At 33.0% G+C, this 143,584-nt stretch overlaps 13 protein-coding genes across 17 annotated transcripts; 10 read left to right on the top strand and 3 right to left on the bottom strand.

Moving 5' to 3' along the window:
* Positions 1 to 4,643: 4,643 nt before the first annotated feature.
* LOC25488128 (ABC transporter C family member 14) lies at positions 4,644 to 31,001 on the top strand. Of its 2 annotated transcripts, XM_039830443.1 has the most exons (13): positions 4,644 to 7,008; positions 7,612 to 7,932; positions 8,130 to 8,216; positions 8,652 to 9,275; positions 9,500 to 9,664; positions 10,082 to 10,376; positions 10,993 to 11,204; positions 11,607 to 11,912; positions 13,421 to 13,484; positions 13,707 to 13,946; positions 14,187 to 14,271; positions 19,987 to 20,031; positions 30,434 to 31,001. In XM_039830443.1, exons 1-12 carry the CDS (start codon positions 4,876 to 4,878, stop codon positions 19,994 to 19,996), a joined length of 4,542 nt encoding a protein of 1,513 aa, XP_039686377.1. In that variant the 5' UTR covers positions 4,644 to 4,875; the 3' UTR covers positions 19,997 to 20,031; positions 30,434 to 31,001. The 2 variants fall into 2 exon arrangements, with proteins under 2 accessions (XP_039686377.1, XP_013463247.2); XM_013607793.3 differs by lacking the exons at positions 19,987 to 20,031; positions 30,434 to 31,001 and having other exon boundaries at positions 4,645 to 7,008; positions 14,187 to 14,445.
* Positions 21,173 to 31,001, top strand: LOC25488127 (ABC transporter C family member 14). Its single transcript, XM_013607792.3, has 11 exons — positions 21,173 to 23,401; positions 24,062 to 24,382; positions 24,559 to 24,645; positions 25,077 to 25,697; positions 26,242 to 26,406; positions 26,558 to 26,852; positions 27,704 to 27,918; positions 28,296 to 28,601; positions 29,490 to 29,553; positions 29,740 to 29,979; positions 30,304 to 31,001. Exons 1-11 carry the CDS (start codon positions 21,305 to 21,307, stop codon positions 30,396 to 30,398), a joined length of 4,506 nt encoding a protein of 1,501 aa, XP_013463246.2. The 5' UTR covers positions 21,173 to 21,304; the 3' UTR covers positions 30,399 to 31,001.
* A 12,031-nt stretch (positions 31,002 to 43,032) lies between these two features.
* LOC25488126 (ABC transporter C family member 14) lies at positions 43,033 to 52,409 on the top strand. Its single transcript, XM_013607791.3, has 11 exons — positions 43,033 to 45,162; positions 45,449 to 45,769; positions 45,959 to 46,045; positions 46,843 to 47,454; positions 48,022 to 48,186; positions 48,298 to 48,592; positions 49,274 to 49,488; positions 49,903 to 50,208; positions 51,360 to 51,423; positions 51,663 to 51,902; positions 52,173 to 52,409. The coding sequence occupies exons 1-11, from the start codon at positions 43,066 to 43,068 to the stop codon at positions 52,265 to 52,267; spliced, it is 4,497 nt and encodes a 1,498-aa protein (XP_013463245.2). The 5' UTR covers positions 43,033 to 43,065; the 3' UTR covers positions 52,268 to 52,409.
* A 4,742-nt stretch (positions 52,410 to 57,151) lies between these two features.
* Positions 57,152 to 62,918, top strand: LOC25488124 (ubiquitin-like-specific protease ESD4). The gene is made up of 9 exons (XM_013607787.3): positions 57,152 to 58,014; positions 58,622 to 58,698; positions 58,779 to 58,872; positions 59,003 to 59,101; positions 59,870 to 59,962; positions 60,058 to 60,177; positions 61,045 to 61,148; positions 61,865 to 61,937; positions 62,327 to 62,918. Exons 1-9 carry the CDS (start codon positions 57,346 to 57,348, stop codon positions 62,387 to 62,389), a joined length of 1,392 nt encoding a protein of 463 aa, XP_013463241.1. The 5' UTR covers positions 57,152 to 57,345; the 3' UTR covers positions 62,390 to 62,918.
* A 747-nt stretch (positions 62,919 to 63,665) lies between these two features.
* Positions 63,666 to 72,639, bottom strand: LOC25488123 (kinesin-like protein KIN-13A). Of its 3 annotated transcripts, none has more exons than XM_024775695.2 (13): positions 72,331 to 72,639; positions 71,957 to 72,220; positions 70,739 to 70,960; positions 70,136 to 70,324; positions 69,054 to 69,158; positions 68,843 to 68,920; positions 68,515 to 68,596; positions 67,647 to 67,809; positions 66,797 to 67,132; positions 65,336 to 65,554; positions 64,441 to 65,242; positions 64,276 to 64,341; positions 63,666 to 64,109 (listed from the first exon to the last, which is right to left on the bottom strand). In XM_024775695.2, exons 2-13 carry the CDS (start codon positions 72,146 to 72,148, stop codon positions 63,927 to 63,929), a joined length of 2,637 nt encoding a protein of 878 aa, XP_024631463.1. In that variant the 5' UTR covers positions 72,149 to 72,220; positions 72,331 to 72,639; the 3' UTR covers positions 63,666 to 63,926. The 3 variants fall into 3 exon arrangements, with proteins under 3 accessions (XP_024631463.1, XP_013463239.1, XP_013463240.1); XM_013607785.3 differs by having other exon boundaries at positions 71,957 to 72,217; XM_013607786.3 differs by lacking the exon at positions 71,957 to 72,220.
* Positions 72,640 to 80,021: 7,382 nt separating this feature from the next.
* Positions 80,022 to 82,176, bottom strand: LOC25488121 (translationally-controlled tumor protein homolog). The gene is made up of 5 exons (XM_013607782.2): positions 82,021 to 82,176; positions 81,072 to 81,145; positions 80,851 to 80,976; positions 80,581 to 80,738; positions 80,022 to 80,371 (listed from the first exon to the last, which is right to left on the bottom strand). The coding sequence occupies exons 1-5, from the start codon at positions 82,046 to 82,048 to the stop codon at positions 80,254 to 80,256; spliced, it is 504 nt and encodes a 167-aa protein (XP_013463236.1). The 5' UTR covers positions 82,049 to 82,176; the 3' UTR covers positions 80,022 to 80,253.
* A 2,327-nt stretch (positions 82,177 to 84,503) lies between these two features.
* LOC25488119 (probable pectinesterase 67) lies at positions 84,504 to 85,913 on the top strand. Its single transcript, XM_039830964.1, is given in 4 exon segments — positions 84,504 to 84,983; positions 85,115 to 85,333; positions 85,423 to 85,652; positions 85,760 to 85,913. Coding segments are annotated over 4 exon segments (1,083 nt in total).
* A 472-nt stretch (positions 85,914 to 86,385) lies between these two features.
* LOC25488118 (condensin-2 complex subunit D3) lies at positions 86,386 to 92,933 on the top strand. The gene is made up of 9 exons (XM_013607778.3): positions 86,386 to 87,973; positions 88,501 to 89,241; positions 90,031 to 90,525; positions 90,623 to 90,714; positions 90,946 to 91,033; positions 91,227 to 91,341; positions 91,433 to 91,559; positions 91,643 to 91,817; positions 91,943 to 92,933. Exons 1-9 carry the CDS (start codon positions 86,519 to 86,521, stop codon positions 92,645 to 92,647), a joined length of 3,993 nt encoding a protein of 1,330 aa, XP_013463232.1. The 5' UTR covers positions 86,386 to 86,518; the 3' UTR covers positions 92,648 to 92,933.
* A 1,543-nt stretch (positions 92,934 to 94,476) lies between these two features.
* Positions 94,477 to 95,595, top strand: LOC25488117 (chaperone protein dnaJ 49). The gene is made up of 3 exons (XM_039830442.1): positions 94,477 to 94,540; positions 94,582 to 94,675; positions 94,759 to 95,595. The coding sequence occupies exon 3, from the start codon at positions 94,806 to 94,808 to the stop codon at positions 95,499 to 95,501; it is 696 nt and encodes a 231-aa protein (XP_039686376.1). The 5' UTR covers positions 94,477 to 94,540; positions 94,582 to 94,675; positions 94,759 to 94,805; the 3' UTR covers positions 95,502 to 95,595.
* A 2,686-nt stretch (positions 95,596 to 98,281) lies between these two features.
* On the top strand, positions 98,282 to 102,592 carry LOC25488116 (chaperone protein dnaJ 49). Of its 2 annotated transcripts, none has more exons than XR_005644090.1 (2): positions 98,282 to 101,696; positions 102,087 to 102,592. XR_005644090.1 is itself a non-coding variant. In XM_013607776.3 (2 exons), the coding sequence occupies exon 1, from the start codon at positions 98,437 to 98,439 to the stop codon at positions 99,526 to 99,528; it is 1,092 nt and encodes a 363-aa protein (XP_013463230.1). In that variant the 5' UTR covers positions 98,283 to 98,436; the 3' UTR covers positions 99,529 to 99,530; positions 102,087 to 102,576. The 2 variants fall into 2 exon arrangements, 1 of the variants encoding a protein (XP_013463230.1); XM_013607776.3 differs by having other exon boundaries at positions 98,283 to 99,530; positions 102,087 to 102,576.
* Positions 102,593 to 104,018: 1,426 nt separating this feature from the next.
* LOC25488114 (uncharacterized) lies at positions 104,019 to 106,538 on the bottom strand. The gene is made up of 3 exons (XM_013607774.3): positions 106,307 to 106,538; positions 105,028 to 105,384; positions 104,019 to 104,945 (listed from the first exon to the last, which is right to left on the bottom strand). The coding sequence occupies exons 2-3, from the start codon at positions 105,061 to 105,063 to the stop codon at positions 104,265 to 104,267; spliced, it is 717 nt and encodes a 238-aa protein (XP_013463228.1). The 5' UTR covers positions 105,064 to 105,384; positions 106,307 to 106,538; the 3' UTR covers positions 104,019 to 104,264.
* A 7,801-nt stretch (positions 106,539 to 114,339) lies between these two features.
* Positions 114,340 to 121,830, top strand: LOC25488113 (putative E3 ubiquitin-protein ligase LIN-1). The gene is made up of 15 exons (XM_013607773.3): positions 114,340 to 115,083; positions 115,328 to 115,400; positions 115,520 to 116,547; positions 116,680 to 116,821; positions 117,410 to 117,649; positions 118,169 to 118,463; positions 118,964 to 119,085; positions 119,290 to 119,409; positions 119,773 to 119,904; positions 120,012 to 120,134; positions 120,502 to 120,612; positions 120,699 to 120,845; positions 120,916 to 121,041; positions 121,120 to 121,236; positions 121,326 to 121,830. Exons 1-15 carry the CDS (start codon positions 114,428 to 114,430, stop codon positions 121,341 to 121,343), a joined length of 3,450 nt encoding a protein of 1,149 aa, XP_013463227.1. The 5' UTR covers positions 114,340 to 114,427; the 3' UTR covers positions 121,344 to 121,830.
* A 7,973-nt stretch (positions 121,831 to 129,803) lies between these two features.
* On the top strand, positions 129,804 to 137,395 carry LOC25488112 (protein pleiotropic regulatory locus 1). Its single transcript, XM_013607772.3, has 17 exons — positions 129,804 to 130,020; positions 130,103 to 130,127; positions 130,791 to 130,905; positions 131,653 to 131,734; positions 132,320 to 132,382; positions 132,553 to 132,637; positions 133,383 to 133,475; positions 134,016 to 134,079; positions 134,163 to 134,248; positions 134,352 to 134,453; positions 134,606 to 134,689; positions 134,987 to 135,047; positions 135,171 to 135,237; positions 135,377 to 135,454; positions 136,522 to 136,586; positions 136,754 to 136,831; positions 136,956 to 137,395. Exons 1-17 carry the CDS (start codon positions 129,899 to 129,901, stop codon positions 137,126 to 137,128), a joined length of 1,443 nt encoding a protein of 480 aa, XP_013463226.1. The 5' UTR covers positions 129,804 to 129,898; the 3' UTR covers positions 137,129 to 137,395.
* Positions 137,396 to 143,584: the final 6,189 nt, after the last annotated feature.

Here is a 143,584-nt window from a genome sequence, read left to right as displayed (position 1 = left end):
TCAATATGTTTTTTTCCTTCCATTTAACTTTTTTTTTGAACCGTTCCATTTAATTTTTTAAGGATGTTCCATTTAATTTTATTATCTTTTTATCGCTTATATATTTAATTTCAATATTGTTTAATCATCACAACTCCACAAATATTTTTATTCACGCTGTCATTAAATGATACCAAATATTTTATTTCCAATTTTTATGTTTTTAACTATTTTTCAATTTTTTGTCCAAAATTCAGTTGTTTCTACATTGCCATTGTAGGAGAATAAGGTATCGTTTGACCCGGCTTTTTTCAAACTTTTCTACATTTTTAAGGAGAAGTTAGGTCAAACACAAACACAATATCAATTAAGTACTTACTACAAAAAGTAATTTTTTTTAATGCATAAAATTGAATGGAATGAGCTTTGGCCAAAAGTTGTTGAATGTTACTTTAAAAAACTACTTCTCGACAATTTATTTCAAAAGCACATCTTTTCAACTCACACTGGGAACCTTTTCTTTTATTTTTTAATATTATATTTCAATATGATTTTTTCTTCCATTTAATTTTTTTTGGAATCGTTCCATTTAATTATTTTTAAGGAGGTCCCATTTAATTTTATTACCTTTTTTTCAAAGGAATTTTATTATCTTTTTATCACTTATAAATTTAAATTCAATATCGTTTAATCATCACAACCTCACAAATATTTTTATTCACGCTGTCATTTAATGATACCAAATATTTTTATTTTCTTTCTTCAACCTCGCAAATATATACGAACACACATATTAGTGCTTAGAGTAATACTTTATATATGTCTGTTTTTTTGTTACGCTACTGCGTATAATTTTTTTTGACGTTGCATAATGCGTATGATTATTTTTATTCTTGTCTTCAAAAAAGGTCTAGATGCCTAGAAAAATTATACTTATATATATATTTTGCACCCTTATATTGTAACAAACTATGTATATCTTTTTCTTATTCGAAAAAACTAAACATATATGTTTCCATGGCACCAACAATGTAACAAATATAATATCATATAATATAAATTCTTATCTTTTTGAAAGACACCAAAATGTACACTAATAACTAATAAGTAACATTGATAAATCATGATGATTGAATTTTAGCTCATGATAAGGTTTTGACACAATTGTTATTTTAACTTCTGGTACTGTGGTTGAAAAAAAATTGATGTATGTGAGTTATTTTAGTTTTTGTGAGTAATCATAAAGCCATAACAATTTTCATATTTGGTTTATTCTTTCCTATATGATTGAGCCGTACAAAAGTTGATTGGTGAAATTTGTTTTGGTCATATCATTGACGTCCAAAAAGTTGATGATTCAGAAATTTGTGCATTTAAGATCAGGTTGATTTGATGATACAAAAATTGATCACATAGGAATATGTTAGCTTCTTTCGATATCAGAATGAACAAAGGGAATAAAATTAAATGATGTATTATTGTATCTTTATATAGGACTTTCGATGTCAAGGGATTATGACTACATTAAGGATCTAAAAAATGATTTGGACATTTGGAAAATAGGATTTGGAGTGCTGGATTCTTGGATTGTAAATGGTAGTAATGAGAATCAACATATGAAGCTCATTATTTGTGATGCAAAGATTAGATGAGTTGGTTAAGATTTGTTGTAATTTCCTTTATGATTTATCAATGTTACTTATTAGTGTACATTTTGATTTATTTACATTTTTTGGTTTCTTTCTCGAATTTAGGGTGATCGAGTTCATGTAATAACTCGGTATAGAGAATTGGAGCATTGAAAGACTTTGATCGAGGAAAACAAGACTTATACTTTGTATAATTGTCATGTGTTTGATAATGACATTGTATTTAATCTCTTTAGGGTTGTTTTTGGTTCTGATACAAAGGTGCAGAAGTATGACAAGTTAACTAACGTTCTTACTTATGAATTTCGTTTTAAGTCATTTAAGGAAATTCAAGATGGAAAATTCAAATATGACATTTTATATGATATAGTTATGTGCTTTAATTTATTTCTTTGTTTTCTCCGATTATAATATTATTATAGATGTAATATTTTTTTTAAGAAATCATCGGGCTTCTTCATGAGATTGTCAAGACAACACCAATTGGGACTAGAAAGAAACCGTGTACGAACATTGTGTTGAAAGATAAAAGGTATTATTTTCTAATTTGTCAACATCAGATGATAGAATTTTGTATAAGTTTGATAATGACCTGAAAGATGTCTTTCCTTATGCAGTGAGAATATAGTTGATGTAACACTATAGGAAAAATACTCCGTAGCTTGATCATTTACCATCTATTTACCTTGAGTTCTTCCATTTTGTAGTCATTGGCAACCCAAATATATGTAACAATTGGTCAGGTTCGAGGCTGCTCATCAACCTACATTATCCGGTTGTTGAGAAGTTTAAGACTTAGTAAGTTTGCATTATGATTTCAAAATATAGTATTAGAGTAACTTATTATTTCACAATCTGATTTGATTGTTTTTTGACCATGTTTCTTGAATTGTTGTCGTGACCTTAACACTTCTCAAGCTCAGAGTCAAAGTATCAGTCATAACTTAAGTTAGAGTTCGGCTTCTTCTCAACGTACTTTGTACAACGATTTTTTCAATCTGCCTCAGGTTAGGCCAATTACTGAATTTATAAACTTAGTCATGGTCTGCTTTTTTTATGCACGAACATGCTTTGAGTTTTTTGATGCACAAGTTAAAAATACATATTGCATTATTCTTTATTTCATGTGCATAATTTGGATTAGGATACATACTTCATCACTATTTGGAAAACAACTAAATTCAATCCTAACCAGTTTGGATGGTATTATAAGAGTTGCACCAAATGTTCGAAGACATCAATGTCAAATGGTGCTAGCTATAGATACACATGCGGGAGTGATGCTTAATTTCCATTTGTTTCAACAATGTTAATTGGTCAACGGAGTTCATATAATGCACATACATGTATTTATCTAGACTTTATAGGAAGATAAATTAGAAGTCATGATACATTTTCTTTAGCTTAAATCAGTTAAGCTACCTTTATTTTATAAATTATATGTAACTATATTCGCATACAGAGAAAGTATAAGTGTCGCCTCATTACCGCCGAAAGAGCAAGCTATGAAAAATACTTGGGTGGGCTATGGATCAATTTTTGCAGAGAACGTGTGATGATAGAAGGTGGTAAGCTCATATTTGGTCTCGAAAAGTCACCGAAGAACTTGCACGTTCGAGTTGTTCTAAAGTAGATATTTGCTGCTGAACTATTTGAACTTCTACTATTTTGACGTATCGCTTTGGACTGTAATCATAAACTATTTTGACTTTGTGATGTCATTTGTTCTTTTCATTTTGTCTGATGTAAATATTGGCAAAAATCTCTTTTTAGTTAGTCTTTGACACTTGGAGTCTCTTTTATAAACCTAACTATTATGTAACGTTAATCTGCATATTATTGGTTCCTTCATTGGTTCAAATTAGTATCATGTTAATTATAATGTTGTTTTCATAATCTTTTGAACAAAATAGAACATGCCCTTTTTCTACAGCAGATCTTTATAATGCTTTGGAACCAACCCATACATATTTTATGATGAATCATAATGTTCCGTCGTTTTAACATATCTTCTTTCGATTTTTTTTTTTATCAAAAACGTTATTGAACCCGTGCGAAACACGGGTTTGTAACTAGTTAGCCATTCAAAAAATAAAGATAGTAGGTCATTACTAATATTAGCCAAAATTAACCTATAGATTTGAGTTGAGAATTTAATATATTGATGTTATTTTAAATAAAGGGTAAAATTAGAATAAAAAATTATAACTTATTTCATTTTGTCAAATTTCCAAACAATAGAATGAAAAATTAGTACCATTCCATCATAAAGTATCTAAAGGATGGGATGAAATCTTTATTCCGTTCTGTCCATTCCATTTCATTTCGTTTTGCTTCGCTCCGTTAGTTTTAGGTTATTCAAACAGAACCTAAAAATTGTGAATTTGTGATTTGGTAAGTGCGTGGAGGAAAATGCACATGAGTCTCTCATCTTAACTATCATTTCTCTCTTCACCTATCTCCCTTTACAAAGTCACCACTTTTAGATCCCACTCTTTTAATAACATGTAAGAAAACTAATTCAAATTTAAATTTATTTAAAAAATAATATGATATTAAATAATTAAATGTTTGGGATCACTTGATTAGATGATGCGAACATTTACAATTTGATCTTTGGAAAATACTAAATTGAAAAAATATTCATATAAATTCAGTTTCACTCTGATATACGACGTCGGCTATCTAAAAATAAACCAACAAGCCAATCATTATCATTCTTATGTACTCTTGATAAGCTAATATAGATCTTTACAGGACAAAAAGTTAATACACATTATTATTCAACAAAAAGTTAATTTGATATCATTTATCAAAGATATTTTTGAGAGGCACATTAAGATAAAAGTTTAAGATTTGATATTAATTCATTGTACATACGACACAAGTACAGTTACATGCTATCTCCTATATTTTATTTGAATATTTTTTTAGTATACTAAATGCGTGGTTCGCATGGTGCTTATTTTATTACCATAATGTTCCACTTTACAAACAAAATCCAACAGAAACAACACTCTGGCCTCCACCATTAACACATTCACATTCCTTCTATACCCTTTCCGTGTTCTCATTGAACTTCATTCATTTCATTTCACACCTCTTTTCCCTCTACACTACGCTTCTTCTTTCTTTTGTTCAATCATTTACAGTATCAAATTCTATTTGATATTCTCTTCATGCATCATAATTATGTATCAAACTTGTTACATATTTTCTAGTATATGTAACATTACATAAACATGATATGAAACCTTATCAGTTTTCATCACATAATAATCTTTTAACAATGTCTACTTCTTCATGGCTAACTTCTCCTTCATGCACCCTTTTACCTGTAGATTCATCTTCCTCTACACCAGAACTCATAATTCAATGGTTAAGGTTCATTTTGCTATCTCCATGTCCTCAGAGACTTCTTGTTTCTGCTCTTGATTCCTTGTTTTTGCTCTTTCTCTTAGCTTTTGCAGCTCAAAAACTCTATTCAAGATTCTATTCAAGAGCAAACACTAGCTCCTCAATCACAAAACCACTTCTGCAGGACAAAGATTCTGACTATAGAATCACCTTTTGGTTCAAACTAGCCTTTTTGGTAACTACCCTTTTGGCTATAAGTTACACTGTTCTAGGAATCTTGGCTTTTACTCAAACCAATAAACTTTCTTCATGGAAACAAATAGAAGCACTTTTTCGGTTGTTTCAAGCAATAACCAACATAGTGATAGTGATACTAATGGTACATGAGAAAAAGTTCAAATCTTCCAAACACCCTTTATCACTAAGAATCTATTGGATAGCAAACTTTGTAATTGCAACTTTGTTTGCTGCTTCAGCTATTGTTCGATTGATAACTGTCGGTGAAGAAAAGTTGGAGCTTAGTTTGAAAATAGATGATATATTCTCATTGGTTAATCTTCCATTATCTGTGTTCTTTTTTGTGATATCCGTAAAAGGGTCATCAGGTATTCACGTGATAAGAATATCCGATGTAGTAGCAACATATCGGTCAATTTCGACCGATAGAACTTTGAGTCCTTATGCTTGTTCGTCATTTTTGTCTAAAACAGGGTGGTTTTGGATGAACCCTTTACTCAATAAAGGTTACAAAACACCCCTTAAACTAGAAGATGTACCTTCACTTCCTCTTGATTTTAGAGCAGAAAAAATGTCTGAACTTTTTCAAAGCAATTGGCCAAAACCAGAGGAAAACAGTAAGCATCCAGTTGGAGTTACCCTTTTTAGGTGTTTTTGGAAACAAATAGCTTTCACGGGCTTCATTGCAGTCATTAGGCTTTGTGTTATGTATGTTGGTCCCTTGTTGATTCAAAGTTTTGTTGATTTCACATCAAGGAAAGATAGTACGACTAGTGAAGGTATTGTTTTGATATGTGTCCTTTTTGCAGCAAAATCAGTTGAAGTACTTAGTGTTCATCAATTTAACTTCCACTCTCAAAAACTCGGTATGCTTATTCGTTCGAGCATAATCACTTCAGTTTACAAAAAGGGTTTAAGGTTGTCAAGTTCTTCAAGACAAGCTCATGGAACTGGCCAAATTGTTAATCACATGGCTGTTGATGCTCAACAGCTCTCAGATTTGATGATGCAGTTTCATCCTATATGGTTGATGCCATTGCAAGTTGGTGCTGCATTGGCTCTTATGTACAGCTATGTTGGTCTATCAGTACTTGCAGCAGTGTTTGGAACTAGCATAGTGTTTCTCTTCACACTCTATCGAACGAAGAGTAGTAATAGTTTCCAGTTTAAGATAATGACGAGCCGCGATTCGAGGATGAAGGCGACAAACGAGTTACTTAACAACATGCGTGTGATTAAGTTTCAAGCGTGGGAAGAGTACTTTGGTAACAAAATTCAACAGTTTCGCGAAGCTGAGCATGGATGGATTGCGAAATTCTTGTACTATTTTGCAGTTAACATAGGAGTTTTGGGTACTGCCCCATTAGCTGTAACTGTTCTTACCTTTGGAACTTCAACTTTAATTGGAATTCCTTTGAATGCCGGCACTGTATTTACAATAACTTCGATTATCAAGATTCTTCAAGAGCCTGTGAGGACTTTCCCGCAAGCTCTTATAATGATTTCTCAAGCAACAATATCTTTAGGGAGGTTGGATGAGTTCATGGTGAGTAAGGAAATGGATGAGAATGCAGTGCAAAGAGAGGAGAATTGTGATGGTGATGTAGCCGTGGAGATAAAAGATGGGAAATTTTCATGGGATGATAAGGATGAGAATGAGGCGTTGACAGTGGAAGAGTTGGTAATTAAGAAAGGGGACCGTGCTGCTATTGTAGGAACTGTTGGTTCAGGCAAGTCTTCATTATTGGCTTCTGTGTTGGGAGAAATGTTCAAGATCTCAGGAAAGGTATGCTATGCTTTGCTTTGGACTCATGCAGTTTATTTATTTTTTTGCACTTCAAGTTATTTTCTTCTGCTAAAGATTAGTATTTGTTGCAAAAAAGATTTGTAACAATAAGGTTAGAAATTGTTGTTAAAAACTGTAATAGTGGCCAAAACATTATCTGCAACAGCATTTTGGATCACATAGCCGCATTTGTCCACAATTTTCTACTGTGAGTTACAACCTAAAACCTTGGTATTAATTCATTCATGATCATATTCAAAAAAAGTATAAGTCACATATCCTACAATAGTATTATACTCATGGATATCATATGATATTTAAATTCATTGCATTCTCAAGGTTGTTCTGTTCATCATCATGTAAGACACATGGGAAAGAATTAACCGTGCTTATCAACCGTAGGGCCTGTTTGTAATGGCTTATTTGAGCTTATCTATTGACATAAACATTTGAGACTGTTTCAGTCGGTGCAATTTTTTCGTTACAAGAATTCATGACTATACTTTCAAATGTGTTCGAAAACATTTTATTGTTTTGTGAATGTGCTGTGAAAATTTACTTTTATCTTTTACAATTATGATCATTACTTGTAAAATCTTACAGGTCAGAGTTTGTGGGACGACGGCATATGTAGCACAAACATCATGGATTCAGAATGCAACCATCAAAGAAAACATATTGTTTGGCTTACCAATGAACTTGGAAAAGTACAGGGAAACTTTAAGAGTGTGCTGCCTTGAAAAGGATCTTGAAATGATGGAAGATGGTGATGAAACTGAGATTGGAGAGCGAGGTATTAACCTCAGTGGTGGCCAGAAACAACGGGTACAACTTGCTAGAGCTGTATATCATGACACTGACATCTATCTCCTTGATGATGTATTCAGTGCTGTTGATGCTGAAACAGGATCATTTATTTTTAAGGTAAGCAAAAATTTACAACTTATAAGTTACAAGCAGTGTTAAATAGTTCTATATTTAGTTTTTAGTGATGTAATGTTTTTAAGATTAGAAACAATATTGAGTAAATAATAATTAGAAACAATATATTATATCAATCAAAATGATATTTGATTCCATCATAAATGATGAATACCTGATTTTTTTCAATCTTGTTACAGGAATGTATCATGGGAGCTCTCAAAGATAAGACTGTTTTACTTGTAACCCACCAAGTTGATTTCTTGCATAATGTTGACTCTATAATGGTATGATATATGTATTTTATTATGATATCACCAAAAATTTGGAAAAATAAATTGCATTATTTACACACACACGCACACATATTTTATTCATATCTCTATTGGATTTTGATCCTCTAATTAAGCAATCTTAGTCTTAGGTCTCAATTGTTGATGAGAAAATCTTTATTAGTATTCTGATCCTCTAATTAAGCAATCTTAGGTCTCAATTGTTGATGAGAAAATCACTTTTAGTATTCCGAGCACATGCATAACAAATCATAGATGTGTTGGAATATCAACGATTGGATTTCTCGTCGACTAAAGTGAAATACTAACTTCAGAGTAGCCAAATCCACATGCTTATATACCTGTTATTATAACATTTATTTTCTTGGATTTGGAAAAAATTTCATACAAATCTAATATATTTGGCTTATTTTGATACCAACTTTAAAGGTGATGCGTGAAGGGAGAGTAGTACAAAGTGGAAAGTATGATGAACTTCTCAAAGCAGGTCTAGATTTTGGTGCACTTGTGGCAGCTCATGAATCCTCAATGGAAATTGCAGAAACAAGTGATAAAACTAGCGATGAATCTGCTCAGTCTCCAAAATTAGCTCGCATCGCTTCGAAAGAAAAAGAAAGCGCGCTAGAAAAGCAGTCTTCTCTAGATAAACCTAAGTCTGATAAAACTGCAGCAAAGCTCATTGAAGACGAGGAAAGAGAAACTGGACGTGTAAACCTTAAAGTATACAAACATTATTTCACAGAAGCATTTGGATGGTGGGGAATAGCACTCATGGTAGCAATGTCAGTGGCTTGGATGCTGTCATTTTTGGCTGGTGATTATTGGCTAGCAATTGCTACTGCAGATGATTCTGGCATTCCTTCTTTCACTTTCATTACTGTCTATGCTGTTATAGCTGTTGTTGCATGCATAGTTGTTATGGTGAGAGCTCTCTTGTTTACTTATTGGGGTTTAAAGACATCTCAAAGCTTCTTCATTGGATTGCTTCAAAGTATCCTTCACGCACCAATGTCATTCTTTGATACTACTCCTTCAGGCAGAATTTTGAGTCGTGTGAGTTTCACGTAACATCCCTTTTGATGTTTGGTTTAATTGTGTTTAATATGCACCTGAAAATTGTGGTTAATTGTGCTCTGTTGATGATTAATTAGTTGCAACACCTTTACATTCATTAACCATCTACCAGACGGAATTAACCATGTTTTTGAACAGCATTGACCATCTAAATTGTTCGGACTTTCTAAATTCTAACTGTACTTTTATTATGAATTGCTTAGGTATCTACCGATATACTTTGGGTTGATATATCAATTCCAATGTTGGTAAACTTTGTAATGGTAGCATACTTATCATTATTCAGTATCCTCATTGTCACATGTCAGAATTCTTGGGAGACTGTCTTCCTCTTAATTCCACTGTTTTGGCTCAACAACTGGTATAGGGTATGATATACTTACTCCAATTTAAATTTGCAGCAACAGTATATAATAATAATAATAGTAGTAGTAGTAGTAGTACAATAAATTGTCCATAATATGAGTATGAAAAATAAGAATGCACAACCAACCATATATAAATGGAGTCTATTCTAGGCGTGAGGGTTACACTTGCATTATAAGTTGATTTTGTAAAGTTGAGTTAGGTTTGAAGACCATGAAATTTTGAAAGTAACCGAGTATTTGTCTTGTTTGGATAAACAAATTAATTAAGCGCTTATAGCATAAGTGCTTATTGTATAAGATGTTTCTATCACAACAGAATAAAGAAAATCAAACTGAAAACAGGTTATAGACATGTCATAAGCTCTCTCATTTAGACTATATCTGGTGCATTTTGACACTCATTGTTCTGGTTTGCAGAAATTTTATCTTGCAACTTCTAGGGAATTGACTCGACTTGATTCAATCACAAAAGCTCCGGTGATTCATCACTTTTCAGAGACCATTTCTGGTGTTATGACAATCCGTTGCTTAAGAAAGCAGAATGCATTTTCTCAAGAAAATATTGACAGGGTGAATGCAAGTCTAAGAATGGATTTTCATAACAATGGTGCAAATGAATGGCTTGGTTTTCGTTTGGACTATATGGGAGTTGTTTTCCTTTGCATTGCCACCCTTTTTATGATCTTTTTGCCAAGTGCTATTGTTAAGCCAGGTACAATCCCTTTCATATCTTTTCATCTAACCACATTATGATGGTCAATACTTAGGTTTTAAAACTCGGTCACAGTAACGTTGTGGTTATGGTCCTTTTGATGATAATCACAGTGGTCACAGAGACATTATAAATCTTAATGCCGTGACTAAGATCGCAATCACAGACTTTTTTAAAACCCTATTTCACACATTTTAAACAAAAACTAAGCTTCTGTTTGGATAAACACATCTATTAAGCGCTTCCAACATAAATGCTTACGATACAAGTGCTATGTATAAGCGATTTCTATAATATATTATAATAAACTATTTTCTTATAAGCTATAAATTATTTTCATATGCAATCTTTGAGAAGCTATAGAAATAAGCTGAAAACAGCTTATACATATGTCATAAGTTGTTTCCATAAGCTCTCCAAAATAGTCTCACAAGCACTCATGCTAGTAGTTAAGCTCAAATATTTCAATTCAAACATGCCATAAATAATGAATTTTGTAATGCATAACCATTCATTTATTAATTTGATATCATTATACTTATAATATTTAGATAAATATGAAAGATGTCTTCCTAACAAAGAATTGTTCCACTTGGATATAATTTTGGTTTTGCAGAATATGTTGGTTTGTCTCTATCATATGGACTGTCTTTGAGTGGTCTCTTGTCATTTACCATAACAATGACTTGCAGTGTTGAAAACAAAATGGTTTCTGTTGAGAGGATAAAACAGTTTACTAACCTTCCATCAGAAGCTCCATGGAAAATTGCTGATAAGTCTCCTCAGAATTGGCCTAGTCACGGAACTATAGAGTTACATAATTTAGAGGTATATACTATTTGCAAGATTAGTCAATTTAATATGTGGTGAGAACTGAGAACCTGCATAAATAAACCGAAATTAGTGTATACCATTTGGGAAAAGAAGCATGTGTTGGTTACTTAGGTTTTAAATATTTTGCATACTCTTTAGGACAATATGTTTAGTTCAGAATTGAGCAATATTGTGAAGCATGAAATGTTGAAAAGTAAAATATGATGTAGAGATAGAAACAGGAAACACCATTATTTTTGGAAACACCAAATGTAAACGGTAGTAGTTTTCTACGCAATGGTACTGATCAAGAATTTCTCATAGTAACATGCATTATTTTCTTTTTTTTGAAACAGTAGTAACATGCATTCTTTAAGTACATATTTAATATATTTCGTTATTAAATGGTGTGAGCAGGTTAGGTATAGGCCAAACACTCCTCTAGTTCTTAAGGGAGTCTCTCTAACAATTGAAGGTGGAGAAAAAGTTGGCGTTGTTGGCCGTACAGGAAGTGGAAAATCAACACTCATTCAAGTGTTATTTAGGTTGATTGAGCCTTCAGCTGGAAAAATAATCATTGATGGTATTAACATTTCCAATGTTGGTCTTCATGATTTGAGGTCACGTTTTGGAATTATTCCACAAGAGCCTGTCCTCTTTCAAGGAACAGTAAGAACCAACATTGATCCTCTTGGATTGTATTCAGAAGAAGAAATTTGGAAGGTATATAATACACTGCATATTTGCTTGTTGTTTTATTTTTATGTTATGAAATTCTTACATGAGCATATAGTCTATAAGGAGTGTTTGGATAAATAACTTATTCAATAAGTGGTTCATAGACACAAGCTGCTTCTATGATTGGAGATGAAATAAGGGCAGAATCTGCATAAACCCATTTGGGTAGGTCTGGTGGTGTTGGCTTGGGACCATGGAGTCTCAAGGTCTTATTTTCGATTCTCCCTGGTGCCAATTTCGGCGAGCTAGTTTGGCTTCTTCGAAAAAATGGATATATCATAAACTATTTTCATAAGATCTTTAAAATACTTATATAAGTATTTATGTCACAAGATAAGCTCTTTCAAGCATCCATATAATAACAACGCCCTTGCTGAAATTATTTTAATATGGTTTGAGTTTTTAATTGATTGTCAACAGGTACTATCTCTAAAGCCCCGATACTCCAAAAATGGTGAAGTATCGTATCCGACACGTATCCGATACCGATACGCCCCGATACGTCCCGATACGCGTATCGGAAAAGTATCGGGCAATTAATATTTATTTTTTTGAAAAACAATGACCGATACGTGTCGGATACGCGTATCGGAGAAGTATCGGGCAATTAATATTTATTTTTTGAAGGAAAAAAATGACCGATACGTGTCGGATACGACTAACTTGCACTCCGACACAGCTTACTTATACTCCAACACCTATCAAGTCTGGCTGCGCTATCAAAATCATATTGTCTCTTCTAACCTAAAAAAATAGGGTTTCTCGTCACCACATAGCAATAGCCAATAGTTATTCTCTCTTCTAACCATTACCGGTGATTGAATTCTACTTTGTTTCTCTTCTCTCTAATGTTATGTTTCTTTGCTGTTTGTTTTCGATATAAATTAGTGTTAACTGTTAAGTAGTCAACATTAGACAAAAATGTTCTTTTTTTTTTATAGTACTTATGATGTTCTCTTTGGATGATACTAATGATATTTAGCTATATTCTATCTAATTTGTGCGGAAAAAATATGTAATTGTCACTTGTTTTGATCATTTTCATTAATGTGAATGTTTGTTTATTATCATTTTTAGTTATGTTTATACATTGTGCACTTATACTATTAATTCTAAATTTAATTTTTTAATAACGTATCGAGGCCGTATCGTATTGGGAATTTTGAAAATTTTCCCGTATCGCCGTATCGGTATCATATCGTATCGGTATCGGGGCTTCATAGGGTACTATACAGTTAGGGAATTCTGTAGTATTGTAGTCAATATATTGGAGACCCTTTGACTGAAATCAGAAGGTCTGAATTTAAAGATCATAAATAAAAAAATATTGTAAATTACCGATTAAGATTGTATAACTGGGATTTACCTGTAGTCACTAATTGACCGGATCATTCTATGTGCACTGCAAAAGGGAGAAGAAAAGTGCAGAATAACATCCTACATACATGGATGAAATTCAGTTAATATGTTAATGTTCATCTTTGTTTCTGCAGAGTCTTGAGCGGTGCCAATTGAAAGAAGTGGTGGCTGCAAAGCCTGAGAAACTCGACGCTTTAGGTGATCAAATAAACTCTTCTCATAAATATCATATTCTCATTGTTTTTTATAGGCAAATGTTAGTGGTTAATTTGTCAGTAGCAGCAGGGATCGAATGCTAAACCTTCAGAGACTTCTTTTTAAATAGTTTAATCGAATGTTATAAGAACGTATTTTAAATAGTTTAATCGAATGTTATAAGAATGTATGAGCTGAAATGTGTTTATTATACTATTTTGTTAGTGGTTGATGGTGGAGACAATTGGAGTGTGGGGCAAAGGCAACTTCTATGCTTGGGAAGGATCATGTTAAAACGCAGCAAAATATTATTCATGGATGAAGCAACAGCATCAGTTGATTCGCAAACTGATGCTGTAATACAAAAGATCATCAGAGAGGATTTTGCAGATCGTACAATTATTAGCATTGCTCACAGAATACCAACAGTTATGGATTGTGACAGGGTTTTGGTCATAGATGCAGGTATCTTTATGTTATATATCTATATGTTTTCATAACAAACTGGAACATAAACACATTTACATTCAAACCGGACACAACAAAGACACTAATGATATATGTCGTGCAACATTAATATTAAATACCGAACACACCTTTAATCCCAAGTGTTTCTGTCTTTAAATAATGCAATTATTGTATGAAATAAATATAGAGTTAGATTGGTTGAATAATGAATTGTGGGGTATTTGATATTTTTGGCAGGTTTTGCAAAGGAATATGACAAGCCATCACGTTTGCTTGAAAGGCCTTCACTTTTTGCAGCATTGGTTAAGGAGTATTCTAATAGATCAGCTTAATGATGGTTATAGTGTTTGTCATTTTTTATGTTAGGTCCAATTTTTTTCTTTCTAGATCATGAAAGTTCTACCATTTCTGTAGTTCTATAATTCGAGCAGGATAATATCCAAGAGAAATTATCGAGTTACAGAAATCAAGTTTGGCTTAATTATTTTTTATATTATTTGTGTATTGTTCTTGCTCTACTACTAGAAGCGGTGCATAACCTGAGTCTGTTACATCACCTTCCCCATTAAAAGGAACCTTATCCTCAAGGATAAAAAAGGATAATGGTCTTTTAAACCCTCCAACTCTTCCCACGTTGCTTCGGATTCTGGGCATTGAATCAAGCCATGGTTCACCCTCTTACCATTAGTGATCACAGTTATGGTGCGTAGGATGGCAGTAGGCATCAAAACCGGACCCATAGCGGTTGTGGTCAATGAAAATGGTAGATACGGTTCTTTGGCAGTCCCAGAGAAAGCCTTTAACTGTGAAACATGGAACGTATCTTGGTTTTTGTCCGGCAACTGCAGTTTGTAAACAACAACGCCCACATTGGCTACTACCTTAAAGGGGCCAAAATATCGCATTGACAGTTTGTGGTTCTTTTGCAGGCTCACAGAGTGTTGTCGGTAAGGCTGTAATTTTACCAATACCTCACCTCCCACCTTAAACTACACATCCCTTTTCTTTTTGTCTGCGTAGTGTTTCATTTGTTGTTGGGACCTGTTAAGATTATCTCTCAAATGAGTCAATAAAAGATCCCTATCATATAGTTGTTTTTGTACTTCTGGAGGGTCCTTACTATCTGTCACATATCTGTTGAGATTAGGAGCATAGTGACCATCACAGCCATAAAGGGAGTCATGCACAAACTACCATGAAACGATGTATTATACCAGAATTTAGCCCACTCCAATGCTTTATACCAGCCCTTTGGGTTCTGAAAAGTGAAACACCTTAAATACATTTCGAGAATCTTATTTACGGCCTCTGATTGACCATTGGATTGAGGATGGTATGCCGAACTCATAGCTAGAGTAGTGCCTTGCATCTTAAACAAGTGCTGCCAAAAATTACTAGTAAAAACCTTATCTCTATCTGAGATAATCGACTTAGGGACTCCGTGTAGTTTGACAGTATTAGTCCTACCTAAAGGTTGCAGCCACCGACTGACTTGTGTAATGAGTCTTCATAGCCAAAAGATGACCGTGAATCCAACGGAATTCGGAATTTAGAAGACCAGTAATATTTTTGGCAGGTTTTGCAAAGGAATATGACTAGGCATCATGTTTGCTTGAAAGGCCTTCACTTTTTGCAGCAGTGGTTAAGGAGTATTCTAATAGATCAGCTTAATGATAGTTATAGTTGTTTTCCATTTATGATGTTAGGTCAATTTTTTTGGCTCTAGATCATGAAAGTTCTACCATTTCTGTAGTGCTATAATTCGAGCAGGATATTTACAGAAATTAACGAGGTATCATACCAGAATTTAGCCCACACCAATTCTTTATACCAGCCCTTAGGATTATGAAAAGTGAAACACCTTAAATATATTTCGAGAATCTTATTTACGACCTCCGATTGACCATCAGATTGAGGATGGTATGCCAAACTCATAGCTAGAGTAGTGCCTTGCATCTTAAGCAAGTGCTGCAAAAAATTACTAGTAAAAATCTTATCTCTATCTGAGATAATCGACTTAGCGACTCCGTGTAGTTTGACAATATTAGTCCTAAAGGTTGCAGCCACCGACTGACTTCTGTAATCAGTCTTCATAGCCAAAAAAAATTGTATTTTGCCAATCTATCAATAACCACCATGATGACCGTGAATCCAAGGAATTTGAAAGACCGGTAATAAAATCGATCGCCACATCATCTTGCACTTGATGTGGTATAGGTAATGGTGCAACAATCTGGCTGGTAACACATCTACAGTCTTAGCTTTTTGATAAACTAAGCAATTTTTTGCAAACAACTTCACATCTTCCTTCAATTTAGGCCAAAAAAATTATGATGCAATTCTAGCTATGGTTCGAGTGCTACCTGCATGACCTCCAATCGGTGAAGGCCGAGGAGTGATATTCCTGTAGAATTTTCTCAATCAATGTGTTGTTTGCGGCTAGCACGATCCTCCCTTTCCATAACAAAACACCATCTCTATCTGTATAATGAGAGTGCCCCTGAGACTCTTCTTGACATTCCCGCACCAAAGCTTGTAACTGAACATTATGTGCAACCTCTTTTCGCAGTTCTTGTAGTAGGGATGGTACTGGCTCGGACCAAGCCATGAAGAAAACTCGAGACAATGAGTCGGCTATCATATTCTCCTTTCCTGGTTTGTATTCAATTGTGAAATTATACCCCCATAAATTTGTGAAACCACGCCTGCTGTTTGGGGGTTTGCAAGGATTGGTCCAGGAGAGTTTTCAAGCTCTTTTGGTCCGTTCAGAGAATGAATTTATGTCCCAATAAGTAGTGTTGGAACTTTTCCAAAGTCTCAGTAATGGCCAACAGTTCCCTCATATAAGTGGAGCTAGTTTCTTGGAGAAAAATGCAACTGGGTGGCCGTTCTGATTTATCACTGCTCTTACATCGGTTCCTTACCCATCAGTTTCAACAACAAAAGGTTATGTAAATTCGGCAGAGCAAGTACAGGTGTTGCTGTCATGGCTTATTTAAGCTTAATAAAAAGCTTGGTCTGCATCTTCGTTCCAAGTAAAAGCGTCTTTCTTGAGTAGTTCTGTTAATGGCCCTGCAATAGTTGCATAATATTTGATAAATCGACGATAGTATCCAGTTAACCCCAAGAGCATACAAAACTATTTGACGTTTTTAGGTTGTGGCCATTACATTACTGCACAGACCTTACTTCCATCCATCACCACACCTGAACCAGAGACTTGATGGCCTAAATAATCCACCTCCAAGAGCCTAATGGTTGAACCAGAAAAGAGTCTTTCGGAGTGCTTGACGTCCCATGGAAAGAACGAACTCACTGAGGGATGGATGGGTTCAATAATTGCCTCTAACAATTTCAAAGTACAAAGCAATGAATTATTAGTACCGGTGTTTCTTCTTTCCATGGCTGGGGGGGGGGGGGGGGGGGGCCTCATATGTGGCACTTTTTTTCATCAAGGAAAACTTGTGACAAACAGGGTGATAAAAGTTCTTCCCAATGGTCACTGTGGATGAATTACATGTAGCAATTTTTTTTTTTTCCAAGCTTGATCTTCATTACAGGTACCACCAAATCCTTGTTAAGGAGGAGGATAGACACAAGACAACTTTCCGTTCCCATCATGGACACAATGAATGGTTGGTTATATATATCATTTGGACTCATCAATGCGGCAACAAATTTTTAATGAAATATTTATTTTTTTAATTATAACTCTAATTTATATTTTTATCACTCTCAATTTAATATATTTGATTGATAATGAAGAATACACAAATACTTAATACTCCCTCCGTCCCAAATTGTATGTCGCTTTAGAAAAAAAATTTGTCCCAAATTATATGTCGTTTTACAATACCAATGAAATATTTATGTTACTTTTCCTATTATATCCTTAACTATTAATTACTCTCTCTTCTTTCAATTATTTCATTTATCTTTTCCATACCATTTATTAGGGATAATTTTGTAAAACAACTCATAATTTTTCTTTCCCACGCAATATTAATTACATTTCTTAATACGTGTAAAATGGCCAAAACGTCTTACAATTTGGGACGGAGGAAGTAAGACACTTAAAACCACTTTTATTTGAAAAGGAATTAATGTCTAGAAGTCCTAGCTAAACTGACAATTGTCGAAATTGTAAGGCCGAACTTGTACACATTTTCTTAATATGTACACCCTCCGATCACAAATATAAGCAAAAAATCATATTTTAGATTCATTCAATAAATGATGTATGTAGGCACATACATCATTTATTGAATGAATCTAAAACATGAATGTTTGCTTATATTTGTGATCGGAGGGTGTATTATACTACATCCGTTTCTTTTTAATTGTCACATTTTGACATTTTACACAAACCAAGACAATCAACAATTGATACTACTTTTGATGCAATAAGCTATACTTTTACTATAATGACCTTATTCATTTAATATCTCATTTCATATATTTATCTCTCCTCAATAAATAATTAAGTACAATTGATAAAACGATATTTAATGTTGCATTGAACTTTGAAAGTGACACTAACAAAATTTTTCTCGAAAATGACACGTAAGAATAATGACAATTGATGAGGACATTGATGGGAGAGAGAGAGAGCGCGCGAGCAAATCAATAGTTGACCAAACAATGTTCCCATTCAATGGACGCAATAACAATTGGCTAGGAGCATTAATTAAGTATCATTGGAAATGTCGATGTCTGGATATGTGTGCAGTTCTTTTGCTAAAATGTCTAGATCGGTCCACAAACCGGATATTTTGTCGTTTTTTTTTCTTTTTCTTTTGCAACTTTAATTCAGTCAAATAAAGTAGTGGGCAGCTATTGACAGAAAATCCTCTAAAAAAAAGTATTGTTAGAGCATTGAATTATATTTTTTTGCACTTTGCACGAAAATTTGATGAGCTTTCAATCAATTCTAGTAACAACTTGTTCGGTAAGAGATGTCAGATATTTAAATTTAAATGTTAGTCATTCTCATTCTCATATACTCTAATTACTTGAAGTGGAAGCTACAAGTCTCCTAAACACCGAGTTTAAGGTGATTTTTTAGTTGGATTCAAAGAACTTAGTGCACGGCAAATAATTTAATATAGAGGACCAATATGATTATAGATATATTATTTTATTTATTTTTTTGGAATTAAAGAGGAGTCTAATTGTCTCCGTGAGCATGGCTCAGTTGGTAGGGACATGCATTGTTATATGCAGGGGTCGAGGTTCGAACCCCGAACACCCCACTTATTCACTTTAAAAAAAGTGAATTCTAGCCACTAAGCTAACCAAAGAAAAAAAAAAAGAGGAGCCTAATTAACCCATAAAAGATATTACAACAAAATTAGACGTGGAGTAGCAACTTCACCAACATCAGCAAAAAGTAAATGACGAAGATGAAGTATCCCAAATTTTCCAAGCATAAAAAATATCACACCCAAGATTTGCAAAGACATGAACACAATAATTTTCCTACAATCATCAACACAACTTCTATGCTAGCCGGAAGGATCATGCTAAAACGCAGCAAAATATTATTCAGTTATGATTCGCAAACTGATGCTGTAATACAAAAGATCATCAGGGAGGATTTTGTAGATCGTACGGTTGTTAACATTGTTCACAGAATACAAACAGTTATGGACTGTGACAGGGTTTTGGTCATAGATGCAGGCATGTTTATGTTATATATCTATTTATATGTGTTTTCATAACAAATTGAATCATAACCAATGATATATGTCGAGCAACGTTTAATATTAAATACCGAACACACCTTACATTTAAGGAACTGCAGCAAAATCTTGTCCTTTCTATTATCACCATTAGTTTACTGGAAAAATATATTTGTGCAAACCTTTTAATACTGCAATTGCTGTATTATTATTAAAAAATACATATATATGTTTAGATTGGTGATGTAAATTGTGGGGTATTTGACGTTTTTGCTAGGTTTTGCAAAGGAATTTGACAAGCCATCACGTTTGCTTGAAAAGCATTCACTTTTTGCAGCATTGGTTTATTCTAATAGATCAGCTTAATGATAGTTATAGTTGTTTGTCATTTTTTATGTTAGGTCCAATTTGTTTTTCTAGATCATGAAAGTTCTATCATAATTTAGGATAGAGAATTTTTTGAGGAAATTTAAATACGAATTTCATTGTTTGGATAATAATTTAAATAATTTTTAAAATGATGAAAATTTATGAATTATTTTGTTCAAGTTAAATTTAAAGAATTTCAAATGACACCTAAAAGTTAAGAATTTCAAATTTCTTCATTGTTATAATTTTTCATTTTTTGGTCCTCAAATTTTCCAAAATTTTCAAATTGACCCCAATCATTTTTCAAAGAATTGCAAATTAACCCATCAAAATATTCAAAATTTATAATTTGACCCCTCAAATTTTTTGAAATTAAAATTTTGCCCAAAAAATTAAAATTTATAAAAGTTGTCCAAAAATGATGACAGTGAAATTTTTTATTACTCCATCCAAACAAAAGTATTGAGAAATGAAAGCATTTTAATTGAACCATTTTAATTGTCTAGAATTCTAAATTCTTTAAAATTTCTCAATTACCTCATCCAAACACACTCTTACTTTTTTCAATTCTTTAATTTATTTTTCCTGCACAGTTAACCAATAATATTTCTGTAAAATTAGTTATAATTTCTCTTTCCCATTTATTACTCTTACTTCTTTAATTTATTCTTTTATGAGTTTGGTTAACAAGTGCTCTAAGAGGATTGTTTAAGAAATCCACGAAAAGAAATTTTGTCTTGAAAATACTCCCTCCGTCCCTTAATATAAGTGAGTCTTTTGTAAAAAAAATATTGTCCTAAAATACTGACTCCTGCATTTCACTTAAGAAAATGATTCACCAATACATTTTTCTTAATAAATGTGAAATGAGCAAAATGTTCACTTAAATAGAAACATACTGAGTACAAATCAAAATTATAACTACACAATTTTGTATACAAAAGTTATTATTGTTAGATATTTAGCACTTGTTAACATTATTTTTTTCCTTCATTTGGATGAAAAATGAGTTCTTGAAGAGAATGGGAAACAAAAATTAGTTGCAGACAAAAAGAAGGAATAAAAAATGATAAAATTGTTGACTGATGATCTGCATAAAAAATGATAAAATTGATAAAATTGTTGAGTGAGGATCTAGTGGGAGACATCGTGAAACTCGCGCAACGCGTGGTAATTTATAGTTGTGGGGGTCTGTCTTATACAATTACATGCTCTGTCTCTCATACTTTCTGCAACAAACTCATTACATATTTTCTAACAAATAATATGAAACCTTAACAATTATCATTCCATAATCTTATAGCCATGTCTTCTTCTACTTCTGCATGGCTAACTTCTCCTTCATGCACCCTTTTACCTTTACATTCATCTTCTTCTACACCACAATTCATTCTTCAATGGTTAAGGTTCATTTTCCTATCTCCTTGTCCTCAGAGACTTCTACTTTCTGCTCTTGATTCCTTGTTTTTGCTCTCCCTCTTAGCTTTTGCAGCTCAAAAACTCTATTCAAGATTCTATTCAAGAGCAAACACTAGCTCCTCAATCACAAAACCACTTCTGCAAGAGAAAGATTCTGACTATAAAATCACCTTTTTGTTCAAACTAGCCTTTTTGGTAACTACCCTTTTGGCTATAAGTTACACTGTTCTAGGAATCTTGGCTTTTACTCAAACCAATAACCTTTCTTCATGGAAACAAATAGAAGCACTTTTTCGGTTGTTTCAAGCAATAACCAACATAGTCATAGTGATTCTAATGATACATGAGAAAAAGTTCAAATCTTCCAAACACCCTTTATCACTAAGAATCTATTGGATAGCAAACTTTGTGATTGCTACTTTGTTTGCTGTTTCGGCTATTGTTCGATTGATAACTGTCCGTGAAGAAAAGTTGGAGCTTAGTTTGAGAATAGATGACATATTCTCATTGGTTAATCTTCCATTATCTGTGTTCTTTTTTGTCATATCAATAAAAGGGTCATCAGGTATTCATGTGATAAGAATATCCGATGTAGTAGCCACATATCCATCGATTTCAATCGATAGAACTTTGAGTCCTTATGCCCATTCTTCATTTTTGTCCAAAACAGGGTGGTTTTGGCTGAATCCTTTACTCAATAAAGGCTACCAAACACCCCTTAAACTAGAAGATGTTCCTTCACTTCCTCTTGATTTTAGAGCAGAAAAAATGTCTGAACTTTTTCAAAACAATTGGCCGAAACCAGAGGAAAACAGTAAGCATCCAGTTGGAGTTACCCTTTTTAGGTGTTTTTGGAAACACATAGTTTTCACTGGCTTTCTTGCATTCATGAGGCTTTGTGTTATGTATGTCGGTCCATTGCTGATTCAGAGTTTTGTTGATTTCACATCACAGAAAGATAGTCCGACTAGTGAAGGTATTGTTTTGATATGTGTCCTTTTTGCAGCAAAATCTGTTGAAGTACTTAGTGTTCATCAATTCAACTTCCATTCTCAGAAACTAGGTATGCTTGTTCGCTCGAGCATAATCACTTCGGTTTACAAAAAGGGTTTAAGGTTGTCAAGTTCTTCAAGACAGGCTCATGGAACTGGACAGATTGTGAATCACATGGCTGTTGATGCTCAACAACTCTCAGACTTGATGAAGCAGTTTCATCCTATTTGGATGATGCCATTACAAGTTGCCGCTGCATTGGCTCTTATGTATAGCTATGTTGGTGTATCTGTCGTTGCAGCAATTCTTGGTACTGCCATTGTCTTCTGCTTCACTGCATATCGATCGAAGAATAGTAATGTTTTTCAGTTTCGGATAATGATGAGCCGCGATTCGAGAATGAAGTCAACGAATGAGTTGCTTAACAACATGCGTGTGATTAAATTTCAAGCGTGGGAAGAGTACTTCGGGAACAAGATTCAACAGTTTCGTGAAGCCGAACATGGATGGATTGGGAAATTCTTGTACTATTTTGCTGTGAACATGGGAGTTTTGACTACTTCTCCTTTAGCTATAACTGTTCTTACATTTGGAGTTGCAACTTTTATGGGGATTCCTCTGAATGCTGGCACTGTTTTCACAGTAACTGCAGTGATCAAGATACTTCAAGAGCCTATGAGTACTTTTCCACAGGCTCTTATCAATATTTCGCAAGCAACGATATCATTAGGGAGGTTGGATAAGTTCATGATGAGTAAGGAAATGGATGAGAATGCAGTGCAAAGAGAGGAGAACTGTAATGGTGATGTAGCTGTGGAGATAAAAGATGGGAAATTTTCTTGGGATGATATGGATGAGAATGAGGCTTTGCGAGTTAAGGAATTGGTGATTAAGAAAGGGGACCATGCTGCTGTTGTAGGAACTGTTGGATCAGGCAAGTCTTCATTACTGGCTTCTGTGTTGGGGGAAATGTTCAAGATCTCAGGAAAGGTATGCTTTTTTGCCTTGGACTCGTGAATTTTTTTTTACAATCAACACACTTCAGGTTATTTTCTTCATCTTGCACAAAAGAATAGTATTTTGTATCATTTTGGAGAATCCAAGTTTGAATTATGACTGTAACATTAATTACCTCCCGACTGAACTCCGGATTATCAGGGACTTGTTCCCATGAGAACTGGAGAGTTAAAAAAGTTTTGTATTTGGTTCATCCAGGCTAGAAATTGTTGCGCTAAAAACTGTAATTGCAGCTACAACAGCAAAACTCTATCGCATTAGGCCTTCTTGTCTTCATTTTCTATTTTCTACTACTGAGACAGTGATCACAGTCTAAAACCTAGGTATTAATTCATTCATGTTAAAAAAAGTATATGTTTCATGTCCTAGGATAGGATTTGGCACATGCATATCATATAACTATTAGAGAACATGAACGTTGATCTTTAAGATTCATGACATTCACAAGGTTGTTTTGTTCATCATCTTCTAAGACACATGGGAAAAAATTGAACCATTCATATCAGGTGTAAGGCCTATTAAGACTGGTTTATTTGAGCTTATCTATTAGCATAAACATTTGTGAGACTGTTTTTGTTGCAAGAATTTATGACTATGCTTTTCAAATGTATTGAAAAAGATTTTGTGTTACAGGTTAGAGTTTGTGGGACGACGGCATATGTAGCACAAACATCATGGATTCAGAATGCAACCATCAAAGAAAACATATTGTTTGGTTTGCCAATGAACATGGAAAAGTACAAGGAAGCTCTAAGAGTGTGCTGCCTTGAAAAGGATCTTGTAATGATGGAAGATGGTGACGAAACCGAGATTGGAGAGCGCGGTATTAACCTCAGTGGCGGCCAGAAACAGCGCATACAACTTGCTAGAGCTGTATATCAGGACAGTGACATCTATCTCCTTGATGATGTATTCAGTGCTGTTGATGCTCAAACAGGATCATTTATTTTTAAGGTAAGCACAAAGTTACAACTTACAAGAAGTGCTAAATAGCTTAATTTTCTAGTTTTTAGTGATATAACGATGTTTCTCATTTTAGAAACATTATATTATATTAATCAAAATGATAACGTCAGTTTTTTTCTAATGCAGTCACGAATGAAGTTCCTGATTCTCTATTTTTGTTGCAGGAATGTATCATGGGAACTCTCAAAGATAAGGCAGTTTTACTTGTAACACACCAAGTTGATTTCTTGCATAATGTTGACTCTATAATGGTATGTATATGCTCACAAGTCCCTAAAATGTTTGATTTTTTATGTAAATGACAGTTCAATTCAGTTTCTCCCAAGTTATCTTACCAATAGTGAGTGACAATACTCATGATGTAGGTGTTAATCAATGGTGTTATACATGTATTTTATAATCCTTTCACCAAATAAGGGGGAAAAAACAAATAGATTAATTTTTATACACTTTCAGCGTAAAATATTTACACTGTTAATCAATCACACTCATCAGGGGGGAAAATATATAGATTAATTTTTATACACTTTCAGCGTAATTTTTTTGCACTGTTAATCTATCACAGTCATCATTTTTGAGATTGCTGAGAACTGATAACTTGTTTGCAATAAATAACCTTAAACATTAAAGTTTTTTCAAGTTCAACTGAGAAACTTGGCTTGTTTTGATACCAATTTCAAAGGTGATGCGAGAAGGGAGAGTAGTGCAAAGTGGAAAGTATGATGAACTTCTCAAAGCAGGCCTAGATTTTGGTGCACTTGTAGCTGCTCATGAATCCTCAATGGAAATAGCAGAAACAAGTGAGAAAACTAGTGATGATTCCGCTCAATCTCCAAAACTCGCCCGCGTCATTTCAAAAGAAAAAGAAAGCGGAGAAAAACAGTCTTCTCAAATTCAATCCAAGTCTGATAAAACTGCAGCAAAGCTCATTGAAGATGAGGAAAGAGAAATTGGACAAGTGAATCTTGAAGTATACAAACAATATTTCACAGAAGCATTTGGATGGTGGGGAGTAGCATTAATGGTAGCAGTATCAGTAGTTTGGATGCTGTCATTTTTGGTTAGTGATTATTGGCTAGCAATTGCTACTGCAGATGATTCTGCCGTTTCTTCTTTCACTTTCATTACTGTCTATGCTGTTATAGCTGTTGTGTCATGTATAGTGGTTATGGCAAGAGCTTTCTTTTTTACATATTGGGGTTTAAAGACATCTCAAAGCTTCTTCGTTGGAATGCTTCAAAGTATCCTTCATGCACCAATGTCATTCTTTGATACTACTCCTTCTGGAAGAATTTTGAGTCGTGTGAGTTCATTCAATTTCTGCTCTAGTAAACTAGCCTATTCTTTGAATGAGAAATGATATTTTGATGCATAAATTTGACAACAGAAATCGACAACTATTTGGTTAATTACGTTCAATAGATGATTAATGAATATAACAAAGTGTTGCAACCTATTAATCATCCACATAGCGTAATTAACTACATATCTGCATGGGGTTAACCAAGATTTTTCAGGTGTTTAAAATATATACGATATTTATTATAACCATCCAAATTATGTTCAAGTTCAAATTATTGTTGTTTTATAATATACATGATATGTGTGAGCCACAATTTGTGTTCAAATATAACTTAAATTTTTTGGTTAACTGTGTTTTTTGGATGAATAATGAGTTGCAACAACTTGTAATATTCATTAACCATCTAATTAATGCAATAAACCACGCATTTGAATGATAACCATTGTCGAATTTTGTTGTCCCATTTTATGTCAAAATAACACATCTCTTCTTTAAATAGTAGTTGTTGGACTTGCTAACTCTACTCATGTTATGAATTGTTTAGGTATCTACCGATATACTTTCCCTGGATATACAAATTCCAATCTTTGTAAACTTAGTGACGACAACATTAGTAGGATTATTCAGTATCCTCGTAGTCACGTGCCAGAATTCTTGGGAGACCGTCTTCCTATTAATTCCACTGTTTTGGCTCAGCAACTGGTATAGGGTATGATATACTTACTCCTATTTACGTTTTCAGCAACCAAAAAGAGCTTGTGGAAATAAGCTAAAAACAACTTATAGACATGTCAAAGTTGTTTCACAAGATCTCCTAAACAGTATTACAAGTGCTTATTTTGGTGCATTTTGGTTTGCAGAAATATTATCTTGCAACTTCTAGGGAATTGACTCGACTTGATTCAATCACAAAAGCTCCAGTGATTCATCACTTTTCAGAGACCATTTCTGGTGTTATGACAATCCGTAGCTCAAGAAAGCAGAATGCATTTTCTCAAGAAAATGTTGACAGGGTGAATGCAAGTCTAAGAATGGATTTTCATAACAATGGTGCAAATGAATGGCTTGGTTTTCGCTTGGACTATATGGGAGTGACTTTCCTTTGCATTGCCACGCTTTTTATGATCTTTTTGCCAAGTGCTATTGCTAGGCCAGGTATAATTCCCTTCATCATCTTTTCATTTAACAAGTATCATGAACAATCACTATTTTAAAAAGGTTTTAAAACCCTGTCACAGCAAAGGTCACTGCCGTGGTCCTTTTGTCGCAAAACACAGTCAAATGCGGCTGATGTGACCTTGATCGCGACTGCAATCACAGAAATATAAAAAATCTTAACGTTGTGGCTAAGAGATCACAGTCTGAGACTTTTTTTAAAACCCTATTTCGATCATTTTAGTCAAGAACTAAGGTTCTGTTTGGATATACAGGTTTATCAAGCGCTTAGAGTATAAATGCTTATGTATAAACTATTTCTATAGTGAACATCAAATAAAGTCAAAGTTGTTTTCATATAAGTTATGAGTTGTTTTCACAGGCTATCTTTGACAGCTTATAGAAATAAGCTGAAAACAATGTATGGATATGTCATAAGTTGTTTCCATAAACTCTTCCAAACAGTCCCTCAAGTGCTTACGTTGGTAGCTAAACTCAAATAACTTGATCTCATTATACTATTTTTCTAGAAGCAGTATTTTAGCAAGTACTAACTAAAAAATGGTTAAATTCACCCTGATTGCTGAAATACTCTTAAAAAATAAGTGGGCGTAAATTAACAGCTCATATAGATATTTGTTAAAATACACCCACTCTTTTTTTAGGAGTATCTTAGCAAGTGATAACTAAAAATTTGTTGAATAGACTCTAAGGTGCATGTTGCTAAAATACCCTTTACAAAAACTAGCAGGTGTGTTCTAGCAAATCCCATACTTTTAATATTTAGGTAAATATAAAAGATGTCCTACTGACAAGAATTGTTCCACTTGGATATAATTTTGGTTTTGCAGAATATGTTGGTATGTCTTTGTCTTATGGCCTGGCTCTGAGTGGTCTCTTGTCGATTACCATATCTATGACTTGCAATGTTGAGAACAAAATGGTTTCAGTTGAGAGGATAAAACAGTTTACTAACCTCTCATCAGAAGCTCCATGGAAAATTGCTGACAAGTCTCCTCCTCAGAATTGGCCTAGTCATGGCACTATAGAGTTACATAATTTACAGGTATATACTATTTGCAAGATTAGTCAATTTAATATGTGGTGAGAACAGAGACCTGCATAAATCAACCAAAATTAGTGTATACCATTTGGGAAAAGAAGCATTTGTTGGTTACTCTTTAGGACAATATGTTTAGTTCAGAATTGAGAATATTGTGAAGCATGAATTGTTGAAAAGTAAAATATGATGTAGAGATAGAAACAGGAAATACCATTATTTTTGGAAACACCAAAAGTAAACGGTAGTAGTTTTCTACGCAATGGTACTGATCAAGAATTTCTCATAGTAACATGCATTATTTTCTTTTTTTTTGAAACAGTAGTAACATGCATTCTTTAAGTACATATTTAATATATTTCGTTATTAAATGGTGTGAGCAGGTTAGGTATAGACCAACAACTCCTCTAGTTCTTAAGGGAGTCTCTCTAACAATTGAAGGTGGAGAAAAAGTCGGTGTCGTTGGCCGTACAGGAAGTGGAAAATCAACACTCATTCAAGTGTTATTTAGGTTGATTGAGCCTTCAGCTGGAAAAATAATCATTGATGGTATTAACATTTCCAATGTTGGCCTTCATGATTTGAGGTCGCGTTTTGGAATTATTCCACAAGAGCCTGTCCTCTTTCAAGGAACAGTAAGAACCAACATTGATCCTCTTGGCTTGTATTCAGAAGAAGAAATCTGGAAGGTATATAATACACTGCATATTTGCTTGTTTGTTTTATTTTAATTAAAAAATCTTTTATTTTTTTTATTTTTAGAACTTCTTAGACATAAGCTGCTTTTATAATTGAAGATGAAATAAGGCAGAATCTGCATAAGTCTTATTTCAGTTATCATCGAGAGCTAATGAAAATCAACTAAAAATAGTCTATGGACATATCATAAACTATGCAGTGTATTAAAATAAAAGTTCGGCCAATAGTCTCCGACTGCTGTAAAGAGGCTACAGTTCATTTCTACTATTAGTGAAAGATTAGAGTTTACAGTATACAACTTGTATTTAAATACTACGGTTCAAAGTAGAAAATTACTCCTAAACCATAATGCAAGGAGGTTTCGGCCCCCACACACCCGTGTCTCAACCCAACAAACCTTTAGACTTAGCCCAGTGGGAGGTCTATCTCGCTTCGCACGATCAACCTTTCTACTTATCGGTAACTAAGAATAAGAGTCATACTCAACACTCAAATACTTACACAAGTGTTTATGTCATAAGATAAGTTCTTTTAAACATCTCTATAATAACCAATAAAGAGGACAACAAAGCCCTAGCTGAAATTATTTTAACATGGTTTAATATTTCTATTGATTGTCAATACATTGAAGATCGCTTGATTGAAATTGGAAGGTCCGGATTTAAAACCCAACAAATAAATCAATATTATTGTAAATTACTGATCAAAATCAGATGGCTGAGATTTTCCTACATCAACTATTTTCTTGCATCATTGTTTGTGCATTGTAAAAGGGAGAAATAGAGAGAAAAAGAAGATATTACATGTGTGAATGAAATTCAGTTAATAGTTTTACCTTCTCATATCTAATAACTTTATGTTTATGTTTGTTTCTGCAGAGTCTTGAGCGGTGCCAATTGAAAGATGCTGTGGCTGCAAAGCCTGAGAAACTTGACGCTTTAGGTGATCAAATAAAATCAACTCATAAATCTCATGTTTTAGAAGTTTTTTTATAGATAAATGTTGGTGATTAATTTGTCGGCAGAAGCTTAATACCTATTCAGCGTCCCGACACACATCACTGGACTACTCCTTCATAGACTATATTCGAATTTGAACTGAAATGTGCTTACTATATTATTTTGTTAGTGGTTGATGGTGGAGACAATTGGAGTGTGGGGCAAAGGCAACTTCTATGCTTGGGAAGGATCATGCTAAAACGCAGCAAAATATTATTCATGGATGAAGCAACAGCATCAGTTGATTCGCAAACTGATGTTGTATTACAGAAGATCATCAGAGAAGACTTTGCGGATCGTACAATCATTAGCATTGCTCATAGAATACCAACAGTTATGGATTGTGACAAGGTTTTGGTCATAGATGAAGGTATGTTTATGCTATATATCCATATGTGTTGAGAAACTTCAAACACATACACATACCAGGAGACAACAATTTAAAAAATCAGAAGTTATTGAACATAATCGCATATGACAGTGTTTTATTGTTGCCATATACAAGACATCCTTCAATTTGAAGTGTCATATTAATAAAAAACCATTTAGCATTGTAGTTTCTACTATTACCAAAATTTTGACAAAAAAACTTGCTGTTTATATCTTAAAATCGTTCAACTATTGTACGAAATAAATATATATAGAGTTAGATTGGTTGAATAATGAATTGTGGGGTATTTGATGTTTTTGGCAGGTTATGCAAAGGAATATGACAAGCCATCACGTTTGCTTGAAAGGCCTTCACTTTTTGCAGCATTGGTTAAGGAGTATTCTAATAGATCAGCTTAATGATAGTTATAGTTCTCTGTCATTTTTTATGTTAGGTCCTATTATTATTTTTTAAAATGTTAACCAGTGTCCCGAGCGCTCTTTAAGTATTTTATATGGTTCAGCAGCACTATCCAAGTCTATCTGAGAGTACTAAGGTAGAGAGAAAGAAGAAGAAGCAGATGAACAAAATGAAGCCTACTAGCTTTAACTCAGCCGGAATGAGCACTCGTGTCCAAAAGGGTACCTCCAAAGATGCCTTGGCAGATACATAATAGTTGGTTCAATTGCAATAGAATAAGTGGGAATATAAATACTTTTGTTCAAATTTTCGTAGAGGGTAGTCTTGTAGCAGTTGATTGGCAAGAATGGTCATTATTTGTCTAGTTTTTCCCTGCAATGGTGGTCTTTGACACCTCTTTCCTTAAGACCTTTCCTTCTTGGGATAGATTTGATTTTTCTTTTCATAGGTTTTTCACTTTGTGATTGTGCTGTATCGGTTCAGGTCTCTCTTGTCTTTTACTCCCTCCGTTCCTTTTTAAGTGTCACTTTTGGAGAAAATTTTTGTTCCTATTTAACTGTCACTTTCAAAGTTCAATACAACATTAAATGTTGTTTTACCAATATTGTCCTTAGTTATTTATTGCGAAGAGAGAAATATATGAAATGAAATATTAAATGAATAAGGTCATTATAGTAAAAGTATACCTTATTGCATCAAAAGTAGTATCAATTGTTGATTGTCTTGGTTTGTGTAAAATGTCAAAATGTGACAATTAAAAAGGAATTGAGGTAGTATATTTTAGTGTTTTGATCAAAAAAAAGTTTTTATAAAAAGTTGTGTATTCAATGCATTGAAAATTGTAATAGTTAACCTTTTAAAAGAATAATTACTAAATTTGGGATTCTTAAAGAATGTCATGGGACACTCGTTAACAAAACTTTTTTTATTCGGATCATGAAAGTTCTCTACCATTTCATTTTTTTTTTTAGACAGCAAAATAAAACTTCATTCATTCAAATTCTAGAATAATATGCGAGGAAAAACTATTATTTATTTATTTGTGCATTGATCTTGCTCTGCTGCTAGAGGCAGATTATAGTTAGTTTTTTTTACTATTTTTTTCTATCTTATGGGTTTCTTGTGGCCCTATTTTTTCTCTTGAAAATACCTTTCGTTCAATTTATGAAATTCAAAAGTGCTTAAATTTGATGTCTTTGTGGATTCAACAAATTTTAATTATATAAAAAATATAAAAGATGGAGTTTATAATTATATAAAAAAATCATTATATCAAAAAATCATTATGCAGTTGATAATGATATACATTTCGACTAATCTATTCCAAGATCCATACTACAATCATTAAGGATAGGGCTTTCATCCTTTTCAATCTTGACTCCATCTCCGAGCTTCTTATGAGAAGCAAGCCAACAACCTTCTCTTCAAGGTTAATGTTTTCAACAAGCTACAAATCATCATCTCATATTACCTCATAACACGCCGACAGACTTAGTCCATTATTGGCAATCATTCTACCGACATATCTTTCATCCCATTTTTTTGCATATTCTCGACAATGTTGTCTCCATAGCACAGAAGTGGAAGGAATTGGATAACCATCCTTCAAATATATCATCATAAAATGGTTGTTATTCACATGTGCTTGACACAACATTCAATCTCTATGTGAAGGTTCACCACGTAGAGGGAAAAAGGTTTTCAATTGCCCTTTCTCGATGGACAATAGAACCACCACATGCTTGTATCTATGTGCAATGAGGAAACTCATATCCGTCATGATCATCCATTTTTTCGGTGGAGCAAGACCAATACCATCACTGGTAAGGGCGTGTAAGATCTGCTTGAAGCGATTTTCCGACTCAATCAATCGGCGATAACGGACACTATCTTCACCGTTAAGCTCTTTTAGAAGTTGATAATGGATTATATGATAATCATCAACAGACGGGTTGCGTAGGCCTGCAACTGTATGGAATCTACAATGACCATCACTACGTCCGCCGCTTTTTCAATAAATTCATGCATGAACGACTGGATTAATTCTTTTGGAGAAATTGACTTTGCCCAGACATGGCTTAGGAGGATTAGGAGACATATTACTTTTACGTGCACTTTTCCTAGTTGACCCTATTGACTTGGTCTGTGAAGTCTGGGTATCTGGGTTCCGAGAGTCAACATGCTCCTAGAGTGAAGGTGACTGCTTTGTTGAGCGTACAATATGTGTATCCTTCTTTGGGGGCCCCTTTTGTAATGATTTTTTTTTGGAGGTGGACGCATAGAGGTTGTCTCTGGAAAAAATAAACTGTTGAAACTGTTCTTTCATAAACAACTAGATCTTTGAACGGTACTAGATTGTATACAAAATTGTTAGTTGGAGTGCAGAAGAAAACGAAAAAAACGTATTATGTTCTGGTTTTGAGAATTGTTTCAGATTATATAAGACAAAACATATATATTTATCTCGACTTATACAATCCGAAATGCCCCAAACACCATACCTCCATGTAGCCTAAGTACGTCTGCATGGGGCGTAAAAACTTACTGTTCAGATTATATAAGTCTAAACATATATATTATGTTCGACTTATATAATCTGAAATATCCCATAACCATAACAGAATGCAGAAAACATAAATTCAACCAAACACGGTTTTAAAAAAAGGACCTAAAGAAAATCTCATTCTGGTAGAAGGGATCCACGTATTAGAGCATCATTTACACATAGCTGGGATATAGTCGATACCCAGAATAGATCCCTTACTAGTTTGAATGGCTATATGTACAGGTTGCTGATACAAATGCAAAATCCAGGAACCAGAGACTTTCCAGTGATCAACCTGGATTCCTACAATGCCTATGTCCAGTGGCCTGTGGACATGCCATTTTATCCAGAGAGGGTCAGAGCAAATGCTCAAGGTGATCATGCTAAAGCTGGAACAAGTGATGATGATGGAACATGATTGGACCAAGGAAATGACTTCATTGAAGTGGATCCAAAAGAGTAAGAGTATAAAAGACTCTTGAGAAAGATCGAGTAAAACGGAAAGCACGCCATACCAAGTGATATGTTTTTATGATGTTTTTCAGTTTATAATTCTCCTTCATGTTTAGTCTTTGATATTTACTTATGTTTGTGTTATGTTAAATAATTTGATCTTTTAATGTGGTGAGACTACATCGTATATGAGATGTTTAACTTTGTGTTATGTTTGAATTTTATGTTTAATTGTGGTGTAATAACTTTAAGACAACCGGTTTCGTTTATGTTTATATTTATGGTTGTTTAAATGAATAAATGAATGTGAAAGCTTCAAATTTGTCCAAAGACATTAAATGAATCAGAAGCAAATGCATGATATGATAACATCTTTGAAAAGATTGTGCAAAGTCAAGGTACATATTTACCGCTTTTCTTGAATGATATTTTGCATGTGAAATTTGCACATTATACAGAATCATTTCATGCATTGCTCCACAATAACATTCTTTTAGCATGAGTCACTTAGAACCAAACCAAAATGTGAGGAATCTTTCAGTTGTTTTTACTAAATGCATAGGAGGCCGGCAATGTTTTGTTTTAACTCTGTCGTTTATTGGCCGGCAAAGTTTTCAAGTATAGTTGTATCAAACTATCATAATCACCTAAGGTTTTGAAAAATAAAAAATGAGATGTGTTTTGTAAATGTATGAAGGCTCCTTTATAATAAGGCCACTTTGATTCAAATGTCCATACAAATGGAAATTCTTTTGTAACCAAGCCTCATTACAACCCTTAAAAACCTTATTGATCCATGCTTAAATACTTTCGAAGTAATAAGCTTGGATGAATGCATAACTTGATATCAAGATGTTAGCAAGATTGTCATATGTGAGTTCAAGTCCACACATGATCTTTATATTTCATTATCTACTTACAAAGAAGTGTGTTAGGTGTGATTCATTATTAGTTTTGTTATTGGCTTGGAATGTATGAAATAAATTTTGTGTTTTGAATAAACTGCACATTCATGGTCTGATTCCAAATTAGTGGTAAACATAAGACTTGCCCATACAATTCAAAATTTGAAGCATGCATTTCAAACGACACTTTCAAAAATGACTGATTCACGAGAAATCCTTGTGAATCATTTCTCGCGGTCAATCTAAAAATGACCGATTCGCTAGAAATCCTAGTAATTCTGACTATCTAAAGGACATGGTTTAAATTATGTATAGGTGTTATCGCCCGAGAGATCGCGGGTAGTTTTATATTCGTGTATAACTTTCCGAGCTTATGACATAGAAACAATAGGCTATTTGGCTGTCATGCATCAAAAATCGGTTGTTTTATGGATCTTGTGCCGTTAACCTTAGTCGGAGACGTACGATGAGGGAAAGCTGAAATTATATCTGTTGATATTGGCTTCAAATTTGTGGTCTGGAAGAACAGAGAAATCGTGACACGATTTTGGCATCGTGACACGATCTCGAGGTGCCGTGAGCTAGTTTGCAGGACGCCAAATCGTGGCACGATCTTGGGAAATCGTGACACGATTCAGAAACTTGCTCGTTAAGTACCACTGATAAGGACTGGTCATACCTTGGGTTGTACGCAAATCGTGACACGATCTGGAAATCGTGGCACGATTTCTTCAGAGGAAGACTAGTATATATTGTGTTCTTGTGCAGATTTTAGAGAGAGCTTGGAAGAGCTTAGAGAGAGAAACTTGGATTACAAAGGAGGGAACCAAAGGGTTGAGCGTCTTTGTAGAAAGTGTCTCTTGGGTTGGGAAAAACAATGTAATCACCTTGGGTAGTGAGGAGTTCATTAGTTGGAAGGATCTAAAGCTTCCTCTAGTGTCTTCTCTTTTAGGGTTCATATTGTGAGAGTGGGGAAACACATATGGGTAGAATCTAGGGCTTGTTCTTGTGTAAGCTTGAAGGCTATTGTTTCTTGTAACCCTTTGTAACACTTTCATCATATTGGATTGGAGAGCTGCTCTCTCCCCCAGATTAGGCCATATTGGCTGAACTGGGTCAACAATCTTCTTGGTGTTTTGTTCTTCCTTTCTTGCTTATCTTGTTTTGCTTTGTTATCTCTTTGTGTGGTTTTGCTCTACATTAGTCTAGGGCTGTTTTTGTTGTTGTTTGCTTGGAAACCATTTTGCCCATTGATTACCACTATCTCTTGCTCCACACACCTTTGTTTTCATTGGTGTGAGTTTTAACCGGATTCACAACAATATCTGAAGTATAAAAAGTATACAATCGATTAAAAGGAAACATACGAGGAATAGTTACTGAAATTCAATCCCAACACAACTATATCTTGTGAATACAAACGTAAATCATTTAAGCGCGGTCTCTGTTTAATAAAACTGGCATACTTACCACGTGCTAAGGAAACTTGAAATCCTCTTTCATCAGGTTTGTCAAACTCATAGCTAGAGTAGTTATTTGCATTATAAACAAGTGCTGCCAAAAATAACTAAAAAAACCTTATTAGTACCAATGTTTCTTCTTTCCATGGCCGGGGCTGATGTAAGTTTAGGGTCACCTCCTTGGTTGGCAACCTTGGAGCCTCATATGGCATACTATAAGGCGCTTACCAAGGGCGGAGTTAAGTGCACTTCAGGGTGTGCAGCTGCGCACACCCTAAGATCTTAAATTTTATACCAATTATATTGTTTTATTATATTTTGCATACCCTGGAATTTTTGGGTTGCACTTGCATTGCACCGCATGTCCTTTGGTCCTTACCTAACAGTAAAGTTTTGCACCTCACCAACTGCCGATTATCTTTTTCACATTCTGATACATGTTAATTTTACTTTATCATTTACATTATGTATAAATCTTAAGGCTAAAATGTAGAACTTGGGAAGGGAATCAAACACAATTTCTACAAGTAGCAAATAATAATACCTTACCACTAAGCCAAATTCACCCAAATTGAAAGTTATGTGTTTGATCTTTGAAAACACAATATATAACTACTCAATAATTCATATATTTTTTTAAGTATAGGACCAATTGATACTGCAAAGTCAAATTTAATATATGACACATTCGATAATTCTTTACCAACATGATCATATTACAAATTTCTTGGTTGAATTGAAAGCTATTACTATAAAATTTGACATTAAATATTGTTTGATATGTCAACGACTTGCATCAATATTAACGTCTTAATTTTTTTTTATCAAACATGTTAATATTTATGTATCTAGGTAACGTATCAAATGATATCTAAATAATGTCAAATTTTGTAAACATAAACAATGTGATAATAACTTTCAATGCAACGATGAATTTTATTATGTGGTAAAGAATTATGTGAAGTGTTCTGGATTAAGTTTGACACCGTTGTGTCAATTGATCATAACCTTTTTTCGAATACTTTTTCTTTTTCTTTCAGTCTCTCATTTTTTTTTTAATATTTTGTATGTTTTAAAATGGTATTGTTTTTACCTTTTCAACGTGATTTTTAATGATTTCTTTTCTCCTCTTTAATTTTTACCTATAAAATGATTAGTTGCATTGATTTTAATAATAACATGAGTTTTATTTAAGTGTTGGTTCGTGTTAAAATAACTAATTGTGTTGATATTTTTTTTTATTCAACTTAGTTGCGCTGATTTTAATGATGGAATAAGAAAAAAAATCACTACTTTAAAACTTGGTCTCTCTCAGACACACAAAAAAAAAAAAAATATATATATATATATATATATATATATGTGTAAAAAAGTTTGCACCCTCTTATCCAGGGTCATGGAACTGCCACTAGCGCTTACACTGAAATTATATGGATAAATTGTTTTCCAAGCTTGATCTTCATAACGGGTACCAACAAATCCTTGTTAAGGAGGAGGATAGACACAAGACAACTCACCAATGCCCCGACAAAATTCCAACGCTTGATGAATTGGATTTTCCGCCAGTTTGTGCTCGTATTTTGTTTTAGGCTTAATAGCAGTTTTGGCCCTCTAAGTATTATGGACGTCACGTGTGTAATTTTTTTTTTTTAATTATTAAAAAATTATTATTATTGTTATTTATTATTATTTTTATAGTAATAAAAAATATTTAAAAAAATAAAAAATAAATAAATTACAGTGGCGGCCACGTCTATTTTAGGTCAAAATTGGCCTAGGAGCCAAAACTGCAAAAGAGGCAGTACTTAAGGGGCTAAATTGTATTTTATTTTGTTAGGGGGCCAAAATCGCAACTTCATGATACTTAGGAGGAAAAACTGCTATTAAGCCTTTATTTTACGATAGATTAGTTTACAACCTATGTTAGTCCACTAATTTCCTGTAACGAATATCGCGGTCCGGTGATGAATGTCTCCTCTTTATAAACTCTTCTCAAGAATCTTATCTATCCAAGTGTTCACCTCTAACACACCCCCTCACGCTTCAGCCCGGCCCAATGGGCCTGAAGCGTGGACGATGTAGGAAGCCCAAAGATAGTCCCGATAAGCTATGATATCATATACCGAATATCGAACTTAACGCATCCTTACAAATCCGACTTGTACGGTGAGGAGTGTCTCCTCTTTATAAACTCTTCTCAAGAATCATATTTATCCGACATGGGACTAAATCCCATCGAATGTTGACCGCTAACATTTCCAACATTTAGAGTCAGACTGAAAGACGTTAGTTAATCATGTTTTGTTCGCTCTTGGCGGTAGATTATTTAGACGATCAAGTTTTGAGTTCAGGCATGGCGATGGATGGAATTAAGGTCCAAGCAATGATGTAAGTAAGGTCCGTACAAAGCTTCCATCTTTCAACTAGAGAGGATACCACTCAAAAAAGAAAAACTATTTTGAGTGTGACTACTACTTCCGTTCCTTTTTAATTGTCACATTTTGATATTTTATACAAAAAGACAATCAATAATTGATACTACTTTTTATGCAATAAGCTATACTTTTACTATAATGACCTTATTCATTTAATATCTCATTTCATATATTTCTCTCTCCGCGATAAATAATTAAGGACAATATTGATAAAACAACATTTAATGTTATATTGAACTTTGAAAATGACAGTTAAATAGGAACAAAAATTTTCTCCAAAAGTGACACTTAAAAAGAAACGGAGGGAGTAATAATTAAACATGACATGATAAAATTAAATTTAGGCTTAAATGCTCTTTTGGTCCCTTAAGTATTTAATTGATATTGTTTTGGTCCCTTAAATAAGAAAAGTTTGTTTGAGTACTTTAAGTTTTTTTTTAGTCTCGTTTTGGTCCATTCTGTTAGATTTTCGTTAGGTTTAATAAAAAACGTTATGTGTGGACACGTGTCACCTTGTCATTGGCTCTGAGATTTTTTTTTTTACAAAAAAAAATATATTATTTTTTTAGAAAAAAAAATATTTTTTAATATATATATTTTATTTTTTTGTAAAAAATTTTCATAACCAATGACAAGGTGACACGTGTTAACTCTGGGACACGTGTCACTTTGGAATTATTTTTTTTGTAAACAAAAAAAGTCAGAGTCAATGACAAGGTGACACGTGTCTAGGAGTTAATTTTTTTTTTTAAACCTTAACGGAAACCTAACAGAAGGGACCAAAACGAGACTAAAAAAAAACTTAAAGTACTCAAACAATTTTTTTTTTTAGTTAAGGGACCAAAGCGATATCAATTAAATACTTAAAGACCAAAAGAGCATTTAAACCTAAACCTAATCTATAAGCTAATTAAATAAACTATAAACTCTTAATAAAATGACAGTTTCAAAACATTTCTTTTTTAATACTTTAAGCTTTGAAGTCACTTCCTTTGTCCCTAATTATAAGTATTTATTGAGAAAGAAATTTGTCCTTTTATATAAAGATTTATACAAATTATTAGATGTAATTATTTTTTTTTCTAAACATACCCCTAATTAATATTATTAATTGATTGGTGCTAGTCACACCCCAAAAAAAACAAGTTACACCTAAATTTATTTAAAATTTTACAATAATACCAAAATTGTCCTCTTCATGTAAATTTTTAAAAACCCATCTTTTATGATCATTCTGAACCTTTACCCCCTTTCATCCACAAATCACCATAGATGTGCAACCAATATCTGAATCAACATATTTGTTATTGATCTGTACTATATTCATAAAGGTTAGTGAATTTCATTTTCGATGAGTTTCTATTTATTTATTGTTTGTTTTGGTATGAGATATGCTTGTCAATTTGATTTTAAGTGAGAGGTTAGTGTAAATTAAGTTTACGTGTATGTATATAAAAGGGGTTAGTGTAGTTTACGTATGTAGGTTAATGTAAATTCAAGTTTACGTATGTTCAATTTAGGTTAGTGTAAATTCAGTTTACTTACATTCAATCTAGGTTAATGTAAATTAAGTTTACTTATGTTCAATTTAGGTTAATGTAAATTTAGTTTACGTATGTATGTAAGAGGTTACTGTAAATTCAGTTTACTTACGTTCAATCTAGGTTAATGTAAATTATTAAGTTTACTTACGTTCAATCTAGGTTAATGTAAATTAAGTTTACATGTAAATTAAGTTTACTTATCTTCAATTTAGGTTAATGTAAATTAAGTTTACTTATGTTCAATGTAGGTTAATGTAAATTTAGTTTACGTATGTATATAAGAGGTTAGTGTAAATTCAGTTTACTTACGTTCAATCTAGGTTAATGTAAATTAAGTTTACTTACGTTCAATCTAGGTTAATGTAAATTCAGTTTACTTACGTTCAATGTAGGTTAATGTAAATTAAGTTTACTTAGGTTCAATTTAGGTTAATGTAAATTAAGTTTACTTATGTTCAATTTACGATAATGTAAATTTAGTTGATTTGAAATTTTTATTTTAATTAAAGGGTATATTAGTCATTCTGGGGTGTAACTTGTTTTTTTTTGGGTGTGACTAGCACCAATCTTATTGATTTGCCTTAAAATATGAAAAGTCAACTTTAAAATACATTCAAACAAATGACAATTTAGTAATATTCACGTAAAATAAGGACATTAAGCACTACAAATTTTTTTAACCCCTCAAAAAAGAAATTAAAATGTGAAAAAGATAAAGAGGGCTCGTATATAAGGACGGATTAAGTATATGTTAATGGAAAAGGCTAATAAGTTATCTCGTAAAACTAGTTAAGGAAGCAAGTATAGGAAAAAAAATGGAACTTATGTACTCAAATATTTAAAAATGTAAAAAAAAAAAAAAAAAAAAAAAAAAAAAAACCCTATGAATGAAATGTCTTAATCACACCTTTTCCTAAAATAAAATAAAGAAAATGTTAACGAGTGTCTTTGGACGCTTTTTAAGGACCTTTAATAATAATGTTGTACAAAATTATGTGTTTTCATAGTATTAAAATTTGTACTTCCTCCGTTTTAAAATGAGTGTCGTTTTAGGAGTTTACACACATATTAAGAAATGCAATGATTAAAAGAAAGAGGATATTATTTTATCAAATTATCCTTATTAACTATTGGTTAGTTTTAAAAGTTATACTTTGAAAGTAGTGTATTAATTGGAGGGTACAATTGAAAAAAAAAAGTTATTATTGTATTGGAAACTGAAAATGACATTCATTTTGAAATAATTTTTTTGGCTAAAATGATACTCATTTTAAAACGAATGGAGTAATATTTAACTTTAAAAAAAAAAAAAAGTAATGATACATGTACACCCCTATGTGACAATACACCTCTTACACCCACATAAAATCCTCACATGTGGTAAGGAAAAGGGAGAGGAGATGAAAGAGAAAGTATGACTCTGAGATGAATTTACCAAAATATCTTTAATATATAGGGTGTACAATAGGGTGTATGATTAAAGGGTGTTTGTGTAATATTTTCCTAAAAAAAAATCAATTTAAAATCTTTAAAAAGTGTTGTGAAAGAACTCGTGACAAAAAGATAAATAGTTGGGGACAAAACAATGATGTGGGCCACTAATAATTACAAGAATGAGGCAATCAACATTTGATGGCGATCAAATCAATGCAGTTAGTTCTTTAAAAAAAAAAATATAGTGGAACTTAAAAAAAAAAATTGAAAGGCAGTGGAACTTATAATTAATTGGTTTGTTTAACATACAAATATTGCAGATGTTAAAGTAATAAAAGTAGAAATTTTTTATTGAAATAAAACAATTATTTATTAGTCTCCATGAGCTTAGCTCATTTAGTAAGGGATAACATAATATGTGTGGGGTCGGAGTTTGAACCCCAGACACCCCATTTATTCATCTTTCGGTGAATTTCTCTAGCCACTAAACTACTTGACAAAAAAAAACAATTATTTATTAAAATGATACATATTTATTTTTTTTATTTTTTTTGACAAAATGATACATATTTATTATTAAACGCACAAGTTCTAATGTAAACTTACTTTTTTAAATTTCTTAATATGTACAGATTTGCCCATCATAAAAAAAAAACTCATAATTAATAATATGTCCTTAGAGCATGTTATTGTTAGTATATCGAAGATAGAAATTATGTATTAAAAATAGTACTATCAATTTATTTATCAAAATTTTAAAACTTAATTTTCTTAATAAATTATTTAAAAAAAAATTGAGAGAAAACTATTTTTAAAATTTTAACAAGTATCTTTATAAGATACAATTTTAACTTACGATATACTATCTATAGAGCACAAGTATAACCTAATTTTAAATTGCAACAATGGTTAACTCTTTTCAAGATTGACTTAGCCGGCACAAGTCAGGATGCTCTCACTCTCATGCAGACGCAGCAATAACAACAACGGTCAACATTTTTTTTTTTACTACGGTCAACACTTTTACTTCCATAGTGTCTAATTATAAATTCCATCTAAATAAAGTTGTTCTTAAATATATCCTTTAGTAAAATGTTATTTTGTACCCTTAAAAAATTAAAGATAAAATTATTATTTTTTTAAAATTGAGTATTCAACGTTACAAAAGTTCAAATATTTATACTTTCAATACAAAATTTATCGCTTATTCCTTTTATAGCTGATTAACTTGTGTCTGCCTTTAGAGCATAAATTAACATGACCCTTATCTTTTACTCCATCTGTTCCATAATAACTGTCAAAAAATGTCCCAAAATAACTGAGTCATTTTATTTTTCAATACAATATTAATTATTTTTTCCCTTCATGACTGTAATTAATATTACTTTTATCACTCCTAATTCAATACTACCTCAGTTCTTTTTTAATTGTCACATTTTGACATTTACACAAACCAAGACAATCAACAATTGATACTAATTTTGATGCAATAAGCTATACTTTCTCTCTCCGCAATAAATAATTAAGGACAATATTGGTAAAATAACATTTAATGTTGCATTGAACTTTGAAAGTGACAACTAAACAGGAATAAAAAATTTCTTCAAAAGTGACACTTAAAAAGAAACGGATGGAGTATATTCTATTTAGTATTTATGATAGTGGATAATGCACCAATACTTACATTTAAAACCATTTTTTTCTCTCCTTTATTTATACATTTTTTCTTTGAATGATCAGAGGGAGTAAAAATTATGAAAAGCATTTTTAAAGACATCATGAGACTCGTGCCAAGCGTGGACAAATTTGCGTGGAGTATAGTTGTCATTTAAAATTATTATATTTTGTTTAAGAGTGTCTCTGTTCCATTCTCTCCTAACATAGCAGAACATGTCTTCTTCTTCTTCTGCATGGCTAACTTCTCCTTCATGCACCCTTTTACCTATACATTCATCTTCCTCTACACCACAATTCATACTTCAATGGTTAAGGTTCATTTTCCTATCTCCTTGTCCTCAGAGACTTCTTCTTTCTGCTCTTGATTCCTTGTTTTTGCTCTCCCTCTTAGCTTTTTCAGCTCAAAAACTCTATTCAAGATTCTATTCAAGTTCCAACTCTACCTCCTTAATCACAAAACCACTTCTGCAAAAGAACGATTCTGACTATAGAATCACCTTTTGGTTCAAACTAGCCTTTTTGTTAACTACCCTTTTGGCTATAAGTTACACTGTTCTAGGAATCTTGGCTTTTACTCAAACCAATAACCTTTCTTCATGGAAACAAATAGAAGCACTTTTTCGGTTGTTTCAAGCAATAACCAACATAGTCATAGTGATTCTAATGGTACATGAGATAAAGTTGAAAGCTTCCACACACCCTTTACCACTTAGAATTTATTGGGCAGCAAACTTTGTGATTGCTTCTTTGTTCACTGCTTCAGCTATTGTTCGAATGATAACCGTTGGTGAAACAAAGTTGGAGCTTAATTTGAGAATAGATGACATATTCTCTTTGGTTAATCTTCCATTATCTGTGTTCTTTTTTGTCATATCAATAAAAGGGTCATCAGGTATTCATGTGATAAGAATATCCGATGTAGTAGCAACATATCCATCAGTTTCCACCGATAGAACTTTGAGTCCTTATGCCTGTTCTTCAGTTTTGTCCAAAACAGTTTGGTATTGGATGAACCCTTTGCTTAATAAAGGTTACCAAACACCCCTTAAACTAGAAGATGTACCTTTACTTCCTCTCGATTTTAGAGCAGAAAAAATGTCAGAACTTTTTCAAAACAATTGGCCAAAACCAGAGGAAAATAGTAAGCATCCAGTTGGAGTTACCCTTTTTAGGTGTTTTTGGAAACACATAGCTTTTACGGGCTTCCTTGCAATCATTAAGCTTTGTGTTATGTATGTTGGTCCCTTGTTGATTGAGAGTTTTGTTGATTTCACATCAAGGAAAGATGGTACGAGTAGTGAAGGTATTGTTTTGATATCGATCCTTTTTGCGGCAAAATCACTTGAAGTACTTAGTAGTCATCAGTTCAACTTCCACTCTCAGAAACTTGGTATGCTTGTTCGTTCGAGCATAATCACTTCAGTTTACAAAAAGGGCTTAAGGTTGTCAAGTTCTTCAAGACAAGCTCATGGAACTGGACAGATTGTGAATCACATGGCTGTTGATGCTCAACAACTCTCAGATTTGATGATGCAGTTTCATCCTATATGGTTGATGCCATTGCAAGTTTCCGCTGCATTGTTTCTTTTGTATAGCTATGTTGGCGTGTCTGTCGTGGCATCAATTCTTGGTATTGCCATTGTCTCTTTCTTTACTCTATATCGAACAAAGAGTAGTAATAGTTTTCAGTTTCAGATAATGAGGAGCCGTGATTCGAGGCTGAAGGCGACAAATGAGTTGCTTAACAACATGCGTGTGATTAAGTTTCAAGCGTGGGAAGAGTACTTCGGTAACAAGATTCAACAGTTTCGTGAAGCCGAACATGGATGGATTGGGAAATTCTTGTACTATTTTGCAGTTAACATGGGAATTCTGGGTACTGCTTCAATAACTGTAGCTGTTCTTACCTTTGGAACTGCAACTTTTATAGGAACTCCTTTGAAGGCCGGCACAGTTTTTACAATAACTTCGATTATCAAGATTCTTCAAGAGCCTCTGAGGACTTTCCCTCAGGCTCTTATCAATATTTCTCAAGCAACTATATCTTTAGGGAGGTTGGATGAGTTCATGATGAGTAAGGAAATGGATGATAGTGCTGTGCAAAGAGATGAGAGTTGTGGTGGTGATGTAGCTGTGGAGATAAAAGATGGGAAATTTTCTTGGGATGATAACGATGAGAATGAGGCGTTGACAGTTGAAGAGTTGGTAATTAAGAAAGGGGACCATGCTGCTATTGTAGGAACAGTTGGATCGGGCAAGTCTTCATTATTGGCTTCTGTGTTGGGAGAAATGTTCAAGATCTCAGGAAAGGTATGTTAATGAGGAATTTATCTCATCCTTTATTGTGAATAATTTACTTATAGTATGGAATGCAATAGAGAAATGCATCAAAGCTAATTCTTGTGACAGTAGGGACTATTTAGATTTGTTTATTTATCTATGAGCATAAGCATTAGTGAGTCTGCTTTTGTTACAAGAATTCATGACTATGCTTTTCAAATGTATTCAAAAACATTTAATCGATTAGTCCATGTTGTTCTGTGAAAAGTTGCCTTTATCATTAGTAGATGTCATCATTACTTGTAAAATATTACAGGCTAGAGTTTGTGGGACGACGGCATATGTAGCACAGACATCATGGATTCAGAATGCAACCATCAAAGAAAACATATTGTTTGGTTTACCAATGAACATGGAAAAGTACAAAGAAGCTTTAAGAGTGTGCTGCCTTGAAAAGGATCTTGAAATGATGGAATATGGTGACGAAACTGAGATTGGAGAGCGCGGTATTAACCTCAGCGGAGGCCAGAAACAACGCATACAACTTGCTAGAGCTGTATATCAAGACAGTGACATCTATCTCCTTGATGATGTATTCAGTGCCGTTGATGCTCAAACAGGATCATTTATTTTTAAGGCAAGCACAAAGTTAAAACTTACAAGAAGGGCTAAATAGCTTCATTTTCTAGTTTTTAATGATATAATACTGTCAGTTTTAAATTTCTAATGCAGTCACAAACATTAAAGTATAATGATATAATACTGTTTGTATACTTTAATGCTTCTGTGAAATAATGAATTTCCTGATTCTCTATTTTTGTTGCAGGAATGTATCATGGGAACTCTTAAAGATAAAACTGTTTTACTTGTAACACATCAAGTTGATTTCTTGCATAATGTCGACTCTATAATGGTATGTATATGCTCACAAGTCCCTAAAATGTTTGAGATTTTCTATAAATGATGATTCAATTCAATTTCTCCCAAATTATCTTACCAATAGTGAGTAGCAGTACTCATAATGTGGTAGGTCTTATTCAAAGGTGGTATATATGTGTTCTATCATCCTTTCACCAAATAAGGGAGAAAACAAATAAATTAATTTTTATGCACTTTCAGCATAACACATTTTTTTAATCACATTCATCATTTGTATGATTAAAGTCAATTTTATTTTTTTTAGAAATTACTTCATAATTTGAGTGATATAATTAAATAAGAAGAGTGGTCCTTTTACAGAAGAGAATACAACTAATCAACTCCTCAATATAATGAGTGATATAATTAAAAAATAAACAACCATTAAATTAGAATAATAACAATAACGGAAAATAATAAAATTTTCATCATTCCCCCCCTCCCCCTAAACTTGGTGCATAGATATCAATCATTGTAATGCATATTGAGGCCTAACTCATCATTACAAAACAGGCTTGTATGATGAAGAGTGCCTCCTCTTTATAAACTCTTCTCATGAATCCTATCTATCCAATGTGGGACTAAATCCCACCTGAGTGTTGGCTGCTAACAATCATGTCCAACTTGTTTATGATATGTTGAAAACTTGTTCTTGCTAAGCTCTAGTTTTCTCTTAGATTTGGCAAAAATTTCCAGGTCCAAGAACTGATAACTTGTTTGCAATAAATAGCCTTAAACATTCAAGTTCTTTCAACTGAGAAACTTTGGCTTGTTTTGATACCAATTTCAAAGGTGATGCGAGAAGGGAGAGTAGTGCAAAGTGGAAAGTATGATGAACTTCTCAAAGCAGGCCTAGATTTTGGTGCACTCGTGGCAGCTCATGAATCCTCGATGGAAATTGCACAAACAAGTGATGATTCTGCTCAATCTCCAAAACTGGCCCACATTTCTTCGAGAGAAAAAGAAAGCGCGGTAGAAAAGAAGTCTTCTCAAGATAAATCTAAGTCTAATAAAACTGCAGCAAAGCTCATTGAAGATGAGGAAAGAGAAACTGGACGTGTAAACCTTAAAGTATACAAACATTATTTCACAGAAGCATTTGGATGGTGGGGAATAGCACTCATGGTAGCAATGTCAGTGGCTTGTATGCTGTCAACTTTGGTTGGCGATTATTGGCTAGCAACTGCAACTGCAGATGATTCTGGAATTCCTTCTTCCACTTTCATTACTGTCTATGCTGTTATAGCTGTTGTTGTATGCATAGTTGTTATGTTGAGAGCTCTCTTGTTTACTTATTGGGGTTTAAAGACATCTCAAAGCTTCTTCGTTGGAATGCTTCAAAGTATCCTTCATGCACCAATGTCATTCTTTGATACTACTCCTTCTGGCAGAATTTTGAGTCGTGTGAGTTTCATTCAATTTCTGCTCTAGTAAACTAGCCTATTCTTTGAATGAGAAATGATATTTTGATGCATAAATTTGACAACATATATCGACAACAATTTGGTTAATTACGTTCAGTAGATGATTAATGAATGTAACAAAGTGTTGCAACTCATTAAATACCCACAATGCGTAACTAACCACATATTTAAACGGCATCAATCAAGATTTTCATGTGTTTAAATATATACGATATTCATTATAACTATCCGAATTAAGATCAAAATCACATTATTTTTTAGGTTTCTAAATATACATGATTTGTATTAGCCATAATTTGTGCTCAATAGATAACCTGAAAATCGTGGTTAATTGTGTTTTGTGGATGGTTAATGAGGTTCAACAACTTCTGATATTCATTAAACATCTAGTTAATCGCCATTGTCAAATTTTGTTGTCCATTTTATGTCAAAATAACACGTCTTTTCTTTAAACTTTGTAACGACTTTAGGATTATTCAGAATCCTTGTTATGAATTGAATCAAGTGTTTGGACTTGCTAACTCTACTCTTGTTATGAATTGCTTAGGTATCTACTGATATACTTTGGGTGGATATACAAATTCCCATGTTTGTAAACTTTCTAACGACGACATACTTAGGATTATTCAGTATCCTCATAGTCACGTGCCAGAATTCTTGGGAGACTGTCTTCCTCTTAATTCCACTGTTTTGGCTCAACAACTGGTATAGGGTATGATATACTTACTCCAATTTAAATTTCTATTGTTTTCACAAGCTCTCCTAAACAGTATCACAAGTGTTTATTAGTGTCCATTTTGACACTTGTTGTTGTGGTTCGCAGAAATATTATCTTGCAACTACTAGGGAATTGACTCGACTTGATTCAATCACAAAAGCTCCTGTGATTCATCACTTTTCAGAGACCATTTCTGGTGTTATGACAATTCGTAGCTTAAGAAAGCAGAATGCATTTTCTCAGGGAAATGTTGACAGGGTGAATGCAAGTATAAGAATGGATTTTCATAACATTGGTGCAAATGAATGGCTTGGTTTTCGCTTGGACTATACGGGAGTGATTTTCCTTTGCATTGCCACCCTTTTTATGATCTTTTTGCCAAGTGCTATTGTTAGGCCAGGTATATTCCCTTTCATCATCTTTTCATTTAACAAGTATCATAAACAATCACTAATTTAAACATGGTTTTAAAACTCGGTCACAGCAACGGTTGCTGCTGCGGTCCTTTTGTTGTGAAACACGATCAAATGCGGCTGTCTTGACCTTGATCACGACTGCAGCGACAAGGATATCAAAAATCTTAATGTTGTGGCTCAGAGATCACAATCTCAGGCTTTTTTTTAAATCCTATTTCATACATTTTTAACAATAACTAGGTTCTGTTTGGATATACAGGTTTATTAAGCGCTTACGGTATAAGTGCTTATGTATAAACTATTTCTATAACTAAACATTAAATAAAGTCAAAACTGTTTTCATATAAGTTATATGTTGTTTTCACTAGCTATCTATGAGAACTTACGCGAATAAACTGAAAACAATGTATGGGTTTGTCATAAGTTGTTTCCATGAGCTCTTCCAAACACTCTCACAAGTACTTATGTCCGTAGATAAACTCAAATAAGTCGGTCTAAACAGGTCCTACTTAACGAACTTTGTAGTATAAAATCATTTATTTATTTACTTGATCTCTTTTTTTTGACAAACTTGATCACATTATACTTATAATAATTTAGGTAAATATAAAAGATGTCTAACTGACAAAGAATTGTTCCACTTGGATATAATTTGGGTTTTGCAGAATATGTTGGTATGTCTCTGTCCTATGGCCTCGCTCTGAGTGGTCTCTTGTCAGCTTCCATATTTATGTCTTGCAATGTTGAGAACAAAATGGTTTCGGTTGAGAGGATAAAACAGTTTACTAACCTCCCATCTGAAGCTCCATGGAAAATTGCTGACAAGTCTCTTCCACATAATTGGCCTAGTCATGGCACTATAGAGTTAAATAATTTACAGGTATATACTATTTGCAAGATAGTCAATTTAATATGTGGTGAGAAATGAGAACCTGCATAAGTAAACCAAAATTAGTGTATACCATTTGGGAAAAGAAGCATGCGTTAGTTACTTAGGTTTTAAATATTTTGCATATTCTTTTGGACAATATGTTTATTGTTTAGTTCAGAATTGAGCAATATTGTGAAGCATAAAATGTTGAAAAGTAAAATATGATGTAGAGAAAGAAACAGGAAACACCATTATTTTTGGAAACACCAAAATAAACGGTAGTAGTTTTCTACGCAATGGTACTGATCAAGAATTTATCTTAGTAACATGCATTATTTTCTTTTCTTTTTTTGAAACAGTGGTAACATGCATTCTTTAACTTGTACATATTTAATATATTTGGTTATTAAATGGTGTGAGCAGGTTAGGTATAGACCAACAACTCCTCTAGTTCTTAAGGGAGTCTCTCTAACAATTGAAGGTGGAGAAAAAGTCGGTGTTGTTGGCCGTACAGGAAGTGGAAAATCAACACTCATTCAAGTGTTATTTAGATTGATTGAGCCTTCAGCTGGAAAAATAATCATTGATGGTATTAACATTTCCAATGTTGGCCTTCATGATTTGAGGTCGCGTTTTGGAATTATTCCACAAGAGCCTGTCCTCTTTCAAGGAACAGTAAGAACCAACATTGATCCTCTTGGCTTGTATTCAGAAGAAGAAATCTGGAAGGTATATAATACACTGCATATTTGCTTGTTTGTTTTATTTTAATTAAAAAATCTTTTATTTGTTTTATTTTTAGAACTTCTTAGACATATGCTGCTTTTATAATTGAAGATGAAATAAGGGCAGAATCTGCATAAGTTATCATCTAGAAGTGAACTAATGAAAATAAACTGAAAGTAGTTTATGGACATTACTCCGGTTTAAAAATATAAATATACGAAAATGAAAACTGGAAAATACATGATGTTTGATAACAAAGTCCGGCCAATAGTCTCTGACTGCTGCAGAGCGGCTGCACGATGTTTGATAACAAAGTCCGGCCAATAGCCTCTGACAGCTGCAGAGCGGCTGCAGTTCATTTCTACTATTTGTGAAAGATTATAGTTTACACTATACAATTTGTATTTAAATAATACGGTTCAAATTATAACATTACTCATGAAGCATACTACAATACAAGGTGGCTTCGCCCCCCACACACTCGTGTCGCAACCCAACAGACCTTTCGACTTGGCCCAATGGGAGGTCTATCTTGCTTCACTTGATCAACCTTTCTACTTATCAGTAACTAAGACTAAGAGTCATACTCAACGCTCTCTGAAATACTTACACAAGCATTTATGTCATACGATAAGTTCAAATAAGCTCTTTTAGACATCCCTATAATTCAATATGATTTAATATACTAGAACCCAAAGTCCCTACAATGAGGGGATCTTGCAACCAATACATTGAAGACAGTTTGATTGAAATTGGAAGTTCTAGATTAAAAACCAAACAAATAATTAAAGGGTCATGCTAACTTGTTCCCTAAAGGCACATATTAAGCAACCCAAAAAGAGCAATTTTGCATTGGAAAACATAATATATTAACTTTTAAGAAGTTGAATGCATGACTTTTGATACGTATATTTCTATAATGAGTTCCTTAATATGTGCCCTTGGGGCACAAGTTAGCATTTGCCATAATTAAATATTATTGTAAATTACTGATCATAATCGGATGGCTGAGATTTTCCTACATCTGTTATTTTCTTGCATTGAAAAAGGGAGAAATCGAGAGTAAAAGAAGATATTACATGCGTGAATGAAACTCAGTTAATAGTTTAACCTTCTCATATCTAATAACTTTATGTTTATATTTGTTGCTGCAGAGTCTTGAGCGGTGTCAATTGAAAGAAGCTGTGGCTGCAAAGCCTGAGAAACTTGACGCTTTAGGTGATCAAATAAAATCTACTTATAAATTTCATGTTTTAGAAGTTTTGTTATAAACAAATGTTAGTGATTAATTTGTCAGCAGTAGAGATCGATCGAATGTTGAACCTCTTACATAATATTTATCCAGCGTCCCAACACACATCATTGGACTACTCCTTCATAGATTCATTTTTTAATAGTTTAATCGAATGTGATAAGAAAATATGAACTGAAATGTGTTCATTATACTATTTTGTTAGTGGTTGATGGTGGAGACAATTGGAGTGTGGGGCAAAGGCAACTTCTGTGCTTGGGAAGGATCATGCTAAAACGCAGCAAAATACTATTCATGGATGAAGCAACAGCATCAGTTGATTCGCAAACTGATGCTGTATTACAAAAGATCATCAGAGAAAACTTTGCAGATCGTACAATCATTAGCATTGCTCACAGGATACCTACAGTTATGGACTGTGATAGGGTTTTGGTCATAGATGAAGGTATGTTTATGTTATATATCCATATGTGTTCATGAGAAACTTAATGGCAATAATAAACCATGAACCACAAACACATACCAGGAGACGACAGTTGAAAAAAACAGAAGTTATTGAACGTAATCGCATATGACAGTGTTTTATCGCATGTAGTTTCTACTATTACCAAAATTTTGACAAAAAAAAAAACTTAAGTGTTTATATCTTTCAAGTTTCAATCGCTCAACTATTGTACGAAATAATGAATTATGGGGTATTTGATGTTTTTGGCAGGATTTGCAAAGGAATATGACAAGCCATCACGTTTGCTTGAAAGGCATTCACTTTTTGCAGCATTGGTTAAGGAGTATTCTAATAGATCAGCTTAATGATAGTTATAGTTATTTGCCATTTTATGATGGTAGGTCAATTTTTTTCTTAGATTGTGAGAATTCTATAATTTAAGTAGGATAATATGCAAGAGAGAATAACCGAGCTACAGAAATCAAGTTCGGCTTAGTTATTTTTTTATTGGGTTAATAATGTTTTTCACCCCTGTAATATATGTCATTTTCGGTTTTCGCCCCTATAAAATTTTTGGTTTGATTTGCACCCTCGTAAAAAATAAAATTTCCGGAAAACACCCTAATAGGCCATTTTCAGAATTTTTTTTCAATAAATTTTGGTTTTTGAATGGCCTATTAAGGGTGTTTTCCAGAAAATAAAAATTTTACGAGGGTGGAAATCAAACCGAAAATTTTATAGGGTCGAAAATCGAAAATGACATATATTACAAGGGTGAAAAAAACTATTAACCCTTTTTTATTTTATTTGTGTATTGTTCTTGCTCTTCTGCTAGAACCGGTATATAATTTTTTTTCCTCCAAACAAAGAGGTCAAAAGTATGGTGACTAGTCAAAAAAATAGTCATCTTAAGAAGAGTAAGACAATCATATTTGTTTGTCGCCAAATAAACTCTTCTCCCTTCATGCATCAAGTGGCTCACATGAAGATCATATGCCCTCGGGAGTTGGGGGGAAGGATCCTAAGCTGAAGGCGCATTTCTAAGCCACGGGTCTGAAGTGGAAGAAATAGTCACAAGAAAGGGGGTTTAAATTGTGACCCTTTTAAAATTTAATCCTGCAACTTAAATAAGTATATATACTCAAGAAGGTTCTTGGTAAATGTTAGTCTAATAAGATTAGAGTATTAGATATATAACAATTGATTTATACACGACCAAAATGTTCTGGATTAAATAAACCTTAAATGATTAAATAGTTTTGTCAAGGACCAGAATGTTCTGGAGAATGATTATATGAGAAAAATGATATTAAGCTAAAATGTGAAAACTATTTTATCAAGGACCAGAATGTTCTGGAGAATGATTAATATAAAAGCAGAATGATAAAATAATATTAAGTTAAAATATAAAGTTATTTTAACACGGACCAGAATATTCTGGAGAATGATTAATATAGAATAAAATAATACAACAATATTAATGATTATTTTGGGACCAGATAACTCTGGATTAATTTGGTTGTGATTGATTAGGACCAGAATATTCTGGATATTAATAAATATTAATATGAGCGTGATAGTGTGTGTATATTGTGTAGCTTTAAATAAAAGAGAAAGGGAAGAAGAATAACACACGAGAATTATCCTGGTTCACCAAACCCGGCTACTTTCAGTCTCCACACCTCGTGTGAGATTATCCACTATAGTTGTCTTGCTAACAGAAACTTCTGACTAGCACTATAAGATCTTAATCACACCATATCAGTCTGTTACACCTATATTATCAACCTCAGCAGGCTTCTACAATTCTTTGCACACTAGCAAAAGAAATGTTGGAATTTTCTATCTTAAACTATTAAGCCCAATAGACTTGAGAAATACAATACACTTTGTATGAGAGATGGGTTTGGGACGGAATTTACACTCAACTCGTGTTTGAGGGTATGATGATATGAACACACTCAGAATATGTGATCCACAAATCTGTTATGAGCTGGAGTGTGTTATAGATAAAGATATTATGATATTTGCATTTAAAAGCGGACTATGGTTAAAATCAATCTCTTAGCCTCAAAGGCTTCTCAACTCATGTTTGAGATTTCGATGAACAAACTCTTATATTTATCAAAGATATAGTGAGAGAGTTGGAGTTTGTTTTGTTTGTGAAGAGTTTTGTATGTAGTGATGATTTTCATTCAAGAGAATGTTTGCTTTCAAAACTCTTACCTTTAACCTTCAAAGACCCTTGTATTTATAGGTGAGGAGTGTCTTGGTGATCAAGGGAGAAAATAGAGTTGTTGGACACGTTTTTGATAGCTGTCCAAAGTCTCAATTGATTTCTCTTTTCTACTTATAAATAGCCAGAACGTTTTCAGAATGTTCTGTCTGAATTGCCTAACTTTGAAAGCATTGTTGCTTGCTTGCGAGGGGGAGAACCAACTGTAATGAGTTGTTTACTTGTTGCCCAATGTTGATTATGTCATTGTCCTTTGCTTTAGTGATGTCATGCTTTAATAAACCATATGCTCTTATCCATGAGTAAGATATTTATTCTTTACGGACCTTTTGCATCTAAATGGGTGTAAATTCATTCTTAAGGCCCAATATACATCTTTCAAATAATAATCTGTCATGCTTTCTTGTTGTGCAGACTTGTTCACTTTTGATGTGCTTTTCCAATTTCTTCGTATATGCCAGAACGTTCTCAGTTCATTCTCATGAAACAAATTCTCACAAAACGAATCAATAGATAACAAAATAATAATTGTAATATTTTTGTTATCTTTTAAAACATCAAATGAGGATGTTTTCTTCACTTTGTATGACCAAAATGATATTTGTAGGAACATGATAAACCTTTCTCAAAGGAATTTCAAAGTCAAAATTCCTTTGATTGATTTCTATTCTCCAAATCATATCTTGAATAGTGATTGAAGATTCTTGGACCATCATGATAGAATCTCCAAGCATATGATCATGAATTTTCTTCTTTGATATTTCTCCAATCAATATCATTAATGAATGACTTAATAAATAATTTATTCATGAATTTGTTTCTCTTCAAAGTTGATTCTAATCATTTTGATGAAATGATGAGAATAATTTAGAGTGTAATATGCATCCTCATCTTGAGAACATTCTTTCATCAGAGTTGATGATGTTCTCTTCTATATGAGATGACAATACATTCTCGGTTAATTAACCTTGAACTATTTTGTTGATGATGCGAATTATCTTATAATTTGGCGATTGCACACAATGTTTCTTGTCCATTGAGTATCTTTGAGATGTTTTAGTTTAGGCATGCATGTAATCATGAAGGTTCATTCAATCATTATATTGAATGAAACTTTTGTGTTTTTTCCTTAAACTCTTTTAGAAGCTATTTGAAGATCATTCCTTTCAAATAGTAACCCTTTATTCCTCGAATCTTTAAGGCTTTGCTAAAAATCATGTGGTGACGAGGATGAGTCAATTGATTATAAAATTCATCTTCTTTTTTAATCTTCAATCAACACTCATTTGATTCAAACAATATTATTTTTATATCTTCTTTCAGCTTGTGATACTACTGTTTTGATTTTCTACCAATGAGTACATATATGCACTTGTAAGAGACTTCTTTCTTATCAACTTCTGTGAAAAACTTAAGTGCAAACATCAGTAGATCACCATTCATAAAACTTAGTGTTTATTCCATAAAGTTTGTTATAATTAAAACATTCATCAAAAAGATTTTTGTTTCAACAGAATCATGCATAACACTTTATTTGATATTAAATTTTCATATCACAAGACACTACAATTACATGCTACTTCAATACATTCTTTGACAGTATCTATTCCATTCTCTTCCTCCATCAAAATCATGTATCAAACTTGTTAGTTACATATTTCACACAACATATAACATGAAACCATATTAATTATCATCACGTTATAATCTTTTAACCATGTCTTCTACTTCATCATGGCTAACTTCTCCTTCATGCACCCTTTTACCTATACATTCATCAAACCTCATTCTTCAATGGTTAAGGTTCATTTTCCGATCTCCATGTCCTCAGAGGCTTCTTCTTTCTTCTCTTGATTCCTTGTTTTTGCTCTCCCTCTTAGCTTTTGCAGCTCACAAACTCTATTCAAAGTTAAATTCTATTTCCAACTCTACCTCCTCAATCACAAAACCTTTTTTCCGCAAATGATATTCTCGAGCTTTTTTATAAAGTCATTGGACTTCCTGAGTTGGAAACCTTTTTTTTTTCCTTCTTCTAGAATTGCACGGTTTTACTCAAACGACCATGCTTCATTGTGTTTCCTCTTCTTCAATATAACATCTTAATTCTTAAATATAGTTGAGATCATTTGGTTCCTCTCTTTGGCCATCTTTTCAAGTCTTCACTGAATTTGGTGTTGTAGGGGCAGAAATGAGAAGTGTTATACTTTTTTTTACAAAGGTATACTTGTTATATGATCATCAAACATGTCATTTTTGTTTTTAAAAAAATCGCAAATATATACAAAAATACAAAATTAGTCCTAAAAAATCTTACATATACATCTACAATTTTTTTTTGGTGCACATCTACAAATTTTTATGTATGCATCGAAAAATACCTAAATAAAATAAATAAATGAAAAATCTAAAATTTCAAATTAATTCTTACATGATGTAACATTTCTATTCAACAAAACAAAACAATACTATACTGCAACGTTCTTATTAACTAAAGTATATTTATAGGGGCGTCTATTTTTTTTATTTTTTATTTTTGTAAAACTAATATAAGGAAGGCATAAGATAATAAACGGGGGCGTCTAATATACACACTATATATAAAAATAATAAGAGATATTTTCTATAAGAAAAAAAGATAATAAGAGATTTTGTGTTAACTTTTTCATTATTCAAATTACCCTACAAAATTTTCTACAATATATTATATTATGGGTGTCATAAAAAAATAAAAATATATATTATATTTACTATAGGTGTCATTAAAAAAGATAAACATTGTTCATAATTAATATAAGTGTTAACTCATATCACACTACAAAAGAAAGAGTAATAATCCACAATTTATGCAGGGGCCGGCGTTCGAACCCCGAACACTCCACTTATTCATCTTAGAAGATGAATTTTTCTAGCCACTAGATTACTTGATCCAAAAAAAATTCAAATCATAAAAAAATTAAAAAAAAAATGTAAATCCTATTTCCCCCTCACACACTGCAAGATTATCGTATTTCATGAACAAAACAATCACATCACACACACGCACAGCAATTTCTGTGAATTTAAATACCAAACTCCAAACATAAACACTACTCTTAATTCTTAAATATTCCTTTCCTACCCAACCAATCAAAATCAAATTCACGTTTCGTTCTCAAATCAAAAACCCTAAATCCCCAAATTGGACATGCTCGTTCTTCGTTTCAATCAATGGGTATGACCACAAGCAACCGTAAACGCTCTGAAGAATGCATGTCCGTCCTCACCAATCACACCACCATCTCTATTTCTCAACCATCTTCAAAACGACCCAAATTTTCATACCAATCGACCCGACCCGTTTCCACCTCAAACGCCATCGTTTCCAGACTCTCCCGTTACCCAGACACCAAACCCCAATTCCTCCGTGAAGTTCACGCGCCGTGTAGACCTAGAAAATTCAACCTTTCCAGAAAATTATCGAATTTCGGCGATTTCATTGACATGGGTAATTTTCTGCAGAGGAATTACGAGAAGGTGAAGCGTTCGGCGTTGGGAAAATGCAGATTGGTGACACAGAAGGAGAAGGTGGTGATTGATTTGGATTCAGATGGGGAGGATTCGGATGATTCTGGGGTTGTGGAGGTTGTTGAGATTCGTGATACGGAGATGAAGGATGTTGAAATTGGGGTTCAACGGAGGTTAACGGATTCAGCTTTGACTAATGCGGTGGTGAATGTGGAGGACCATGATCTTTCCAGTGTTCATGTGTATAAGAAGTTGCTTCAAGGTGTTCAGAGAAGGACTGATACAATTCAAAGTTTGAATTTTCAAATTGAGTTGAATGAGAAGAGGAGAGATATTTTTCAATTGTTAAGGCCTAAGAAGGAACTTATTGAGGTGAATTTAACTTTTTTTAGCTTATACATTTTTGTTTGTTAGTATCACTGAGAAGTAGTAGTAGTAGTAGTGTACTATGAAGCACTGACATAGATACTATGCACTGACACGTCAACACCGGTAATAATTTGAGAAAATGACTTAATTGAACGTAATGATATGTGTCGGTGTTGTGATGGTGTCAGACACTCTGACATGTGTTGGACACCAGAAGTGTAGGTGCTCCATAGGTAATGTGCTCTTTTCTTAGTTTGTGTCTTTAAGTTTTAGCATAGTGCAAGTTATTTGAGGAAGATTTTAAATTGTGGTTGGTGTTGCTGTTATATGGCAATCTTGATATTGTGGAATAGGTGTTACTGATGAACTATAATTATGGTTTAGATGCGGTGGACTTTGATTGAAAGCTATGCTAACGAATTGAAAGTGTTTGATGAAAAGGAAAATATTTTATGTAGAAACGTAAATTATAGGTAACATTTAATAGTGTATTAGGAAAACGATACATGTTGGATAGACCCAAATTTTAATTACTGGTGCTTAGTAGTGTGGACGGGATGGTTTATTCTGAATGTTATGTCTGTTGCCTTAATACTACTCTGATTTTCAGGAAGTTCCATTTGAGCCTTTTGTCCCTCTCACAGATGATGAAGAAATTGAGGTTTCTTGCGCATTTTCCTCCAACCGGTATGATTTGATGATTTGGCTATATGTTATTGAGATGTGTTTAATCTTTATCGTAGCTCATTGAGGGTTTGGTTCTGCAGGAGAAAGGTATTGGTTGCTCATGAGAGTTCTAATATTGAGGTATCAGGAGAAAAGATGCGATGCCTTCTTCCGGGTGCATGGTTAAATGATGAGGTGATCTTTTATATTCATATTTATTGTTTTTTGTCTGAGTTACTGAAATGAAGAACCTTCACTTAATTATATCATGATCCAACATTGTTGCATCATGAAATATTGTGATTGATATACCAAAATTGTGCAGGTGATAAATTTGTACCTCGAGTTGCTGAAAGAGAGGGAGCGAAGAGAACCCAAGAAGTTTCTGAAATGTCATTTTTTCAGCACCTTTTTCTACAAAAAGGTAGGATTATATCTTCACATGTTTATGTAGTGTTGGCTTAGAAAAATAATTCTACCTTCAGATGACTACCATTGTTGAGTAAAGAGAGCCATTTTACTCTTCCCGAAGCATTTGTTTGTGTAGACCAAGAAATTATTGTCATCTGGTTTTTGCTTCAAACATGAAAAATGTTATCTCGATATAGTAATTCTTTGATGTTTTAATAACATGTCTACCATGCTCTTTGTTTACAGTTGGACAAAATTTATTAATATGGTTTCAGACACAATTGTGATGATTATTTTAATTAATTTCAAGTAACCTGCATTTGATTTCCTACAATTTCTCTTCTTTCATTCCTCCTATCTCTCTCTAATAAACTCTTAATGGAAAAATATTTACTCTTTTATTATCTAATACCCGAAAATATACTGTGTTTGGCATTTGTTTTTAATATTTCAATCCGCATATTCTGTGCCAAATATGCCACAGGGAACAGCAAAGTGTTTCTCATAATTTCATTTTGAACTTTCATAAAAATCCAAACTATAATTTCATGACATTATGTATAACTAAAATAACAGATTTATTAAATTCTTTTCTATATTAAGGAGTATTGCACAAACACATGCGTACACATTTTTCTATATTTATAATCCGTAATTTAGCCATTTTGTACAGATATTGATTCTTTTTATTTAGCCATTTTACGGATTCTATATTTATAATCCGTAATTTAGCCATTTTGTACAGATATTGATTCTTTTTATTTTGAATGTTAATTGGCAGTTAATAAGTGGCAGGGATAGATATGATTACAAATCTGTCCGAAGATGGACGACTCAAAGGAAATTGGGATACAGCCTATTTGATTGTGATAAAGTAATTATATTTGAACTAAATCATTTTTTCTGTTCCTTTTAGCCAATTGAAGTTGTGTTAACATTGATCGTTTACCTGATTCGTGCCTTTACCAGATATTTGTACCCATCCACAAAGAAATTCACTGGTGCTTGGCAGTTATCAATAAAAGAGATGCAAAATTCCAGTATCTTGACTCATTGAAAGGAATGGATCGTCGTGTGCTAGAAGTGCTGGTAAAATTTCTGGTCTATATAGTTTAGTTGTAGATTTCATTTTCGAATCTGCATGTTTATTTTTTGTTGGAATTTGGGTGCTGCCTTCAAATTTTCCTGTTCAATCATTGGAAGTCTTGTGATTTGTTTTATTACATATAGACAACAAGTCACCTGAGATTAAGCTAAGGGAAAATGATCTCATCGGTTGCTCATGGCTGAAGTTCTGTTGAATTTGAAAACAAACCGAACTTGGCCACATTGTCAAGGTGGTTGTTGAATCAAAACAAAACTATTCAGTTTGATGGGTTTAAGTCTTATTTGTTTTGAATCAAACGTTAGCCATTGACAACTTATGCAGATCAAATGTGTTATATCTTGGTCATCAATCAACAGCTGAACCAAGTGGATTATCAAATATCAGCCATGGCGGATATTGATGGCAGTTTTAGGCTCCGCAATGGTATATATTGGCTGACATGGTGGATATTTCCGCCATAATCCTTTACGACGGCACCACATAGTGGCCGGGCCCGGTATGGTGGAATTTTGGCTCTCCACCATGGACCGCCATCGACAGCGCTAGATTAGGAAGGAAGTGAAGAAATGAATTTGCTAAACAACCAAACATGATAGGATATACATGTGCATATTTAAGTAAACAACCAAGGGAAGTAAAAAAATAGAAAATTTATAAATTAAAGTTATTTGTCCTACCATTGTCTTGAAGCCTTTAAATTGTATATTGAAGTTGTTGCTCTGTTATTCTCTGAAGGTGTAACTCATTTATTGCTGAGTTGATTTAATAAGAAACATAAGAATGATGTACATGTTTTAACATTTGGCGGTTGTAAAATTTATCTAATGTTTGTCATTCATGTTTCCCAGGCTAGGTACTATGTAGACGAAGTAAAAGACAAAACTGGAAAAGATATTGATGTAAGCACCTGGGAGAAAGAATATGTCGAAGACCTTCCTGAGCAGGAAAATGGGTTCGTATTCTGATCTTCTGCGAATCGTAATATAATTTGATCATTTAGTTTACTGAGCTTTTGCTTCAGTGTTTTAAAATTAGATATCTGCAATGAAAAATTGGTTATAGCTTTGCAACATTATAAACTGAAACCTGTCAGTGCGCCTTCATTCGTAGAGAAAAGAACATACTCCTCCTACCTCTGTCCCAAAATAAGTGTCGCATTTGACTTGTTCACACAAATTAAGAAAATATGATAAATGAAAGAGAGAGAATAGTGATATTACCAAACTATCCTTATTAACTATTGGTGTATTCCTTGGGTACATAGTTCATTTGAACTTGTCCATCAGTAATAATTATTGATGTTAAGACACGGTTCATGGTCACCAAAACTCGATAGATGGCAATAGTCTAAAAGATTGTTGATTGTAGTAATTTACTTATTTAGTAAACTGAAAGTTGGTCATAAAATGGTTGCATTGTAAAAAAGATTTTTGCGTTTAGTTTGTTTGAGATAACTTTTTTTGTCTGCACTTTCTTGGAATAGCTCTAATTTGAGTTTGGTAGGATTGAAAATGAAAAGAGTGAAAATATCTTGACATCAGTAGTTTTTTATAATCTTTTCAATTTATATTCCTTGTATTTGTCTTGTGTCCTTGACTCCCCATCTTTTCAGGATTTATTACAACTCTGAATTTTCAAATTCTAAACGAAAGTTTTGCTACTGAACAGGTTCGATTGTGGCGTGTTTATGATCAAATATGCCGACTTCTATAGCAGAGGCCTGGGTCTGTGTTTTAACCAGGTAGGATATGAAGCATTTCATTTTGTGGCAGGAAAATCATGCGTTTGTTGTATATTTTTGTTTTAAGTAATTTTTCTCAAGTGCACAGTTCAACAGCCATTTTAGTTGAACAAAAATGAAAACCAATTGTTTGAAATACTTTAATATGAGAAACACTGCAACCATTTAATGCATTCAATATTTTTTGGGCAAAATGTTTAAAGAACCTCTAATTGCTAGAAATATTTTATTGTTTAAAATCTATGGTCTTTTTAAACCGTGCATGGTATGATCAAAATTAAACCAATACCATTGTTTTCTTGCTGGTTTAAAAGATCCAACGATGCTTTGATGCCTGTGAACGCAATCTTTTACATCTTGTCAGAACTAAACTTCTCTTTCCTTTATAGGAACACATGCCTTACTTCCGGCGCAGGACAGCTAAGGAGGTATTGCGATTGAGAGCTGACTAAGCAAAGGGGTGACCAGTCATCAGTATCCCAGTCCAATACTCCATCATCAGCATAGAAATTTTGGTAGCAGTAGTTGATGGAGGATCTTCACTTATGGAATTGGAGCTTTTGCTTGCTCTGAAGTTGAACTGACTACACATATGCCCCGGTGTCTAGGTACAACGCATCGATAGTGTAGAACGCAGTAGGTTGTATATACAGTATACAAAAGTGAACTATTAGATGGGGATGAGGTTTCAACTATGTAATGGCATAATTGCTTCCTCTCTATTCTCTTTCTATTCAGTTTTGTATTGTTGGTAGTGTTGAGCTTAGTAGGTTTGCTCGGATAGTGTTTGTTCCTTTGTTCAAGGAAATTGAGGGGAAAGAAAAGAATGGTGATTTCATAGGTAATGATTGTGGCAGGCTCTACAATTTGAGCAATGGTTAAACCTAATTTTGAATAAATTTTATTTTGTAAACTTGTTTGAAGAGAAGTGATTTATGTTTGAACTTTGAAGTAACATTTAATGTGAATTATTTTGTGATAGAAACTGGTATCAAAAATACAAATTAATATAATTATACAATAGATTCCACTTTCTACTTTTTCAGAGTCTTGGTTCTCTCCAAATAACCACTTTCTACTTTTTCAGAATAATCTACAACATCCTGTCTGTGGTTACCCTTTTATTCAAATACTATACATAACTAATTTAACTACTTGTTACAACTTACCCAATAACTGCCATAACTGCTATTATAAAATATAATATTTATTTAATAATAATGAATAGTCTAACATTTTGCACACACTATTTTGAGGCAAAACTGACTCCGATGCTAATTGAAAACGTATAATCTTGCCTACTTTAGTTAGATTCAAATCAAATGTGCACTGTTTCTTGGCTCTCCATCCATTACTGTAAAAACTGTGCAAGGCCATCTATACCTACACAATGATGCATGTGACAATATGACAACTCCAGTTTGGGAATAGAATATTAACCAGTTAAGCTTCACTCTTATCAAGTCCCTTTTTTATGTTGTAGCACTGAATCAAACAGAAGATACTTTTGCAAGATTGTATAAATTTCAGATAAAAATTGACACCATCACTTTCTACCAAACGCAATACTGCATTACATTATGTTATGCAATCTACACGATAAATATGCATCTACAGGGTAAATTAAATTTTGCTAAACTCCAGGTCTTGCAATATGAATAATTGCGCCCAATATGAAGAAATAAATTCCATCAAGAGGATGGATAGGAGAGAAAACTCAAAACAGAGTTTTCGTTTTTGCAACCACATTAGATTCTATTTCATTTTTTCACTTTGCCCTCTCAAACTTCAAATTTTGGGCAGATAACCTACATACAAATTACAACATTTATGGCAAATATTTGCAAAGGGCCTGAGATGGCTAAAATGTCACATAAAAAGTATATACATGTAGGTAACTTTAATTAGAATGAAAAGATCAGTTGATATCAAACATGATACAGATCACAATTCACAAGACAATTACAATAAGAGAAACCGAATCTTTTATCAACGGGGAACTCTTTTTCTACTCAGAATTTCCTGTTCTTTTAGTCGATGTTGGAATCTTGCAAGGCGAGCTTGAAGACCCACAAGACTAGCTGCTTTGCGAGAAAGCACAAAGCTCAATTGGGCTACATAGTTGTCAATACGGCTACCTGGTTGGTCGACTTCGGCCAAGAGTTTCATTTCCTGAAAACCAAAAGCAATACATGATGAATGAGCACACATAATAAGTTATCTGAAATTTGAAAACTCCACTAGTTTCTTTTTCGATAAGCAAATTTAATTAATTAAAAAGTTGAAAAGCACATTATGAATCTTGTAAAACATGTAGAAAAGCAACTAAAAAACTTACTTCACGAACAATCTCCATTGTGTCCTCAATTTCTTTCCTATGAGCGGCAATTAGTGCTTCTTCCTCCTGTATAAGTAGAATCAAGAAATTAAACAGATAGCATAAACTAGTATATACTTAACTAAAAATTGGTAAATTAGGTCATTATTCTACATATTTTACAACCTCAAGTACTGCATTGATATTCACGTCAGGTGCTGACTCTGCGTCATAAAGCCTGGATCCAGAGGTAACAGTGTTGTGATTCACTGTGGTTTGCTGTTGCCTGGAGCTTGTGGTCGAGAGATCAGAAGCATTGGTATCCCTTTTCATCAAATTTGCAGGCCTTTCAGACTTTTCATCTTTAAAACCTTTTCTGCGTGGGGGAGAAACCTTTTGCACTTTCTCATCTGTATCATTTCGTGCGTAAGAGTTCATCTTTGGACTCGAAGAATCATTATAAGAGTTCTTCATTTCAAACTTCTCTCTCTCCACTGAAGCATAAGTCAAGCCTTTTTCTTCAACGGTATCCCTTTTCATCCAGTTTGCAGGCCTTTCAGACTTTTCATCCTTAGAACCTTTTCTGCGTGGGGGAGATACCTTTTGCACTTTCTCATCTGTACCATTTTGTGGGTAAGAGTTAATCTTTTGACTGGAATTATCATTATAAGAGTTCTTCATTTCAAACCTCTCCCTCTCCATTGAAGGATAAGTGATGCCTTTTTCTTCTCGTCCATTTGATAGGTAATTTGAAGAAATACTAGGTAACTGTTTGTCAGCAATAGCAGCAGAGCTATACATAGTTTTCTCCTTTTCAAGTGGCTTCCTGCCCATATCCATTGGTTTCTCTTGGCGCTGATCGATAAAATCCTCTGCACCAACACTAGCTGGAAGGGTTGATGTAGATGAAACATCTTTATTAGTTTGTGGTACACAATTGGGTATTGCGTCTTTTCTAGGATTTCCACTTTTGGAAAGACTTTTAACCCTGTTCACATTAGGATGAAACAATTAATACATGCGAACATGAATGCCTGTGAAAGAACAGATGCACCCTGGAATATAATACACAAACACATACCGATCAGCATAACGTAGGGTGTTAAGCGTGTGTTCGCAAGACCCAGCACCTGGAGATATGCAAGAGATCATGACAGTTTTTGAATTTCCTACAAAGGAGTCCCGCAGCACTTCTGTAAGTTTGCTTCCCCGGAATGGAATATGGATCTGGTCATTGTCTAAAGCTCGAATGCATTCCTTCAAAGCCAAAAGGCTCTTATTAATTTCGGCTCCTTCAATCCTATGGTAGAAGAGATACATAACAACTGTAGTGAATTTGATTTGTTAACATACAAAAAGTGTTGGATCTGAACAAGTAAAATTTACTTGATGGAGGAATGGTAGGAAGCCACCAAATATTGTTTTCAGCGGTTAACTCAAAACAACGTAGTGAAATTTAGACAACAGATAACAAAGATTTTCTTGACTAACAACGTAGTGAAATTTAAACAACAGATAACAAAGATTTTAACGGCTATATTTATTTATATAGTAATCTCACATTATTAGAACAATTTGTGAAAATAGATAATATTCAGATTAATGCATTTATTATCATTGAGTTTAAAAAACATCAAATCAATATTTAAAAATTCCAAGACAGACAACAAGATAATTACATATATAAAATTGATAGCCACCAAGAAAAGCTTTTAAGTTTGCTTTTCATCCAGAAATACTAACTAGCAAGCAGAGTCGGTACAAGTCAATTAGATGATTTCATGATAAGCCCACTACACAAAAGAGAGTAGAGAAAGTGATTGGTGGGTGGGGAGCCATGCGTGTATTTGGTGGATATGGAAAAAGAGGGAAATAACAGAAAGTACCCACATGTCAGAGAGTGAGTGGATGAGAAGATTCTAGAATTAGGAAATGAGAGGGTCAGAGCAGAATATAATAGGAGGGCGAGTGACAGAAAGGATATCAAGAAAATAGTGAAGTTGGTTCTTGTTCCTCAAGAAAGGGTTTTCTATGATTATTATCCATTTAGTTTCCATTTCCGCAAAGAGTATATAACTCAATCCACAGTCCATTTCTTTTGTTTGCTCATACGTACTCTCTGTAATAGTGATTTATCCTCTCTGTTTTAGCTTATTTAGCGTCAATATCATTCCTAATTTTGTTCCCTCCACTCTAGGTCCTAACGTTTCATTAACTTCGTCAACTAATATGGTTTATATTTATTATCGCTGCTCTCATTTCAAAGATAGTCCAGGCAATGTTGAGTAAAAAAGGCTAAACAAAGAGAAGAGAGCTCTTGTCAGTTAAATAGAGTTTTCTCATTTTCAATAATGAACCAACTTAATACTATGTCCCTAGAAGGCTAGAAAAGTTAGCTTATGCAACAAAATCTAAAATTCGTAGTAAAATTTGTTATAAGTGTTCATAAATCTTCATGCATGGAACATTCTAGAAAGAACTGTCATGCAGTTGGCTTTAAGGAGCTCAAAATATCATGCAAATGATTTGAATTTAGAAGTACCGTGTTTGACGATCATTATCAGTAGTGTCAGCGCCTCTTTCACTTCCAGCAAGATCAATAAAAGAAATCTTCCCTACGACCTTCCCACTTCTTGCATCATTTGCATCAGTGTTTGAATTTCGCTTGCCCTCTTTCACCTCATTGTGCTTCTTTACAACCAACTGTAAGATAGCATGCGACCTGGAGGACTCCTCATTAGCACCCGTGGATCCTGTACTTCTTGAAGCATTTCCCTTTTCAATGAATTCTTTGACAACCTGAACGTCCAAAACTTCAAATTCTTGCAGTCCTACAATGCAAACTTGCTGCCGTCCATCTTCCCTCATACAAAGTTTCCTATTCATAATGTAATAAACCACCATTCACCAATAAGACATTGAGTAAGCAAGATGCGAAGATGACATTTGTAAAAGCGTATAAATTGAGACAGATATTTTCATTCATGTGCATTCAAAAACAAAGAAAATATAATGCTTGATGTACGATAAAATTAAGCAGCGGGCGCTTAAATAAATATAACAAATATGTATTTAAGCGGCTGAATCCTCAAGGAAGACATGAAAAAGTACAGTCAAAAGCAGAAAAAATAATGCTTGATGTAGGAAAAAATTAAATAGCGAGAGTATAAATAAATAGACAAATATTTATTTAAGCGGCTGAATCCTCGAGGAAGACAAAAAATGTTGTCTCATAATTAAGGCCCGGATCCACACGCAAAGCACTCAGACAATAGGCACATAATGGCTTAAGGACAAACTGTACTGCAACGTCATCATCTAATACATTTAAATAGTATACCCAATGCATTCATATAAAATATCATAATGTGTGTTAAGAAAGAAATACCCACCTTCTGTCACTAAGAAGATCAAAAAGCTTTCCACCATATATCTCAAAGTAGCTAAGCCACAATTTATATCTCTGACTCCGGTAAACTGGCTGATGCAACTGTCGAACAAGGTCTTCTGCAGCTCTGAGTGGTAAAGGTTGCATTGTGTATGTCTTGCCACTTCCTGAAAATAAAGATTATTAGTGTCTAAGTAATGAATTAAGTGATGAAATGGCTTTCTGAGGATCAAACACAGCAATGGAATATGAATGGATAAACTTATATGGTGCCAACAAGTACACATACTTTTTAAAAAAAACAAAACGCAAATTTTAGTATAATTAGTATTTTGTTGGGGGTGGGGATTTAACCCTCTCCCTCCTTATCACTCCATTCCTTAACTCTCGCACCCCAACTACTAAACAAACCTTCAGCTTCATGAAAAATGAAAGATTTTAAGGTTACACTTCAGATCTTCAATTTCGTGCATATATACCATCAAGTGAAAAATACCGTGTCTATCTAGACCAAGGAAACCAATATCCTCCCACTCACTCAACAAGATTATTTTACATAGTATGAATATTCTGAAATGGTAAATAAGTTGGCCTATATCACACATACCATACCAGCCAGAAACAACTCAACAACATGAAACAACCAGAAGAGACAAAATTAAAAGACACGAGAATCAATATCTTTTAAATAGATAAAAACCGATACTATCAAGAACCAGTAACAAATGCTATTATGTATAAATAAACTAGCAAAGTTCAAACACCAAAAAACTGCATGCATATATGTTATTAGAGAACTAAACAGTTTAGTATGTAAAACTGGATAATAATGATAATTTGGTACAGGTAAGATAGCAAATAAAATTTCTCACCTGTCTGACCATAAGCAAAACAAGTAGCTTTGGTACGTTCAAAAATTGTAGGAATAATTGGTTCAACTGTAGCTCGGTATACCTGTTATTATAAAACAATCATGCCTTAGATCAATCAAAACAAATCAAAATCACGATAGCTTTCATAAATCTCAAATCAAAACCATGATAACTTTCATAAAACTCAAGTATGACGACAACAATTAAAACAAATTACGACCATATTAGTAAACAATAGTGAAGTTTGATCTTATATGTAAACAATAGTGAAGTTCAATCTTATATGTAAACAATAGCGAAGTTCGATCTTGGATAAGAGATGCCTTACTTCATCATTGGTAACATGCTCATCAAGAACGGCATCAAAGCAAAACTCATGCTTGTCCACATAAGCTGTCAAATCAACCTGTCAAGCTCAAACAAAAATTCAGATCATTGCGCAGTAAATAAAAGTGAGAACATTAAGATAACTAATAACGAGGCAATTGATTTGACTTTTGAACTGAAAAATAGAGCTTGGGTCCAATATCGAAACAAACCTTTAGTTTAGGTTCATGGACTGTCAAATATGCAGTGTCAGACACAGTTACGACATCATCCTCCTTCTTAGTAAGCTCTTTCTTGTTTAAAGGCCTTTTACGTACCTACAACATGCATTAGAGAGAGAGAGAGGGAGAGGGAGAAAAAGATAATGCCAAATATCCCCTGAATGCTAATGAATCAAAATGACATTTTAACCATCAAGAATCTCAAGTATAGCGCAGGTATTTTTATATTCAAGAATAATTTTGAAAGTGGCGATTCATGAAAATATCTAAGAGAAAAATGCTTAAAATTATAAAGAGTATTGTGTAATCATTTCATGTAAAAATTGTAAAGTACAAATCCAAAGATAGAAAAAGGCACTTTTCAATGAAAAGCACCATCAACATTTCTTAAGGGGAAAATGGATACAAAGATTATACCACTCTTAAGTGAAGGATCTATATTACTATATAAGGTTGCATTCACAAATGAAAAGGTTCAAACGTCAAAAGTCAAATGCTATGAACTAAAATGTACTAAATCTTCATAAAAAGATGTTTATTCTTCGCTTTTCTACACCAACTGATGATGATATTGGTGAAACTCTTCTGCTAGGAAGGGAAACAACGGTGATAACAGCAGTAGTTGTGGTTCTTTTGTTTTTTTGTTCTATAGCCAAATAAAGGAAGAAAAGAAAGAAATCTAACTTTCAATATTTACTTCATACTATTATCAATGTATATGGAAGTCCCAATATAGCACAAGAAAAATAGTATTTCTATGTAATTGATTTATCGCATAAAATGTGAAGCTATGTATGTAGACAACTGTCTATAAAAATTTTACATGCCACAACTTTAATCTTAGCGACATTATTCTCCCTTGTACTATTATCTTTTTCATTCATAAGTAAATAGATTGTAGCCAAATAAAGGAAGAAAAGAAAGAAATCTAACTTTCAATATTTACTTCGTACTATTATCGATGTATATGGAAGTCCAAACGTAGCACAAGAAAAATAATATTTCAATGTGATTTATTTATCGCACAAAATGTAAGCAATGCATGTATACAACTGTATAAAATTTTGACATACCACAACTTTAATCTTGGCGACATTATTCTCCCTTGTACTATTCTCTTTTTCATTCATAGGTAAAGAAATTGATGCATCAACTTCAGCTTCTTTTTCCAGCTTGCTATTAATTGGATAGAAATCATCTTCAAATACTCTAGTATCTCCTGGTATGATGGGTGATTGTTCGAAAGATTCTGAAATCATATGCTGATAAGAGGGGTAAAATTAGAGCAACGTATGAGAACACATATACTGACTTTTACTGCAGGAAATTTAAGCTGGATGCCGGATTATAAGGGAACATAGAGAATAAACATGCCATTTGGAAAGGGAAAAAAAGAAGTAACTTGATTGAAACACAAATGCTAAAGTTCACACATTCAGAACCAATATTGCGCGTAATTGCTGGTTATATAACCTAGTTGTTCATCATTGCGAACAAAAATGGTAGTATAAGATGGTATAAGTATAAACGGTTTTTAAAACTTTTCAGGATAAACTGCCCACACTACTTGTTAATCTTATCTGATACAACCTGTGTTTTCTCTATAATACGTATGAAATTATCCAAACCAAGCCTGCATTATGATATAATAATGAGTCATATTCAATTATTTATACCTCAGACAGAAGCTCTGTGTCATCCATGGCATGAAGATCCAAAAGCCCGGCTCCAAAATCCCCTCTAAATTCAGGAGAATAGAACCCATCCGATGCAGACCCTCCACCCAAAGTTTGAGTATTGGGTGTATAAAGCTCCGAACCAGATTCCGCATTAAAATTGAGGTTTCTCATTAACTTGAAAAGCCTCTGCTTCTCTTCAGCAGACTGTGCTCCATAACCCTACCACATGTACCATATAAAATATTCATCTAAAGTCACCTCATATACTATCAAAAAGAAAATATACACAGCAGTTAACAAATTTCACCCACACTACACTCAAATGTAAACCTCTACAATGACGACAACAACAACCAAGCCTTATCCCACTAAAACACCATAATGTTAATCATATGTCATATTTCTATCCAACTCATATCTTTCTGAATAGTTCATCTTATAGTTTATTCTAGGTCTTCCCTACCCCTAGTGATTTGGCTACCCTCCATCTGGTCTATTCTCCTTACTACATAATCTACAATCTTGTCTCTACAAACTCAAACCACCTAAGGTGAGTTTCCCCCATCATTTCGACAATAGGTGCTACCTCAACTCTCTCTCTCCAATGTTGTCATTTCCAATTCTAATCCTATTATATTTTGTCTAGTCTTACCACACATCGAAAGCAACATCCTCATCTGCTTACTTTATTTGAGGTGTGTTATTTGAACAACCATTTATGCGACAACTTTTGGGACAACCATAAATTTACAAAGAAAAGTAGGTATTAACACATAAACCAATGCAATAGAGAGAGAAAGTAAAACCATGATGTGAGTATGTGAGAGAAAATTGTCACAAAAGTTGTCATAAAATAGTTGTACAAATATTATTTCTCATTTTATTTTCATGTTAATTCTTTATTGCGCCAAAGCTCTGTCTCATACAACATCACCGGTCATACCGTTGTACAAATGAAAAAAAATTATTTAGCTTGCGCCATACTTTTGTATCACATAAAACACTAAGACCCTCTCTTTTAATAAAAACATATCCGTATACATAATTATCCCTCAAATTAGAGTATAGCTCAAACTCCAATTTCACGAAACATAATCATATAATAAGCAAGTGCAACAAATGTTAAATCACTCAAATGCCAAATAGTAAAGCAAAATAAAAGCAGAAAATGCAACATCAAAGAGGTCGCTATCTTTGTAAGAAAAGCGACGATACCTGCATGAGAAGGTTGGGGAAGAGGCGATGATCGACACCGGATGAAGCAAGTGGAGAACCTAAATGCTGCAAACCGGCGGACTGAAGCCACCGCGCCATGACAGCGTCTCCGGCATCAGTGGATGCACTTTGCAGGGAGCCGCCGGCAGGTTGATCGTAAACAGCGGCGGCGGCATTACCCTGTGGCGGCATCTGGCCAGCCACCACGTGGCGCTGGGAACGTCGTTGAGGCGCCAATTTTCAAGATCTATTACACACGCGCTTCTTAACACATAATCATCACAATTAAAATCGCAAAAAACATTAATAAATAATAAACAAAAAATGTTTGCGAAAATTGGATTAAGAAGATGTTAAAAAGGTGAGAAACTCACGAGAAGAACATGAAAGTGAGACGAAACCGAATCGGGAACTCGAGATTTTCGATTCAGATCTGAAAACGATAGCGTTTTGATGAAGTTGAATTTTGATCTTCGTTCGAATCAGTAACCAGAAAATGGCGTTTGTTGGAGAGAGAGAGAGAGAGAGGTTTGGAGGGAGAAAATGAAATGGAGAATTAGTTTGTAGATTAATTAAGGATTAATTGAGATATAATCGTTGTGTTGTGTTGTGATGATTAATCATATGATATCTTAATCCTCACATTTTCAAAACTATATAAAACGGCTATGTCCATTGTTGTTGAAGTCGAATGAATGAATGAAAATGAAATGAACCAACGAGTGTTAAAAGACTAATATGCCCTTTTTCTAGTTTCGCCCGTGAATTAAACAAACGCCACCGCAACTCGGTACTCTACCAAATTCTTCACCGGTATAAATAACTGCTTTTTAAGCGATCTAAAAAGTAGGTATCCAAAGTAAATTCTCATTTAAACAATAGTTTAGTGTAAGTTTGGTTCCACCTTACCAAAAGTGATTATGAGTGTATTAATTATGTAAGATTGATTACCGTTATCAAAAGTATATCTTTAGATTCAATTGTGTAAAAATGAGTTAAATATTAAATCTGATTAATAAAATCAATTCTATAATTAAAAGTTTCAATTTTAAACTTTGGTAGAATCATTTTTGTTAAATTTTAATCGAGAGAAACTAAATATAACGAAAACAAATTTTAACATTTTTTTTAAGGAACAATTTTAAAATTTCTAAAAGTCACACTAAACATGCAATTAATGTAAATCAAATATAAGAGTTTACAATAGCAATGAAAATAATATTGTGTGTCCCCTTTGGTGAAAAATAATTATAATATTGTCTCTAATCTCTAATATATCTTGCATCCATACATTATCCTCTTTACAATAGCAAATTTTGCCAAACAATGCGCTAAGTTATTATCATTAGAGTGAGTTTGTTTCAAGTTATATTTTTTTTTTAAGGAAGTTATATTTGTTGATTCTCGGGAATAAAATGATAGAAATATATATGTCTATGTTTGTTACAAGTTTACTAAATTTTATTCCCGAGTATAAAATGTTTATGGGAATAGAAAAAATTTCTCAAAGAAAAGGGTGTGAATAAAATTTTCATGAAGATGAGAATAAATTTTATGTTTCCTAAAAATATTATAAAGTTAACCAAACATATTTTTCCTAAATATTTTGGAATAAAATTTCCATACTTTTTTTGACAAAATAAAATTCTCATCCTTATATTCCAAAGAATGTTATTCCTAAAAATAAATTTGGTAAATTTAAAACAAACATGTATGATAACGGTCTAAAGAAGAGAAATTTAATTATAAGGCCTAACAATCTTTGAAAATAGAGTGAACATAGCTAGGAAAAATTTCCTCTTCTTGTGAGACCTAGAATGACATTTGCTTCTGCAACGAATTTCAACTGCGATTTGCAATTTGAAATTTGAAATAATGGTGATTATACTCGTAGACCGTAGTTAGTACCCTTGAGAATTTAGGTAAAGGCTGCTTAATCCTAATGTCAAAACCAAGATCTTTTTACTCAACTTAGTAACAAGCAAGCATTTATGGACATTTGGTAGCTGTAGACCGTAGTTGCTGACACGGACGCAGCAATCAGACATTTTATTTAGTGTACAATGCCACAAGGGACCCGTTTAACTAACTTTTCAATACATGATGATATTTATAAGAAAAAACATTGGCAGTACTGTAACATAAATGATGATTTTATGACACGAGTACAATGTATAAATGTTTTTTTAAAAGGACGATGAGTAAAAAAAATTGTAAGATGAATTTTATAGATGTACGAGAGTAGCATAAAAATGAGTAAATAGGCAATTATCCTCAAAATTGTAAGTTTCGTCAATTCTTTTTATAAAATTAACAAAATTTCAATTATCCATTAAAATTGTACAACGTTAATCAATTTACCCTCTACTTCAAATTATTCTTTTAGTTAACATGATATTTTGCAAATACTCCCCTAAAATTTTGCACTTATGTCAAAATGAAATATGAAACTAGAAACAACATATGTAACATCTTATTAGGCCATTTTCAATGCAATGAGAACACGTTTGGAACCACACTCACCCACCAACCTCACAATTATCATCTTCTTCATAATCACCTTTATAGTAGATTTTACAACTTTTATGATATGTTTCACAAGGAACAAACTTTATATCACCACAAGCCTCACATCCACCATCACCTCCTTCAATGTCATCAATCCTTTCACAACGATCAAGCAATTTCTCAAGCTTCTTGTCATCATGAAGTTTTTGAATTTCCTCAACTCCACCAATGTATTTCTTTTCAATAAACACTTTTTGTAATCCTCATTTACCATAGTACCCTTCACCAAGTAACTCTTTAAGCTATTCTTTGAATCTTAAATGCATTTCTCAAGCTTCCTTGTTTGCCTTTAATATCTTTTGAGTCAAGTTTAGGAAGAAAAAAAATATAAATTTTTAAGTTCGGGGGGTATTTTGCACATAAGTGCAAAACTTCATGGAGGTATTTGCAAAACGTCATGTTGACTAACAGAAGAATTTGACGGAGGGGGTAAATTGATTAACGTTGTGCAATTTCAGAGAATAATTAAAGTTTTGTTAATTTCATAGGGTAATTGACGAAACTTACAATTTCATAGAATAATTGCCTATTTAGTTTAGTAAAAATAGTACATGACATTCAAAATAAATACGTAGAAGTATAAGAGGTACATGGGCCAACAAAGTACAAAAACTAACTCTTGAAAAACAGTGAAGGGGAGAAAATCGTTCATAGATGCAAGTGATCTTTTTTTTCTAGCTAAAATCTAATAAAATGATCATTAAAAAACAAAAAAATCTTCTCATTTCTTGATTCTCAAATCTTCCAGACAGTTGTTTGTCGTATTAACAATAGACCTTTTCAGTGTTTGCTATTTGATGAGGAAGAGGAGAAATCATCTAGGAGAGAGGTAGCATTCCGGGGCAACACAACTCATGTACCCACCCATTTAAAAATATGGTACCACACCAACTCAAAGAAAACGCACCTACAAAACAAATGATCCTCATCCACCAACACTCTCGGGCACCATACACAATCTGCTGCCCTATCCTTACCAAAAATCCCCCTCTTTGATAAATTTCCACTGGTTGGGAGTCTTCTAAGGAGGAGTTACCAAGCAAATGTTTGAACCTTTGACGTGCAAGACTATTCCAATTTGTTCTCAAGCCCTTTCGTGTAATTAGGGATAAATTTATCTCTGATAAAAACTTTGAAAATTGTTGTTTTGACATTTATTGTTTCTTAGAAATACATGGAAATGAACAAAAATTCCTAGCGGTAGTTAACTACCGCTAATTTATAACAGAAAAATCGACGGTAATTAACTACTGTTTAATTTTTTTGATCATTTTCATATATTTTTAAGAAACTATTGTTGTGAGAATTTTGTCAAGTGCCGCATATAAATCGGATTGTCATTATCACTACTGATTTCAACCCCTCCAATTAGTTCCCTAAGATCTTGAAATAGTTGTTTTTCTCATTCAACAAATTTCTCTGCCGCTTCAACTCCCATTTCCAAGACCCCTCCGCTATATATTCAATATCTTGAATACAACAAGATTTTTGAAGCCACATAGAAAACAATGTAGGGAATGCTTCTCTGAGTGAAGTGTTCAATGTCTAATTATCATGTCAAAAAAGGGTGTTTTTTCAATTACCAGTTTTTTTATTCACAAAATCAAACAACCAATCGTGATCCTTACCCCTAACCTTATCAAGCACGGATAAGTCTTTCCACCAAAGTGAAATAGAGTGGACTGATCTCCTTAATAATTTAAAGGTCATGTTAACCGGTATTCTTGTGGCACTAATTAAGGAAGTAAAAATAGAAATTTTTATAAAAAAATAACAACTTTTTTATTTTCATAAAGTTAGATATTTTACTTTTCACCACTTCCCAATACAAAGTTTTTATATTAATTTTTCTTAATTAGTATCTCGGAGACACTAGTTAACATTTTTCATAAATTAATTGTTTTGAAGGAAAAAAAAAACATCACCATATTTTGATTTCAACACAACCTCCAACTAGCCATTTTCTCAACCTAGGACAATGTATAAATGTTATATAGCTCGTTTTTAAGAGGTTAAATGTTATGTAAGTCCTCTGAAAAAAAAGTTATATAGTTTTTTTCACTTCTGAGTGTGTGGTACTTTTTTTATGAAATGAGTGAGTGATCTTTTTATCATACGGAATTATTTGGTTAAGAACTTTTTTGTTTTAAGAGGTTGTGAGTTTTTTTGGGTCAAGTACTCTGATGATTATAATTTCATCTTTAAGGTGGTTAAGTGAGAAATATGAGATTTCAACTCTGACTCATATATTATAATACATTATCTTTATCAATTGAATTAGACTCACGAGGATCATTCACTTGAGAGCTTAATTTAGAGTAAATCACTTATTTAGTCCCTAAAATGATAAGGGTTGTAAATTTTAGTCCATGAAATTCAAAAATGAACAAGAACATCTCAAAGTTGTATGATGTTAATGAAATTATTTTTTCTATTTATTCGTTTTACTACGATAAATGAGATGACGCATTAAGTAATTTAATTTCTTCTCTCTTAAGTTTTTATTTCTCTTTTAATCTTACTCTCTCTTGGTTATATTTTTTATGTTAATATTAGATGAAAAAAATAGTTAAATATATCAACTAGTGTAATTTTCTTATTTGTGAGACATTTTACTTATTGTGCTTCAAGATTCTTTTAGGTTTAATGTACAAGACGCTTATGTAACAATAATGTAACCAAATAAAAAATGTACAAGAGAAAAACAAATTTTTTTTGTCAGCCTAAAACTCTTGCTTTACTTTCTCTACCAGCTTTGGCATTAGGCAGGTCATACGAAAAAATGTTTATTAAATGAATGAAAGGTTAATTTACCCTTATAATACCCATATTCTTAAAGGAATACCAAATAGGCTCACAAGTAATCGTCTTTTTAATCCAAAAAAGGATATCTTGTTTGAATCACATTGTGGTCCTCTATGAATGACATGGAATGACGCACAAGAATTTCAAAGAGGACCAATGTTTATTTCTTCTTCTTTTAAAGGGACAAAAAAGGGTAATCCTCTACATTTTAATCATACCTAGCTGGTTGTCAACATGTCATACCTTGTAGTTCACTTCTTTTTCAACAAAAGTCATTGCTTTTGCTTAAAGCATGATGAGAGGCATAATCCACGATTAACTAGGAACACAAGTTTGAATTAAAGACATCATCACTAATTTAATTTTTTTGAACTAAGTTAGACGTCCCATCCTTTCGTAATGTACATCCAATACTACATTTTCGACAATCCAAGTTGGTAACATGGCAATCCTACTAATCTCACGTGGTTTTTGTGAATTTGTCTCCTAACCTCATCTTCTTACCATGTTAAGTAATGAGTACCAAACCCAAGACAGAACATACAAATTTAATATGGAGTATTCCCTTTCTTTCTAATTTATAATTACATAAAAACCCCTTTTTTTTTTTTAAGGTTTGGTAAAAATATATGATTCAGTATATGAATTTATTTTAGAAGAAATTCAGTATATGATTATTCACTTACATTTTTCATAATTATATTATTGTAATTATAAGACAGGATGTAGAAAATGAAGTATTGCAATACATTATCAAACTTAATGTCAATTTAGTCCATGTATGTTTTCTTGAGAAATTAACTCAATCAAATTTACAACACAAAATTTTAGGGCATCAAAATTGTGTCTCATGCTTCTTCTTTCTCAATAGCAAGTCTCGAACTGAGTTCCACAAGGTTGAAGAGTTTCTCTTACAACCAAGTGGCCTCTTAAGAAACTGGTACATTTTATTGTTGCAACATTAGATTTGAAGGAGGGATAAATTTCATTGACGTGAAATAAATTGAGTCTATTTCAAAAAAAATAGAAACTATATAATTCTCACAAATTGAAGGAGAAAGCAACATATTCACTTGTGCCATTCGCTAGCTACCAATTTTAAGCAACGTAATTTTTATTTTTTTTTGGTTACAAAGGTAATTGAAAGAAGAAACAAAAAGGAGGAGGAAAACGACTATAATCCACTGACCAAGTTCCCGCGGAGTCTGCAAAGAGGAGGATCGATAATCTTGGTGAAAAAGAGGAGTGAATCATGAGCTCCAAGATTAGCTAAGAAGTCAGCACAATTATTTACTTCACGGAGGGTGCTAGTAATGGAAGCTAGTTGATCCAAGTTGAGTAAATCTTTGATATCTTGATTCAGAGTATTCAGAGTATCATGCATATGGAATTTCAGGATTAGATCCTTGAAGATATACACACAGTGAGTCAGTGTAACAAGTAACAACTGTAAAGTTCATTTCATAGGCTAATAAGAACCATCAGTAGATGGCATAGAGCTCTGTTAGGGGGATGCCAAATGCTCCTACAATATAACATGAAATCCAAGACCCAAAAGGGTGACGAAATAAGCTGCCGAAACCAGCTCTGATGGGATTACGCTTTCATCAACATTTATAATTACACTATGTTTAAAGGAGTTCCACTAAACCCATCTTTCCTCCAGACTCAGTGGTGGAGCACTAGAGAAGCAAGAATTGAGATTGCAGCCAGGTTGTGAACTTCCAAGGCAAGACGATAAGTGGGGATCGTAACTTTAAAAATAAATAAATAAATAAATAAACAATTTGAGCTTCGGTTTCTCCAAGACCACCGCACCCTAACAGCAAAGATGTTAGCCCTATAAGAGGTGAGCCCTTTATGAGCCATGAGAGAGCAATTTGAATTAGAGAAAAACTCAATAGAGTTGAATCCCAAGGCATGTTAGAGATGAGATGAGACTACAATGAAGGAAGAATTAGGGACATAGTTTTTATAAGCAAGGTTCTGATGATTCAAAAATGACAAATAGGGACATCGTTTTTATAAGTCAGCCACACAAAAAAAAAAATGATTTATAAGTGAAACCATCATTAGTTTTATGAAACTCATTGGAGTTGTTAGACCAAATGAAAATATCTTGCGTTGGAACTGAAGTGAAGTTTGAGGTTGGTGAATAGTTGATTGTATGTCTAAATTAAGCTTAGAGTATGGAATAATCTTGAGAAACCCCGAACAGTTCAACATTTATAATTAGTTTCATTTGAGTCTGAATCGTCACATTATAAGTCACACGTTACCGAAATTGAATTGCTACAAGTAACACTGATTGAAAGGACTTTCGATGAGGTGAAGTTAAGGCTATTTCACCACTTCCGTACGAGTATACTGACTAACCAAGAAAACGACCACCAAAAACCCTTTATTTTATTAAATCAAGTGCCCACCCTTGCAATCTAGTCATGCAAGAACTTCATAAAACCCTTTTTTCACCAGAGAACTTGGCATATTTCAATTTTAAGCCACACTGAAGATAGTAACACGTTGAAGGTCTTTTAAGCTTCACCTAGGTAAGAAAACGTACGCATGTCGTGCATAGAAGAGTGGATTCTTTTTAAAAGCATTTTTAAACAAAGGGCAGTGTAAAATTGTTGGGGGTACTAAGTATTAATGATAAACGCAAAAAACTATTTCAGTACACAAACCAAGCAAATCTTCAAACCTGACAACTGACATTCCTTATGAAACACAAGAAAAATCATATTATCATGTTTATGAATTCTATATCCGGAATCATTAAATTTAATAGGAATGATAAATAAGTGCAAATTATCACATCATTATCAAAAATACCAAATCATAGTCTCAACTCTCGAGTAACTTAGAACACAATGTAGAACAAAAACATGATAAATTAGGGCAGAAAAACTAGAGTAGTACAACACTTAACACTTGATTTCCTTCAAAGCATAAGCGAAGTAGAGAAACGTTGGATCAGCAGCACCATCCTTGTAGTAGGCGAAAACCAAGCTACCATCATCATGCATGCTCTCACCAACAAAGCTGCACAACAGGAATTCAACTCAATTTCAAAATATATTCGCAAAAAACATTATTGTCTATTGATTTAATAATAATAATAATAATAATAATAATAATCAATACAAAATAATACAATCAGCCTCAAATGACAAATATTATGAAACAAATGTAACTATATAAACAGAAAACTATGAATTTTTCTTGAATGAGCATAATAGAGGTTCACTTACAATTGAAGGTCCTTGAGCTTGCCGAGCAGGTATTTGGTTGCTCCCTCAATGTGCTTTTTAAATAGCTCTTGTTTCTCTGCATCTAGTTTGGGTGTCAGCAACTTAATATACCTCTTAACAAAGCCAAGAAACTGCTTCTTGTCAAAAGATGGTTGTTCCTATAACAGTCAACACATAACAAAATAATTAACCTCTGAAAGTGGCGAGCTCAAAAAAATAAATTAAAACTGTATCATCTAAGGATATAAAGAGGTGTTTGACTGTCCTGACCTGAAGTCTGAATACGTCAACAATGTCGACAACCTTGACAGCTGAGTCATCAACACCCTCATCTTCTCCACCTTCAGCTGAAGCGTTAGCACCAATGTCTACTTCAACAACTCCCTTAACAACCCACTGCACACCAAAAGCAAATAGTTTTTAGCTTGTCATCCCCAAGTGTAACATAACTAATTCAATATTTTGATAAATGCACTTGAAAATAAACTAACCTTTCCCTCAACCTCCCACAACATTCCATTCTCAATTTCCTTGTATGGGTAAGAGTCTGACAAAAGCTCATCACCTACAAAATATGATATGTATCGTCAATGTTATGTTACTCCAAGCATTCAACCATAACATATTTCAAACAAAAACATGCTACTATAAATAATAATAAAAAAAAAAAATAGCATATTTCAAACAAAAAACAAATGATACAACAAAAGATTTCAGATTCTAATGTCAAGCGATGACAGCCCCTGTAGCCAACCAATTCGTTTGGATTGAGATCGTACAAATCAAGATCTGACTATTGAGTATAAAATTTAAATATGAGATCAGAACATGAGCCATCCGATCTTAATCCTATTGGTTAGAATTGCTGAACTATGGCAACTGCATCATGCATCATATTCACAAACAGGAGATCTATATAAAATCAATCATTAACTTAACAATTATAAGGTAATCATAAAATTCCCTCGATCTCATCCAAAATTTTAACTTTTTAACATAAACTTAAACTTAAAAAGAACAATATAACAGAAGGAATAATCAATAAAACAGAGCACAGACAATACGAAACTTAATAAGTGATACCTAATATGCTGCACAAATAAAAATAATGGATTCTCGATTTTAAAAATCGGTACTTTTGAGCGTGAAAACAGAAAATATAGATGATTTTTATAAAACAATGAAAAATATTAAAATTTTCAAAAAAAAAAAAAAAAAAACTATATCTTCGTGTTCTTAACCAGCACAAATAATCAGAATATGCATCAAATGAATCAAAAACAATACAAAAAACAAAATAATCACCAGATCCAATGAATTAAAATAACAACAAGAATAATTCAATAAGTAAAAGTCATAATTGGATACAGAATTCAAATAGATCTAATAATAAAAAACGGAAAATTGAAGCGATGGATTGATGAGAGTGATTAGAATTACCGGTAAGGAGATCCTGGTAAACCAACATGATTGAAGAGTTAACTGTCTCTGGAACGCTCCTGAATGCAAAGTGAGTTCGTGCGGTGAAACAACAAGGGTACGGAGCGACCTGAGAGTGAAGAGGGTTGATGCTCTGTGCGTGTACTTTATTTATATCCTAGGGTTTCTACCATCTAAATTACCTTTATGCCTCTCCTATTTTCCGAAATTCCCAATTTCTCCAACCGACCTTAGAACAATTTTTTATTTCGTTTATAATTTTTTTACTATATTATTAGTATTTGAATTTAATAAATATGAAAACGCCTAAAAAATGACAATTTTCAGCCATACTAAATAGGTTCAAATTATATAATCCGAAATAATTACATTATATAATTTAAATCAGTTCAATATCGTAAAAAAAAAAAAAAGGAATAGATGATCGAAGAAATGCAAACTTATCTTATGTTTCATGGTTGAAAAGCCTTGAATTGTGGTGAATTAAACAGAAAAAACTTTAAGAATCACATAATGTATGATGGTTCAGATTTTGGGTGGTTTAGGAGAAATATAGGACAAAATATGTAACTGTTGAATAAGGGAAAGTTTATGGTTTTGCTTATATGTTGGTATGGTTCAGATTATATAATTTGAACTGTCTTTTTTTAGCGCGAGAAGTTAGGAAGGTGGGAAAAGAAATTCTTTTTTTTTTCTACACTAAAATATATGTATGAGTTGGGCTTTATGTTTGGAAATCTTAAAAGTCGAGACTCGAACCATATTCATAATTTTCGGCCTAACATTTTACAATATAAATATATTATGGCTTAAATATGTGTATAGCTCCTGCAAATAGGGCTCGTTTGAATTTTTGTCCATGTACTTATTATTCCCTCCACAATTTCCCTGCAAATACTAATCATTTGAGTTTTAGTCCTAATCTCATTTGATTACTTATGTGGCACATGATTAGTGACGTAGCGATGATGTGGCATAATTTGATTGGGAAAGGACAAGGATGACTCAGCAAATTACATATGGAATGACCATTTTTCCATTAATGAAATCAGACAAAGGCAAAATGACCATTATACCCCTTCTTTCTTCTTTATTCTCTTCCACCACCATTAACACCATCGTGTCTTCCATCACCGCCACACCAACATTTTCCATCACAACCAACACCATCAATCTGAACGAACCTAACAACAATGAGGTGGTTCATTGTAAATAAGACAGACTCTCCCAAACCCAAATGTGCAGCCATAGCTTCTACCATTTTTATTACTTTCTCAAAATCTTTGTCTTTTCTAATTCTCACTATTGGCCCCACCCATCCCACCAACATCGAAACCTCTAAGGTTCAAAATCGATATTTATATGTTTCTCTTGGGTGACAAAATCGAAACCCCTAAGACTATCCCATACTCAAAATCTTCATCTTCTTCTCACTGTTTCAACTCTGATTAAAAAGAGATGCAAAATCGAGATTTGAGAATTCGATTTTGAACAAGATTGATTTAAAGTTGGATGGTTTGTTATCTGAAGCTTCTTCTGAATAAGAAAAAACATTATTTCATTATTTATAAGTATTATAACTATTTTTTACATTTTATTGTAAAAAATATTAAATATACATTATTATTAGTAATAAAAAACAATATTAGTAATAAAAATTCAAAAAAAAAGCATAAATTTTATTTCTCCGACACTGTTGCTAAATAATATCTAGTTATTATACTTTTTAAATGATTGAAAATTTATTTTTTTAAAAAAAGAAAAATTCATATAAGAATGTATTGTCGAATTTATTCAAAGAAAATAAGAGTAATTTGCATTTAGTGAATAATAATGTTTCAAAAATTCACAAAGCCTAACATTTTTATATTTTGGTTTTTGAGGTAACGTTACTAACAACAACCCTTCAAAAAAAAAAAACAATTAGCTACAAAAAAGTTGCTATATGCCTTAAAATTCTAACAACTTATCATCCTTTAGTTCATTAACGCTCAATCAAAATGTCCAACTTAATTAACCACAAATCATCCTTTAGTTCATTAACGCTCCAATATAGAGAGTGCCGTAAAACCAACCCATATCATCCTTTAGTTCATTAACGCTCAATTTTACCTTCCTAATATCTTAACTCCAAAAATAAATTAATCTCCTTGCATTTATAAACCTTGTCATTTCTCTTGTGTCTCATAACATAAAATTAAGAGTAGTGATACATAGACCATCTTAGGTGGTATGTACCACCTGTACACCCACACACAATTTTGACAAGTGTTACCCCACACACAAAAAAGCTCACATGTATTGCCTCTCAGACACTCTCACATGGAGTGGTACAATGTGTGTATGGAAAAAAGTGTGTACATGAAACATTATCCTAAAATTAAACTACAAGAAACCTCAAAATCTAATTAACCACAAATTCTTAATTCCAACACATGGCCTCTTCATCATCTTGTTTTTCTCTTTCTTTTTCAACATTCACAATGAAAGTTCTCATTTTTATCTTGGTTTTTGTACCATATTGTGCTCTTGCCTTTGATGTAAAAACAGTCATAGACTCTCCTATGTTAGCGCAAAAGGTAGGAACTAATCGCACTATTAAAGTTGATATTAATGGAAATGGAGACTTTACATCAGTACAAGCTGCCATAGATTCAATTCCTAAAGGAAATTCTAATTGGGTCATCGTTCATATTAGAAAAGGAGTACACGAGTATAAATTCGATTATTATTTGATTATCAAGTTAATTATATTAAGTCAAAAGAAGTTAATTATATGATTTATTTTAATCACGTGAAGAGAAAAAGTGCACATACCAAAGAATAAGCGTTATACATTCATGAGAGGAAATGGAAGAGGAAAAACTGCAATTGTTTGGTCCGAAAGCTCCTCTAACAACATAGCTTCTGCCACCTTCAAAGTTGAAGCCTTGGATTTCATTGCCTTTGGAATTAGCTTCAAGGTATTTTCATACTTCTATCAATATTGTATACCAGAAAATGCTGAACTACCAACAAAATCGTCATTATTATTATGCTAATTATGAAAAGAATTAACATTTTCCAGAAAAAATTCAATGTTTTTGTATTACAGAATGATGCACCTACTGGGATAGCCTATACTTCACAAAATCAATATGTGGCAGCAGAAAAAGCAGCATTTTATCATTGTGCATTTTATAGTTCACACAACACGCTCTTTGATTACAAAGGAAGACATTACTACGAGTCTTGTTGTTACATTCAAGGTTCCATTGATTTCATATTTGGTCGTGGCAGAACCATCTTCCAAGTGAGTTCATTTTCTTATCTATTTTCTACATCCTTACTTAATTTTCATAAATATTTATTTTTTGACTCAAAATAAATATTTATTAATGATTATGATTTATTTTTATGCAGAATTGTGAGATATTTGTGGTTGATGACAAAAGGATAAAAATCCGTGGGTCAATTACAGCTGCAAATAGAGAAAATGAAAGTGAGATGAGTGGATTTATATTTGTCAAAGGCAAAGTTTATGGCATTGGTGGTGTGTACTTAGGAAGGGCTAAAGGTCCTTATTCTAGGGTCATTTTTGCTAAGACATACCTCTTCAAAACCGTTGTTCCAGAAAGGATGGACCAATTGGAGTTATGACGGTAGCACAGAATAAGAGCATTATCATTTACACCATTAGATTAATGTATACATTTGTGAAAATTAATAATTAATTTTGGTTATTTGTTATGAATTATAGACATCTTTACCATGCGGAGTATAAATGTCATGGACCTGGAGCCACAACACAGGGAAGAGCTTCTTGGTCAAGGCAGCTTAGTGATGAAGAAGCTGCTCCATTTATATCTATTGATTACATTGATGGCAAGAATTGGTTACCAGCTTGGATATAATCATATCATGCATGTTTGTGCATAAACTCGATCTATGGAATATGATCAAGAGTAGAGTGTGCAATTTCAATAGTATTCGAGCCAAAGGAAATAAGGTTAAACACGAATAGCATAAATTTGTTCTATATTTATTTTCATGGTTACTTTTTGATTAAAACACATGTACTCTTGATTTTTATATCAATAAATAAGGCGTTTCTTTATTTAGAAATCGATCCTATTTTTTCCGCTCTCTCAAATTTGTCCTTGTTATCCATATTCTAAAATATCAATTTTTTTTCCTCCAAATTTTATAAAAATAGCTTAACAAAGTTTAACAATCAAGAACAAAATACCCGAAACTTTCTAGAAAATATCATTCCCACATCAACATTTTATCATTATTAATGTCAAGGATTAAAATAACTAAAAAGATTGAAGATAATTTAACTGATTTTAATTGAAGTTTAGGATCATTATGACAACTACACATTAAGCTCCTAAAATGATGGTTTGCTCTTGTTTTCACTTTCCCAAAGCGGGAACAAAAATTCAAAAAACCACACAGAAAAAGCTTCAATAACTTCAAATCTCGTTCTGCACAGACCGGAGTAGCGCCACCGGAGATGGACGACGAAACAATCTCCCGCATCGTAACAGAAATCTCCGACCTCCGCGAAACCCACCACACCGAAAATCCACAACCACTCTCCGAACAATCCCTCTCTTCTCTCCAAACCCTCCTCAACCATTCCCAACCTTTAGACCCACTCTACGACGCCGTTTCACCTTCCCACCTAATTCCCCCAATCGCCACCGCAATGGATTCATCTCCACCACCTCACTCTCTCCTCGCTTCTCACGTCTTCCTCTCCTTCCTCCTCTCCCCAAACGCCCCCGTTTTCACTCTCTTCACTCCTCTCTCCTTTCTCTCATTCCTTCGCTCCCTCCGTCGTGCTTTCAAAAACACTAACCCTAACCCTAATAACAACGCTCAGCAGATTCGGAAGCGGAGACGGAACTCCAAAAACAAGAAAAATGTTCAAAATGACGATGATGAACCTAATTCGCCGAATTCAGTACAGAAAGTTGATGTTAGGGTTTTGATTTCGCTGTTTGAGAAATTAGTTAGTGTTATGGGTTTAATTCATCTTGATCGGTTTCCCGAGAGTTTGAAATCGTTGATTCAAACGATTTCTGAGGTTCCGTTGACTGCGATTGAATCGTGTAATGAGGTTCAGTATGGTAGATTGGTTGGTTTGTGTTCGAAGATTTTGAAAGAGGTCTTGAAACCGGAGCATGGGGAGGTTTCGGAGACGGCTGCTGAGGTTTTAAAGGCCATTTCGCCTTTTGTTGTAATGCCGAAGTCTCAGGTTAGGAGTTTTGCTGTTGGTTTTGTGATTAGTTTGAGTAGGGATTCGGATGGTGTGAGGAAAGCGTTGGTTAATTTTCCGAGATATTTGGCGAATAAGGCGCCGGATAAAGCTGATCCGAGGGCGTTGGCGGTGGATTTTATAATGGAGGTTGTTAGGGTTATGGCAGTGGGGGATCAGATTGAGTTTGTGAAGTATGTTGTGAAGATGAGTCAAGGGAAAACCAATTTAAGGCTTTTGGCGGTTGATCTTATTTTGAATCTTGTGACGTTGTTGAAGGATCCTTTAGGGGTGAATTCGACGGATGAGGAAGAAGGGAATGTGGCGTGGGGGATTTGGTGTTTGGAGGCATTGGTGAAGCGTTGTTCGGATGTTAGTGCTACGATTCGCGGGCGAGCGATGTCGACTCTGGCGCAGGTTGTTGGGTTTTTATCAGGTAGTGAAAAGGCTAGTGTGGTTTTGAAAGAGTTTATGGGTTTTGGTGATGGAAATGTTGCGGGTGTGGGAGGAAAGGGAATCAATGAGATGCTTAGGAGAAGGTGTGTGGATGAGAAGGCTGTTGTGAGAAAAGCAGCTCTTTTGTTTGTTACTAATTTGACTGCTCTACTTGGAGGTGCTATTGATGAAGTGGTGCTGAAGACAATGGGAATGGCCTGTTCCGATTCACTTCTAAGCATTCGTAAAGCAGCTGCTGCAGCTCTTTCTGAGGTACTTTTGTTACCTTTTTTTCATAAGGTTTTTGTTGTGCTGTGTTTTGTGGAGAGGGTAGAATTGTAAACTTATGCAGAATGCAAAATTTTGCATATTTGGATTGTGAAAACCTATGTTATTTTCGTCATGAATTATAAAGCTATTTAGATTTTATAGAAGACTGCAAAAATATTGTGTTATTGTTCTTTTTCTTTGTTTTTTATTTTAAATTTAAATGTTTGTGCACATGATAGTTAATAAAGAATATACAAATAACTTTTTTTAGGCATTCTTTAGCTATTTAGTGGAAGGGAGTAATAGATATATATAGTGTTTGGTTAAGAGGGGAAGGTGAGAGGAGCAGAAATAACATAATTGCTTTCTATTTGGATTTTGGTTTACTAGTGGGGTTGAGGAATTTTAAACCAATTATCTTTCCATCTTGAATCTCACTAGTTCCCTGAAAGTCCTGTTCTTTTTCCTTTCTTGGTATTTTTTTACTATTGACAGTATATGATTTTTGGATTTTACTTAACGATATGTAGGCTTTCAGAACATTCTCAGCCGAAACGGTAACAACCGAGTGGCTACATTCAGTTCCTCGTCAAATAGCTGATAATGAAACTAGCATCCAAGAAGAATGTGAGAACTTGTTTCAAGAACTTGTTTTGGACCGAATATCTAGAACTGCAGCTGCCACCTCTTCATATATCGAACCTGCCTCTAGTATTAAAAAGAAAGGGAAAGGTTTAGACAACAAAATGGATATGCCTGTCCCCCAAGGAATTCTGTATCTCCTTAGAGAGATTTGCAATGGGGAGGTGAGTCCTTGGGTGAAAAAAATTTGCACAAACCTGGGCAAAAAGAAACGGTTGAATCACAAAATTGTTACGGCACTTCAGAATATAATTAAGGTGTCCGAGTCCATCTGGCTGAACCATAGCAAGCCAATAGAAAAGTGGACTGCCCCACAAGGCGCTTGGTTTCTTTTATCAGAGGTGTCAGTATTTCTTCCAAAAGCAGTGGACTGGGAATTTCTTCATCATCATTGGCAGCTTCTTGACAAGCATAAAGTGAAAGGCGAGTTTAGAAGTCCAGTGGTACAAATAAATGCATTTGAGGGCGACGAAAGCATAGAATGCAATAATGTTGCCTGGGCTAGTGACCGAGTATTCCTCTTGCAAACAATCTCTAATGTTTCTGTCGAGCTGCCAACTGATCCTGCTGCTGATTTGGCTCATAACTTGCTCAAACGGGTTGAAAAATTCAACATGCATGCTACAGAGGTAATTATTACTTACATGATATTATTGATTAAGTTCATAACTAAACAAATCCTAACACTGGACTTCTTAATCTTGCCTTATTCTTGAATGGCTCCCTTGATGGCATGTATTTGTAATATTATTATTATCTCATTGTTAAGCGTATGATTTTACTCGTTCTGCATGATTAAGTTCATAAACTACGTTCTCCGGATGTTTCTGTTGCATTTGACCATTTCTCAAAGATTAAGAAAACATGATAAATGAAAGAAAGAACATTATCATAAATGCAAAGTAGATAATAATAACTTGGAAGTGATTCATATTACATTAATCAGAGGGTACAATTGAAAGATAAGCAGTTAAAGTTAAAATTGAATACTAAAAATAGCAATCGTTTTGGACTTTTTTTTTTTTTTTTTTTTTTTGCAATTGCGACAATTATTATGGGAGACAGGTCCTCTTGAAATTATCACTTCTATCCTTCTATAAGTCCTTGGAATTTTTTCTCTATCTGATGCTTAAGCTTTCATCTTATTCTCACACACCCTTCATGTGGCAACAAAGAAGAAAAAGATTACTGTCGGACAGCATTGTGTATAAATGTTATATCCATGATAATCTTAGTTTCACAAGCAATCAGTAGCCCCACAGTCTATGATAATTTCTTAAGCATAGTTAGTGGACACAAATGTATTCGAGATAAAAAGACAAAAAATATCATATGATGCACTGCAAAACTTTAATGAAATGCTATTTTTGTTAACAGTGTACTACAAAGCTATAATGAATTGCTACTTTTGCTGACAGGTTGATGCTCATGTAAAAGCACTTAAAACATTGTGCAAGCGAAAAGCTTCAGATGCAGCAACAGAAGAAGCAATAGTCTTGAAATGGGTACACCAAGTTCTATCCAGAGCTTCTCAAATAATAGAAACTTTTATTTCAGATAATTCAGAGCAAAATGCAGAAACTGACTTCTTCACTCCACCTAGAAGTGGGCCAAGTAAAGGTCGGAAGTCAGGAAGAAAGCGCAAGTCATTGTCAAAAGCAATTACTGCTATTTATACAATTGGGTCTTTAATTATTGTTTGCCCGTCTGCTGATATGAGTGCTATAATTCCATTATTGCACACTATCATCACCTCTGGGAATTCTGACCCAAAATTAAATAAGCTACTCGGCCCTGCAACCTCTCTACAACAAGAATCTCCTTCTTTTTATATTCAAGGGTGGCTGACCATGGGCAAACTTTGTCTTGCTGATGGAAAGCTTGCAAAGAACTACATTCCTCTGTTTGTACAGGTTGGTCTTGAGACTTTGATTTTTTATGCCTCAAGGGCTGGTATATGTTATCTTATTTCCTAATCAAAACATATTTTGTTTTGGGATACAATTGCAGGAGCTTGAAAAGGCCGACTCTGCAGCTCTTCGCAATAATATTGTGGTCACGATGGCAGACTTTTGTGTTCGGTACACTGCTCTTATTGATTGGTAAGCTTTGTAAGAGATACTGCATTGAAGTTATTTTTAATTAAACAAGTATAATAATGTAAATGAAATAATCTAACAAATTGATTAACAAGTAATGGATGATATAAACTGAGGAGAATTATTACTTTATGCTGAGGAAGAAGTCCAATGTTCACATTATGCGGAATTTATACAGTCAATAATGTCAAGTAAATATTCTCTTTGCTAACTTAATTTCTTTGAAGCTACCAGTTACATAACCAAGATCACAAGGTGTCTCTTAGATCCTTGTGAACTTGTGAGAAGGCAAACATTCATATTGCTATCGAGACTGTTGCAGGTATTGTTTTGTCTTTTTCCTTCTATGACTACACTGATTCTATTTCATACCTTTTAATACCTTTAACTGATGTCCATACTCGTCCCGCTATGCTTCTAATCTATTTCATACCTTGTATTGATCCAAAACCCGCGCTGGGGTTGAGAGAATAAAAATATCATTTGCTAAATAGTTTACTTTTCTTTTATCCTAGAGGGATTACGTGAAGTGGAGAGGTGTTTTATTTCTTCGTTTCCTTTTGTCACTTGTTGATGAATCAGAAAAGATTAGGCAGTTAGCAGATTTTCTCTTTGGAAATATTTTGAAAGGTTTGAAGCTTTACCTCGGTAGTTCTACTTGCTGTTATATGATTTGAATAATGTTTGTTTTCAGACTTTGAATAGTTTTTTTTTTCACCAGTTAAGGCTCCTCTTTTAGCATATAATAGTTTTGTTGAGGCTGTTTTTGTTTTGAATGACTGCCGTGCCCATAATGGACATCGTGAGTCCAACGAATCACGAACGGAAAGCCAACTTTTTTCCATCAGGTAAAGGTGTCCCGAATTAGCAATTGGTTAGAAATTATGCAGTTGAGATATTGTGCTTACATCTGTTGCATCATTTTTGTTAGGGGTGCTGATGAAAAATCAAGGTCTAGAAGAATGCACATTTATGTTTCTCTACTAAAGCAAATGGCTCCCGAGCATCTTCTAGCAACCTTTGCCAAGTTATGTGCAGAAATTTTAGCTGCAGCTTCCGATGGTATGCTCAATATCGAAGATGCAACTGGACAGTCTGTTCTACAGGTATTGATCTTTACCAGCAATGGTCATCGTGTTTTCTGGACTATTGTGAATACACACACACATGTGCTGGTAATGCAAGCACGCCCCAAGTGATTTTCGAATAATAACATTAACTGTGGGATCAGGATACTTTTCAAATTCTTTGCTGTAAAGAGATACGCATTCAATCTACTCGTGTATCATCTGAGTCAGCAGACATAGAAGAAGAAGGAGGAGAAAATGGATCTTCAACTAGAAAAGCTATAACTCAGGCAGTCAAGAAGGGCCTCATTCAAAACACTATACCCATCTTCATAGAGTTGAAACGTCTATTGGAAACCAAGAACAGTCCCCTCATAGGCTCTCTCATGGAATGCCTTCGGATCCTTCTCAAGGACTACAAGAATGAGATTGATGACATATTGGTTGCTGATAAACAGCTGCAGAAAGAGCTTATCTATGACATGCAGAAATATGAAGCTGCAAAAGCTAAAGCAACAGTTGCTGAGGCTGTAGCCTCCAAGCCAAAATCAGCTGCAAATCAATCACCTGACGTTTCTAAGAATCTGGCAAAGGAACAAGAACAAACACATGAACAAAATGAGGACAGTGACAAGCCCCCAAGTGATTCAAAAATTGCTTCAGCAAGGGCAGATGCTGCAGCTGCAGCAACAGCCCGTTCTTTGCTAAAGGAAATTAACAAGGGGACATCAACACCACAACTTAGTTCTTTGAACGTTCCCAAAGTCAAGTCTTTCACCGGTGGATGCGTATCTAGAGGTGATAAGCGCTTGGATGTCTTAAAATCTGTGCAGAAAAAACATTCTTTTGATTCTGATGAAGAGAACTAAAAATGTATTAGGTTTTAGTTTTCCTTCTTCTAGGTGCCTCTAGAGTCCAAATGACAGCTCTTTTCTGGCGACTAGTATAAGAGCTCGTTCTTTTGCTCATTGTTGCTTAACGCTGATCGGCTGATGTAAATAGCTTAGCAACTTGACGAGAGTTTATTTTCTTATTAAACTAGTAATATATCCATGCGTTCACAAGGGTCGTGCGGCATTGTTGTTCAAAAACAAGCATGCATCTTTGAATTGCTATGTGTAGATCAATATTAATTTCACTCATCCTTTTTTGAAGTTTTGTATTTCAACTGTATTTTTGTTATACCATGAGATTGACAGCAATGAGGGAAGTTCCCGAACCATATTAAAGATACAAATGTTATTGCATAATGTTAATAAGATATACCCGTATGAACCCCTGCAATTAAGTGTTCGACATGATAGTATACTAATCTTTTTTTGAGGGGATGATAGTATACCACCTCTTATTGAAATGATATTTGAACATCCATTTTGTGACAACTTTTGTGACAAATTTCTCTCTCATACTCATATTACTTTTTACTTTATCTCTCTATTGCTTTGGTTTTTGTGCAAATATTTAACTTTTTCTTTGTAAATTATGGTTGTCTTGTAAGTTGTCAACAAAATGGTTGTTCAAATAACACTTCTCATTTAAGGTAAAGCTACAACGACATAAATTTTTACATTGTTCATTTTCAATCTTTGCAAATATATTGCTTTATATAATTGGTTTTTGCTTTTTTGTTTGTCTTTGTGCGTAATATTTTAGGGACCAAAATGAAATGCTACCCATACCCTATTCATTGTCATCCCTAAACAACAACAATTTCACTCGGAATAAATCGGCAGCTTCTCCGGTTTACCGTATCAGATAAATTCTTCATTCACTCGTACCAATTACAAAAACAGAGATGTTATGTAGTGCTAACCTATTTATGAAACTTTACGAACACGTGTCAAATAGTTCTTTGGATTTTAACATGTGCAACTTTAGTTTTTTGTATTTCAAAAAAAGTAGGAGATTATTTTATTCAATATAAATAAAAAATTAATAGAGTAAACTACCAATTCATCTCGTACTTTGTAAAACACTCTCAAATAGTTATGTGAGATTATGAGTATTTTAAAAAAGTTTTCGACTATAATAAATTTTCAAGGTGGTGCTAAAGTTAACATGTTTTTGTATATTTTAACAACTTACTGTCAATTTGGTCTATATCTTTAACCCCTAATTATCAATTCAGTCCCTAACATGTTTTCAGAATGACTAATACGAGAATATAGAGTTAGAGACCTTTTTAAAATATTCATAAGCTAAGAGATCTATTTAAGTGTTTTACAAAGCTGTACGAGACTAATTTCATCGTTTATCCAAAACTATTATATCTTGCATGCCTCAATGTATATGTACATGCTCCTCCTGAGTCACGTCATTTATGGTTTCAAATCAGCTCAATAAAAAGAAGTGTTTTGGTCCACAAATATCAGCTTAACCGGCAAAATGTGGAAATTGTTATATAAGACGTTATGACAGGGGTTCGAACCCCGTCACCTCCACTTGTGTGGGAGTTTATTTATAATGACTTTGTCATTTCATCTGTCTATAAAAAAAAAAAGGTTTTGAATACACAAACAACCAATATGGCACGATACAATATTTCATCAAGCTTGAAACCATGTTGAAGACGTGCGGTGCATGGCTGAGTGCAGATTTTAAATTTAATAATTGATCATAACCGTTCAATCTATTCAACTTCGATTGTTGATGCCCTAGAAAAAAGGAGTATGCCGTTTTAAGAAGGCCACGCCATTCTTAAGATTCAGCATTAGTAAAAATCATCTATTATTCAACTTTCTTAATTTTCTTATTCAAATTAGGTTTTGCAAATTTACGTAAACAAGAAACAAAAGAAAATTAGGTTTTGCAAATTTGAGCTTCATTCACTCATATAGGAATTAGAGATCAATTCTTCACAAGAAACAATAATGATCCACTCCATTCCACCGTATTAGGTAACTCTTCTCCCTTCCATTCCACACTCATATTCATCTTACAAATAAATAATTAATCTATTTGTTCATCTTTTCCTAATTAGGTTGCTCAATTTTGAGATTCACATCAAAATCTAGTCGTATTCGCACCATGGAAGGTAACAAAGACGAAGCATTGCGATGCATCCAAATCGCAGAAGAAGCAATCTCATCAGGTAACAAATCTCGCGCTCTCAAATTCATCAAGATCGCTCAGCGCCTCAACCGCGATCTACCTCTTGATTCCTTGTTAGCCAAATGCGAACGACTCAAATCACAGTCTTCTGCTTCTTCCACAAGAGGCTCTAACCCACCACCCTTGCCTAAGGTGCCTGCGAAGGAAAGGCCGGTAAGAATCATGAAAGAGAATGGTTTGAAAGGTGAAAAGAATTACATGGAAAAGAATGTTAATTTGATTAGAGAAATTTTATGGGAAGATGATTACTATATGATTTTAGGGTTAGAGAAGAGTTGTTCTATTGAAGAGATTAGAAAAGCTTATAAGAAATTATCTTTGAAAGTTCATCCTGATAAGAATAAAGCACCGGGTTCGGAAGACGCATTTAAGAAAGTTTCTAATGCTTTTCAGTGTTTGAGTGATGATGGTTCAAGAAAAGAGTATGATCGTGGTGTTTGGGTTAATGAAGATGATGATTTGAACTTTTATAATAAGAATCATAGTTATAAGAGAAATGAATGTGATCATGATGATTTGAATTATGATCAGAAGCATAGTTTTGGGAGGAGGGATGATACTTGCGAAGATGAATTTGATCCAGATGATGATATATTTAACTTTGAATTATGACATTAACTGTGGCATCACTGTACTTTGAAAATTCTTTGATGTGCAATTTGCAAGAACATACTCATTGGCATAATAGAAGCAATTTTTATTATTATTCTGTTTTTGCTATTTTGTTGATTTTAATTAACTTGTTATCAAAATAGTTTTTTGAATAACAAACATTAGTACGTTTAAATGCTAGTACATTGATTGATTTTTATTTTCGTATGATAATTTGATTCGTTTTTTTTTTTTAGGGAAAGGTGCTTATAGCATTTCATCATTAATAATCAAAGTTTCAATACAATTGGGTATATGAAAATAGATAACGGGACTAGCGAGAAATGTGGCTTCCCTTGCAAGAGTGTGAGCCACCACATTAGCTTGTCGCCTAACAAACTCCACTCTAGAGTTGGTAAACTTGGACAAAAGCAAAGACCGGGAGGCTGTGATGATGTTTCCAAATTCGGTTATGTCTTCCCGACCCGAATAAAGACCATCTTTTGTGGTTTTAGAGTCGACTTCAATATCAATGATAACAAGGTGCATATCGCTCGTCCATTGAAGCGCATGGTAAAGGCCCAAAGCTTCCCCAATGTCAACCGGATAGACACCAATAAAGCTAATTGTTCTAGCCAACACAAAAACTCCCCCTTCGTCACGGATGCAAATACCAATTCCCGTTTTGTTACGGTGACTAGAAAACGCCGCATCAACGTTACACTTCATACGACCATGCTCGGGAGGCTGCCATCGCTGCTATGATAATTTGATTCGTTGTTTGTCGGTATTCAAATATATGGCATTTAACTCCTTACTTTATTTAATCTTTTAGTTCAACCAAGTGAACTATTTATCCCCTTTTGTTATCAAAATAACTAGTATTAAGATCTCGATAATGTATAACTTTATCAAGAACCTGCTCTCAAATAATTATAGAATGACATTTTAAAAAAAGTTTGACATAGTTAATTTATACTTGGGCGTTTATTATTTTGTGAATTTGGAACTTATTCTTAGTGCGAGGTTGGAGATCTTACATGATCACGTTTGTTTCAAGTTTTAATGATTTATGTGTCAATGTTTTTTATTCTTTAGAATATGATATACTCATAAATTTATCATTCTTTATTTTCATGTGAGAGAGTGAAACTCTCACATTCTCATGCAAATAAGAGATAATTGCCGATAACTTCTCACTTTTGAACTATTCTAACACTTTATTTTTTAATTTCAAAATTTTAAATTAAATAAAATAAATTTCAAAAATTTTTGACCGACGCAAAAAACATGATTTTCTTGTAGTGTTGAAATGTACATATTTACTTCGAAAATGTGATGTATCCATCAAACCTTACATGCAAAGCTTATACGCACTTTTTAGAGAATACTCACCATCCTTTTCAGCTTTTCAGATCAATTTGTCATCTGACAACCGATCAAACATAAAATGGAATAGCTTGTCGAACCAATTTGATCACGACTTCGCGACTTGCTTTAGAAAGACATTTGCTACTCCAAGAGTTGATTTTCAATCAAACACGAACTTTTATAAAAGAAAAAATTGTTATCTTATCTCGACCAATCATGGACAATAAACCTAAGTATTTGCATGTATCAAAGCACAACCTAAACACACATAATGTTGGTGATAGAATATTGACATTCCTCTTGAAATAAATTTCTAACTTAGGGAGACTAATAACTTGGCTCGACGCTACTTCATATGATGTTAGAATGTTTTTCATGACTTGTGTTTGACTCGCTTCTGCTTGGAAGCAAAAGAAGCAATCATCTGTAAACAAAAGACGTGACTCCGAATGGGAACCGCTACAAACCGTCGTACCTCGAATTTCTCTACGCTCCTCAGAGCACCAAATGAGTGAGCATAGACCATCTACACAGATAATGAAGAGATAAAGGGAGAGATGGTCCCCTTGTCTCAGGGTAGCACTTGGGTGACATAGAGTTGGATGACATTGGCAATCACAATGTCACAATGCTTGTGTTTCTCTCTCTTTCACAAGCATTGTGACATTGTGATTGACCAATGTCACCAATGTCACCGAACTCTATGTCACCAATGTCTGAAGCCACATCTTGGGATCACGAGACCTACCGCTTCATTGTTAACAAGAATCAAGTAATCAACGTATTCCACAAACATAGTCATTCACTGAATCCACCTCGCTCCAAAACCCATTTTACTCATCGGCTCTCGCATATACTCCCAAACTATCATGTCATAAGCTTTAATGATGTCAAGCTTTAGGGCCACACAATTGTCGTTACCTTTAGTCTTTGTCTACATGTAATGAATAACCTCAATAGCCACTATGACATTATAAAAAATGGAGTTCAAAGGAATTAAAAGTTTTGAGAATATCTTATACTAGTACTAATTATTACCCCTTAGCTCTTTAAATGCGTATGCTTTAATTCAGTTTTCCACCACCAAAGTTATTCTCCAAGAAATGTAAATTCCAAGAAGCCATTTGATCAGGTAGAAAAATGAATTAAAACATACGCATTTAAAGAGTAGGGACAATAATTAATACTAGTATATGTTTCTGTTTAAGCTATTCTAAAAACTTTTAATTCCTTACTATCTTCAAATTATTTTTTTTATTTATTATCGTAACTCAATTTTTTTTCTCTTCAATAAATAAGCAAAATGAATTTTTTTTGACGTTAAAATGATTTTGGTATATAACAACATTAATATTACTTTAAAATTTGAAGAAAAAACAAAAACAACAAATAAAAAGCAACAAAACTTTGCTTATAAAAAACACTTAAAATTAGTTAGAAAAAACATCATAATTACTTGTCGAGAAGGAACAACAATGCCGACACTGTTCTGAAACACAAACAATCTTCGCTCTAAGTTGGTAGCTTCTTCCATTTTACCGATTAGGTTCCCGATTCAATTTCCGATTAGGTCAAAATCGACGCCATGGAAGGTAACAAAGACGAAGCTTTACGATGCATTCAAATCGCAGAAGAAGCAATCTCATCAGGTAACAAATCTCGCGCTCTCAAATTCATCAAAATCGCTCAACGCCTCAACCACGATTTACCACTCGATTCCCTCTTCGCCAAATGCGAACACCTTGATTCTCAGTCCACCGCTTCTTCATCCGGCGTCGGTGCATCGCCGGCGAAGGATAGACCAGGAAGAATCAACAAAAACGATGGATTGAATGGTGAGAAGAATTACACGGAGGAGAATGTTAAGTTGATTAGGGAAATTAAAGGGAAAAGTGATTATTATTCGATTTTAGGGTTAGAGAAGAGTTGTTCTGTTGAAGAGATTAGGAAAGCTTATAGGAAATTGTCTTTGAAAGTTCATCCTGATAAGAATAAAGCACCGGGTTCCGAAGATGCGTTTAAGAAAGTTTCTAAGGCTTTTAAGTGTTTGAGTGATGATGGGACTAGAAGGGATTATGATCAAGGAGGGTTAGTTGATGAATTTGATTCTGGTTATGGTCAGAATCATAGTTTTAGGAGAAGGAGGAGACGGGCTGCGACGAGTCATGATATTTTCGAAGATGAATTTGATCCCGATGAGATATTTAGAGCGTTCTTTGGTCAATCGGATGTGTTTGGGGGGAGGAGGAATCATGTTTATAGGACACATGGCGGTGGTGGAATGGGTCATCATCATCATCATCAGAGACCTGAGGTTCAGGGTGGAGGAGGACATCATCTTATGTTGTTGATTCAGCTTCTGCCGTTGTTGATTATTGTTTTGCTTGCTTACTTGCCCTTTTCGGAGCCTGAATATTCGTTGCACAAGAATCAGTCCTACCAGATTCGGAAGGTTACTGAGGATTATGGGGTTGAGTTTTTCGTGAAATCTCAGGCGTTTGACGTTAATTATCCGATTGGAAGTTTGGCTCGCGAGACCATTGAGGATACTGTTATTAAGGATTATAGGAATATGCTTCGTCGTTATTGTCAACTGGAGATTCAGAGGCGTACTTGGAATAGGCATTTGCCTATTCCTCACTGTGATAAGCTAAAAAACTTTGGCGTTGTAGCTTGAAGGTAACCCTTTATTTCGGTGAAGGATGTGTAATATGTTTCATGCACTCAGTTTTATGTTGTTTACTATCGATGGAACGTCTTTTAATGGATTGAAATACTTTTACGTTTATTTTCACTGCCTTTTGTTGGATGCTGATCATGTTGAACTGAAAACAGTTTTAAATTAATAAAACCCTTTATCCCGTGTTATATTACTGCTCGATAAATTAATGGGGAGTGTGCAGTAAGTTTTCTATGGATGAGATAAGAGAAATCACACCGGTGCTTTCTGTACCAAGGTTTCAGATATATTTATACACTTACTGGATGTGGTTACTTTTCTCGTTGACATGACAGTTGTATTTGTATCCCACTAAATACAACTCTAATTAGGTTATGCCAGTGAAAGTGGTTGTCAAATTTAGCTCTCTATAGCGAAGTTTCATTTGACAATCTAGATTTTGTAAAGGTGAATTGCTCAAGTGAGTTTTACTCTTCATATTGACATATCTCCTACAACAACGGCATTCTCATTTCTTCATGCAGATCTGATTTGTTTATTTAAATATTAGTAAATGTTTAATGTCATGTTCCGGTAATTTGCTTCTGTTAAGATATTAGGAACTCTTGGGGTATATCTTTGCTTTCTGTTAGGATATTAGGGGGTATGTTAATTTGCTTTCTGTAAGGATGTTAGGACAACTCATTTATACTCTTTTTTAATATTATTTTTTAAGTTATGTTATTTTTGAATTCTGTTTTATAATTTTGTAGTTATGTGGTTGCAACTTATGCTATTTTATATCGATCGGTTTCATTGTTGTTCACTTTTTTGTATTTTATTTTTATTTCTGATGCTTTTTTGTGTCAACTTATATATGGGACAACACTGGTTTAAGAGAGGGCAAGAGGTAGGGCTGAAGTGGAGGTACTGGGGCTATCCCAAAAGCAAGGGGGGAAGAATCAAGAATTCTGCAAAGGGGGTCTGACTTTAAGACAGAGAGTTAAACTGGGAAATTAGTTATTGGACTCTTGAAGACAGAGAGTTAAATGGGGAAATTAATCAAACAAGTGTACTTTTAGATTGACCCAAGTCTGAATAGAAAGGGGGGCCCCAACACAATCATGCCTCAGCAATAGTAGAATGGGATTGCTACATAGATGATCACTCAATGGCAGCCCTTAAAGATAGATCTTGGATGCACTATTGAGTTGAGCATGAAGAGATCTTGGATGAATTGCACATTAATTTCAGAGATATGTTTATGATATTTTCAGTTTTAAATTCGAGGATAAGGTTGAATTTCAGGGTTGAGGTATTGTAAGGAAAGAACAGAAGAGGATGCAAAAGTAGTTAGGGAAGCTAGATGGGGGGGTTAATTAGTAACAGTGATCGGGGGAATGCAGGGGAAGAATGATCATTTCGTACATTTTATGGCTAGTGAGGAAAAGTAATTATCATCTGAAGGAAAAACCTTTGGGGGGAATTATATATCTCTATTTTTTTGTTCAATTCCCAGCAATAGACTTGCTATATCCTTTTGGTTCTTTCCATCTTTGTTTCCTTATTGGTTCTTTCCATCTTTGTTTCCTTACAATTTCTTGGGGTTCGTAACACCTTACCTATAGAACTTTACCTAATTCTTTTTCTCCCTGTCTGTTAATTTGCCATTGAAATCCTACTTTGTCACCAACATGCTCTGCTTTGTTTTGAACTTTTGTTGGGATTCCTGTACAAGCCATGGCAATTGCAAATTCTCAACCCTGTCCCAAATGAAAATTAAAAGATTAAATGAACATTCTCAATATATATTATGAGTTTAGAAAAGTATTGCTAGGGAAAAAGGATATCTGATAGGAAGAATAAAGGGGAGACAAACAAAACTAGCATATTTCATCAGCTCTTAAGTTACATAGTTTCAATTGTACATGTAATATATATGTGATTCAGTGTTGGGAAGTAAAGAACCGTCAATAAAGTAAACGTGGTGTCACAAAGATGAGAATGTTACGATAGACGAGTAGTTACAAAGGACAAGATAAGATTATAAATACAATATTTGAGAGGGCATTGAGATGGTTCCCGTGGTAGAAAAATGGCAGAGTCTCGTCTCTGGGATCCTAATAGATAGGGAGAGACCAAGAAAATTTATAGGCCAAACTGCCAAATCATTGAGAGAAGATGAGGTAAATGGTTTTATTTTTGATTCAGTACATGACAAAACATTATGACATCGTTTGATTCATATAGCTAAGCTAACCCTGCCTAGTCAGAAATACCTTGGTGGTGGTTGCTTGGCGTTTAAAGTAGTCACCAAGTTAGGGTGGTTTAGTTGGACATATAAACAGGGGAATGCAAGGATAGAGGGACCATTCTGAATTGTTGGCTTTAGAATTGAGCATTTGCTTATTGCCTAAAGAGGAGACACTTAGAAGTCTCCAATAGCAGATTCATTCTGGTTCTTTCTATCTTTCATTTAATTCTTCTACCCTGGCCGTTGGTTGAGTTGTAACATATTTCTTTTAGCATATTGTGCTGTTTCTCAGTTCTCTTCTTCTCCTGTTCTTTTCTTGCAGCAAAAGTGACTTCACGGATATCGTGTGCTTGGCTTGAGGAGTTTTGTATCAATTGCTCAGCTTTATTCTTCAGGATGGATAATAGGAGTAACCCTTGTCGCAAGCGAAATGCTACATTAGTATCTGGCTATCTGCCAGTCAAGTGCCATGCTGACCTTGCTGTGATGTATTTTTGATAAATATGCATAAAAAATGTGTTTCTTATTGTTGAAGGGATATTTGGATGGGATTATCTGTTATGCTATAACGGGTTACCGATTGTGGAGAAGATGACATCAAATAATTGAACAAATCGTGAGTATCAGTAGCAAGGTTCTTGCAAGCTCGTGAGTCGGGCTTATACTGTAATATTTTTGAGGGGAACAACTTAAATACAGTTGACATATGCTTATTACTCGATTGAAAACAAAAATTTGAAAGCAATCTATTGTTACATTCAAATGAATGAATATTCCTTCTTGTGAGGAAGCCATACAATCATTGAATTGAAGTTGATTTTTGACATAGTTATGTGTATCGTCGCTCTTCCTGTCTGGTAAGGTGGTTAACTTTTGGTCTATGGTGAGTTGTAACTCGTAGCATCGTTCCACTGATAAAGAACTGACACAATTATAATTTAACACGATTTGCTTACCCATACAATCTCTTACCCTTACGTGCATTTCACCACCTCAAATTTCTTGAGAAGTAATTGGACTTGCTGACTCCAGATACCTTGCACTTATCCTTTCTTACCAAATTTTAATACCTTTGGTATACTGATTCAACTAAAAAAGACTTAGATCTGTCCAAAAAAAAAAAAAACTAAAAAAACTTGGTGACTTTCGTATGTAGGCATGAGAAGGGGTGATTTTGTGGTTTATTGATGATGTTTGGATACATTGATGTCATGCTACTATGTATATTTTTTTTCTTTCAAAATTTCAGTAGTGGAGGGCATAGAAAATAAGAAATGTAGGTGATCCACTCTTCACTTCAATAATGCTCAAATAACATATAGTGCCGACACATTGAAAATATACACTCGTGTTTATGTTAATTATTTTATATAAAAAAAGTTCCAAAGGAAGGAATAAGCCAAAGTAATCAAACAGTACTCAAAAGGACTTTCCTCCTGGTGTTTGTCATGTCGAACCGAACTATATGGCTAAGACAGTTTTGGACTTTTAGTGAACTCCCCAAATCTCTAGTAGAAAAACAAAAGATTTTACATGATTTGTCAAACATGTTTGTTTATGCAAGTATAAAAACAAGAATGAAATTCAATAGAATGACAAGTATAGGGAAACACATGATGTTGTTTGTTCGTTAGAAAGCTCAGGGACCCTGAGTCAGGGCAAAGCATTTTATTGATTTTGTCTCCTTGCTGACTTTTTCGCTTAACTTGTGATTTCAACATTAACACATGAACTGCCCAACACAACATCACTGCTGCATACAATAATGTGGGATGTCATAGCAGAACAATCATTCAATCAATCTAGTGGTGATTTCGTATGTACAAACAAGTTTTATATGAATTCGTTGTTTTCTACCAAGATATTGTTTTTGTCAATATGTAGTAAGTTCAGAGATATAAGAAGGCATTCAGACAAAGATCACACTCTAAGGTCAATAGTCAGGTGTGTGCTTCAAATCAAGGATGATTCATATATTTTTAGATATTTTATTTTATTTTAGAACCACATAAATGAGGAGTGAATAAGCTTTTTCGTCCTTCAATTTGTATGCACCGGACAATTTCGTCCTCAAATTATTCGAAATAGCTAAAATGTCCATGAATTTTACAAACGCCGTCCAATTTCATCCCTTCTCATACCTACTGTCCAGAACCTCAGCTTCACGTGCAAGAAGCTCAATCAAATGAAATAATTTTACAAAGTTCAAGAACACAGACTTAAGTAGATTATTTTGGGCCAACACAAGGCACAATAAACTGAGTTTCAAAAGCTGGAAATGTAATATGAAGAAAGTTTGCATGAAGCAGTGTTTTGAGATTCTATTACAGCTAGGCAGCAAGCTTGCAGAATCTAATGGTTTAACCAATTCAATCAACATTGTTAAAGTCAACTAGCAAGCATAAGCTTAAGTGGTACAGTAAAATGCCAACACATAAGAAAGAAACTAAGTAGGCCATAAAATGCTTTAGCCTAATGCAAAAGCACCCTAAAATCTAATTTAAAACATTGACCAATCTACTTCTTTCATAAATGGCAGAGGTGTATATGCTGCATATTTAAGCCAATTCAACAAGCTTTGCTCATTTCCCAGTCCTTGTAATGCTACAAACATTTCCCTCGCAGGCTTAAACAACATCAGTTGACAACATCGGGAATGCCAATCAAGATCGATCCCAATGACCTCTATGCAATTAAGCTCAGCGATCACTTCAGGAATAGATGTCGCAGGTACTATCAGTGCCTTCATAGCAGCTGTGCGCGACTCACACACGGATGCAATTCTACTCAATGCATCAGCTATCCTTTCTGCATCAGAAACCTTGATATTTTTTTTCTTCTCAGTTCTATCAAAAGATCCAACCCTTCGCCTCTTCATGCTACATGTATCACTAACATTTCCACGGGATGTGCTAAAATTTATATCTTGAAAATAAGCACCAACTCCAGCAATAGCACCTTCCAATAAATCGGTATCCCCGTATCCTTCCTCGATATCTATACCACCACTCTCAAAGCATAGGCGATGCACATTGTTATTTTCATCTGTGCCATTAGGTGGTATCCCAGAAGAGGGTACCAATGCAACCTGTCTAGTATCAACCATATCCTTGAACAAAGTAGTTAATTCAATGTAAAATGGAAGTCCCTTTTGCCTAAACTTTCCATACTGTGGATTTTCCTGCGTGTTTATAAACTAATCAACACAATATACTACACACAAAAGTTCACAAAAAGACAACTTAATATTTAAAACTTCATACCAGTTGTTTTTTTCTCCCACCACTCATCAGGCGCATCTACAGCATTCTTTGCACTATCCTGTCCCACAAGTGTCTCCTTGGCAAACAACTTATACCATTCTTGCCATTCTCTCCTAAGATTATACCACTTGTTTGTTAATTGCTTATTTTCATAATCCTTCCCAGTTTTCTCATTAAAGTTAGATAAAACAGATTTCCAGCCTTTCTTTGTAAGGGTTGTTCCATTGCGTTCTCCCTTTTTTGATTTCATCAAGGCATAATTTGATATACAATTTGACTGTATTGACATCCCATTCAGCCTTTGGTCTTACACCTCCTTTATCTACAATGTCTTTCCTCTTCATGTTACTCATTGTCCTGAAGCAAACCAAAATAAGCACGTCCTTAGGTTAACATATATAGCAAACTCATCAAGCAAAAAACACAACCTTGGTACAAGAAAGAACAATAATTGCCTACTAAATGATTTGGTTTATCTTCAATATAAGGCCTATTTACTTCAACTAATAATCATAAGACAATATAGTTCTAATATTATTACTCACAATATCTTTTACGATTTTTGAAACCAAATCTAGCATTTCAGAAATTTTGAAAAATATAAAACCATTGTTTCTGAAAATGCATTCTTTCAAGCTTGTCTTGCATATTCTCTCTATACAATTGTTACTGCATAAGCTTTTCATCTCCTTGTTTGCAATTTTAAATGAACAAATATTTTTTGATAATGTCACAAACTATAAAAGGTTAAATTATTACTATTATCATCATACCCTGTCCCTAATTGGTCAACAAAAATTGAGGTCTTCCGTCCAAAATTTGAGCCAAACACATCAACTTTATCGGACCTATTTTTGCTTAAAATTAGGGCTGAATGGAGTACAATACTTATTGTTTGGATAAACAGCTTATTTGTAGCTTATAGCACAATAAACACTTATGCATAAACTATTTCTTTAGTTGAAGATAAAATAAAGTTAAACTGTTTTGGTATAAACAATAAGTTGTTTCTCAAAATCTATCTAAGAACTTATGAAAATAAGCTGAAAAGAGCTTATAAACAATGTCATAAGCCGTTTTCCCAAACAGTCTCACAAAACTTATGTTAGTAGATAAGGTGAAATAAGCTAATCTAAAGAGGCCCTTAAGCAATGAAGAAGCCCTTTTGATTAGAATAATACTCTTACTCTAATGAGTACATGAATAAGTAAAAAAACAGTGTTTACTACCCTAATAATCTTGATGTTGAAAAAATGAAGAGAGGGAAGAAAAGGTTTACCTGATGTTACAACTTCCGAGCTTGGGAAGAATGGATCTCGGCCGCAAGTGAAGAGAAGAGAGAGAAATAAGAGGCTAGGGTTTGGGAATGAAAAGAAGTGATTACATGAAACGCATAGTTGCATTTGTTGAGACGCATTTTTGCCTCCAAAAGTGATTCTGAGGGAACGCCAAACCAAACAACAATGTTGTTTTTGATTTCAAGGTGGAGTGGAGGGAACTCCTCCACGTGACTTTGCAATGCTCACGTGTGGAGATTTATGTCTAAATTGAAGATTTTTATTAGTATTTCTTTAATAGAAGAGGGCTCGAAAAAAAAAATACACTATAGTTAATTAAGTGAGGTGTTGTCACATGAACATAATCAGCTAAATGATGTGAACTAATCTGGATATGATGTTGTTCATAGATAATCAAGGTATGACAAATTTCACCTAATAATTGATTATCCATAAAAGAATCGTTGATTATCTAGAGCATTCGTAGAAGAATCGTTTCTTTAAAGGTATGACAAATTCGAACATTTCAATTATCTTTATCAAACTTAAAATTAGACACCACTACTTTTAAATCTAAATTAAGCTCCATTTTATAAAATCCACGCTCTATAGCTATCTTTAAACCTTTAAAAAAAATTCCACATAACTCTGCTACAAACACACTACACACTCCCTAAAGCTTTGAAAATCCACAAATTCACTCACCTCTATCATTACAAAAAATTCTTACACAATCGGACACACTATTACCTCTAGTAGCTCCATTCATATTTAGGCGAACCCATCCTATTGCTGGCAGTTTTCACCTAATGTTCTCTTTTATGAAAGTATTATTATCCATAACTTGTTGCTTGTATTCACTTAATGTGTAACAATTTGGCGATTTTAGTCTCACAACTTTTAAAATAACCATTTTGGCCCCCAACATTAGCTCCCTTTTGTAAAAGTGACATCCCTAGTGATTTTGACCCAGACCACGTTGGTGTTGGGGTTCAAAAACACCTATTTGTGTAAGCTGGTGAGCCAAAGTGCAATTCAACCAAATAATAACATACACATGTGACATCGGAGTCATTAAAATTGGTGTCCACATATCCCTTGACCTAATCAAAGTCAAGGGAGATGTCACTTTTACAAATTGGGATATAGTTGGGGCTAGAAGTGCTATTTTGAAAGAAAATCGTCAATTTATAGAAATTCGATCATTGATACTGAGATTGCATTTGTGAGTTATGCACATTTGTTCTGATAAATAGTTGGTTCAAAGCTTGCCTACCATTCTATTTGGGGATGAGTGAAAATTTAACTCATTAAGTAAAAGTTCAAATCGTGAGACACCTTTATCTAAAACCATGATATTTCTGAAATAATGGATTTAGATATATTTGAAATGTTGCAATAGTTAAATAGAAATCTTTAGAGAAAATGTGCAATGCTTTACAATTGAAGCAATGTAATCGGTCATGAACCAACTCTTTCAAAGTGTTGTTTCTCTTCACCAAATGGCATAAGTTTCTCTATAAATAGAGACACTTTGGCAGCAGAAAATAATTCAAAAAAATAGGTACAAAAATCACATTATTGTGAGTCAAAATTATGCTAAAAATAATACTAAATCATTCTTTCTTTTCTCTAGTGCACGAGGAAAATTGAAAGAACTTTATTTTGTAAACTATCATTGATGGATACGTTTGGTGTGAATGTACATGTCAAGTCAGTGATTCTATAGTATCTTGAAGGAGATTCATTGATATACTCTTTTGCATCCAGTTGACATAACCAAAAAAAGAGCTTTTGGCTTTTAGCTTATAGCTTATAAGCTCGTTTGACAAAAAAAGCTCTGTTTGGTAACACTTTTTCACCATGAGCTTATAGCTTATTTCACGAGCTTATAAGCTATTTTTCAGAAGCTATTCCAAGTAGCGTTTGAGCTTATAGCTTATAGCTTCTCACTTTTTCTTCCAATTTTACCCTTATTATTTCATTTAAATTGTATTTTTATCCATTATAATTTTTATAATAAGCTACGTAATAAAGACTACTATCCCTTTATTCCAATTTTTGTATATATATATCAGCTGACCTTTTTTTTTTTTGAAAAAATATATACCTTCGTTTTTTTTTTTACGGAACAAAATACTATTATTCTATTAGTGTTACTTTTTATTTTATTTTTTTGAGGTAAGTGTTATTTTCTTTATTCTCTGTTATTAGTATTACTCTATTAGTGCTACCTTTTTTTTTTTTTTTGAGGTAAATGTTATTTTCTTTATAAAGTATAAACACTTAAATGATAATAAATATAAGATAAAATTTTAGTGAATAAAATTTAATTTAATTTATAATACATAGGATATATTAAATTAATAAATTTAAAGTATTTTTTTAAAGAAAAATTAGTTTACAAAATTACAAATACTTAAATTAATGATATAATTTTTATTATGAATTAAGAATACCCTTTATGTCATTTTACATTTATCAGCTAGTTGAACCGCTATTTTTACCAAACACTTCAGTTAGCTTATAAGCTAAAAGCTATCAGCTAGCTTATCAGCTAAAAGCTATCAGCTAGCTTATCAGCTCAAAGCTATCAGTTAGCTTATCAGCTATCCGCTATTTTTATCAAACAGAGCCTAAATCATTCTTTCTTTTCTCTAGTGCACGAGGGAAATTGAAAGAACTTTATTTTGTAAACCATCATTGATGGATACGTTTGGTGTGAATGTACATGTCAAGTCAGTGATTCTATAGTATCTTGAAGGAGATTCATTGATATACTCTTTTGCATCCAGTTGACATAACTGGTGGGACGAATCGAACCTAAAAGTTAGTTTGTCTAACACACACTTTTAAATTTATGTGCACTTGTCATCATGTTCACCTTCATCATCTTCTTCGAGAGTAAAATAGCCAACCGAATTACTCCATGTGTCCTTTAATATAGAAGCATCTAACCAAAAATCAAGTATTAAGAAATGTTGTTTGAATTATAAAGTTGTCTGAAAAACGTGTGATTATTACTAAATTTCCCTTATGTAAAAATATATTTAATGTTTCAAGACAATTGATATTAATAAAGAGTATAATTGGGGAAAAAAGTAATAAATACATCTATAAATTTATAGATTCTTTTAAAAAAAAAATCTATAAATTTATAGATGTCTTATATTAGAAGAACATTATACTTTTGTTAAATGATCTTATAATTAAATACGAAAGGAGTATCACGATGATCCAGTCGCATCCTTGCCTAGATGTCTATTTTTATGTTAGCCCCAGTCTATGTCGATGAAGCCAGAAAATGCTCGTAAATTCTCTCATAAATGATATGAATTAAGTTCATATAAAATCATAGAATAGAAGTGTCCAAAAAACACATTGAATTGATTTGTGGTATGTAATTGAAATGACAATATGAAGAGACAAATTTTAGGGGGCCAAGTCAATGTATGAAACACCCCATCCCTTTGCAGTGATGAATAGTACTCTTGTTCCCAATTGTCATGTTCTTTTCATTACAGCCTCGCAATTAATAACTCTTAACAAAATCCAAACATATACATACAAATTATCCCAAGCAAAAGAAGATCGTTGGATGTATATTAATCCTAAAAACTTATCTGAAAAGGATATTCTAGTAACAAAGTCAAAGCTATTTTTGAAACACAATAAAAAAGCTTAAAGAATTAGAATAAAAAATGTAAATTGTATTTTTATTTGTCTTGTAAGTATAGTTAAGTTGGTGGTAAAAGTCTACGTAAATATTTGATTAGTGAATAAGCAATTTTTTTTTTGAAATTGTAACTTTTGCAAAATAAAAAACCCGACTTTTAAGAAAACTTCAAAAAATCCTATAAAATTGTCAAACATCACATCCCTCCATTTATTTTGGTTGTTAAACCCCATGTCATGACTGAACCTTATGCTACGTGGATTGATCAGTTTAGGTGGTGTTATTATTGTTGATGATGGTGGAGGAGTAATAATTAGATAAAAAACATTAAAATGAAAAGAAGAAAATAGTCTGTTTATTTTCAATACTTTTATAGTAATGTGGTACTGGTGGTGATGAATTTGCACCCGTGAATAACAAGAATCTTGGAAGAGTGGATAATAATTGATGAAAAATAAGGAGCAGGCTGGTCATGATGAAATTGGTTCTGACAGGTCAACATTCGATTATCTTTTGAAGCCAAAAGCACACAGTTGTCAAAGAAACAAGGGTATGCCCAGTTCCAGCTTGGAGAGGGATTTCACTCCTAATATAACAATACTTGCAAGATTCTAAATTGACATAACAAATAACAACTACAAATGTTTGTACTATCCCTCTTAGCCCTAGTTTGATATGCGTGTGATCTCTGAAGCTCCGATACTTCAAAATGGATGACGTATTGTATCCCCTGCGTATTCTGCACCGATATCTGTTTGATACTTTCCGATACGTATCTGGAGAGTATCTAAAGATTAAATTTTTTTTTTTTTTTTTTAAAATAATTATCCGATACTTCCCGATACGTATCAGGAGAGTATCCGATAATTATCCTGCACTGATACATGCCCCAATACTTCCCAATTAATGTTAAGTAAAATGACTTAACTCTTGAGCACTTAGATCGATATAGTATAGCACTAATCATCACTCTCTTAATCGTCAATATTATTTATATTTATGTTGATATGCTACGAGCCTATGACTGGTTTCTTTTGTTTGTTAATATATTTGCATATTAAAAAAAATGGTTATAATTATATTGTACATTTTATTATATAATTTTTTTATTAACGTATCTCAACCGTATCGTATCTTGATTTTTGAAATTTTCTCGTATTGATGTATCGGTGTAGTATCGTATCCGTATCGTATCTCGTATCCGAGCTTCACAGCGTGTGATTGACAAAATAACAATAAGTTGCTGTGAGTTTGCAAAAACTACATTTTCATTTTGTAACTTGAACAAAAATACGGTGATTTTGTCTAATCCATCGTTGTATAAGTCATAGAGTCTTATAAATACTTGTTTGGATTGACACTTTGTAGTTTGTATACCCATGATTTTAACAACATCACATGTGATTTTGTTGAGCTCATTGTAATTCAAAACATTTACTATTAGTTACATTAATGCACAAATTAGTTACATTTTAAAATATATAAAGGATATAAAGCACAAATTTTGAAAATTAGTTACATTATATATTTATATTGAATTTCACACACACCAAAATTATAGTAATGGAGATGCTTTAAGAGATGAAGAGGATGTCTAATCCCCAATCACTAGGGAGGATTCAATCCCATCTTTGAAGTGTATTCCAAGTTTTCAAATGAACATGTTTTTTAAAATGAACAATGATAAATAACACACAGTAAAAATAAAATTTAACCGAAAAATAGCGAATTTAGAAATTTGAAAAATGATCACATATAGTAGTTGCACGACACAACAACCGTGAAGACCAAAAGATTTAGAGAGGGAAATTCTCTCTAAATATGAGGGTCTTCACAATCCTCTCTAAATATAAGGGTTTTTCCAGAGATGTTGCATTGTACAACCACTATAGAGGATCAATGTTTTATTAGTGTTCTTCTTTTTCTTATTATATTAATAAAATACCATTTTTTTTGGTCAAGTAGCCTAATTGCTAGAGCTCACACAATTAAATTGTGGAGAAGTGAAGTGTCTGGAATTCGAACCCCAGCTCCTGCATATAACATGCGATATCCCTATCATTTGATCTAAGCTCACGGGGATAATAAAATACCATCTTATTAATAATAAATAATACCTATAAACAAGAGTACATTTTTTCGTAAAAATAAAATTCAAAAAAATATTCATGCTTGAGGCCAATATATTGCTTAAGTATCAATGGGCAGAATTTCCAGCAAATATATCTATCTATTTATAAAAGCCCAGGCACAATATATTAGGTCAGTGACATTTCTTCTTCTTAAAAAAAAAAAGGATAGCGACATCTCAAAGGATTTATCAGTTTGTGAAAATCACGTCTCTTTAGAAAGCAATATCAAAATGCATGGCAAGTGGCAACATGTTTTTTTTTTTTACTAAATGTTAAATAATATTAATTTTATTTCTCAAAGCCTAATTTAATAGTTTGTGTGTATCTGTGATGAAACAAACAACTAGTGGACGTGTAAATAAATAAAAATATCATAACTATATCCTGAAACGACAACGTGATTTTCTAAACAATTTTTGGAGTGTACTAGATTACATTTATTTCCTCTAATTTCTGTCCATTTTCCACAGCACATGATATCTGAATGACTAGTCACAACTCACAAGCTAATTATACACATACTCACTACATTTATAAACAAAAGTATGTATGAACATTTAGCATTGTGTTAGGTTGGCAATGAAACGTAAAAGGAAAGAAAAAGCACACGTGAATTTGAGCAGTATAGTGTAAAAGTTTCCAACCTTTTCCAATTTTTCCCTCTCAATAAAGGCAATGGTATTTTAATTTTCTCATATGTTTTTGTTTGAAAGCAATTTAAGATTATAGGGGCCAATCAAAATTTGGATTCTTGTTAAGACATTCACGGGAGGAAACTGCTACATGATGTTGAACCTCTATTAATTGTGTGTCATGTAGAAGACTTAACACGGAAATAAATTGCATACTATCACACATGTGAGATACTTTTTTCCACCCTAGGTTTCTAAATATCCTCACATATGTCTAGAATTATACTTTCAGATCCAAAAATAGTGTTTTTTTTAGGAAGTATGCTTTGAGACGACATAAAAACTATAACTTCATGTTTTCAATTTGTTTTTGCGAAGTTCTAATACAAATAGTTCGATCTTGATTGAGCAATTGAAATCACTTAACTATATATCTATACGATTATATCGACTGGGGAGAGTCTAGGTTCTACTCAACACTTGTATAAACTCATATCATTATGAACATGTTTGCTGTAGTTCACTTTAATTTTTTTATTTATTTTTATAAAAATACATGTTTAAGAGCTTTTATCCATTTGTTATGGATTTAAAAAAAAATGAGAATCTGAAAAAGAAATATAAGAACTGCATAAATATAGGCAAAATTACTTTAGTGGTCCTTAATCTTACTTATTTGTAACGGTTTAATCCTTTATGGTTTTTTTTTTGTCCCATTCAAATTGTTTATCTCTTGAAATGTTTGCAAGTTGGTCTTTTTTCTTTTCTTTTTCATTTTCATTAAAAAAACATTAATGAGACAAGCCACATATAATTATTAGGGTTGGTGTTTTCTAAGTTTTGATTTGAGACACTAAATCTTAATAATTTGATTTGAATTTTATGGGTTTGATGAAAAATATGATGATGGTGAATGTGATGAACATATGAATAAGAAGATGAATATTTGTTTTTCTGAGTTTTTTAACGAGGAAAATTATTTATAATAAAAATTAATTATTACTAATAATCATACTTGGGGCAAACCACCTCAACACCTTTTTTTAATAAAATAAATGAAGAAAAGACTAATTTGTACACATTTTAACAGATAAATGATTTGAACAGAACAAAAAAATAAGACAAAGGACTCAATTGTTACAAATAAATAAGATAAATGACTTGAACGAGACAAAGAAAAGATAAAAGACTTAACTGTTACAATTAAATAAGATATAAATGATCCATGAAGTAATTTTGCCTAAAATATAAAAGCTATTTTGAATAGTTTTTCTTAAATAACATTTTTGATAAATGATGTTTTTTATATAAAAAAGTGATTTACATTATGGTAAACAAGTACAATGTAACTTCTATTTTTCAAAAAATCTTTTAAAAATAAACTTTAAATTATTAAATGTTAAAACCAATTTCTTTAAATGATATAGAAGTCTGAACTAACTTGAGTTAAAAGTTAATGAAGTTGAATGACCATAGTTAAAATCAGTAAAAGAGAAAAACAATAAGATAACAACTATATATATTAACTTATCTATAAAAAAAAGTCACTTTTTATCTATTTATATAATATGCAACAAACAGACCTGCATTATATATATATCTTCTACACCTAAGTAACAAACAAAAGGCTCACACTTCCCCTCCACATTACCTCTTTCATCAACATCATCTCAAGACTATGATATGATGATAGACCTCAAATACATATGGGTGCTAGTTTCAATCAACAGGTACATTCTCAACACAATACAAAATGAAAAAACAAGGAACACTCTAAAAACAAGATGTATATCAAACTTAAGGACTCAAAACCAAGAATTCTTTGAATTCTCTGACCAATCAGTCTTATCCAATCTTTATTATGGCATTGACAACATTGAAATTGCAATACAATCACAACATCCAGAACAAAGATCTTTTAACCTTAAAAAGTCAGAAGAAATGCTTCAAGTTCCAGCAATGCTTGATGAAGATGAATTCACTGCTTCAATTCCAAATCATTACTTGGTTTGTTGCTCTTACTTTTATCTCTCAGTTGTTAGGAAGCTTCAAGGTGATGAATGGCAAGCTGCACTTCATTTTCTTCAAGCTGTTTTGGTTTCTCCAAAGCTTGTTTGGAATGAATTTGCACCTCAACTTTGTGAAAGTCTTTTCAAGAAGCATGAAAATAGAAGTTTGGAATTTGTTAGTTCTTTGAATTCTGAGGAAGAAATCAATGAAGTAATTGTTAAGGAGAAGGCAAGGAGATATAAGGAGTGTTTGGTGTATTATCAGGTCATGCTTTATGGAGAGATTCCATGGTGGAGCAGTTATTGCAGCAATAATTCAGCAAATTATATGTAAGATTAATCAATGAGAGAAATTAACTTTCTGTGTTTTGAAGTTCAATAGTTTGAGGAATAAAGTAGGGACTAAACATGATATGAAATGTTAGCTCAATGATATGATAAAATATTGATAAGAAGAGATAATATTATTGGCAAGAAATACATAAGATATGCTTTCTTTAAGCTAGAACATTGAATTTTTATTTTTTTTATATTAGTACTTTATCTTCTAAGAGTGACTTACTGATATGGACAGGGATGTATCCAATACCAGCTGTGTATCTTCTACTTCAGTTCAACATGAACAAAGATTGAAAACTTGCAATACAGTAAGTTTTTATTTAATTTAATTCGATTATTAGCATAATTAATAATACATTTTATTGAAACACTTTCAAATTTTTTACAGTATAAAATAAGCCACTTTTGTTTCTCTTAAATATTTTAGTGGCAGTATGGGAAGGTTCACCCAATGGATCCTCAAGATGTGATGCAAGAACAGCTGAGTTCAAAAAACATAATTAACCTTGATTCAAGCAGATTCACAAAAGATGTTGTTGCTTTATCGATCTCGAAACGGATAGAAAAAATGAGTATTGATTTAAATTGCCGTGTCGAGGATTTATTAATCGAAGAAGCATTGCAGCCACTAGAATTCCATCTCTTTGATCATGCAAGCAGAAATCATAAACTCGGCCCGAAAAACCGCGAAGAAAGTTCTAAGATGAAATTGCAAACATTAGAAAAATGTGGTGAAGAGTATATTGTAGACACTGCATCGATTTTTGAGAGTTTAATCAGTTCATCAGGAACTAATTATGGTTCATTAAAGGATGTGATTTTGGATGAACTACTTATAGTGATCTCAACTTCGAAAGAGGAAAAGGAACTAAGAACATCAGTATCAATTCTAACAACAATAATTTCAAGGAACAAGTCAATTATAGAAGATGTGAAGAAAAAAGGTTTAAGGTTATGTGATTTAGCAAGTGCCCTAAAACAAAATGTTCATGAAGCAGCAATTCTAATCTATTTAATATATCCATCTCCTATAGATATAAATACACTGGAAATTTTGCCAATATTAGTAGAGATTGTATGCACTTCATCACAAAGTTGTTACAAGAGTAATAAGCAAGAAGAATCACTTCTTATGACACCTCATGCAGCATCGTTGATGATCATTGAAGAACTTGTAACTTCAATTGACTATGCTACAAATAACATGCATTTGGAAGTAATCAGTTCCCCTCATGTTCTCAGTGGACTTATAGAAGTTGCAAGAAATCATAATCTTGATGAGTTTTTGTCTTTGACTACCATTCTTATAAAATGCATGCAGTTTGATTCACAGTGTAGAAAGTATGTGTCACAGTTCACTCCTCTTGCTCCATTTCTACACCTTCTAGAGACGGAAAATGTTCATGCCAAATGCACGGCGCTCGAGTTTTTTCAGGAAATCCTATGCATACCAAGGTATGTAACTATGTAACCAGTTATTTCATTTGTATTTTCTTTCGAATGTAATTAAGTAGAATTTGTAGCATCGATGTCTTCAAATAGTAGATAGAATGATTTGATTTCATTTTTCTATTTTGATTTATTCAGATCATCAGCTATTAATCTGCTGCAGAGGATAAAACAAGAAAGCAGAATCAATATTATGCAGATACTAATGCATTGTGCCCATCAATTACAACCTGATCACCAGATTTTAGCTGCTAACCTATTGATTCAGTTAGACACATTGGTAATGTTTTAAATTCAGAAAAATTTAAGTTTATAGGTTACAAATTCTTATCATGAAGAAAGTCCTAGGGAACAAAGATTGGATCATTCCATTTGCATTCTGTTAATTCTATTTACATGTGGTTGATAATTTGCTAAGAGGCAACAATGACATTCATCAAAGAAGAATATCTTATGGATCCAATATATTAAAAGTTTGAGTATCAAGTCACTAAATGATACATTTGGCCAGGGTCTTAAATTGTGATTGTTTCATGATTTTTGATATTGCAGTATAATATGGATGATATAGTCACAACAATGAGATCGCAGAGACATAAAAAAACTTGTGTCATGCCACAATTGCTGTCACAGACCACGTCTAAAAACTTCTGTAACGATTTTTTGTTTTGCGGTCAAACGAGACTTATATTGTCACAATTACTGTCATGATGTGGGCGTGTAGACAGCCTTAATCTTGGCCTCAAACCGTTTTTTAAAAATTTACATTTTGCATAAAGCCATAGAAGAATATTTTTCCCTTTCATTAAAATATTATACTTGAATAGGATTTAATTTATATACATTGTCAAACAACACTATCATGCAGAACCCAACTGATAAAAGCTTGTTCAGAGAAGAAGCTGTGCAGATTCTTCTAAGGACATTGACATCTGAAGAAAGCTCAGAACATATATTATCGGCATCCATTCTATCAAATCTTGCTGGTACATACGCTTGGACAGGAGAATCATATACAGCAGCATGGCTTCTGAGAAAGACAGGCTTGACCTCTCCCTATCATCAAAACATGATACGAAACTTCAATTGGTTGGATCAGAGTCTACAGGTAAGCTTCCAAAAATGATTCTTATATGTTAAAAAGTAATATGAATGAGCAGCTGTGAAGCCAAAATACTTTAAAAAATGGAGAAATATTAGTGTGTGACATGTGTGATGTGTTCAATATTTCCGGATACTTAGTATAAAGTATCCGGTAATCTTTTTAATTCTCTTTGAAAATATTTTCACCGATACTTCTAAGATACATCTAGGATACTTCTTACCAACTAAAAACACAGTTGTTTGTCAGATACAATACATTTTCGATATGTCTTACTAACTAAAGACACTAAGTCATATGTTTTTTGCGTCGCGTTCATCACAGTAGAAATAATATATCCAAATAAATGTCGAGAGATATGTGACTATGCCTACGTGTTATGATCAAAATTCACAAGTACTTTTCCTCATGTATCTCCGTATCCATGTCATATTGCATCTGTATCGTAATATGTATTCACACTTCTTATTATGAGCAGTGTTGTTGATAACAACTAAGGACATAAATAAAATTCATAACATGCAGGATACAAGCATAGATGTATGGTGCAGCAAAATTTCCAAATGTATCATAAGTGTTGGAGATTCAATCTTCCATACTTTAGAGAGAGGACTGAGAAGCAAGATTAAAAGGGTTTCTAGAGACTGCCTTATAGCCATCTCATGGCTTGGATGTCAAATATCAAAAAATCCAGACAGCCTCAGTAATTCTGCATCTGAGATTGTATTAAGAGGAATTGAGCAATTTCTGCATCCTGGGATGGAATTGGATGAAAGACTTTTGGCATGTATGTGCATGTATAATTATGCCTCAGGGAAAGGTATTGTCCTTGTCAGTTTTTCTTGTTTTATGAGGCTTGTCCTTACCTCAGTTATGTTACTTAAAAAATGTCACGACAATGGCAATTCATCTAAATTGAACTCAACAAATTCAGCACTTAGGTTCTGTTTGGATTGGTTTATTTGAGTTTATTTACTAGTATAAGCACCTGAGAGACTGCTTGGGAGAGCTTATGGAAATAGCTTATATGAAAACAGTTTGAATTTATTTTATCTTTTGTTATTGAAATAGCTTAGACAGAAACACTTATATGATAAACGTTTATCATATAGCCTATTAGAACTTAATTAAGTTGTTTATCCAAACTAGATCTTACTTGGCAGCAGTCTCTGAGCATTTTGTCCATGGACTGACTGGACAGAAAGGGAAATAACTTGTTCACTTAACCGATTTATTTAAGAAAATGATGAACACATAATGAATCATGATAAAAAAAATATCAATTGCCTCTTCTAAGTAAGACAGCCATTTTTCATGTAGGAAAGCAAAAACTAATGCAATTCTCGGAAGGAGTAAAGGAATCATTAAGACGACTTTCAAACATAACCTGGATGGCTGAGGAGTTACATAGGGTAGCTGATTTCTTACTTCCAAACACATCAGTAAGTACTCATTTACGTACCAACTTGTAACACTGGAAAAACATTATCTAAGTTAAAGAACTTTAGTAAATTACTCATAATTAGCATGATTCATCAAATCCTTGAGCCATATTGCAACTTTAGTATAAACAGTAATTAAATTGCAGTAAGCACTAACTAATTTATTTTTTTGCATCACCTTAATCATCATGGTGGTAAGAGCAGCGTATTTCTTGTGTTCATACACAAATCCTTGAGGCAGGTCGGAACTTTAGCACATCAGTTTGCTCCCTCATATACTACAAGGGACTGTTGTTCAGTGGATATTCAGATGGATCAATTAAGGTAATAACATATATGATTTGAGTCAATGAGTTATGTAGCTATCATATTTATAAGTCATCAATGTAACCATTTTCTCTTATTCAGCAAAATACAAAAATGTTGCTGGTCATACCTAACTAATGTCAGTTTCTGTGGTGTAAATTTCTGTATTGAAATAATAAAACCTGTTTTGGTACGGTTCAGGGGTAATCATGTAAACTAGACCATAGTGTTTAAACACATGTCATAATATATAATCCTAAGTTTAAATAATATAATTGATCGAATCTTGAGTGTTCTATGTTTGCGTTTTTTTGTATCTGTTTTCTTTTGAACCACGGTATCTGTTCTAACAAAACTATTGTCTGTTGGTGTTTTCAAAAGGTCTGGGATATTAGGGGGCACTCAGCTAGCCTTTTATGGGACATTAAGGAGCACAAGAAGTCGGTGACATGCTTTTCAATTTATGAACCACTAGACAGTCTTTTAAGTGGATCCACTGATAAAACCATAAGGGTAAGGTTAAAACTTTATTTTATGGTTTCCACTTTCTATTATCTACGAAGATTTCTAATAGCAAAAGTGAATGAATTAATTATCTTACAATAACATGCACATAATAGGTGTGGAAAATGAACCAAAGAAATCTTGAATGTCTTGAAGTGATAGTCATGAAGGAACCAGTTCATCATTTGCGCGCACATGGCGAGACAATTTTCGCAATTAGTGAAAAACAAGGAATAAAGGTGATGCTTTAAATTTTCCATGATTTATGACCTGAGTAACTGAAAATTCAAAGCAAAATCACACATATAGCACAAAATCCTCTCTATAATCTAGTTGTTTCATCTTAGAATTTGAGTTGGGCCTAACACAACCCTATTAAATTGCCTTGAAGGTAAGGACTATCCACCACTTATAACCACATTTTCGGACCTTCACATCTAGAATGAGACCTGAGTGGCCTGATAGCGGATGGTTCAACGAATCTTAGATAATAGACTTTCTAAAAAAAAGAAGTTAACCATTGTTTTGCTACCTTCATGTCTTGGATAACAAAAACTTGGGACAATTATAACAACTGATGAGTTTGTCTTGTTTACTTTTTTTCAGCTTGTTAACAAATCAAGAGAGATAAGGGATATTTTCAAAGGTAAGCATGGAAAATGCATGGCAGTGGATCATGGAAAGTTATATATTGGCTGCACAGACTCAAGCATACAGGTTAGTTTTTTTTTCTTTTTCTTCTGGTGTTGTTTGACATACATTATGGAATCAACAAAATACAATCATGATCTGCTTTATTTTAGGAGTATAACACAACACACAATAGGGAACTAGAAATCAAACCACCTACAAGAAGTTGGAGGAAGCAAAGTAAACCAATCAATTCAATTGTAGCCTATAGAGATTGGCTCTATAGTGCAAGTAAGCATGTTGAAGGAACAACATTCAAGGTGAGAACTAAAACTTTTGAGCTTAAAAAAAAGCTTTGTGTTGTCCTTACATGGATGAATTATGATATAGGAATGGAAAAGAAGTGCAAAACCCAAAATTTCAATCCTTACTGACAAAGGAGATAATGTGGTAGCCATGGAAGTGGTAGAAGATTTCTTATACCTAATCTCTAGCTCATCAGCAAGCAGCATTCAGGTAAAAGTAATAACCTAATACTATTAACTAGAACAACGCAAAATCAACTGCTTAACTTGAAACCAATTTGTCAAACAGATCTGGTTGAGAGGAGTGCCAAAAAAGTTGGGGAGATTATCAGCAGGGAGCAGGATAACAAGCATCTATGCTGCCAATGACATTATTTTTTGTGGTACTGAGAAGGGACTAATCAAGGTAAACACAACTAACTCATCTAACTTCTTTTTATTTATTTCCCTAAAAAGAATGTCTAGACATGATGACATTTCCCAATTTTTCATTAGGGCTGGATCCCTCTATAGGAAGAACTTCAATTCATTGTGTTGTGCATACATGTTTGTTCTTTCAAGTTTGAAGTTGCCAGCCTAGTATTACAACAAAGATTAGCCTGTGATTTCATACCTTAAGGCTTAGTGAGTTCATACCTTACATCGGTGATTACTTGTCAAGCACCATCGCAGACACCGGACACCATACTCACACAAACATCGGTAATAGTTTAAGAAAGTGGAAGTGATTGAATGTAGCATGCGTCAGTGCTACATATGTGACACCAAACATCGGTAATATTTATCAAATATTGATAAATATTAGACACCAAACACACAAATGTCGATGCTGATTACTATAGTAAATACTTATGAATTTGTATTTTGAGTGAAAATCATTGTGAATAGTAGGTGATCAGGGTACAAGACATGTTTTTTTTTGTTGTTGGAAAAGGTACATGAAATGAAATGTTATTATTGTAATGTATTGTAATAAATACCAATATGTTATTCCCATGAACTATGATTTTGCAAATTTTGAGTAAGGTGCAAATCGCTTTGTTGCGAAATGAATTGGAAGTTCTTACAAATACTTTTTTGTAACCTTATTTTTTTTTCAGTACCAAAAAAACATTGGTTGTTTTTTTTGTACAAAAAAAAAATTGTTTTTTTTTCTTCTCCTGAATGTAACATTGTTGTTATTTTTTATTTTTTTTAAGAAGTTAAACTAACTCGATCAAATTAACATCGAATTGAATCGAACCTGAGAACCCGAGGAGGAGGATTGTTATTATTTGAGTGTAGACAATTATTATTTTTTGATAGATATTTTAAACGACATATATACACACATGTTTGGGAGAATCCAAATTTAATTTTTAGGTAAAATAATTCTTGATTAGATTTATTTTCATTCTTGACAGATATTTTAACTACACACACATATACAGTGGCGTTGCCAAGACCCTGGAAGAGGGGTTCAACGTGTGTTTGGTGCTAGGGTGGCAAAAATTATTTTGAATGAATTGATTTTATGTAATTGATTCTTATTAGAAGTTAGTTGAATGTAAAATATTTTATGTTTGAATATATTTAGATTAAAGTGAATTGAACAATAAATTCAAGGCTAAAAGCTTAACTAAAAATAAGTAAATTAATTCTACTTTAAAACATCCAAATATGTTTGATAAAAATGACCCGTAACAAACCAAGTGATTGATCTAAAGTGATTGGTAAACTCCATTTAAAAAATGAGTCGTTCGGGAGAATCCGTCTTCGATTTATGAGTAAAATAATGTTTAGTCATATTTTACTTATCTCATAGTCGAACTCTAGATTAGGACTCATTCTTCTAAAAATTAGAAGGTTAACAATAAAGAATGAACTGAGCCGTAATATTAAACAATAAAGAATGAACTGGACCGTAATATTATTCTATAAAGCAAATAATTGCATGAGTTTGACTTAGTGGCCAATTTCGTGATTTTATGTTATACTATTTTCATAATAATATAAAATATGTGCTCAAGAAAGCATTATAGGTTGGACAGCTAGCTAGCATGTAGTGTCACATTGTTGGTGCAAAAGACAATAAGGTGCAAAAGCCAATTTTGAGGGTATTCGAAACAGGAAAACATAGAAAAATTGGTATAGAAAAATCAAGAGTTGAGGGGGGTGGGGCAGCAATGTAGCTCCGCCCCTGCGCGCGCGCATATATATATATATATATATATATATATATATATATATATATATATATATATATATAATGATATGTGCGGTAAGATAGAAATATTTTGTGAAAAATGTGGATCATGTGATTAAAATGTCATGTGATTAATATGTTCATCTTTTTTTGTATATACTAATAATACATAAAAATATTTTACCAAACAAATCTTAACTTAAAAAATAAGAATTAAGTTGAAAAAAACAGCAAGTGCAAAACAACTTTAACTTTCAAGTTTTAATTTTCAACTTTATTCTTAAAGTAACCTTTAGACCTACAAAAAGTTGGGCCAAATACACCTAAGTATTACTTACGCAACAATGTAGGAAATAATTGAAACGAAGTGCATCTTATCATCTTAGTATAGTTCATTTAAAGAAGCATTCCTTTATTGAAATGTAACGTGGATGCAACTCTTTTGAATAACAAGGTTGGTAATTGGTATTAATATGTGTGTTAGAGATTATGAGGATAACCTTGTCGAGATTAAAACACATTTTTTGCTCCATCTCTTCAAGTCAAGGATGGAGAGACCTTTGGTTAGAGTAAACTATCAAAACAGATTGGTGAATTGAGGCTTAACAATGTTATATTTTATGCAAAATTAGTGGTGGATAGCTTTAATAATTTATGTTTGGATTTGTCTATCTATGGTTTCATCATTTATGTTCAAACTTGTTAGTTGAATTCTCTAGAAGGAAGGCCAATAAGGTAGCCCGTTAAATGAGTATTTATTTAGGGACGGTTATATATATGATTAATCCTTGGGTAATTGATTTGTTGTCTGATTGTATTGCTACTGATTTTTGTAAGCAACCAAAGACAAAATATATATTTAAAAAAATCCTTATCAAATATAAGGTGTGTCTAACCGGAAGAAGAACAAAGTATCAAATACAAAATAAAACTGGCCAAAAACCAATAATACAAGTTACAAATTAGCATATCCAACTTAGATTGAGTGATTGACGGGTTAAATTCTATCGAGCACTTATATAAAATATGTTAAAAGAAAATAGAACCTATATAAAATATATGTAATCTGCATATAAAAAAAAAAGTAGTGGAACATTTGAATCTAAACCATGTATGTCTAACACAAGTCCTCCTCTTGACCAACCCTCTCTAGTTTAACTCATCTTTCTTTATCTAATTTTTTTTTGTTCTAATTGTGATCTTTCTTTCTCTAATTAATGGATGGGGAAATGAGATATTATATCAGTACAAAAAGAAATTATATATATATATATATATCTTAAAGAGTGCTTAAATGTTATTTAGGTAATACAAAGAGCCAGAGGCCCTGCCCATAAAGGTTATTTAGCTATATAATATTGGATATTATAGCAATCTCTCACACAACATTATTATATATAGATATAGATATATTATTAAGACACACCAGCCATGTTCAGTAACAATAATCATGGAAGAGTGTTTTCAGGCATAGGAGGAGAATCACTACCACTTGGTGCAATGTTTGAGCAAAACTTGCTGTACTCGTCAGTGGATAAACACAACCGAAGACATAAATTAAATTTAATTCAAAATTTATCCACAGCAGTAGGCTCCATTGATCATAGTTGTCACAACAAGAAGAACTAAAACAATTGAAGCAGAGATGAATTTTGCCATAGCTTATATTATATCAATGAGATTTTCTTTTATTTTTTTTGTGATTGCATGGAATGAATTGGTTACAAAATTGTTCCAATTTATAGAACTAAATGTGAAGTGAATTAATTAAAGTTGGGTTTACGTGAGGAATATTATTTTTACAAAATTGAAACTATGTGGGAGCCATGCTATTAAATTTTTACTACGTGTGCATTCCTTTTATGATTGTAGACTATACTATATGAGTAGGAATTAAATCTGGTTTTGCGTGTAGAAAATTATTTTCACAAAATTGAACACTATATACTTTATGAGTGGGAACAATAGTATTTACTACTATTGAAATTGTCTTCAAATTGTGATGCTCTGAAAGCTGAAAATCGTGGGGCGATTTTCAGAGGTGTGGCGCGATTTTGCTGGCAGAATGGATGGTTTCTGCTGAAGCAAATCGTGGCGCGATTTTGTGGATAAGGTTGTCGTACGCTTCAACCGTGGCGCGATTTTCACTGGCGCAGTGCGATTTTGTCTGTCACTGTGTACTACTTAAGTGTTTCAGCTCATTTTTGAAGGAAGAGGAGAGAGAACTTCAAGAGAGGAAAACTTGGGAAATCAAATGAGGTAACTTTATGGTTGAGGGTCTTTGATTAGAGTTCTCTTGGGTTGGGAAACATTGTAAACACCTTGGGTGAGTGAAAATTATTGAGTGTGTCTTTTTCATTTCTGAGATTGGGAAAATGGGTAGAAATTATGTTTGTTCTTTGTGAGCTTGTTTAAGCTAATTTCTTGTAACTCATCCTTTGTAAGAACTCATTGATAGTAGATTGGAGAGATCAATCTCTCCCCAAGATTAGGACCGAACTGGGTCAACAATCTTTGGTGTGTTTGTTTATCTCTTCTCTCTTTATCTTTTGCTTGTGGTTTTAAGCTTTTCACTTTGATTACTAGATTAGATCTAGGTGTTGTTATTATTGTTGTTGCTTGCGTTCACTTTGATATTGATTACTACTTTCCTTTACTCCACATATCATAGTTTGTGTTGGTATGATTTTGACTCCGAATTCACAACAACTACGTCTGATTTCCTCTTAGGATTTGTAGTTTAAGGTTAACAAAGATGCCTTTGAGGTTGGTGGTTGACATGTATCAAAGATGCTTTCCAAAAAAAATATCAAAGATGCTAGTGGTTGAATTCTAAATTTCTTCCTAAATATGACATCATGGTATTTAAAATTATAATTTTGTTGCAGATCGGGGAAGTCGCATTGTAAGAAAGAGAGTTTAGGTTTGGGCTTACATCTAGCCTAAATCAAATTTTCAAATATACTTGCAAGAGACACTTTGATGTTAAAATTCGGTAATATAGCAGGTAGGAGATGAGTGAGTATGGTGAAAACATGATGATTATATGGAAATATTATCTTTGTCTAACATGATTTTTTTAGATTAAGTAGATTTTCTTTGTGTTATAGGTTAAATATCTCTCGTGATTCTTTAAGTTTAGATATTTATAATAAATTGATCATTTTTATTTTTATATAATAAATTGGTCATTTAAGTCATAAAATATCTACACTACTATCATTTTTTCATTCAACTCCGTTAAAAAGTATTTAGTGAACCATTTAACATTGATGTGGTACGTATAAAAAGTGCTTATAACACAAAATATTACGTGCACACATTTTCTTCATGTTTTTTGAATCCAAACCTAATTTTAATAATAAATATTTTATCAACAACATTATAAATCAAGTAATCAATCAATTTTGTTTCAAACCAAGACCGAATAATACACTTATGAATCATAGTTTTGAGAGCCGTAAAATTGAAACTACCAATTTAGTATTGAATGACCACATATCACTTTTTAACCGAGTTTATTGAAAAAAGGGTATGGTGCTTACATTTTAGAGTTAAATATGTTTTTAGTCCCTATAAAATCAGGACTTTCTAATTTTAGTCCTTGCTTAATTTTAATAGGTTTTTTAGTCTTTATAAAAAATTTATGCACTTAGTTTTAGTCCATACTAAATTCAAATTTGTTTAATTATGCTTAAACTCTTAAGTTTGTGAATAATTTTTTGTAGCCGTGTTAAGAACATTACTAAAAGTTCATCCGTAAAAAAAATTATCTCAAAATTTGATTTCTACGTCCAATTTTTTTTTGCTTTTATCTTGAACTTTTGTCATTTAAAAAAAATCCATATTTAATTCATTTCATGTTAAAAAATTCTAAATTTTATTAAATGAACCTTTTGTAATGTTCTAAGCTTGTCTCAGAAAAATTGTTCAAAAATTTAAGAGTTTAAGGATAATTAAACAAACTTTGTTTTAGCAGAGACTAAAATTACCTGTAAATATTTTTTGTAGGGACTAAAAAAGCTATTAAAATTAAGTAAGGACTAAACTTAAAAGATGTCAATTTTATAGGGACCAAATACATATTTAACCCTACATTTTATGATTCAAATGACTAATTTGTTGCATAAAAAACTTTTAAAAAAAAATCTAATTTATTATAAACATCAAACTTAAATGATCGTAAGAGGTATTTGACTTATACTTTAACTAAATGTATATTTATTTGTTGTTTATTAAAAGTGAAAATTTTGACATCAAGTGTAGCAATTTCTAATCCATATACATAACACAATTAACCATGATTCCCAACGAATGCCTACAATTTTTAAAGTTATATTGAAAAGTGGTTAAAATAAAAAATATGATGCACTCCCTGGTTCTATTTATAAGAATTTTTTTTTAAAAATTCTTGATCCTATTTATAAGAAAAGTCACAACTTTTAAGATACATTTATTATTTAAAAGACTTTTTTAACCCTCATTTAATGTTGATCTTTTCAATATTAGTGAGTATATTTAATACTTCACAAATTTTTATGAGGGTATATTTGTAAAAACATTCAAAAAATTAGGATAACTAATGATTGTCTTGGTTTTGATGATTTTTTTATTTCTCTTCTTATAAAAAGGACCAGAGGGAATAATATTAAAAATAAAGGTTTATGTGTAGGCACATGCCCACACATCCAACAACATACATCCGCCTTTGCTTTCTTTTCTTCTTCAAAACCCAACTCCTATATCTCAAGTACTAACTCATTTTCCTTCTTCATTTTTACTTGGCTCATTTATGCTACTTTACTTATTTTTTGTTGTGCTTCCAATTTTTGTGTGACATGCCTAACCAAAACGTGCATCGTCTCACTCTCCAACTTAGACTGGTATGAACGACATATTTCAGTTTTAGCAACCAAGTCTTACTTAACATTAGTTTTAACTGTTTAAGTCATGACTCACCTCAGCCAAACAAGTCATACTTCAACACTACCTTAATTGTTCAAGTCATACCTGCTTACCTCACCTAATCAAATCTTACCTCAACACTAGTTTGATTGTTCAAGTCATGTCTCTATCACTCTGAACAAGGTTGTGCATGTCAACTTGTTGTGGTCCCCTTACCAAGTGCTTCATAACTTGCCACACAATGCAGTGACATGATCTACGTGTGTTTCAGCTCCATGTGGCATGCACGAACAAACAACATCGTTTAAGTGCGTCTTAATTTCACACGCTCGATATGAATGAGATGCATTGAAGAGGGATAACAAAATCCACACACAACCATACTTGTATCAAATGACAAATGAGAGACTTTGGATCATAACTTAATGCGTCTTAGGCGACCAAAGATATGACTATTAGGTCAGGAAGTGAGAACTGTAAAGTGATGTATTTAGATTGCATTTCATTTATTCTTTTTTCTAGCTTAAATAAATAATGTACTTCTTTATTGATATAAGATTATTCTTAATGCTCCTCATATGTTGCTCCACAAAATAGCTGACTTGTTGTATATTGTGTTTACATATGGGAACACCGAGTAAAATTGTAAAACATGGAGTTGGTTTGACTAGTTTATGTTAGAAGTTACTTTTGTTGGATTTTTTAAAAATATCTAAAAAAATTATAGATTTTTTTAACTATATTTTTTCATAAAGACTGACATTAACATCTCCCTCTTCCTGTTTTTTAATTGTGCTTAATTATATAATTATTTTATTGTATTTAGTTATATTGCTTATTGAATATACCACAATAAAATAAAAATTCGACTTATATTATTTACATTACGATGCAATTGTACATGATATAATAAGATTTAACAAATTCATTTATCAAAGATAAAGATTAAAATAATATTATACAAAATATAAAATAATTAAAATAAAAAATATGATTGAAAGTCCCGGGATGATATCTCAGTTGGTAGGATAATGCATTATTATATGCGGGATCGGTTGGGTTCGAACTCCACAGCCTACTTATTCACGTGAATTGACCAAAAAAAAAAAAAAATGATTGGAAGATAAAGGGTGGTGTATTGGATCATGATTCTAAGGGATTTTAAAAGACTTTTTTATCATGAAAAAGTCTTGTGGTATTCAATCAAGACTCTTTCTAATTTAAAAAAGTCTTGTGTTATTCAATCAAAATTCTTTGTCATTTAAAAAAAGTCTTGTGGTATTCAATCAAGACTCTTAATCACTTAAAAAAAGTCCAGTGGTATTCAAAATCATTCAAATTTCGAAGGATTGTTTAATAAATCAGATTTTGATGGATTTTGTGGGATTTTCTAGTGAAATTTTAGCATGAAAAAATCTTTCATGAAAACATGAGATTTCTTAGGATTGTTTTTTTCTTTTAAGATTTTACTATCTCTCTCCCTCCCCCCCCCTTCCTTATCTCTCTCTCTCTAGCTCTCCCGTAAAAAACCTCTCTCTCTAACTCTAACTCTCCCGTAAAAAATAAAATAAAATAAATAAAAGAGTCTTTATTGAGATTTTGTGAAAGAGTGTGTTATGATATTTTTTTCTAATTATTTCTTAAAATTCATAAAATCTATTGAAATCTTTTGAAATCCATAAAATCATTTCAAATCCTTTAAAATCTTATGAATTAAATCCATTAAAATCCTTAATAGTCTTTTAAAATCATCAAAGTCATCAAAATTTTGTAAAGTCTTTTAAAATCCTCAAAACTTTTTTAAACAAAAATTGTTCTTTAAAATCCTAATCCAATAATTAACTCAAAATTATCATCGACTATATTAACATTGAAGCAAGTAAAAATTTCAATTGTTTGGCTTCGTTCCCTCTCCTCCTATTATCATTTTACGCTCTGCAATTAGGAATTAAACCCTAAACCAGAAAACCTCGTCGTAATGGAGGCAATAGAACCAGTTGAACCCCAATCCCTAAAAAAGCTTAGCTTCAAATCCCTTAAACGTGCCCTCGATCTCTTCTCTCCCGTTCATCAACAACTCCCTCCTCCTGATGCCGAAAGGTTCCTCCTTTTTCCTTTTCTCTTCTTAATTCTTCCCCTTTTCATATACTCAACGCTTATTCCTTTTTTTTTTCTTTTGCAGCAAGAAAATTCGTGTCAATTACAAGGTTAGTTTCATCTTAATTATACTTACTCGTAATGGGTTTGTTTTTAATTTTGTTAATTTTAATAACTTAGTAATCATAATGCAGTTACTTATAATCATGGATTTGATTTTGAGTTTTGTATGAAGTTTCGATTTTTCTGATGGCTATCAAGTTTTTTTTTTTTTTTTTTTTTTCTTTCAGGATTATTATGAATAGATGTGTAGTTATGCTAATGCGGTTTGTAGTCATAATGAGTTTAGTTTTATCTTAATTATACTTATATTTGGTACTCTTATATTGCCCTTGATTGGGATGGGATGTTAATTGTATAAAGTTTGGATTTTTCTGAGGGCTATTAAGTTTTTTAGTTTTTTTATTTTATTTAAGATTATTATGAATGAACCTATAGTAGAAAAGATGGTGGAAACTAGGCTTTAGGTGGTTTGGGCATGTAGAGTGAAGACTTGTAGATTCTCTAACTAGTAAGGAGAGTAGGTCAGATGGAGAGTAGTCAAATCACTAGAGGCAAAGGAAGACTTGGAAAAACTATATGGTATACGATAGAGCATTATGACATCGTTTGATTCATGTACCCGACCTCACTTACTGGGGTAATGCTTGGTTGTTGTTGTTGATTAGTATGAATAGGTGTAGTATGCTAATATGGTTTGTAATGGACATTAGGTACATGTTGAGTATGGTGGAATTAAAAGTACCGCTCAACCTTCCCAGCAGACAAATTCTGCTACACAGAATCACTCTCAACAAGCAGGGTCTTCTAACGTGCTTGCTCTTCCAGGTATGAATATGGGACTCATAGTTATAGTTATCATCTTGGTTTATGAATATGATTATCTAGTTGGTGGAATATTGATGAATTGACACCTAGTTCGTAATGGTTTCTAAGAATCTTTTTGCTAATGTGGTTAACATTTAAATTATGTTTGGATTGAGGGTTCTGGAGGGGAGGGCTTACTTTTCTTTTTTAAATTACGAACACTATAAAATGTTTTTTAAAATAAACTAAGTGTTCTTTAAATTTTTTATTTTTTTAAATATCAATTATATTTCAAGATATAGACTTAGCCCTCCAAAACCCCCTCCCAAATGGACCCTTAGTTTCTTGTTATATTGCCATTATTTGTATTACATCAGTAAGCCTGCCTGTAATATTGTTGTGTTTTTCCTTTTTGGGATTTGAATTTGTAGGAGAGTAAGTGTTATTTATATTGGTTTATGGAAACTTTGTTTTAACTTTTGAGGGTAATGTGTATAGGCTTTTGCAGACCTGGAGGCTCTGTTTGAGAGTTTGGAGGTGAGGGGAGGGATATGGGGGGAGAGCAGGAGAGGAAAATAGAGAGAAATTTTGCACCTGGTTTGAGAGAGTGTTTTTACAGAGAATGATAAAAGAATGTTATGATTAATATAATTTTAATTTGAGTATTATAACAACATAGATTGGATTTGAGAGAGTATAATTTTAATTTGAGTATTATAACAACATAGATTGGATTTGAGAGAGTGTTTTTATGTATTATAACGACAGGTCCAGGAGATTCCAAGGATCTCCAGAAAGGAGGGGCCCACAATGCTTTGGTTGTTGGTCCATCTATGCCATCCACTGCTACGTAAGAATATTTTTTCTTTAACTTGTACACATTTTGGCTAGGAACAATCTTTTGCTCATGAATAATCTGATTTGGTCATAGTTATATGATTTTTGCCTAACAGTTGTGATTTGAATCATACGTTCTGCTTGCAAAAGCTTAATAATAAATCCTGTTATGTTCAGTATTATGAAATATTTTTGAAGAGCCTATTTGGCTTTCAATATTTTATAAAACTGTTATGATGTAAACACGAGAAAAGATTGCAGAAGTTGAGGAAAATTTGCTAAGGTGTGAAATTTTATTTTCAAAAGAAAAATATAAAAGTATTTCATGCATAGGGAAATATTATGTTCCATTTATCTTTTATTGTGTTTTGATGTTTTTTGAAAATTCATAGATTTTGATACAATATTTTACACCAAAAAGAAGATTTTAATACAATATCTTGAATTCACTTTTCATTACTATTCCGTTCTGTTGTAGAAAGGAAAGCCATAATAGGTTCCAAATAAACATAGATTGTGTTACATGCAGCATGCAAAGTTTTTGAGCAGCTGTTAAGGGTGCTTGATTGATTGGTTCTTATGTTATGTTTATTTACAGGAATGGTCTTGGTTTTCAGGGCAAAAATACAGTAGTTGTTTCTACCTCTGGCTCATCTGAAAGGTTCTGGCTTTCTCTCGATGCCTCTATATTTAATAGCTTATTTTTATGCGCATTTTGTTGGTTCTGCACACTATCATCTGTTTTTTTTACTCAATTTGAATATATTTAGGATTGACATTTTGTTGGTTTGACCTTTTTGACTAAACTTTTGTAGTTTCGAAATATTACAGGAATTTCTCAACATCCGCTTTGATGGAAAGAATGCCAAGTAAATGGCCACGACCTGTGTGGCATGCACCATGGAAAAACTACAGGGTGAGAACTACTTGACCACTTCTTTAACTATTTAATGATAGATGAGTGGTTGGGGGGACGGGTAGCTCAACTGGTTTGAGCTAAGGGTTAAGGAGTTGGAGGTCCAGTGTTCAAGTTCTGGGGAGAAAAAAACTAACATGAAAATTAACATACTAACATTTTCCATTAAAAAAAAAAGATGATCGATGATGGTATTAGGTTTGTTCTTTTTCATTCTCAGATTCTGTGAACCAAAACCAATGTTAGTTGGGGATGTTTGGTACACTAGCCAGTAGTTTAGACGAAGGACCTGTTTAATTCCACCTTCCTATAGCCCCATTTTCTTACCATAAGTGCAAGGATACCTTGGATTAATTACTTTCATAATTTCCATTCATCTGCTGGATTTGGATCATTATCTTATTGTTTGTAGGGGCTTAGCAAAATTTTGTGCTGGTTAATAATGAGAAAGAGATCTACATTGGCATCCACTATACAGTAAAAAAGAATCAATTTTAAAATCCATTTAAAACATAGAACTGGTAATGCTTTACAGGTTCTACTCAACACCACAAATTTCAATTTTAAAGCTTGGCTATTCATAGGCTGACATTATATCAAAATAATGGTTTGTGTGTTTGCTAATGGCTTAATTCGTTCATTCTAATCAGGTCTAGCACACATAATTTTTCTGATATCCTTTTAAATTGTAATACTTCTGATATATTTTTAGCTCAGAAATATAACCATTAGTTATTTTCTGTAGGTCATCAGTGGTCACTTAGGATGGGTGAGATCTGTTGCAGTTGATCCCAGTAATACATGGTTTGCTACTGGTTCTGCAGATCGAACTATCAAGGTATTTGTTCACAAAATGTATGTCATTGTTTCTTGTTATGAGAAGGCATGTAGATAAGATGGTAAACATGGGACCCATGTTGAATTGTTCATTCTGTGTGTTTCTTTATTTGCAATTTAATCTAAAACAACCGTCCTTTTTAAGCAACTAGTGCAGTGACCCAAGCCATGCACGATGTATGTTTGGCTTGTGCGTGGCTTCGCTATGCTTATACCTTTTGTTAATTAATTTCAGATTCAAGTTTTAAATTGCTGCAATTTTTTGTTAAATATTAGAAGTTAAATTTCTCTGTATTCTTTTCCTTGAGTTTTTTGTTGTTTTGTTTTTGTTTTTGAAAGGATATATATTATTTTCCTAGAGTTATCCATACACATCATGTCAATTATCTATTATAAATATTGACTCAATATTTGCTCTAAACTGAAGCTAGGAACTTTGAAATAGTTAATTAACTTATTCATGCCGAGTTTATAATTTTTTTTCTGTCCTATTCAAAGCTTTGGGTGTTTTTTGTTTTTGCTAAGTTGTTCATTTGGGCAGATATGGGACTTGGCAAGTGGTGTTTTAAAGCTCACATTAACAGGTCACATTGAACAAGTAAGAGGTGAGGAGCCAAGATATAATTATTTAATAGTTGTGGCAGCTATTGTGAACTGGGTTAGTATTAACACCGTGCTTTCTCTACAGGCCTTGCTATTAGCCACAAACATACCTACATGTTTTCTGCTGGTGATGATAAACAAGTTAAATGTTGGGATCTTGAACAGAATAAGGTAAAATTCCTACAGTATTTGTTTTTCTGGTGAATATTTCAGCAATTACGGAACTCTATTGAATATATCTGGCCACTAAAGCATGTTATATTGTTTTATTTAGGTTATTAGGTCTTATCACGGTCATCTGAGTGGTGTTTATTGCTTGGCTATTCATCCCACAATTGACATTTTACTGACTGGAGGACGTGATTCTGTCTGCCGGGTATGGACATTGTTGATATAGTTAATTGATGGTATATTTAGATTTAGATGGATGCAATACTTTCGGCGCATCTATTTCAATTTTTAAAAAACAAATATATTATTATGGAAGTAGAAATGTGACACTATACTTTGATGATACTAAATTTTCAGGTCTGGGACATACGCAGTAAAATGCAGATTCATGCTCTTTCAGGTCATGAGAACACTGTCTGCTCTGTGTTTACACGGCCAACGGTACGTAGATTCTTTTCCTGTTGTCTATATTTTTTAATATTGGTAATCCTAATATTGTATGGTCAGTAATCTACGTGTCCCTAGTTCTGTCCTCTGACATATAAATATCTGTAATAATGGCATGTAGGGTTATCTGAGTGGCTTAGTTCCACTACAAGTTCTTTGATATGATAAATGTGTACTCAGACTTCATTATTCAAATGCGGCTTTGAAATATGTCTTAATATAGTTTTATACTTTTAAACCTTATTTTTTCCATTCTCTGGGGAGCCTTATTTTGCTCATTTTTGTTAATAGGACCCTCAAGTTGTCACTGGTTCTCACGATTCTACAATCAAGATGTGGGACCTTAGATATGGTAATTTATTGTTGTTTTTCTTGTAACTTGTTTTTCTTTCTTTCTGCTGGTGATTATATATGCACTTGAATTTAGTTCCTGAATGTGTTTTGCACCAATCTTACACACAATGCGTTCATGCAGGTAAAACAATGTCAACTCTTACAAACCATAAAAAGTCTGTTCGAGCAATGGCTCAGCATCCTAAAGAGTATGTGTTCAATATCAGTTGATTGTTACTTGTAGAACGATTAACTATTTAACTACGGTTGAATTGTTTGTTAATATTATTTAAATATGTTATTCGATTTGTCTTCTCAGTCTCACCTTTTCTTCTTTGTTGGCTGCAGGCAAGCTTTTGCATCTGCATCAGCTGATAATATTAAAAAGTTCACCCTTCCAAAAGGAGAATTTTGTCACAATATGCTGTGAGTTCATAAACTTATTCTTATCAAACTTGTGTGGTTATGGGGAACATTGACTATTAGGTTTACCTTTTATGGTAGAAGAGAGAAAAATGAAAGTGGACTGTAATTGTAAAATGTTGCTGAAATTAATCGGAAGAAAAAATTGCAGTAGTCTAAGATATATATAGATTGTAGATACTACGCTGCTAAATAACTGTAACTAACTGAGTTGCTTTGAGTTAGTTACAGATTAAAATATTTTAGAATAAGCTAAGCTTCTAATAAAACTAATAAACATAAAACGGAAAATATACAAGCTGCAACTAGTGCAAATGCTAGAAAACAGAGAAGGCTAGCGAATAAACAAAAGTGAACTTGTTGGAAGATGAATATCAACATAGCATCTCTATACTCCATTTCTCCCCCGTCAAGCTAAACGAGGGTGTGAGCCATTGAGAATTTGATATGGACCACACATTTTTAGCTTGGATCACAAACTGTGACTATGGAGGTAGAAAGAGCCTTGCCCTTGGTGAGATGATGTGCTAACACAAATGATAACTTGAGTAAGCTTGCCGAGCACCTTTTTTTCCGACAAAAAGGAAGTCTAGTTTCATCCCAGCCGAACTGTGGATTACCAGGGCCCTCTTCCCCTAGGAACCGAGAGTTGAGACAAAAAAAAAAGAGACTGAAGACCATGCAACTGAAGTCTGAATTAATGATTAATGTAAACACATAACTGAAAACCCTATCTGAGCGCTAAACTTTTAACAAAATGGTAAACACAGAACTGAAACGATACAAGATGCAACTAATACAAATGCCAGAAAACAGAGAAGGCAAGATAATAAACGCGGTATACACATAGAAAATGGATATCATCAGCTGAGCATCTCTTTACTTCAATATTAATAAAGAATCAGATAGTTTCCTGTGAGATAAATCACAAAAGCAAGATCAATTTGTATTTGTTTGTTAGTCGTCTATAATTAATATTCATGTTCAAGTTATACTGTTTCAAAGATATTGGTTAGACAAATATTCTTTTATAATAATTGACACATTTTCATTATTTATTGTATGTGCAGCTCTCAACAGAAAACTATTATCAATGCAATGGCTGTCAATGAGGAGGGTGTTATGGTTACCGGAGGTATTGGCCTAGAACTTAATAAAGTTCTGTTGGGGATTATGTTTGATGGAATAAATTAAATTAATCCTTGTCCCCTAATTTTCATGATCTTGTAACAAGGGATTAAAATCCCCATTCTTTACTTGTCATATGGAATTTAATTTTAAACTTTATTTTCCCTGTTTCAGGTGACAATGGCAGTATGTGGTTCTGGGATTGGAAGAGTGGTCACAATTTCCAGCAATCTCAAACAATTGTACAACCTGGTATGCATATTTGACTGCTTTTACATGCTCAGTTTGATGCTAGTTGGCTGTTATGCACATGATTGATATACATATATAATGACTGTTATCTGTTTTCCGCTTTCCCCAACCTTCCCTCTTACAGGTTCACTGGACAGTGAAGCTGGTATTTATGCTTTAACCTATGATGTCACGGGCACGAGGCTTATATCATGTGAAGCAGACAAGACCATAAAAATGTGGAAAGAAGATGACAATGCCACTCCAGAAACACATCCCCTCAACTTCAGGCCTCCTAAAGACATCCGTCGATTCTAGTTACGCGGTCCTATTCGGTCGTGTAATGCACATTTTGATTAGATGTTCTGTTACTTGGAGGTCTTGATGTACAATTATTTAGTCACACTTCTCTTTGTAACATACTTTTCTCATCTTTTTTGTACCATTGTACTGCCAATAGTATTAATCATACAATTAACTTTAGACGTCTAAAGAATGAATCTCCAAGTTTGTTGACATAATAATCTCACAAACTTCTAGCTGTGAGTATCCAAGTGATTTATGTGACTCCTGTATTAATTTAAATAGCACCTTATATAAGTAAGTGAGGAACTCATTCTTTTAAATTGACAACTTTATATGGAAACTAGTAACATATAATAGTTACTAGATTGAAGAATCTTCTGACTCTTCAATATATATATCCATTTTTTCAAATAGTTTATGCACATAATAGATTCAGGATAACCCAACCTGTCTTGCCAACGATTTGTAAACTTCTGGTTTACAATAATATTTGCTTCCATTGCACTAATAATATAATATGTAAACTTCAAGTTTACAATAATATATGATTCAATTGTGCTAATCCATTTGAAATTTGAAACATGATTTGTAAACTTCCGGTTTACAACATTATGTGTTTCATTTGTTTTTGTCTATTTGAAACAATAATGAACAAAAAATATTATGTCAAAGTGAAGCTATACAATAAATATTATAAAATCTTTATTTATCTTTTGCATTAGCATAGATAGAGAAAAAGTTAAACACAAAATTTTTCCAACAAATAAGATTTTATAAATCATCAAATTTCTCACGTGAGTAGTTAGGCAGCACAAATTATCAATAGAATATATATATACATTTTTTTAAAGTTTGACATCTCTAAAACTTATATTATATGTAAGATCAAGATCAAATAAATTTATTTCATAAGAAAATATACATATCTAACATATAATATTTACGAGATAATAAATAATCTTGAAGGATTTAGAAGTACATAAGAGAACATCAATTCATAGAAGATATTTTCAAAAATTATGTAGAGAAGAGTTTGTGCTTAGCCTGTGATTCAAGCATTCTAGAACTCTTATGCAATAAAAAAGAAGAAAATCATTACCAAACTTTAATTATCTAAGAATAAGGAAACAATCTTGCATGATTTAATCCATATAATAGAAATATGATCGTATCATTAAAATCTTTAATATGACATTAATTTCCCAACCCAACTGATACAAGTTTATACTAATGGAATTTTATGACCTATTATTATATAGTAATATCAACTAAATTATTTTATGACCTATTATTATATAGTAATATCAACTAAATTAATTATCATAACCATGATATGATATTGCTATTGGTTATATAAAACAAATAATATGAGCCATATAATTAGAAGAAAAATTAAATTAGTTACATTATGTTTTTGTATCAGTTTGTTATTTCCAAAAAAGTAATATTGCTGTTATAAAAAATACCACCTACGCAATACATATTGATACATTAAACCATGTAACCGAAACTTGACCAAACAAAATCATGTAACGGAAAAATAAATAATTTTCTATATTTTCACAAAAATATTTAAGCGTGACATATTAACAACAATCACAACCAAATCAATTACTGCGCAATCTGCTTGAGATATGCATCATTATTGTGTTCTTTTGTAATTTTCAGAGAATAAAAATTGTGTTTAGAAGCTCTCCTGAGGAACTATACACAATCAAATCAATATTTTATGCAATCCTGCATAGACGTATCACGGTTGAATTCTTCCAGTAATTCATGGATAATAAAAATTGAATTTTTAAGTTCTTGATAATTACACACAATCAAATCAATTCTATGTGCAATACTCCAAGGATGCATCACTGTTCAATTCCTGAGAATTATTCATGAAGAATAAATATTAGCTTTTTAAGTTCTTTACAACAAATTTAAACAATAAAATTAATCCTCCAAGTCATCTTTCAGGGATGTAATTCTTTTGATGAATTCTTCTCGGATTAACAGATAATAATATTGATTTTTTCGATAATTAGACTTTAGAATTCTTCAGAATTCACAAAGAATAATAGTGAGTTCTTCAGGAACCACGCTTTTAAATTCTTCCGGAATTCACATAGAATAATATTGAGTTCTTCAAGAACTACATAATATTTTATAATATGAGATCAATCCTTATGCAATACTTTAGGATTGTATATGAAATAAGTAAACACAATAATATAATATCATTCACATAATAATGATTTATTGTATCTATAAGACACTAATTTCAATTGATGAAATTGTGTTAGAGCGTGTTATGAAACTATTAAAATAAGAACAAGAATAAAGAGAAGTAAAGAAGAAGAGAGAAACAATATTCTCTTGTGGTGTACAATTATGTTACATGTGGTCTCTATTTATAGAGAAGTACAATGATATGACTCAAAAGTTAAGTAAGGATAAGTACAAATAGATGTGACTTAAAAGAAAAGTAATATGTTGTCACTTAACAGATAAATACAAGGGTTTCTGGACATCCACTTATTATATTCATAACAAATAAATGATTTTATTTTATTTTCCATAATATGTTAAAAAGAAATTAAAACTTACACATAACGTAAAAAGAAAATCGTTGAAGTAAAAAGGTAGTCACATTTTAGACTATAAGTTTCCTGCCTAACCCTTAAACTACACCAAAAACTTTGCTTGAATGAACGGATACACAGAAAATTAGACAAACAATGTCACAAAAGCATAGACTGACAAAATTCTTTCTTTTTTCTTTTTGCTTGTGTTTTGTGGGTTCTGTATTTTATACACTAAACCAAATTGCAAAGCTAATGAAATACAATTGTTTGAGATTGCAGGAAATTGTGACCACTCTTCCAATCCCAGAACCACATACTGCCATTGTCACCTGAAACAGGGAAAATAAAGTTTAAAATTAAATTCCATATGACAAGTAAATAATGGGGAATTTAATCCCTTGTTACAAGATCATGAAAATTAGTGGACAAGGATTAAATTAGTTTATTGTATCAAACAAAATCTCCAACAGAACTTTATTAAATTCTAGGCCAATACCTCCGGTAACCATAACACCCTCCTCATTGACAGCCATTGCATTGATAATAGTTTTCTGTTGAGAGCTGCAAATACAACAAATAATGAAAATGTGTCAATTATTATAAAAGAATATTTGTCTAACCAATATCTTTGAAGCAGTATAACTTGAACATGAATATTAATTATAGACAACTAACAAACAAATACAAATTGATCTTGCTTTTGTGATTTATCTCACAGGAAACTATCTGATTCTTTATTAATATTGAAGTAAAGAGATGCTCAGCTGATGCTACCGTGTGTTATTATCTTTGCCTTCTGTTTTCTGGCATTTGTATTAGTTGAAGCTTGTATGGTTTCAGTTCTGCGTTTACCATTTTATTAGAAGTTTAGCGCTCAGATAGGGTTTCAGTTATGTGTTTACATTAATCATTCATTCAGACTTCAGTTGCATGGTCTTCAGTCTCTTTTTTTTGTCTCAACTCTCGGTTCCGGGGGAAGTGGGCCCTGGTAGTCCACAGTTCGGCTGCGATGAAACTAGACTTCCTTTTTGTTGGGAAAAAAGGTGTTTGGCAAGCTTATTCAAGTAGTTATTCATGAAGTAGTTTATTTTCAAAAACATTTTATAATGTTTATAATTTAAAAAAGAAAAGTAAGCCCTCCCCTTCAAAACCTTCAATCCAAATATAATTTAATTAGTGATGATGTATTTATCGTAATAATTATGAGATTTTCATTGTTTTTAAAAGATCAAGACAAGTGGAGAGAGATGATGCTATAAAAATGTAGAACATAACATGTCATTTTCTGAAGAATTTTTTTTTTTTATCAAATGGTCTAGTGGCTAGAGCTCACAGGATCCCCTGGCTTTAGGTAGTATCAAGTTTTGTCTATATAGAAAATTATCTTGCAAACAATTTTAATCTCAAAAACATAAATATAAGTGAATAAGCTATTATACTATTTTTGAATAGGCAAAACACTACCTTTCAATTGCACTATTCAACTTATGAACACCAATATAAGTGAATAAGCTATTATACTATTTTTGCATAGGCAAAACACTACCTTTCAATTGCACTATTCAACTTATGAACACCAACACTCAAATTAAGGAACAATAAAAATAAACCCTTCTCCACCATTTAAACACCGACATAAGCAGTGGCGGAGCCAGGAATATTGTAAAGCTCGGGCAAAAAAAAATTTGCAACACATTTATAGGGCGTACATAAGAAATTGCAAGCAAATAATAAAAAGTGTAAAGAAATTGCCCAATTTATAGGGGTTTATATAAGAAATTCATAGGGATTTACACAAGAAATTACAAAAAATTTGGCCCGGAGCTCGGGCGAGTGCCTGGGGTCGCCGGGCCTTAGAACCGCCCCTGGACATAGGGTTGTTGAGAGCCATGCTAGCATAATATAGTAAGAAGGTTCCGTATAGAATAGACCCATCAAAATATTGGTTCATCATGAACCAATTTTTTTCAACGGTTTGATTATGGTACCTATCCAATTTTATCATGGTTCACTCATAATAAATTTAAACTCCAACTTTATCTTCTGTCATTGTACCTCTCTTCTCTCTCCTCCAATTATGCAATAAAACTACAACATTTCTTCTCAATTTTTCACTCCTAACCGAGTGGTTCACCTTAACAAAAGCTCAATCCAAAAATTAAAATTTTAGTTTCTTTGTTATGAATCATTTTGGTATCTTGCGGCATCCTTAACAAAAACTACAGATTTGCTGGAATTTTGTCAATTTAAATTTGAACATTAATTTCTTGAATAACCTTTCATTATATAAACTGATAAAATCTTTGTAAGCTGGATAGTAAATCTGCTAGTTCAATGTTATGAATAAAATAAAAATGAAATAATCAAAGAGTCAAATGTTTATAAAAGAAAACGAAGTTTCTGTGGACGAGAAAAAAATCAGAGGTAGAGAAAAAAAACTAAAAGTTAATAGGGGAAATGGACAATTAATGTATAAATTTACATACAATTGAGATTATTAAAATTGGTGAAGCTGGCTTTACATACAGATTTATTTTTCGGTGAATCAATAGCCAAAAGATCATCAATGAAAGAAACTCACCTTCAGCTATAAATGGGTTTTCTGGACAAAGGAAGAAGAAAGTGCAATGAGAGAGAGTTGATGAGTTAAATTTGATGTTGATAGACTATGATAAGCTTTTGTAGATAATCCAATCTAATGGTTGAAATAATTGGTCCATCATGGACCAATACCTCAATGGGTCCAAGTTAAATGACACCTAGTAAGAATTTTTAGGACCTTCACCCTTTCAGTGACATAAGAGAATTGTACAAGTGTATAAGTTTATAAAAATATTTAAATTCTAAAAATTGTGTATATAACGATGCTTATATGATCTTTGATGTTTTGTTTTAGTCATTATAAAATTCATTTCTCCTCAAGAAATCATTGGCATGCACATATTTAACCATCAGAGACAAAACTTCTATGTTTCGCCTACATACATCAAGAGAGATAAAATTGTATTGAACATAATGTTCATGAACATTAGTACTGGTGAGAGAAACATAGCGATTACGACCAGAAAACAGCCTCACGTAAACATCTTCAAGTGCCGAAGTCAGTAGAGAGGATGTAAAAACATCGTCATCTGACATTCCAACATCACCTACCTCGATCAATCCGTTAGGAAATCGATACAACAAATCAGCATGCTTACGGAAAATAAACTCCATGGATTCCGTCCTATCTTCATGTGGGAGTTCGTTGAACAGATCTAATTATTCTCATCGTCAAGATAAATTAATCATCATCATTCAACTCATCATCAACAATGCTTCACATAATTCCAACTATAAATCATCAATTAACTTTCCTCAACAACGCAACAACAACTCATCAAATGCAATATGTATGTGGTACCATCAGAGCATCAAGCTCTCTTCGTTTAAAATAACTAGAGCATCAAGCCCTCTTTGTTTAAAATCAACAGAGCATCAAGCTCTCTTCGGTTAAATAACAGAGCATCAAGCTCCCTTCGATTAAAATGATTATGTGTTGACACAACCAATGCACAACAACAACGACGACTTCGCATTATGACATCTTAATTCATCAATCATGAACATCATATTCACCACATCATATATATTCATATAATAATTCATCAAGAATGAAGAACATCATATAACATCATATTCATCAACATATACATTTATATAATAAATCATCAAGCATGAACAACATCATGTAACATCATATTCATCAACATATACATTCATCAACATATACATTCATATAATAATTCATCAACCATGAACAACATCATATAACATCATATTCATCACATCATTTACATTCATACAATAATTCATCAATTATGAACAACATCATATAACATCATATTTATAAACA

Source organism: Medicago truncatula, chromosome 2 (assembly GCF_003473485.1).
Source record: "Medicago truncatula cultivar Jemalong A17 chromosome 2, MtrunA17r5.0-ANR, whole genome shotgun sequence".
In the NCBI taxonomy this organism is placed as follows: domain Eukaryota; kingdom Viridiplantae; phylum Streptophyta; class Magnoliopsida; order Fabales; family Fabaceae; genus Medicago; species Medicago truncatula.
The sequence above is the reverse complement of the archived record's forward strand: the minus strand, read 5'-3'. Positions and strand labels throughout refer to the sequence as shown.

Coding starts and splice junctions, on each gene's coding strand:
- LOC25488112 (XM_013607772.3), top strand. CDS start 129,899: ATGGAGGCAATAGAACCAGTTGAACCCCAATCCCTAAAAAAGCTTAGC. Junction 132,383..132,552: donor ACCTCTGGCTCATCTGAAAG/GTTCTGGCTTTC, acceptor GAAATATTACAG/GAATTTCTCAACATCCGCTT. Junction 135,238..135,376: donor ATGGCTCAGCATCCTAAAGA/GTATGTGTTCAA, acceptor TGTTGGCTGCAG/GCAAGCTTTTGCATCTGCAT.
- LOC25488126 (XM_013607791.3), top strand. CDS start 43,066: ATGTCTTCTTCTTCTTCTGCATGGCTAACTTCTCCTTCATGCACCCTT. Junction 46,046..46,842: donor ATAATGTCGACTCTATAATG/GTATGTATATGC, acceptor CCAATTTCAAAG/GTGATGCGAGAAGGGAGAGT. Junction 48,187..48,297: donor GGCTCAACAACTGGTATAGG/GTATGATATACT, acceptor TGTGGTTCGCAG/AAATATTATCTTGCAACTAC.
- LOC25488121 (XM_013607782.2), bottom strand. CDS start 82,048: ATGTTGGTTTACCAGGATCTCCTTACCG. Junction 80,739..80,850: donor TTGACGTATTCAGACTTCAG/GTCAGGACAGTC, acceptor TGACTGTTATAG/GAACAACCATCTTTTGACAA. Junction 80,372..80,580: donor AAGCTCAAGGACCTTCAATT/GTAAGTGAACCT, acceptor CCTGTTGTGCAG/CTTTGTTGGTGAGAGCATGC.
- LOC25488123 (XM_024775695.2), bottom strand. CDS start 72,148: ATGCCGCCACAGGGTAATGCCGCCGCCGCTGTTTACGATCAACCTGCC. Junction 65,243..65,335: donor ACCCTACGTTATGCTGATCG/GTATGTGTTTGT, acceptor TAATGTGAACAG/GGTTAAAAGTCTTTCCAAAA. Junction 64,342..64,440: donor ATATCAATGCAGTACTTGAG/GTTGTAAAATAT, acceptor CTACTTATACAG/GAGGAAGAAGCACTAATTGC.
- LOC25488127 (XM_013607792.3), top strand. CDS start 21,305: ATGTCTTCTTCTACTTCTGCATGGCTAACTTCTCCTTCATGCACCCTT. Junction 23,402..24,061: donor TGTTCAAGATCTCAGGAAAG/GTATGCTTTTTT, acceptor TTTGTGTTACAG/GTTAGAGTTTGTGGGACGAC. Junction 26,407..26,557: donor GGCTCAGCAACTGGTATAGG/GTATGATATACT, acceptor TTTGGTTTGCAG/AAATATTATCTTGCAACTTC.
- LOC25488117 (XM_039830442.1), top strand. CDS start 94,806: ATGGAAGGTAACAAAGACGAAGCATTGCGATGCATCCAAATCGCAGAA.
- LOC25488114 (XM_013607774.3), bottom strand. CDS start 105,063: ATGCGCCTGATGAGTGGTGGGAGAAAAAAACAACTG. Junction 104,946..105,027: donor GTGGGAGAAAAAAACAACTG/GTATGAAGTTTT, acceptor ATAAACACGCAG/GAAAATCCACAGTATGGAAA.
- LOC25488124 (XM_013607787.3), top strand. CDS start 57,346: ATGGGTATGACCACAAGCAACCGTAAACGCTCTGAAGAATGCATGTCC. Junction 58,699..58,778: donor TGCGCATTTTCCTCCAACCG/GTATGATTTGAT, acceptor TTGGTTCTGCAG/GAGAAAGGTATTGGTTGCTC. Junction 61,149..61,864: donor CTTCCTGAGCAGGAAAATGG/GTTCGTATTCTG, acceptor GCTACTGAACAG/GTTCGATTGTGGCGTGTTTA.
- LOC25488113 (XM_013607773.3), top strand. CDS start 114,428: ATGATGATAGACCTCAAATACATATGGGTGCTAGTTTCAATCAACAGG. Junction 116,548..116,679: donor GAAATCCTATGCATACCAAG/GTATGTAACTAT, acceptor TGATTTATTCAG/ATCATCAGCTATTAATCTGC. Junction 120,846..120,915: donor TTGAAGGAACAACATTCAAG/GTGAGAACTAAA, acceptor ATTATGATATAG/GAATGGAAAAGAAGTGCAAA.
- LOC25488116 (XM_013607776.3), top strand. CDS start 98,437: ATGGAAGGTAACAAAGACGAAGCTTTACGATGCATTCAAATCGCAGAA.
- LOC25488128 (XM_039830443.1), top strand. CDS start 4,876: ATGAAACCTTATCAGTTTTCATCACATAATAATCTTTTAACAATGTCT. Junction 11,913..13,420: donor CAGAAGAAGAAATTTGGAAG/GTATATAATACA, acceptor TTGTTTCTGCAG/AGTCTTGAGCGGTGCCAATT. Junction 13,947..14,186: donor GGTTTTGGTCATAGATGCAG/GTATCTTTATGT, acceptor TATTTTTGGCAG/GTTTTGCAAAGGAATATGAC.
- LOC25488118 (XM_013607778.3), top strand. CDS start 86,519: ATGGACGACGAAACAATCTCCCGCATCGTAACAGAAATCTCCGACCTC. Junction 87,974..88,500: donor CTGCTGCAGCTCTTTCTGAG/GTACTTTTGTTA, acceptor AACGATATGTAG/GCTTTCAGAACATTCTCAGC. Junction 90,526..90,622: donor ACATTCCTCTGTTTGTACAG/GTTGGTCTTGAG, acceptor ATACAATTGCAG/GAGCTTGAAAAGGCCGACTC.